Below are 122,879 nucleotides of genomic sequence, written 5' to 3'. Positions count from 1 at the left end.
CAGACCATCTGTTCTAAAGGACTAGCAAGGGACCCAGCCAGATTCCAGGAAATCAAACACTACAGAGAGGGTGGCTGAAACATGAGGCAGGACAAAAGCTAGCTATTGCATTGATATTAGGACCTGTAAAACATTAGAAGTTTATATAGAATGCACAGTGGGCAACTACTCTGAGGCTCTGATTTTTTGTTGATAGGAGTCCAGTTCCAGCAACTTTGAGGTTTATGCATTTTTATATGTACTTTGTTTGGGTTGTGGGTGAGTTGGTTTGGTTTCCCCCTCTCTCCCCTCCCCCCCCCGGTAATAAATATCGTTTAAAGATTTTAACAGCCACGATGACAAATGAAGACTCCATTGTCTCAGATTGCATACCTTCCCTCCCTTCCCCTTTCCAAATTCTCTCTTTTTAACTTTACGATTGAAATTTATTTTATCACACTCAGCCATCTTCAGCCATGTCATAGTATCACAGTAGAACAGAGGCTGGAAGGGACCTTCAAGAGATCATCAGGTCCAACCCCCCTGCCAGAGCAGGATCACTGAGGGTAGTCTGCACAGGAATGCATCCAGGTGGGTTTTGAAAGCCTCCAGAGAAGGAGACTTCACACCCTCCCCGGGAGGCCTGTTCCAGTGCTCCATCACCTTCACTGTAAAGAAGTTTCTCCTCCTGTTGAGGTGAAATCATCTATGTTCAAATTTGAACCCATTCTTCCTTGTCTTATCACTGTGAACCACCAAAAAGAGCAGGTACTTTTTTTAAACATTTTAATGATGGGAAAGACAGGGATAGGGAAAAAACCTGCTTAAATCTGTATTGATAGAATATTCCCCCTTTCTCTTTGTTTTCTTTCTCTAGGGCTGAAATAGGCAGTTCTTGAGACAAATTCTATTCTGTGCACAGGTTTCCATCAACAATTAACAGATTAAGTCTGCCTATTTATTTGTCCTATTAACACCTTTCCAAAAAACACAGGGACTTGTAAAGCAGCAAATTTTCCCCATACAAGCGTACGGCCTTCTCATACTCAGTTGTATCATCTCCATCTACTGGCCAGAAGGAACTTTAGCTGCAGCACAGAACTGGTGAGAGACAACCACTGCCTCCCCACACTTCACACTACCAGCAAAAATTGGCAGTTTTGAGGGGTTGGGTGGTTTTCAGATTTGTTTGTTTCCAACAATACCAACTCCTAAACAGACAAGACTCCACATTAAAAATGTCTCTTGGCATTTTATTCTCAGATATTTAAAAATGGCGATGTTGCACAATTTTACTTCAGGTGTTCCAGAAAAGGTGAGTCCTTGATTCAAGATCTTGTGTTACGATCATATTTTTCACTATTCTGAACCCAAGGCATTAATTTTATTCCAAGCTTTTTTTGGGTGCAACATTAGCTGTAGTATTTAAGAGAGTGTATGAACTGAGTATTAAAACTTTTCATTAATTCACATCAAATCCTGTCACCATAAGATAGGACTGTTATCGAAGTGCTGTTATCGAAGAACAGTGCTTTGTTAACAGTATATACTACATGAGAAAAGTATAATTCAGATTCTAAATGTAGCTTTCTATTGCTACTTTTTAAAAATGGCAGCAGTCACATATAATGCAGAAATAGTAAGTTGAAGAAATAATGCCCTTCATTTTTAACTCCTTCCTCACCCACAAAAGACACTGGCCATCCACAAAAGGCAGAAAGGAGTGGTAATGATGTTGGTAAAATGAGAGACAGGTATCAACCTTCTGAGTAAAACTATCTGAAGTTAAACTTTCAATTCCAGTCAGTTACCACTAACTCGGGAATACTTAATTTTTTTATTTTTTTTTTTAACACCTGCGAAAATGCCTCTTGGGAAGTGCCTGCTAACATATATCCTTCCCACTTTTCTAGAAGAGAATTCCATTCCAGCAACCAGTATGGCTCATGTGGTACCTCAGTACACCACACCCTACCAAAAAAACACACACACAAAAAAAAACCCCAAAACAAAAACCCAAACCAAAACAAAACCAAAAATCACTGAGCCACCTACAACCCCTTAAAACGTTCAGTGCTTATTGTTAGATTTAAAGTATCTATTGCTAAATAGGTGAAGTACCACTATGAGCATTTGTGGGCATCTAGTGTTATCACAAATTATTCTTAAACCAAGAGTGCTGCCAGTAATAAACTCAAACCCATTCTGATTTCATGGTTTAGCAGTTGCAAAAATTCTCTGCAAGTCATGGGCAGCCTCTGGAGTAAGAAAACAAAATCATTAAACCCCAAACAAACTAGGTCCTACCTTGTCTTCCTGAAAAGTAGGAAAAAAAAAATGTATCACCGGTCCTAACTAGAATGATAGTAAAATATCTCGCAAAGATCACAGAAACAAGTCTCCCCAGAGCAGAAATTACCATTCCTTGTCTCCAAAGCAGAGAGATGAATTTCACACTAACTCCAGCCTTGCAAAAGTGCTCAGAAACCGTCATCCCAGGCTGACTTTCTACACAAACTCAGAACAGCTGAGAGGCTAAGCGGTTTCTTCTCTAGCAGGCAATTAGAAAGATCAGAGCCAATTCTGTGAGCAAAATCTGTGAACTTGTAACAAATATAAAGACCAAACATTTGGTCCTCCTGGGCTGTGAAGGAACAAGACATTGCCTTTAAAAAGCAAATATTCTGATGCAGAAAAGTGTCCTAAAACTCCAGAGACAAACCCAGGGAATAACCATACCATCACTGATCTCAGTACTGGTATTCAAAGATAGGAAAAACACATCTTTCTCATATTCTGAGCAGGCCTCCAATTCCTTGCATCTCTTCTGCATCAGAAAAGACACTGTAGAAACCTCTTCCTGAACTATCATCAAATCAAATATCTGGCTTCTGGGCTATAGCGGTGGATAACGTCTGTTGAATGAGGCTCCTATGAAAAGGGAAGATTAGTTTGGTAGTGGTAAAGAGGCACAAACTCGTTATTCCACATGTTAATAGCATGTCAATAGCATGCTAGTATGAGGCTAATATAAACCAGAGAGAAACTGAACAAACTTGATGACAAAAAGGAGATATGAATGGAGGTAGCTTACACCCTTCAGAAACAGGAGTGTTTTCTAAATCATACATTTGAATGGGGATTAAATAGCAGGTAATTTATCTGTCAGTGTGAAACACTTCAGGAGTTAGTGAAATCTCCTTGAGAGCTGTCATGAGAAAGCAAGAGGGGGCCCATCTGACTTTTGCAGAAAGGATTTTTTTTTAATTGGTTGATTCTCTGAATAAGGAAAGAATATATTCCAAGAAATCAAAGTGTTCCCAAGTATTTGCATTACAGAACAACTACTGAGGCTGTTCAGTAAGCTACTGAACTGCCAATAATAAACATCATCCCACCACCTACCTGAGATACTAACAATTTCTCATCTGTCAGCATCAATGCAGGTGGTAGTCTCCTTTGATCTCAAATACTTATAAAAAAATATAATCTAGAAACATCTTGTTTTCCTTAAGGGGGCTGCAATTATTTATGTACCAACTTTGTTACAGACATACAGTATCAAGTGAGATGAATCCCATGACTTTTATCCAATATCGAGCCCATAAAGTCTCAACAGATAGTAAGGTGACCTGAGATACATTCTCGAAGCAATACAAACTATGATAATCCAAAAAGGGAAACAACCTCTACTGTACATCTTAGATCCTCTTTACTGCTTCTTGGAAGGTAAGAAATACAGTTCTTAACTAAGAGACCATCATACCCCATACAGGTTAAGTACAGCTGACTAAGCTGGCTAAGTCAGAGTAGACGACGATTGAACAGCAAAGGCTAAGGCTGCTCCCCAAAGATGCAAAGTAAAATATTGTAAAGTTGGAAAAAGGTAAGGAGAGGCAAATACTTGGCTTTCATATTAATAGCATTCTCATTGTATTTGGAAGACTCAGTGTACGTGTGCACCTCCACAGATACCTCTGAGGCAAAAATAAAACTCCAGTTCAAGAGCCCAAGGCAGCTGCACAGCTGGTACATATATGCATACACAGAGCCATTAGGAAATTCACCTTCCTTCTTTATTTCATCAAAAATTCCAACTGTGCAACATGTCTTACTTTCGCACAAGTACTGTATACATAACACAGAGATGTAGATGTGTAGAGAACAACAGACATTTGGCATAGTAACAACTGCTCTATGCTGGGGAATATGAGCCCTTGTACTCAGCATTACTTTGAAGTCTCTGTAGATGAAAAGCAATGACAGAATGCCAAAGGAGTACACAAAGTCCCCTGCTAAGAACATGAAGTCTAGAGAAATCTTACATAGATTTTGCACAGGATTCCAAGGAAGATCTTGTAGACAAAGCCAGGCAAAAGGGACTAGACGTTTATCTGCATTAGCAACCTACAGCTACAAACAAAAAGTAGTTTCACCTTGAGAATAGTAAGAACAGATATGTTTGGATGAAAAGTCACCTAAGCTACAGGAGATGAGCTACTTTTGAAAGCAAACACTTAAGAAAGCTAATGAAATGACAGTGCTGGAACACTGTGTCCAAAGCATGGGGAGTTTCTAGTTGGCTTTCACTGTTAAAAGTACAACCTTGAACACTTTTGCATGGATGTCTAGAGTGGGTTCAGTTCCCCTGATCTGCAAAGGCAGAGCAGTTATTGCTTGTGTTGCTCTTTATGCTACAGCAGGTGCATTTCTTACCATAAGTGATGGCTGAGCATTTTGATAAAGCATGACTGAAGTAATACTTCAGACGAATGGCTGAAAGAAGACTACAGTCCTTCCCACATCATGGATTCCTTCAACTCATTCAGAAGGATTACTTTTTATTTTTTGATAGCTGCTGATAAAGCTACTGTTCTTCCGCACTTCAGGCAACAGTAATCCAGTACAGTGGAAAGTAATATTGTCCAAGCACTTAAAAATTCTGTACTGCAAACATCAGTTAAGGAACCCAAAAAGCTAGGATTAGTGGTTCAAACATCTGCTAAATGTATGGAGAGGAAATGCAGAGTTTTAAAACTTTGAGTTGAAAAAACGCCACAGAAGCTTTTGAACATACCCTGAGACAAAGTCAGTGTGAACAGGCAAGACAAGACCTCCAGGTAATCCACTGGAACTGACCTACCTGTCAGGCTGTTACAGTCTCTGTACCCTTTTCTTTGAAAAAAGATTGTTAATGAGGCAGAGCAGCTTTGTGCAGTTGCTTCTGTGCCAGCTCTAGTACACAGAGCAATCCCATCTCCTGGTTCCATTTGTTCTCACTTACTTGGGTTGAAAGAATGGAAAAGATTGAAGTTGGTCTATTAAGAAAGTGTCCTACATGCTGCTCTCTTAAATTACAAGAGGCCAAAGCTGATGCTATGTCCAAGAAATACCAAATGTGCTACTATTTTCTCCATGTTATGGTAGTCCAAAGAAGTGAAAAGAAAAAAAAATTCTAAGCATAAAGCTTTGAGAAAAAGTACAAAAAACAACCTTCAGGGAAAACAAATGCTTTAGACTGAGGGGAAATTTAAATAAAGACTACTTGAAAAATATCCCAACAAAGAAAATAGGATAGAGCCCAATTGTTGTAGTCAAGACCTGCACTTGACATAACTGACCTAATACTAGTTCTCACACAGTACTGGTTCATTTTCTAGATGTATAAATGCCTGAATTTCTGTAAATCCAGGATACTACTATTTAACAGAGTGGAAACTGGGCAGTAGGTATTTTGTTAAACTGTTTCAGTTGCCTCTAAACTAACAAGTGTCAACCCCTAGGGTTATGTCAGTTTGTGTCACAGATATTTGGATATAACAGTCCTGGGCTGGTTCTAGTTCATTTCATCCTAGATTCCTTTTATTGTTTGGGGTTTTATTGAAACATTTTGAAAGGTAAAACTAAGTTTGTTCTTTAGTAAGACAGGAATTTATTACATGCAAAGTTCTATCTTTTCATGTTACAAAGAAAAACAACTTGCACCTTCTTCAAAACCATTTGTATGTTTTAACAGACTATTGAGATTGACTTGAACACTTCCTAGATGTGTTCCTTATCTTCAAAGTGCAAAAATTTCACTCACCTTTCTCAGACATCAGATACTTTATGCTTACGTTTGCTGCTATGGCAGCTGGTAAATGGTGTAATGCTCTTGCAGTACCAAAAAGACTTAGAAAATTCTTTGACGCTTTCAGGTCAGATCATCAATTAAAGGACTGTTTTAAATAAAACACAGACTAGTATAACAGTATTGCTGGGTGGCCAGAGCATGTTGCATGTTTGCATCTGGAACAACACTACATTTTATAAGTTATGAAATGCAAGCATTAAGCCAAGATATGTAAATTTACCATCATAAGAGGAATGCCATTAATTTTCCATTCCATACACTTGGGTGAAAAACTTGTTAAAAAGTTGAGAAACAAAAATGCATAAAATCTGTAGTAGGCAACAGTATACAAAGTCTCAAATATAAAATTACGGTTTTGTATAGTTTGTAACTTGCATCTTTTCACAAGAGGAAATTAAAGGAACCACACATCACTGAACTTCTACACAAGCTTCTTGTGTTTCAATGTAATTTATTGAGGAGTGAACGAGATACTGTCAGACATGCCAAAGACTTCACATTCAAGGGCTGGAAGCTGAACAGCTTTCCTCATTGAGTCACAGTACAAGCTGTTTTGGGGAATCTGAATGTGCGATCAATGAGGTCTTCATGCTTGATGTTTGTCTTCAGTTTTTCATCTTCTGATCTACTAACTTGTTGGGCAGAAGGACACTTCCTGCCCTACAAAGATTCACACTCCAATTAATACAATTAACACTAGATGTAGAGAAACATTTATCTTGTATACCGTACATCTACTGCTGAAGATCTTAAAGCTGTTTCTTAATTCATTACGTCTAGTGAGAAAAATTAATCTTGTTTCCCTTTCACCATCATATGGATGGCTTATATAGTTAGAAAAATACTCTTCAGTGCTATTGTAGGGTTTACTTCTTCCATGTTGTGGGATAGAAATCGATTTAAACATCATTCTGAAAGAATGCTTCTTCTCGCTGCCACTGCCTGTAGGTTGCAGAATGGCCTACACGCACTACAAGTTCTGGTTTTACTCAAAAAAGAAACAAAAGAAATCTAAGCAATAGGGTAAACGTTTATTTGGAGTTAGTTTTCTTCCAGATAATTAAGGCCCTTCAAGCAGAGTTCAGGAGCTCCTGTATGGCTGCCTGTTGATCTGCATTGAGCTGTGATATGCATTCTGTCCACAGTCCTCCAGATGTCTAGAAAACAAATGAGAAGTTGTCTTTGTGTAGCTGACAAGTTTCTGAAACACGTTATAAAAACTTTCCTATTTTCACAAAGCTCAGCCTTCACTGGGCTTAATCCTGCAATACATACCAAAAACTAACAGACCGAAATATTCAGTTACAGTCCTACATAGGTTCAACTAGAGATGTTCTAAAATGCTGAACAGAAGCAAGCACTGGGAAAATAGCATCAGAGTAATTGATCTGAAATTCTTGAAACTCCCTGTAATTAAGTGGGTCAAATGACAACCAACACCTCTTAATTAACCATAGCCTGAATTATTTGCTCCATTTGCATTGATGTTAAAGGATCAATGTTCAGGCAAAACTGAACCATGCATAAATGCCAAGAGTATCTTTTGGGCACTGGTGCACCAGTAATGCATCCAGAGAAAAGGAGCATTGTGATTACAGCATGACCTGCTACATACAATGTGTATGCGTGCACACAAAAATCTGCTGCCAACACACAGAATTCTCTTTAGGGAAAGGAACAGCAAACTACTTCCCAGAGAGGAGAGAATGTACACAGAGCATCTACCTGGGTATATGCAAACCCACACTGCACCTCAGTATACCTCCTCTGTGTTACCACAGCCCTCAGCTGAGACATCAGCTTTTCAAGTAAACATCAGTAGAGAGTGGCTCTAATGGGACCAGAAAATGCTGAAAATTGAAGAAGGTTGGAAAAGTATTTATTCACTTATCAATAGAAGCTGGAAGCAAATGGCACCCTGCTTTCTTTAGAAGGATAATGACAGGGAAAAACATTGCAGGTGATTGGCTTTAAATCTTTAGAGTGGCTTTTGTGATAGCAGTATACTTGAAGTGAATAAAAAAAAAAAAGAAGTTTGAATTTACATTTAACATATTTTATGTTCAGTTCTATTATAATGCCCTTTTCTTGCATACCTTAAAAAAAAGGATTCTCAGAATTTGAAGAAACTATTGAGTTTGGGTGTTCTTAGTTTTAAATAATATTAGATATTTTAGACTCTCAGTGTATAATGGAATACTGCAGAAATAAATGTGTTCTTCCCACTTTTCTGACACATTTAAATTTATACTCTCCACTGAACGGTTTCTGGCCTGAGAATACCTAAGTTTAATTCTAATTATGGCCATAATGTTTTTCATGCCAGATGTTGGCAGTGGAACAGCTCATTGAGATCATAGAAAGACCAGCTTTCTCCTGCAATCTGGGAAGCTGTAGCAGGCAGACTGCTCACAACTACATAGCCTTTAAAGTTCTTACCACAGTATAAAATACTTACAGTGCTTTGCTAAGTCAAAGTACTATGTGTGAAGAGAGACAGGATTGGTAACAGCATACTAATACTGTATTTTTGAGTACATGAATTTTATCATCCACCTCACTTCCTCCTCACCCCTCCCATCTGAAGATAAATCATTTAACCAACACAGAAGTCGTATTTCCATATTTCCATTCCTATCAAAGCAAGGTTTTGCTATACACAACTAATCTACATATCTATGTCTCATTAGACTTAAAAATAACCAACTAGCCTTGAGCATTTAAGTTAAAAGTGAAACAAATGCTTTAGCATGCTCAAATAGAAAGTTCCACACCCAGACTTCAAGTCTAACACAAAGGATTCCTATTTGTCAGAATCTGGAGCAGCCACTTTTCACTTTGAAACTTTTCTTGGTTTCATTTTTATGCCTTCAGTTTCAACAAGCATTTTCTACCAGAGATAACACACCTCATGGTTTGATACACTCATCCAAGTGAATCCTTTCCAAAATGAAGTATTCCTAAAATTCTTGAACCTAAGTTTTGCCAAAGCATGACAGGCAGAATGGACAATAATTGAATTGCTGCTGCTCCAAATCGTCTATGCTATATCCTTGCCAGGCACACTACTTTGTATCATTAAGTGCTGCAACTGTCAAGCACATCCACCTGATAATATTTGGCCCCAGATCAGATTTGTCCTGTGAGCACTATCACTTCCAATACTGTCAAGAGGTGCAGCTTAAATACTTGGGACATCCCCATCACTGTTAAGTGCTCACAATGACACAAACAAAATGAACTTTGAGGCAGTTCCCTGAAGGCAGGGAAAACATTGAACAGTTGCGTATATTTGCACTGGATTAAAGAGGGCAATAGTAAAAAATTGTTTGTGGTTTGCTGAAGCCTTTGCTTTATTAGTCTGTCACCACAGGGTGCTGGGGACTTACAGGAACCACATGCTGAATCAAATCCTGTAATGCAGTTCACTGATACAAAGACAAGCAGATTTCTCTCTGGACTTTAATTTCTGACACTGGGGGTGGGGGGCAGAGGTGGTGGAAAAAACGACCTGCAAAAAATGATACTGGCTAGCATGTTAGTTAGCTAGCTGCATATCTTCATTTTCAAAATTAATCAGCTTCTGAAGTTTATCAGAAGAGACAGACTTCATTCAAAATGTTACCAAATTTAATAATTAATGGTTCAAGGAATGAGCAAAGATCTCTGTCTGAAGCATAATTTTCTAAGGAGACAAGATTCTTGAAGTTAACAGTTTAGCTATTTCCGAAAGTTGGTTCTCAATGTGCCCTTTTTACCAAAGAAAGCCTTTCTTTACCTGCACTTGACGAACCACATTAGCCAACCGCTTGGTACATGGATCTTCATGTTTAATAGCTTCGTGAATTACACCATCAGCAATTATTCCAAATATTCTGGGAAGGTTAGAGTTGTTGGGACCGAGGACAACCGGATTGTTGCTGTTACAATCAAAATATATACTACAAATTAATATTTTTAGCTAAACATCAAACAATTTACATATGAGTTCAGCAATTTTGAAGTATGTTATTCTAAAGTTGCTTATTTACACCTAAGTTTCACTCAGGTGAATAAGTCTGCATAGCTTTGCTGCCTGCTAACAGAATGTTCCCTCTCCTGTTAATATTTAACCAGCCTACACTTTATCAGGAAGAAGTTCTGAACCTTACAGAATGGTTGAGTTCCATGCAGATGGAACCGTAAATAGCGTGACAGAAATACCCTGCCTGTAAGAGCTTGCTGCTCTCTCGCTCAGTACTGCAAGGGGGTGGAGGTTGTGTTACTGGTGTGAAGAGCACCAGTGACTTCAGCTGTCCACCAGCACTCACTGACACAGCAAGTAACAGTTCTGCTCCCTATTTCACTGCCAAGTATTGATGTGGAATACTGGCAACCAGGGATCTGAGTGGAAAACATTATCTACTTGCAAGCCCTGCCACCTACCACTGTTTGAATGCAGAGGCTGTGAAGGGACTATGACTGAAGGGACTCCAGAGAAGTACATAGCAAGGCTGAGCCACCTGTACAGAATTGAGTACAAAAGTGTGCTAGTACTGTAATTTCTGATTCCTATATATGTAGTATTAACATGGCATCTCTACACAACTGCATTTTTATCAATCTAGGGACCTCAGCTGACACCACACATTGAGACCTTGCCTCAATAAAGAGATAAGATACAAAGTATTCATATAGTAGGAAAGACTGTGGAGAGTCTAGGTTATTTTCTTTGTTTTTCTAAGACACAATACAGCATCATGCAGAACAGGGCTACTACATAATGTTTTATAAGCAGACATGCTTACACTCAGTTATGAAGGACAAATTGTCAGTTATTCTCTCCACTGACCTATGAGAAGGAGCACAAATCTGAAGAACACGCTGTGGGGTCAAGATGCTTTCAATAACAACCAAAATTATTATGACAAATTTATTAAGAGAGACAGCACTATACCATGAACGTATCTGCATTACTTCTCTACTTCATTTTGAAAAGAAGGCTGCAAGGGCACGTGTGCTGCTCTTAAGCAATAGGAGCTGACCAGTTATTACAGCTGATATGTAATCAGAGTATTAAATTTTTTCTGAAATTCTCTGTACTAGTTGCCAGCTGATCTTTTCCATCAGATGTATAGAACGCAGTCAAATTTTTTCAAGCCATAGACATTACTTAGGCTGACAACACTTCTTTTTTTCTTCCTCTCCTTTAAAAAGGCAAGCAATAACATCATGGAAGGCTTAGTTCTGACATTCCAAATTATCTTCTCCAAAGCATATTAACAGATTCTCTCTTTTAGAAAATGAATGGAAGGAAAGAACCTGCAAGCAATCTGACTTTCTGCATCCATGTTGAGACTTGGCCTTACCTCTCAATTAAGTCACATAGATAATTGAAGGTATGAACAGCTTCCTCTTTATCTTCATGAAGTGGAAGCCATGATAACCAATGTGGCAGGACCTCTTCCACATTTACACAGTCAGGCTTGAACTTCATTATCTTTCCTACAGCTGAAATGCAGTTCTCTGTTGCATTGACATTCTCTTTGGTTTTGGCATCTGGTGACTGAATGACTCTCACCAGCAATGGAAGCGCCTCTAATTGTTAAACAACACAAGAATAAAGTTTAATGCACCATCAAGTTACATTCTATTAACATCAAATTCTACATGAGACTACAGCACACAGTAAAAATGGCCTATTTTGTGGCCCAAGCACCAAAATCCCAACATCCCATTGTTTCTAGGTTCTTCCCTGCTCAATCATCATTAGATGAAAACCAGCTAAAACTATCCAAGGAAACAAAAGAAAACAGCTACTGCAAGTTTGAATTTGCTTTTTGAGTTAAGGTATTAAAAGAAATTAATTTCCTGTGTCACTCAACTGGAGTTATGCAGCCTACGATGTACAAGACATCATACCTTAGAGTAAAAACACAGGTAACAAGCGTGATATTTTTAATATAACAGGATCTATAAACATGGGATGATGAAAAACACTGATGCAGTGACATTCACGTTAATTTGGACTGTAGTGCATGGCCACAGCATATGCCGGCTGCACATCTATTGTTTGTGGACATTATATATAAATATGTGTGTACACAGACACACCTCCCACCACCGAAGCGTGCAATAGGAAAAGGCAATAGGAGTAATCTCATCTGGTGAGCCCACTTGGCAGTTTAGATTCTAAAAATTAAACATTAAGGAAACCTGACAATTTTATGACTAGGCTAATAGCAATTATATTTTCAAAGTTATGTGGGTAACCACATACACACTTCTAAATGAACATATATATTTTTAGCTACTAGTGTCCAAGCAGACTTCAGAGCACTCTGCCTTTGTATTCTTTCGCTAAAAATGCTCAAACTGTGAAATTCTGCATCAGCACAGAAAACAGGTTGTGGAATTGTGCAGAAAACACACTTCAAAATAACTCCAATTACTAAGGAAGAGCAAGATGTCACACTGTTTCATTTTGATGAGTACGTGGCAGCTTTGCAGTTGAATAACACAATGATACTTGCTATATTAACCTCACTGAATTAGATTTTTGAAGAATTTAGCAGCTATAAAAAATACATAACAGAAGCAATGTTGTCGGTCACAATTTTTGTAACCACATTTAGAATGTTACTTGATTTTCTGTAGACTTTCCTTCAATCTTATTTCTTTGTAATTTAGTTCATCTATTTTTAATTCTTTGTTTCATCATAAAGCAGCTCTTCTGTCATTTACAAGTTACCTTTACATTGTAATTTTCCAGCTGAGGGCCAAACCCACTCGCATTAATGTATCTGCTTTTTCTGAGTAGTGTTTAGACTTTAACATACTGCTACAAACTTACAACAGAACAACATGTCAGTGCTACATATTAATCAGTAAACAAATGAAGTTATAAATAAAAGCTCACAAACCTTGTGAGAACATAGTAAAACCTATGGGGTAGACAGCTGCTCATGCCATAGATTTAACTTTCTGATCATAACACATCTCCATTGATTGAACTAAACAACCAAGTTCTTTCATGTACATGTGAAAATTTTTGAGATGCCTGCTAATAAGCTGTATGATGTAAAGTAAAAAGATCTAATCTAAATATACAGCTAAAGGAAAAGCCAAGTGTCTGGGTTTAATCAAGGATTATTTGTCCAGATATAAAGGATCAATATTGTTAAACTTTAAGTGGGCCAAGGTACAGTCTAATGAATTAAAAATAAAATTAAGACTTCAACAGATGCCAGAATCCCCAAAAGTCCAAAATTAGAGCTGTCTTGACCTCTATTGATCTAAGACTTATGTTAAAGCCCTATTTTATCCCTAGTGTATGGTTCTTATTTTCTCCAGAGCATCACTGAATTGAGTTTTCATTTAAGATTCAGTTGAAACACATATTTGAAACAGCAGACCAATTTTTTTGTAAAAAAAAACCGGAAGGAAACCTCTGCTAATGTGTGTGGAACACTGAATTCATTGACTGGCAAGAAGACTGCCAGCAGACAAAAATTTAAATTCAAGACAAATTTGAAGTTTTAAAGAAACTCAAGATATTCAGAAAGAAAGCAAAGTGTTTCTAATAGGCATTATGACACTCATTTTATGTCTTGGGTCACAGAAATTAGGCTCCTTTTTATATAATGGGAAAGCAGAGACCCACATTAGTTGTATTCTAGGCTGCTCCTTAATACAGGTCACTTGTATAATTTTTCCAGGCATCCAAAAAGGTTTGCATAGGTATGTAACTATATTAGTATTAATAACAAGTAACTATGAGACAGGTGTGTACCAGAAAACTATTTTTTATTAAATCAATGTGTCAAGCCTATTTTTCAAAAAAATTTTAGAAGATGATGTACATCAAGTCTTGTTAAGCAGTAAGTGTTACAACAGAAATGTTATTAAGCAGAACATCATTACAAGCCCAAGGAACTCAGGTAACTTTGCTAATCATCACCAGTCTACCAAACAGGTTATGTTAGCAATCTATTTCACTCTCTCAAAGGGAAGAGACAGTATTAACAAAAATTTTATTAGTTTTTCTACCAACCCACACCACCCCCAAATCACAAATTCAGTTTTCATCAGATGCATGTACCTACCTGTGCAAAAAGGACGATAGCTGTCCCCACCAAATTGTGCCATAACTCCAACACCATAGGCAGCTGCTTGCCTAACCTCTGGGCTATTGTCACATACCGACTGTAGCATTGGCCTCAGGAAGTATTCAGCGTATTTGAATGAGTAGGGGCTGCAGTGCTCTATGATATCGTCAAAAATGCATAGTCCCCACTGCCTGTCCGGCCATGGCCTATGTGGACACTGCATCAAAAACAGGTAACATTTAAGCCACCTCAAAATTGCTCATTTAAGCCACCTCAAAATTGCTCATTTAAGCCACCTCAAAATTGCTCATTTAAGCCACCTCAAAATTGCTCATTTAAGCCACCTCAAAATTGCTCATTTAAGCCACCTCAAAATTGCTCATTTAAGCCACCTCAAAATTGCTCATTTCTCCAGCCAATTCCTTATCCATGGAACAGTCCATCCATCAAGTCGGTGACTGTATCAACAGAACAATCATAGCAACAGTGGTCTGGTATTTTTGTTAAAATCTTCATGGATTAAATTCATTTTTACAAACACTGAATTTGCTGTAGGAGTATGTGCAACAACATCATAAAACAAAAATCCAGGTGAATATTTGAGCTAATTAAAAGCATAATTATTTTTAGGCTGAATCCTTTACCTCCATTTCACACTGAATTACCTATTTCAGTTTCAATTTTTCCCAATAGTCTGCAACACTTTTTTAGCCCTCTTGAAATCACTTTTAGTATCTGACACTCCCAGGCAAAACAAATTTCTCAAAATAATTTTGTGTATCAGTGACCCTGGGTCTTGCAAAACATTAGAAGTAGCACAACAATGCGGGTGTTTAAAAAGCATAGGTTAACAATTTTGTGCTTGATCCAAAATAAAATCTTCAGCTGCCTCTATTTTGTGAAGAAGTAATCGCCACATTTTATCTACCAAGTTTACGAAGATTCCAGAATGGAATCTAAGCCAAATTAAAAGAAAGCAAGGTACTTACAATTAGGTTGACAATTAGTGGAAGTAGCCTTTCAAACCATGGCAGTACCTTCTCCTTATAACTGCTGAATATTGAGTGCAGAATGTCCGATACTTTAGTCAAAATATAAACGTCATTGTCATCCTGATAGGAAATGGACACAAGTCACTTTAAGACCAACAATCTTTAAAATAGTGGAAGTAACATGAAATTCTAAGGTCTAATTCTAACTAATGGAATAAAGTGATTCAATTATTTATTTTGTAAACCCAGTCTTTCAAAGCCCATTTTTTCAACTCTTGGTCTAATCACAGAGTGGTTTGAGTTGGAAGGGGCCTTGAAACATTGTTTAGTCCAGCCTCCCTGCCGTAGACAGGGACATCTTTCATTAGATGCAGCTGCTCAAAACCACATCCAACCTAACCATGAATGCTTCCAATGATAGGGCATCCACAACTTCCATGGGCAACCTGTTTCAGTGTCTCACCACCCTCATTGCAAAAATTCTTCCTGATATTCAGTCTAGACCTATACTCATTGCCTCTTGTCCTGTAAACAGATGCTGGTAAAAGGTCTCTCTCCAAGTGAACCCCCTCTATATATATTGAAAGGCCACAAGAAGGTCTCCCCAGAGCTGCCTCTACTCCAGGCTGAACAACCCCAACCCTCTCAGCCTTTCCTCATTAGGAGAGGTGCTTTCCCACCCTCTGATCGTTTTTGTGGCCCTCCTGTGGATCCACATTATCAGGTCTGTATCTTTCTTGTACTGGTGACCCCAGAGCTGTATGTCCCCAAATGGGGACATACACACAAGAGCAGGAGATTCACATCCTTTGACCTGTTGGCCACACTCATTTGATGCAGCCAAGGATATGGCTGGCTTTCTGGGCTGCAAGTGCTAGCTGATGACTCCTGTACAATTTTTCACCTACTAGTATTTCCAAGTCCTTTTCCATAGGGCTGCTGTCAATGCTTGCATCCCCAACCTGTACTGATACTAGGAATCACCCCAATCCAGGTGTAGAACCTTGCACTTGGCCTTGTTGAACTTCACAAGTTTTGCATGGGACTAACTCTTAAGTCTGGACAGGTCTCTCTGGATGGCATACCATACCTCAAATGCACCAACTATACCATTCAGCTTGGTGTCATATGCAAACTTGCTGATAGTGCACTTCATCCCACTACCTATGTTGTTCATAAAGCTATTGAAGAGAACTGGTCCCAGTAGAGACCCCTGAGGGAACTCCTTTTAACTGATCTCCATTTGGACACTGAGCCACTGAATGCAACTCTTCGCATATGGCCATCCAGCCAATTCCTTATCCACTAAACAGTCCATCCAATTCAGTGACACGGTTGTTGTGTGGGACCATGTCAAAGGCCTTTCAGAAGTGAAGACAGATGATATCAGTTGCATGGCTGGCCATGCAGCCACTCTGCCACAGAAGCTGCCAGATTAGTCAGGCATGATTTGTCCTTTGTGAGGCCACACCAGCTGTCTCTATCATCTCCCTGTCTTCAATGTGCCTTGACATAGCTTCTAAGAAAATCTGTTCCATGACTTCACGAGGCATAGAATTAGAATGACTGGTTGGTAGTTCGCAGGGTCCTCCTTTTTACCCTTCTTAAAAATATACGTCTCTTGCTAGTACTCAGCTGCCTAGGACTTCAAAGTTTGTTTCAGTCAAAAAATTTATCAAGACAATCATTGTCACGTGCACACTGGCTTCAGTACATTTTCTTTGCAGAAGATAGAAAGCCCTTTTCCTCTTATCACTTCATTTGTCACCTTTGCCCAATTAATGCATCAAACTGGTGAAGTAAAGATCCTTAGCTCAGATTCACCTATTAATTCATGTTCGATCTGCAAGAGAGGATTGTTCCCTGGATACACTTGTGTAGGGAAAGCCCTTTTAACTTTGTTTTAAAGCACATTCTGCTGTACTCAGCATGATTCCTTTAACTGGTTTATGCTTTTAACAGGCATGAAAAACAGTTTCTGGACCCTAGTGAGAAACTATTAAGTATTTCTCATGTAATAGGCAGCTTCCCATAACTAGATACTTAAAGCTTCCCTAGATAGATAACTGCGTTCTCAAGACATAATTCAAGCGGTAACTCTGGAACATACACACAAACGAAAGCAGAGGCAGAGAATTGCTGCAGCACGCTGCAAGGTAAGGCCTGTTTACCAACACCTGATAACAGATTCTAAGGGGGAGAGCATAACACTTGCCTACTGTATGCCTTCTCCTGCCCTCTATCAAATTGGCAGTTCAGTTTATTCCCTAAACCAGGGCTGGATATCTTACTGAAACCACTGTTTGACTCTCTCTCATGACTTTTTACACTCTGTTTCTGCTGCCTTGAGGAACATAAACATATTCTGGGACCAAAGGTATATACCAAAATGTTACTCATTACCATATGTTAATTCTGTCCATATGACAAATAACATTCTGGTCCCACTCCTACTTTTACAAGGTAATGAAGACAAGTCTTCCTTGCAGTCTTAAAAAATATTAGGGGGGAGAAAAAAAAAAAAAAAAAAATCAATCAGCAAGGTCAAATGTAAATTAAAGATTTTTTTTAATGCCTTGCAACTCTGTTGCAGAGTATTCATTCAGCTTTTCTGAAACTGCTGCATGCCAGCATTTCTCTTATCGGTACAGTGACACAACATAACAAACCACCTAACTCACTGGTTGTAAGAATGAACAGTAAACATTGCAAATAAGAAAGGGAGAAAATTCAGGAAAGGCTCTTGGCTCAGAACTTGAGTTTTGTTATTTTTTTGATCCCAAGCAGTATGTAGGCACCAAAAATTGTGAATGCTAAGGGAATGTTCTCAAAAGAAAGGTACTCAAGGACAGCATTACATTTGAGAAAGTATTTACATATAGATGCCCAATATGTTAAGATATTCTGGAGACTGCATACAGGTTAAACTCCTGTAAACAAGTTTCATAACAGTTCACAAGCTTCACACCTGCAATGTGTGGCAAAAATGTCTTAGTTCTTAAATTTACCAAGTATCCTCTATGACTCATGTTATAAGCAGCAGTAACTTATTTTCTATTACTCTCTGTACCAACAATAATTTAATAGCTATCTCTTCTACCATCACTGCAGAGTGAAAAGTCAGTTGGTATCTGAGCAGATGAGTAGTTTATTTGGCATTCTTGCATCAGCAAACATACTAGGTCAGGTATTCATCCTGCTGTCCTCCTTCGATACTAGGTCTATTCTACGAGACAGGCTCCTGATCTGACATGCCAGAGGTTTAGGTATCAGAGGTATACTCAAGGCTAAGAGTTGCCTAAACCATAAGGCACAAAGGCAAGTCAGCTTTATATTATCACTGATACAGCATTTGACAGCAGACTATTTCAAGTCACTAAAAATTGTTTAAGAGGATGAAGAAAATGAAGCGCTATATCCTGAACTACTTCATTACACCTGACAAGGAAAACTTTCGTATTTTCTAATTCACACATGCAACTATGACCCATTTCTTACTAGAAGTTTTAACCAATATGGTAACAGAACATTTGTGCAGAATGAAGTAATTCCACAGATATACTATGCTACTCAATTAAAGCATACTACATCTATGTAATGTATTTCTATCCTGCCGCCTTAGAGTAGAAAAACTCCCCAAACCAACTTACTTCATCTTGTAATGACTCTTCAACTTGTTCATCATAGTCTTCATCTTGTCTTTTTACTAAATGAAAAAAGAATTTAAAAATTAAAACATTACATTTCTACAAGTGCGTAAGAAGACTATAAAATGGAAAAAAAATTATGCAGAAACAAATTTAGAAAATAGGAAATGACAGCTGAAGATGTAACAGGAATTTTCTGTACTTAAAAAGCTTCAAACCACTTTCACAGAAAAACAAGAAGCATAAGACAGTTCCTAAGATAGAAATAAACACACCAGTTCGTCCACAAGGACAAGAGAAGTGCATAAATATAAGAAGGTATCACTGCTTTAAGAAAACTGCAAAGGCTTCAAATGAAAAAAAACAACCAAACAAAAAAAATCAACAGAAATACCACCATAGACACATGCACAGTAAACCTGTCCATTTTTGCAAATTATGCCACCTTCGTCCTCCCAGGACTCAGAATTTTAACTCATGAATTCTGTTGTTTCAAAGACCAATTACCTTACGTAAATACACAAATTAAAGAAATGCGAACCGCCTCTTCTGCCTGTTTTGTCTCAGAATTATTAGGAATTCTGCTTTAATGTACATATTAACTTACCCTGTCTTAATTCTTGATTTTTAAAGTGCTCTTCTAGTTTTCCTTTTAATATTCCTCCAAGTTCTTCGAAGTGTTCATTGTTAAGGCATCCATCTCCCATTACCTCAATGCACTAATGAAATAAAATTATGTTTTTCAACTTTAAGTTAAATGAACAATCTCAATGAAATCTAAGCACACAGTATCAACACATGCTCTGCTAGATAGCTAGCAGAAATAATGCCAATAGAACGTTTATACTGCAATTAATGCTCAAAGATAATATCACTATACAGTGGTTTGCAGTAAAAATGAGCAAATCTGGTACTTTTTGTCAATATTTTTGCATTTTGGCTCTTGCAAAAAAAGAAACATGTAATTTCTTACCACAAAAAGCAATGTCACAAAATTTCTAAAGAACGTTACCTTTGCAAAAGAATGCATTATGTCTGAGAGAACATCTGAATCTGGTTCTGCACCAATGGCTTTGATAAGCGCATCACACATGAAGTGCCACATCTCTGTAAGGTACTCTGGCCCACGAAATCTAGCACATTCAAGAAGGAGGGGCATTGACTCTGCTGCTGCCACTCGAACACGTTTGATTATTAAGGAAATAATACAATAAAGACCAACATAAAGTGCTTAGAATTTAACCTCTGACCACCATACCAAAGTCATTAGTTTTCTACCTGAAATGGATTGTTCAGAGCATTTTATTTCTTAATTAGATACAAATTAAAATCACAGGAAAATTAAACCATTTGCTATTTAGAAGTTGTTTCAAGCCTGTTTAGAGCCACGATAGAAAAGCTAGTCAAGTTTTCCTTCACTTGGCTAGCATAAACATCACTTTCTCTACTGTTTGTTTTTAATGTTACATGCTTCTTTAAAAAGAAACTGGGGGAAAAGTAGGATACACTGCCTAAAATAGTGTGTAAAATGTTCACAGAAAATTTCTGCTACAAAGCAACAGAATATTTTAACACTAGCACTTTCAGCTCATTTAGGAAAATAGTAAGCATGACTTTGTTCTTCCAAACTAAATTTCCATTTTCACAGGAGAATTTGTTAGTAGGATATCATCATGGAAGTAGAATTTCAGCAAGGGAACCATCAGCTTTACGACTTGCTCTGTGTACTCCACAAATTCTTCTTTTAGTTCTTTTGCATAGCAAACCTGAAACAAAGCATGGAAATGCCACCTTTAAGGGAAAATACTGTTACTAATATTCTTCAACTACGTAATGGTGAAAAAGATTGTTAAAGAAGTTTAAGCTTTTTATTAAAAAAAAAGCATAGCAATCCATTTACCTAGTTCCTTCACTGTAACATTTTGAAGAAACCCTGGGCAGCAAGAGTTTTTAGTATATATGCTTTTTCAAAGCAAATTCAAAAACATCCATATTTGCAAAAAGGAACGACTCTGTAACACTTCCAATTCCTTAGAAGTTTAGCTAACAAAGAAGAACTATCTGTTAATCTTCAAAATTGAAGTTCTAAACTAAAGAAACTATTTTTAATCAAGTAAGCCACACACAATGATGTACTGAAAATCCAAGCTTAAAACTATAAATCTGAAGAAAAGCTCAACTATTTAATTTAACACTAAAGAGTCTTTCCATCACTTACCAGCATTTGGCATGCAGTTGCTTTTTCTTCAAGGCCTGCAGTTTTAATTCCAAAACTTTGCTGATCTCCTAGGTTTACAAATTCCCAACCATCATCATCACTCATATTCTCCATATCTTGTGCTGTTATAGAGAGAGAGAATTAAAAAAATAAAATCCAAAAGTGCTACAAGATCATTTCTGTATTTCAAGAACAACATTATCTTAAACATACTGTCTAGAAGAGCTACTTCAGGTTTAATGGATGCAGTCTTCATTAAAGGTCCCATTACAACAGGAAGGTACTGCTGAAATTCCTTTCCAAGAATTTTACACATTCTGGCCCATGCTGAGATCATATACGAAATCTATAAAAAAGAAGAGTCAGAATTTTTATGACCCACATTTAGCTAAATTCATGTTTTAAAAAAGCATAAAGGAAGAGCATTTTGCAGTAAGACAGGTCAGGAGGCAATCTGCTAAACAGCAGCTCCATGGAGAAGGACCTAGGAGTCCTGGTGGATAACAAGTTACCCATAGGACAGCAATGTGCCCTTGTGCCCAAGAAGGCAAATGGTATCCTGGGGTGCATTAAGAAGAATGTGTCCAGCAGATTGAGGGAGGTTCTCCTCCCCCTCTACTCTTGCCCCACCTGGAATACTGCATCCAGTTCTGTGCTCTCCAGTTCAAGAGGGACAGGGTCTCCTTGAGAGAGTCCAACAGAGGGCTACAAGGATGATTAAGGGACTGGAGCACGTGCCCTATGATGAAAGGCTGAAAGACCTGGGGCTTTTCAGTCTGGAGAGGAAAATACTAACAGGAAATCTAATGAAGTATATAAATATATGAGGGCTGGGTGTCAGGAAGGAAAGGACAGCCTCTTATTACTTCTGCCCTGTGACAGGACAAGGGACAATAGATGTTAACTACAGCACAGGAAGTTCCACCTCAACATGAGGAAGAACTTTATTGTAAGGTTCACAGAGCACTGGAACAGGCTCCCCAGAGTGGTTGTGGAGTCTCCTTCTCTGCAGACTTTCTAGACCTGTCTGGATGCGTTCCTGTGTGACCTACGCTAGATTCTATGGTCCTGCTCTGGCAGGGGGGTTGGACTTGGTGATCTCCTTGAGGTCACTTCCAACCCCTAACATACTGTGATCCTTTTAAGTGCATAAAACTTATTTCAAAGATAACTCAGAGCCTTCTCCAGACTGAATAGCTCCAACTCTGTCTCTCTTCATAGGAGAGGTGCTTCAGCCCTCTGATCATCCTCGTGGCCCTCCTCTGGACACGTTTCAGCACCTCCAGATCCTTCTTGTAATACCAGCTCCAGAAGTGGATGTAGTACTCCAGGTGGGGTCTCAATACAGCAGAATAGAGGGACAGAATCACCTCCCCCTCAACTTGCTGGCTATGCTTCTCTTGATGCAGCCCAGGATGTGGTTTGCTTTCTGGGCTGCAAGTGCACATTAGTGGCTCATGTTGAGCTTCTCATCCACCAGCATTCCCAAGTCCTTTTCTTCAGGGCTGCTCTGAAGCCAGTCACCGCCCAGACTATATTGATGCTTGGGATTGCCCCGACCCCGATGCAATACCCTGCATTTGGTTTTGTTGAATCTCATGAGGTTGGCTTGTGCCCACCTCTCCAGCCTGTCAAGGTCCCTCTGGATGCCATCCCTTCCCTCCAGCATGTCTGCCGCACCACACAGCTTGGTGTCATCAGCAAACTTGCTGAGGGTGCATTCAATGCCACTGTCCATGTCACCAAAAAAGATGTTGAACAAGACTGGTCCCAGGACTGAGCCCTGAGGGACTCCGCTTGTCACTGGCCTTCACCTGGACACGGAGCCACTGACAGCCACTCTTTGGGTGCAGCCATCAAGCCAGTTCTTTATCCACTGAATGGTCCATCCATCAAACCCAGACTTTACCAGTTTGAGATCAGGATGTCGTGTAGGACAGTGTCAAAGTCTTTGCTTAGGTCCAGGTAAATGACATCAGCTGCTTGCCTTCATCTGCTAATGTTGTGACCTTGTCATAGAAGGCCACCTGGTTTGTCAGGCAGGAATTGCCCTTGCTGAAGCTGTGCTGATTGTACCAAATCACCTCTTCATTGTTTTTGTCTCAGTAGTGCCTCCAGGAGGATCTGCTCCATGATCTTACCAGGCACAGAGATGAGACTGACTGGTCTACAGTTGCCTGGGTCATCCTTTTTTCCCTTTTGAAAATGGGAGTTATGTTTCCCCTTTTCCAGTCAGTGGGGACTTCCCCAGACTGCCATGACTTTTGGAATATAATAGAGAGTGGGTTAGCAACCTCATCTGCCAGTTCCCTCAGCACCCATGAGTGTATCTCAAAATAGCTATCCAGCTATCCACTCATTAGAAAAGCTGTCTAACAAGTCTTGCGGAACAATTTTTAAGGTAACAGCAAGGGAATGGAATGGAATGGAATAGAATAGAATCAAGAAGGTTGGAAGAGACCTCAAGGATCATCGAGTCCAACCTGTCACCCTACACCTCATGACTATCTAAACCATGGCACCAAGTGCCATGTCCAATCCCCTCTTGAACACCTCCAGGGATGGTGACTCCACCACCTCCCTGGGCAGCACATTCCAATGGCCAACCACTCTCTCTGTGAAGAACTTTCTCCTCACCTCCACCCTAAACCTCCCCTGGCGCAGCTTGAGACTGTGTCCTCTTGTTCTGCTGCTGGTTGCCTGGGAGAAGAGACCAAACCCCTCCTGGCTACAACCTCCCTTCAGGTAGTTGTAGACAGCAATGAGGTCTCCCCTGAGCCTTCTCTTCTCCAGGCTAAACAGTCCCAGCTCCCTCAGCCTCTCCTCATAGGGCTTGTGCTCAAGGCCTCTCACCAGCCTCGTTGCCCTTCTCTGGACATGCTCCAGCAATTCAACATCTTTCCTAAACTGAGGGGCCCAGAACTGGACACAGTACTCAAGGTGTGGCCTAACCAGTGCTGTGTACAGGGGTACAATGACCTCCCTGCTCCTGCTGGCCAAACTATGCCTGATGCAGGCCAGGATGCCATTGGCTCTCTTGGCCACCTGGGCACACTGCTGGCTCATGTTCAGGCGGCTGTCAACCAGTACCCCCAGGTCCCTTTCTGCCTGGCTGCTCTCCAGCCACTCTGACCCCAGCCTGTAGCTCTGCATGGGGTTGTTGTGGCCAAAGTGCAGCACCCGGCACTTGGATTTGTTGAATGCCATCATGTTGGACTCTGCCCATCTGTCCAGCCTGTCAAGGTCCCTCTGCAGAGCCCTTCTACCTTCTAACACCTGCTCCCAGCTTGGTGTCATCTGCAAATTTACTGATGATGGACTCAATCCCCTCATCCAGATCATCAATAAAGATATTGAACAGGATGGGGCCCAGCACTGATCCCTGGGGGACATCACTAGTGACAGGCTGCCAGCTGGCAGTGGCACCATTCACCACCACTCTCTGGGCTCTGCCCTCCAGCCAGTTCCTAACCCAGTGCAGAGTGCTGCTGTCCAAGCCACAAGCTGCCAGTTTGGCCAAGAGTTTGCTGTGGGGGACAGTGTCAAAGGCCTTGCTGAAGTCCAGGTAGACTACATCCACAGCCTTTCCCACGTCCACCAGGCGGGTCACCTGATCATAGGAGGAGATCAGGTTGGTGAGGCAGGACCTGCCCTTCCTAAATCCATGTTGGCTGGGCCTGATTCCTTGGCTATCCTTCAGGTATGCAGTGATTGCCCAAGCTCATACAATGCCAAAATAAGTAGTTACTAATAGACAAGGATTGATTACCCACACACTGAAATTTCTTCAGGTCCTGGAAGTCTTATTTCTTAAACACACTTCTGTGGAAGATTTTAAGGCCATCTCAGTGCAATCAGTCTCAATTCTTGTAAGACATGATGAACAATTTGTCTAAAGGCACCCTTGCTTGGAGTTGTTGGTGCTGTGCAAAACAGCACATGCACAAATAATGTTTCTTACACTAACTAATGAGCTATGAACTATAAAGACAGCTTTAACATACCTGTGGATCATCATCTTCTAGATCACTGAAGTCTGTTTGTGTCTTCAATAACAGCTGCATTACATCTGATGCATCCTGCATAAACTATATATAGAGAACAACAAGTTTTTCAAGTCAAATTAAAAAGGTACTTGGCAGAGACTTAAATGCTCACTTAAATTGATTGGAGCTAAGTCCAACACCAAATCAAGACAAGCTAAAGCTGGAAATAGACTGAAACTGGAGTTAAACTAAAACCAAGTTCTTTTTCTAAACTGATGACCAAGTCATTCTTGTCTGTTTGTTGTCATCCTTGAAAATCAGAGGACTGTTTAAATAAAACACTACATAAATAACACTACTCACAAAAAAACCCTGACAATTCTGACTCCCCCTGATATCCTCCTTAACTTTCTTATGGAACTGGGATAAAAGCTGACATCGTAAGTACTTACTTCATGAGCCAGAAACATTTTAGGCCACATCAGATGCCCCAGTGATGTTTACACCTACCCTCTTTTCACTCCCCATGTTCCCAATATATCTGTTTAAAATTCAGCTGCATGAATGGTAAGTTTACTGGTAGTCCTTTTAATCTAAAGATGAGGGCTGGTAATTTTCTGAGAAGCTATTAGTATTTTTACTTTGAAGTGTGATTTTCTATTTTCTTCAGTTGATAAAGATCTGTAAACCACACTGTAAACTTTCTATCAGAATATCACTTAGACTCTTGCATAGTCCTTCACAGTTGTTTCAAGGTACGTTTTAACCAACTTATCAAAAAAAACCCCTTACAAAACAAACAAGTACTGCAAGTTCTACTGTTACAAGCACATTTTTTAGGGATCTGTGTACAAAAACTACGCTAAGTTCCCTTTGACCTTCATACGTTTTACCTGCCATTCTAACACTGCCTAAATAAGATATTCCAGTATTTCTCTTAGAGAAAAAACAAAACCCCAAAACAACAAAACCCAACCAACCATAGCCTCAAAAAAACCCAAACAAAATAATAAAGTGCTTGCTTTTAACACTGTTCAGCATGACAAGAGTAACAAGTTGTAATATTTTTGTAAGATTCTGTCATGAATTTATGAATCTAAACAGCAAGGTAGTCACCTCGGAAAATGAAGAAGGAAAGACGATCATAGAAGTCAGCAACATAGCTATATGTTTAAAATAGGAATATATGAATTCAATGGTAACACTGCATAAAACAAAGGCATTAAAAGTATGGTTAGACCATTAGATAAGATCTAAACTTACCTTCTCTTTACCCACAGCAAGACCAATTAGGCTGATGCACTCAATAGTCTTTCCTCGTAAAAGTCTTAATTCCTTCTGAACGGCATTCTCCACAATGTGTTTTAAAGAGGGCATAAATAAATCATAGTAGGGAACAAATTTCTCCTCTGCTGTATCTGCAACTGATGCAATTGAAGTCACAACTTGCTCCAAAACTAGTTTAGTGCCTTTCTGTATCAACTTGGAAAGAGGAATAATAAAGTGTCATATTTCTAAAGTGCATATTTTACTCGAAAGCATGCCAAATGTAAAAATGTGTTTTCATATGTATCTTAACTCATCATTTTAGACCAACATCAGTAGATATGTATACTGGCTTAGTTCAGAGGTCTTAGTTCAGCTATTCTGCATACATGACAAGGTTAACCTCCATGAATCAATATATTGTACCTCCTGTAACTTTAGCACCATAGTGGAATGAAGACGCTTCACCAGAGTATCCAAATACGGAATAAGCAGTGACTTGGGACAATCTTCAGTGAAGTTTATGAGTGCTGCAGCCGCATGGGCCTGAACACGCTGATTGCCTTGATCCTCCATGGTTTGCAGAAGAGCTGCTATCACCTGAAAAAGAAAAGTATTTTCAGATGGACACATTTCTGAAGGAGACAGTTTTACAACTGCTTCTTTTTTTACTGTTCTACTACTTGCCTTCTCATGAAATTTCTTTTGAAAACCAGGTGCAAAGTCAGTTGCCATTTGTCCAATAGCATTACAAGCAGCGTATCTTACTCTTGGATGCTGAAAAAGTATTTTCCTCAAACAGTTTAGTTGACATGAAGATAGAAATGAAAACATTTTGAAATAATTAATAGAATTATACTCACAGGATCCTGAAGGAATAGCAAAACAAAATTAACTATCTCATTTAAAATTCCCTCCATCTGTTGGTGGCAACCTTCTCCAATGGCTGACAGAGCCATCAAGCCAGCGTACCTGTATTTCCAGTCAGCTACAGAAGAGCAAAAATGAAAATAAGTACACTATTCATTTTGGAAACTAAAAAGCACAACAAAGACAAATCACCTTTCTTGGGAGGGGGACACAAGGAAGAGTGAAGAACAGGAAAGGGAACAGAAGTTGATTCATCTGCATGATGAACAAAAATTTGAGTATCTAATCCAGGCCAAATGCAGACCTAGAACAAAGTTCTTAACTCCTGATACAAGTATGTACTAACACTTGGGAAGTGCATTTTAATTAAGCTAATCAGGAAAACAGTATTTATTTTTTCTTCTCTTTTGTGTTTTTGTTTGCGGTGGGCTTTCTTGTCTGTTTTGTTGGGAGTTTTTTTGTTTGTTTCTTGTTGTTTAGGATTTTGGTTTTTGCCCTTTTTTGTTTGTTAGTTTTTGTTGTTGTTGGGATTTTGTTTTTTGTCTTTTTTGGTTTTGTTGTTGTTTGGGGATTTTTTGTTCATTTTTTTATAATATTATCAGAACAGCCTATACAGCTTCTTTATGTCAGGAAGGGGAAAAGATCTAGTGAATCAATGACACCTAAATTTGAAAGAAATTAATAATCAGTACTAAACTTTCCAGTAGCTTCCCCAAGATTAAGAACACTAACATTCCATTTAGGGATGTAAGATTTTCCCCATCTCTAAGTCCTATTAGCCTATTCTCAAAAGCTAGTGGCTATTGTTGAAATGGATGTTTCACAATCCTCTCCTTTTTCTAACTAGGGAAACATGAGATGTTTATTTAAATATAATCTTACTCTGAATTAGAAACCACAGGGATTACTGAAGAGAAAACCAGAAGAACAAACAGGTTTATCAAACCACTTGTAGAAAAATCACATAATCACAGTTTCTTTCCCCAAATAGTGCAAGATTTCATTGTTGCTGGTAATGTATTAAACTCCTGGAATGAAAACCAGCACGGTTCAGAACACTGAAATCCTGACACTCATGCTTTTGTTTGATCAGAATGAGATGAAATATCATCTTGACAGAAGGTACAGTGAAGAGGCAGTTTATTTAGTACTATTTAAGTTCATTGGATGTTCCTAGTTAGTCCTGGACATCTTGTTACTCTCACTGTATTACTATTAGCATGCACTCCAGACTTGAAATTCATGATACTGCAAAATGGAGCACTACCATGTTTGGACCATCTTGCTACCCAATTCAAACCCCTAAGTTTTTAAAGTACTATTGCAACAAACATTTGTGAAAAAAAGTAGGGGGAGAATAGAAGGGAAAGTCTGACTCCTGAGATTAAAACATCATCAGCAATCTCAATTTCTTCATCCTTCCTCCCAACTGCCTACTAGTGAGTGCCTACAAATCAAACAGGACCTATTGCATTTCCCTTTCCCAACCACTAGTGGTTATGGAAAGCTCTGACCCAGCAAAAACCAAACATCAGGCATCAATTGCATAGCTTCTCAGGAGTCAGGCCTTAACAGCCATTAGACTCCACACCTTCCTGTGGGTACTACAAAACTAGGCACTTGCTAGCCTTGAAGTGATTAACACTGGAAGAGTCAGGTTAATCCATGTCCTTAATGGAACTTACTTTACAAAAAAGCTGAATTCCAAACAGACTTTATAAGCATTCACATTCTACAGGTGGTATCACGAACAGTCCTATGTCCCATATGCAATACAGCAACAGCCTTTACCAGACTGGGTTTTAAATCACAAAGGTAGGAAAAGTACCCAGAACTTCTGCATTATCTTCTACTTCAAAAGTCAAGTGCATGCAATGAATATAAACATTTTTTTGAATGATTACCCGAGCAAGTGTTAAAAGGGGGAAAAGAAGCATACAAAGCATCTGATAAGAACGTATGGAACCACCTAAAGAAACAAATATTAAACCAGCATACCAAAAGGTAGCAAACCTATTGTGGATTTCTATATTTCAGTCCATCAATTAACGGGAAAAAGCCCAAATACATCAACAAACAGCAAAACAAGTAAGTTTTCCTCTATGGACTACAATGCATTAAAATCCCCCTTAATTGTAGCACTTCTAAAGAAGTTAAAAAAAAAAATCACTAAGCTACAGAATAACAAGTGGCAGTTTAGGCACACTTAATGTACTGTGAGGCATTGTATAGGGAGTTAGAAAGAGTATTCCTAAGTTAAAAGAAAAGCCTTCCTTTATTTAATTCACAGACTGTGAGTGTAATAGAAAAAAAAAGGTACTGTTTTGCTTTTGTCATCTCTCTTCAGCTGTCTTTCTTCCAGAAAAATGTTTTAAGTTTAATAAATCAGTTTAAGAAAACATATAAACTTCCAAGTTCATAACATTTACAGTCTTGGCTGCTGAAATCAAAAGTGCAAGCATATGAAAATGTATTAAGTAGCTGAATATGAAGATTTAAGAGGTATCCAAGTTACAGAATTGTAAAAACCAAGAAATTGCAGTTACTTACGATTCTGAAGCATTTGCATAATATGTTCTTTAATCATAGGTAAAACAAGCTTCCCTCCAAGGCCACATGCCATCCTGTCCAGTGCACTCTCACCAGCAACCGCATTGCTAAATGTCAGTTACAGAAACATGAGTGATTTAATAGCTACAATAAAACAGAGTCCCACAGGGCACAGAAGTGCCCCTTCCTGCAGTTCAAGTCTTCAAACTTTTGCCATCTAAAAACGTGTGAGCCTCCATAAGTGAACAAACCATATACACCAATCACAAAATAATTACCTATCCTCTACCTCAACATTTTTTATCTGTAGTCCACTGATTAGGTCTAATACCAAAGAAACTTGAGTCTTACTAACACTGACGGTATAGACTGAATGTCATAAATACACATGCCTAGAAAGCTGAAACAATTTGCAATGAATTAAGAAATAATACTAGCCATCGTTGTTTTCTCATGAGAATACAAACCAGTTCAGACTTGCTATGAATCAGGTGAACCACCAGAATTCAATCTTTGGCACACAAGAGGCCTTTCTTGCATGGCTGCAGTACCAGTAATCTAGTAGCATGTTCTCTTGCCAATCACTCTGGCAGAAAACATCCATTCCAGGTAAGGAATTAGTGACTCTCACCGAGTTCCAGAACTGAGACTAGCCAAACATCATGTGTGTAAAGTCATTTTTTCTGCCCAATAAAATTATTCCCTACAAAAAAGCAAGACATTTTCCAGGACATATATGACTACTGTTACACTCTGGGTATGGTTAGCACTGTAATAGCTCAAGGTTATTACAGTGTATCCTAGATGTCCCTGCTGATAGAAAAGAAAGGGATGAAGCTCCCTCATTTTTTTCGGAGTATCAGTCAGCTGGGTCAGGAACAGAGGTTTTCAAATTATTATGCCTGAATGTAAGTCTCATTCTGAATCATGAGCAGTCTAGAAACTCACACAATGCAAGTTGTGTTTGCGCAAAGACATTGACAGCACTGTATTTGTTCTTTGGATTGGTCACATTGAAATAGACATCACCATGAAAGACAAGAAAGCATGACCATACAGGTTAGGTTGGAGCAAACTCACTGAAGTTAATGGCAGCTTTAGTTTGAAATTACATCCTTTCAGCTCTTTCCTCCCACCAAACATTCAGTTTGAGGAAATAAAAGTCTATCTTAGAAAAATATGACCACACACCTCCCTGTAGTGTTTGCAAGGCTTTTGCCAGGAAGAGAGGAAGTTGGGTTAATCTTTTCTTCCTTTAGAATTTAGCTGCTCTATGAAACCAGGGTAACAAAAAATGTAAATGCTACTTGTGTAGGCTGACTCACATCCCCCTTAGTCAGATCTGAACACACCCTAATGAGGCTACAGCCTGATGATCATTAGCCTGTATCTTGAGTGCACAAAAATTCTAGTCTTCTTATGATGCTACAAAGACTCAAGCATCAGAAGTGGTTAGCTTGCATGCACATAAGCTAATCAACAGCTCTTCACAAAGGTGAGCCTTGTGGTGGGAAACACATGGTAACATGAGCAAACCTGCCAAAAGAAAAAACTAGCACCACCAGAGCCTAGCAGCTGTACACTATTTGGATATGTTCAAGCTCTCTCCTCTTATTTCAAGGACCAAAGGAGCTACACTTCTTCAGACTAAGGTTGTTGAGCATAATTTGTTTTCTTATCTTTGCTCAGTCTACTTGTAATTTGTAACAAAAGAAGGAAAAAATCTTCACTCTAAAATGCACAAGGAGCTAAAGTACTTTGTTTAGAAGAACAAAGTTATTCCACTGACAAGAGAAATTGGCATGCCTCAAGTGGATGATTCAGAGTACTTACTAAACTGCCTAAAGCAGGCTATATCTCAATAAACTTCCACACCCTGAAAGGCTTGATGAGGATTTAACTTTAGCATTCTGTTCCCCCTTGAAATTTAGCTCAACGAAAAGATTCAAAAACTTGACAAACCTCAATACAATGAACTCACAGTTCTACCTGTAGGGCAAAATTTCAAAGTTGAGGAAATGAAACAGGTTAAAAGGGTCTGCCATGGTTTACCATTTGAGAAGGGGAAGGACAGCTTCCATAATCAAGAGGAACAACAACAAAAAGAAGTATTCAAGACAAGCAAAGATTAAACAGGTTCTTCCATAAATTCTTATGCATTGGTTTTGCAATTATCTTTACATTCCTGACACCTAGTAGAAGTTGCAATCCAGTTCAGTAGTAAATCAGCTTCTACTGCCTATCTTCCTATGGAGATCTGGAAATGTTCTTTGGCAAGTAGTTCCAAAATACTAATTAGAGACTTGAAGGAAATGCCAGGTGTGGTGAAAAGAGCATCTGGACTAGTAAATGAACATGAGTCTTTACAGAAGTGTACCAGGAATGATCAAATCAGAAATTTAGACTTACTAAAGGCATCCAGTGTTTCTCACCCATGACATAACATGATAAGGTACTCAGATAAGTCATAATAACAAGGGATTAAAAATAATAGCAAAATCACAATGATTTTGAGCTAGATGAAATCCATCAAAGTATTCCACTATACTTTCTGATGTCCTTTCAAAGCCTGGCAGCTGTTTTCTTTAACAACACCTTTTCAATGGCATAGATACAGAAGAGATGGGTTGTAGATGATTAAACAGGTCAGTACCCTTCAGCTTTTGCTCAAGTTAACTTCAAGATAAGCTGCCAATTTAAAGGGTTAGGAAGCATTGACTTCTGAGCAACATGACAGAAGAAACCACAGTTTGAAAAATTAAAACAGTGCAAAACAGCAGACAAGAGGATACGCAACTTGTGTAAGTCAATTACAGCAATACTAACTTATTGAACAGTACCTAAATAACCTACATAAACTGTCTGAGAACAGTTGCATATACTGCTCATGACCAATGGGACAAAATTAGGAGCTACTTGAGTACAGTTAACACACTACAGTCATTTGCATCCTGCACTTAATCTGCCTTTCATTACTGTCTTGATAATACATTAAAAGAACTATTTTTGTAATTACCTGTCAAAATCGTCATCTTCAAGCTCATCTGCATTTGCCCAATCTTCATCATCTTCTAGGTCAACCATCATTGCCAGCATCTGAGGAACTGAAAAATTTTAAACTCGGATTGATTTCTTAAAATAACTCTCAAATAACAAGCATGAATTTAAACTTATTTCATTTAATAAAAAAATCACTGAAGAAAAATAACTCTTCTTCCAGTAGAAGACAAGTCTTGTCAAACTGTATCAGTCAGTAACTCAGAATACACTTTCAGAAAAATATTTTAAGAAATTTGAATTGAGAGTACAAAGAGTTGAGTGTCTTTCTTACCAAGACTCAAGTGTAATGCAAGATTTTTTTTTTTAAACATGAAGATTGCAAAAAGTAAATTCCTTAATAAAGTCTAAGTTTCTTGAAAGAATTAAAAATAGTACTACATGCTTTAAGAGTTTAGATATACTTCCTTCATTTTACTGAAACTCTGAAATCATCCCTTGAACATTTACTGATTAAAGGGAGTATATACATTAGGGAAGAATAATACTCAACCCTTGGCTTTTCTACCACAATCATATATAGTTTGCTAAACTATATGCACAGTGATCACTTAGCATAAAGCTTTACTTTTTCAGATTTTTCTCCACTTAATGTAAATTTGTTTTGTAGCATGAAAATATCTTGCACATAATATTCCACAAGTTTTCTGCTTCTTTGTAAATATGCTTTTCTCAGTATGAAGTCTTTATAAAGACTATTACCTTTACTGTAACATTCGAGTACTATGCAAGAATCAACACCTATTCTTAAGCTGTTCTTAAGAAGAAGCAGCAGTGATTTGTCTGCCATAAGAGTGTAATGTTCCTGTGCAGTTTAGAAGCTCAAGGTATGAAAAGTACACCTTGCACTTTCAAAGCAAAGTAAAGGAATCTTCAGTATTCTTTGCTTCTCATTACAGTAACTGCTCAGAGTAATCAATTGAATTCAAGATAATTTATTCAAAGAAGTGTCACTTGGTCCTGGAAAGTAAGGTTGCTCAATGAAAAATGTCTGAACCCAAATGGAATTCTTGAGCAAATAACTGGTACACAGGACACAGACTTACTCCTAAAAAGCAGTATCACATCCAGGAAAACCATGATACATTTGATGACAGTTTGGCCTAAGACCCAGTTCAGGTTGTGAAGATCAAGTGATCCAATGTTTTAGTTAAATAAAAATAGAAAGCCTTTTTTAACTAGGGCACAAAACCAAGACTAAACCCAATCTTTTTTGGCTACCTTTTTACCATTCTCTAAACATAATTGTTCTACTTGGTCTGAAAAATAAATGTTTTTCACCTTAGTGATACATTAATATTAAAAAGCAATTTTACAATGGACTGCAAACCACAACAGTGCCTCATCTTAATACAAATATTTAATTCCCAATCACCAACTAGCAACCCAACATAAGAAAGATATGAGGCACTTTTCCACTATGCTGCCTGACTAGATAAGCTTGAAATTATTTCGGAGACAGCAATCGTCAAGTGTTAATGTTCCCAACAAGCTACAGCATAGAATGAAAACACAGCATTCTGAACATTACAAATCTCAAGATACAGTCTAAAAGAATCTGATTTTAAAAAACTATTCTACAAATAAAGAAAACTTTTAGTCAATAGTTTAAACACTTGAGCCAAGTAGATCCAGTTTACAACATTTCCAGAAGTTTTATGATTCTTTTAGTTGACATCCATATACACAACCTTAGGCAGCCTGAGCACAAGTGAAAAAAGTTGCCTTTAAACAAACTCGTTTTATACAAGTTTTAGAAAACAAGCAAGAACCTAAAAAAATACAAGTGGGACGGAAGAAAAAGAACCCTTCCACAAAGCAGGCTACACTGCTGTGTCAGTGCCCTCATCTAGTCACAAAAAGTAGTAGGCAGAAAATAGAAGGCTGAGAAATGCCAGTGTGTACAGCATGCCGATGGGGGTCTCCAGAAGACGGTTATTTATAATCTCTCAAATAATAATGCATGATAACAACATGTCTCTCCAAAGAGTTTACAATCGGCATGTTAAACAGAATAATTAGACTATCTCCAAGCATTTATATAAGCATCTGATTTTCAATTCACAGCTTTAACTGAACTCAACACTAAAGTTCAACATGCATGCTGAATTCCTTCAGTCTTTAGCTCAGCACCACAGAGTATCTGGCCTACACACCAAACTTCAAACATAAGACTTCAGAATTACATTCATCAATTTTTTGTTACTTTTTTTTTTTTTTTACAGTACAAATTTTCAAAGCCAGCAGAAAAGCATGAAAGTAGTATTTTCCTTGGAAACACTTAATGAAGACTCTACTGCATTTTTATTCAAATTTGTAGTGGGTACAGAAGCACAGATTAATTTATGGAGACTCATAATAAGAAGGGGTTTTCTGCTTAAAACTCAATTCAGTGTCACCTAAAGACAGCAGCATTAGTAAACTGAGTTAGACATGGTTTTGCCACTGACCATCTGCAAAATTCAGGTTAAGCTGCAAAGAAAGAGGTTTCAAAGAAAACAAAATACTTACTGGCTTGTGCAACAATGTTTGTATTCCTCCTCAGCATAGCAGCAGCAGTTTCTGATAAGGTCACAATTACCTCAAGTGCCAACTGACGCTGCATATTACTGAGACTGGTATCTGCACATAACTACAATCAAGAAGGTCAGAGCAAATAATTAGAACAGAAGTTTTAGGGTGGAAGGAGTGATTTAAAAACAAACAAACATTCCTAGCTTTACCTTCAGACTTAGTTGCAATGTAGATTCTAAATGTGCTCGTAAATACTTTGGGGCAGAATCTGCGATTTCTACAAGAGATTTCAAGACTGAATCATCATTTTCATAGCAGGACTCATTTACAACCTATAAAGAGATAAGATGAAGGCAAGATAAATAGAGATGCCAATATGAATAGAACCATTGTTACAGAAGAAATTTGATTAACTGAATTGTCTCTTGTTTAGCATTAGTAGCTAGTTGAAGCCTTAAGCCACAAGAACTGACCCGAGTAAACATTTTGATAAAACTAATGCTGCGAACAAAGAATCCAGCAGATTCAGGTAGAATTAAGAAGATAAGGACCAAGGAGACAATTCCAAGGAGTTAAGAAGGACCAAGGAGACAATTTCAAGTAACTTCAGAAGGCAGCCAGCCCAGCAACAGTGAAAACCAGTTAAGAAATCACTTGAGATGATAGGTGGGAAGAATATAATTGAGAGGTGTGAATTAGGATAGAACTCACTCTCCTGAGGCACCCAGCTAAACCTACAACCTGAGAACTAATGGAAGACCAGTTGGAGGCCTTCCCTTGGACTTTGCATTTTCAGCAGGATCCTAGGGTGGGACTCTGCTAGGGTAGTTTGTGTGCATGAATTCAAACAGAGAACATGCAGGGTCCAAAACTGCAAGTTATGGTTCACTATGTTAAATATCGTTAATTTTGACCATTATTAGTTTAAATCTAACAAAGTAGTGGGAACGAATTAAGGTCACACATCATACTATGTTTTGACAAGCACTGTTTCAAAATCCATTTTAAATAAAGAAAACCATCTCAAAGTAAATCTGCCCAAAAGAAGGAAAATAAGCCTAACTCCTTTCTTCCCACTACACGAGAACAGCTTTGAATAGCTGAAGTTTACAAACACGAGGAATCTCAGGATTAAATATTTTTTTTTTCCAGACAGCTCTGAAGAACCACCAAATTAGAGTAGATCTTTCAGCCTTTAGTCAGAGGACGCAAGAAACAGGGCAGGGTGGGAATAAAAAATATCAAGCTTTTGCAAGTATCTTTCCTAATCCATAGCTACATTCTGAAAAGTAAACACATTGAGTTTGAAAGGAATTTTCATTAACATTTTTTCAAGTCAATAGTTAGCTGGTTTTTAACATTAGGTCTAGAATCCAACACTTCTATAATGCCTAAAGAGCCCACACTTTCAACATAGAAGCAGCATCTTCTAGTATCAGAAATATTCTGGAAAAAAGAACCAAAACCAAAACACATACAAACCAAAAAAGAACCACCTTGGTTAAGGCCTTTTAGACTAACAGCTACAACTTGTCCTCTGATTCTGGCAAAGCATAATGTAGCATTTACTGGAAGTTTCTGGAAAACTCTTTTACACCTATTGTAACTTTGATAGTCTTTTAAAGCAAAACTAGGTTTCTGAAGAAAGAATTTCCAAGTGGACAATGAGCCCTAAAAGGCAGAGGCACTTTTCTATAGAATCTAACCACAGAACTAACACTAACCACAGAAGACAGCTGAAGTTCCCAGCTGCTTTTACCTCCACTGTAAGATAAATCCCTTGAATACAAGCTTCAGCTTTTAATTCTGAAAGTTCAGCTTCTGGCATAACTGTTAGAAATATTGCACTGAAAGGACTGAATTGTCAGTCTTATATTTGGCTTATTTAACATACTAGTACCTCAGCAAAATAAACTTCAACAGCAACAAAGAAGTCTCCAAAGGTCACTCATGACTATTCTAACACATCCCATTTCCCATTTATAAACTCAGATCTTCATATCTGTCTTGTGTTACCACAGCCTGCAAATCTAGTCCTTCTCTTAATAAGCACTTCACAAAGAGATTTTGTAGCATAGTTCTGTGCTCTATGTTTTCAAAATAAAGCTTATGAATGCAAGCCAAGTGCAGACGTTTTTACAGTCTAAAATAGTTGCACTGAATATCAAGGTGCGCTACTAGTCTGAAGTCTAAAACCAGCATACTAAACTGGCAAACATTAAGACTAATGGCATGCCCACCTCAAATCCTGCCTCACTCCCACGCATACAGCACTCAGTAGCCAAGGTTCTCTCAGTCCGAATATTTGAACAATGTAATTGTTATTGCCAAAGTCAGACAGGACTAACCAGCAATAGTGGCCTCAATATCAAAATACTTATCTTGTACACACTAGAGACCATTTTTAACTTCAGTTGATTCTAATAAATTTCTCACAGTCTCCAATTAAGATCAAGCAGAATTCCATTGCTTGCAGAAGCCAGTAAAAACTAGTTGGTTTTTTTCAGCTTGCCACAAAGAACACTCAGACAAGGTTTAGCTTACACTGTCAACAGGAACCTGCTGTACTGACTATAGCAAGAAGTTGTCAGTCTTTAACCTAAATTTAGCCTAACTTAAAAAAAAAGAAATCACCAGAAGTTCACTATTACTGCTGTCACAGGTACTTTATTATTTCCACTGTTTCTTGATAGAGGAAGAAAACTGTACTGTGAAATTGTCACCTAACTAAAATAATTGCTGTCTCTCGTTCGGTTTACAAGAGGTTTCCTCTCCCAAAATAAACAATCTTATATTAGAATTCCAAGTTTTTTTCAGATTGATCCATCCTAAGAGAGATCTAATCCAGCCTCAGAAATTATATGAAGCTTAAAAAGGTATTTTGTTCACAAGTTCCTAATTTATCAAACAATAAAGATCATCTGTCCAGATAATTGTTCTTACTCTGCATGTCTTTGTTCAGAATAATTCTATACTTTAAAGAAATAAAAGGTACCTTGTGTTCACAAAACTCCTTATCAGTTTTTACTGTATCTTACTGGTAACTGATGTCAGGCTAACCAAGATACAGTTAATCCAGGTCTGAGCAAAACATGCTACACAAATTTGCAGAACAGTAATTTACATCCAGTTACAGTCAATACAGACAGTAACAGCACACTTATTTCTGTGGTTTCTTACCTGCAATATTCCAGGTAGCAAGTCTGAAAAATGTTTAAGAAGAGGAAGATTGTGCTCATTAGCAAGGACAAATGCAGCTGCTGCTCTAGCAGACAGAGTTTTGATCTAGAAGACAGGCAGGATTGGAGAAAGAAATGTGAAGAACTGATAATGAGACATGTCTTTGTTTTCTTTTAAAAATACTACATTTTGTACTCCCACTTCCCTTTTACATTTTCCTGGTAGATGTAGTAATTTATTTTTAACATGAGATTTTACATCTTACTTCAAATTAAGGTAAAGCAATAATGAAGACAAGAGAATCACAGAATTGTCTAGACTGGAAAAGACCTGTAAGATCATCGAATCCAGTCAGATCTTCAGCATCTAAGTCCTCCACAATACAAAAAATGCTTATCACATTACAAGATGACAAGTATTCCCTATCGTTTGGTTTTGGGTTTCTGTTTGTTTTGGTAGTTTAGGTTGTAGGTTTAGTTTGAAAAAATATTCTTTTCAACTTCTATCCCAGTTTCAGATGTGTATGCAAGCATCAAAGTCATGTTTTTCAAGAAGTGATCCAAGTGTTTAAAACTTGATTCTTTAACGGCATGACTTGTACTTTAGAAAAACTTTACCCAGTTGTCTTTCAAAGGGAAGAAAAAGTAATCCATGAAGGAGCAGCAAACTGAACTCATATCACAGCAGCATTTCCTGTCATTGCCCATCATTTTCAGCAAGAGGAAAACTTTCCAGGTACAACTCTCTGCACAAATCAATAATCTGAAGCCTTCCAGACAAGCGAGGCTTGAAAACATGCCCTTACAGCAAAGCAGAGCTTTGATACATCCTGATACACTATGTATCTACACTGTTAAATGCAAAGGCCAAAAAGAGACCCTTCTCAATGCTGGTTTAAACAGACCTAGCTCTGCTTTGGGCCACCCACACAGAATCATAGTATAATAGTTTAGGTTGGAAGGGATGTTTAAAGGCCATCTAATCCATATTCCCTGCAGCCATCAGGCCAACTGCAACTTGAGCAGATGGATCAGAGCTTCAAACAACTTCATGTGGAATGGTTCCAGGGATGGGATATCTATCCCTTCTCCAGGCTACCTTGGCCAGCATTTCACAATTAGGTTTCTCCAAGCACAAAAACTAGGGAAGAGTCTGAGCCTAAGCAGTGCAAATGAGAGCCAGCTAGTCAGCTTTAGGACCGTGAAGTTTGCCCCTTTGTTTTGAAGCAGGCATAGTCAAAACTCCAGCTGTACAGTTTCATGTATTGAACTTCTCTGGTTAAAATGTATGGTTTGTTTAAGCTTTATGTTTGAGATGAATAAGTTTCTATACTCAGGACATTAAAAAATAAAACCCAAAGATCTTACTGATGGATGTTCTTGATCTTGCATACATTGAACAAGCATTCTTTTAATGACCTCCAAATAGTGTTGCTGCTGATTCCCAAAAATCCCAGGAAAATTCCTAAGGATAAGAAAAGACTAAAACATTAATTAAAACTGACAGAATAAATGCATGATTACTTGTTAATTCAGTTGTGATTGTTTTTCCTATATTTTACAGATGTGGTTTATCTAACCTGCAAAAATGTAACAAAGTCTGAAAGCTTACCAGAAGATATGTAGAGCAGCCTCACGCAGTCCCACATTCTGAGAGCTGACAGAGTCAAATAAGAATTTCAGAACCTCTGGCCACTGGTTGTTGCCATCTTCATCTAGATTAAATACAACAAAGTTTCAGAATAAGCAAATGTAAGAGTGGTTAGATCTCACTTGTGCAGGTGCACTACTAAAATCAGCTTCAAAAAAAAAACTGATCTGAAGATGTTTCCAAGTCCATGTTAAATCTAAAGGCATTCAGGAAAAGCTGAGGCTCTCTATTTACTGGTATAAAACAGCACTTCAAAAAGAAACTGATGCATATGTTCAGCATAACATTTATGAGAAATTAAACAAAACTGGATTTCTAAGTCATAATACAATCTCACCTAAACTCAATCAGATAAAAATAACTGCTTTTTAAATTGCTTAAGTATAATGTAAACAAATATGGCTTATTTTAAACCATGAAAGTAGTACATAATATGCAAACACCTGCATAAGACTAGAGAATAAGAGATGAAAACACAACTACTATCAAGATATACAAACACTTTACCAGAATATCAGCTTATATAAAGTACCTATTAAGTTCCTGGCCAACTCAGCAACAATGTCACAGATTTTTTTCCTCATACTGGATTGTGTTTCCAACTGAATAATCAATAGCAATCCACTTTTGATGGAGGTCTGATCATCAACTGAGAGAGCTGGATAAATTTCTTCAAACGCCGAAGACAAAAGACGCCTTAGAAGGACTGCTGCCATTTGTCTTGCCTGTTGAGGAAGAAAGTATGTTAGTGTTTTGATATGATAATCACACTTTTATGAGGACAAAGTCAACTGACATCATTCTTATGAACAATCAGTTTTCACTGTGTAAACTTATTTGGTGAATGGAATAGCTCTCAAGCATCAGATGACCATTACGAGAGGAAGTAAAAACATAGCTAGGAAACATCAGTTTACAATCATGTTTCTGATAATTACAGCTCTTCAAAAGAAATAAATTCACTAAGGCATTCAGTTTTTTTCTAGCGCTGAACCTTGGGCATACTATGTGCTAAGTTATGAACTTGGCTGTATTTCTGAAAGATGTTTAAAGCACATTTTCTTTCTCTTTTAAATCATTTGCTGAAAATTATAATCCAGATGGTTTGGTTTTTTTTTCAGATTAACAAGTGACAATGGACAACTTTCACAAATAACCTGCTTCACTTTCTCAAACAACCAAATCTCATGCTAAACATTCAGGAAACTTAGATTTCGGCAGATAAAATCCTACTCTGAACAACAACAAAAATCCAGACATTTCACTTTTTGCACACCTACGATGAAATGTTTTTCTTCAAACTTGAATATCACATATTGCAATCTTCTATGCTTCCTGCTTGTGTACAGCAATTCTACAACAGTATCACTTACAAGAACTAGAAGCAAAACACATAGCTAAGCAATTCAACATTTATAGATCAACATATGCAGTGAAGACAAAAAGACAGATAAAGCACTCTGAATAACTTAATAAATAGGATGTTCACTATCCAGTGTTTCGAGAAGGACAAAAAGTAATTAAAAACCACCACCACAAATTTCTAAAGATTAACACATATAACAAAAGCTTGCACATTAAATCTTCACCAAACAAAAAAAACCCAATGCAACAGGCACTCCGTTTCCCCGCACCCCCCTAGATATTCTTACTTAACCTGTACTTGAATGAATGCCAGCTTCATTTATAACAGCCTTTGGAATTAAAAAAAACCTGTTAGTTCTGCTGATCATTGACTAAGTCAAATTTCCAAAATCTTTCTCAACTATATTGATACAGCATAATCTATAGATGAGAAACAAAATGATGCAAAGTCTCAACTTCAAACATACCCTGTAAAAATCAGGTATTGCTAGAATATCACCCAAGAAATTATTATGTTCTGTAGAGGCTCTCTTTTTCCAAACTACTCAGCTCCCTTCTAAACAGCTAAAGAGTTCTACATCAAGTGTCTTTATATTAGCAGAAGAGAGCGACTAGAATTGGACTTTAATCTAGATCATTCCTTATCTCCTCTTCAACAGCTCCACTGTGGATCAAAGCCACCACCTATGTAGGTTTAGGGGTGTAGCTCCCATAATGAGCCAAGGTTCTCTAGTGATAGGAAGGAGAAAGACTTTCTCCACTGCCTCTGGGAATCCCCAAAACTTTAAATGGTGCCACATCTTTCTTTCTGTCATCCCTAGAAGTATCCATACTGAGAAAGATTAAACTTCTCATTAGTTTGGTGAATTTGCATAGGAGAATCCTTGCCTGGAGAGCAAGCTTGCTGTGACTAAATAAGGCACAAACTGATGCACTGCCTTCCCTCAGGGCATCATCTTTCTATGCATATTCTGACAACGACTGAACCCACATTATAAGTAATAATAGGTGGCCAGATCGGAAATAGATAGTTTTTATAGAGCACAAAGTCTCAAAGAAGGATTTCCACCTCTGAAGAGCTTAATTTAAAATATTAGAAGGCTGAAAAACACAGACGGATTGCTAAGTAAAAATGCAAGTATCAAGGCATTAAGAAAGATACAAGATCAGCACAGCATGGATTAGCTCCCAGTTGTTGTTAATATCTTAAGAAAAAAACCTAATCCCATATTCCCTAGATCAAATTCAAATGTTTGAAGGAGTTACAAAGTAGCAACTGACTTCTAATAATAAATGACATATTTTCCTTAGAAGATAATTCACCTATATATGAAAAATAACCACTGTCAATTTAATTATGACGATAAACATGGCTGGATTAATGGTAGCTCTGGGGCTATTTCTTCTACTTTAAGAAAGCAAGCATACTTTTTCACACACAAAGATTCTTTTATACTTAAGCATACTTAGCCAAACAAGCATTTTAAAATCCTGAAACTTAGTAGCCATAGCTTTTAATGAGAAGAACAACAATACAAAGTGCACATCCTCAAAGAATTTGCATCTACCAAAGAAACATTAAAAAAAGCAGAATTCTCTCCTAGCATTGGATGTTTCTGCACATCTAAATTACTCAGGTGCTCACACACAACTGGAACGTCTAAGATATTAATATAAAATAGTAAAATTTCAATATACCACTTCTTTTTAATAGAGTTCATGGTGCTTTTAAATTGTTCTAGAATTTTTCAGATGATGGAACCAAGGCACACAAAGAAAACCAACCTCAGCGGGTCAGCAGAAGAATTATCAACAGAGATGGCATGCTCTCCATTGGCATTTAAAGTGCCCAGGTAATCCTACATATTTTTAAAGAAAAATACAGATCATCTTGTGTAGCACAGTCATAGTGATTTCCACTTTTGTTTTACTGTTCACAGAATCACAGAACGGTAGGGTTTGGAAAGGACATTTGGAGATCATCTAGTCCAAACCTCCCACCAAAGCAGGTTTGCCTAAAGCAGGTTGCCCAGGACTGCATGCAGGCAGGCTGTGAGTATCTCCATTGAAGGAGACTCTACCACTTCCCTGAACAGCCTGTTCCCGTGTCCTGTCAACCTCAAAGTAGTTTTTCCTTACATTCCGATGGAACTTCCCATGTTCCAATTTATGCTTATTGCCCCATATCCTGTTGCTGGACACCACCAGAAAGAGCTTGTCTACATCTTCTTGACATCCATACTGTGGATATTTCCAAGTATTGGTAAGACCCTTTTAAGTGCTTAAGGAAGGAAAACACACATGGATGGAAGCAATCAAATTTAGGACACAGTCCAAAGACAGACTTGCACAAACTCAGGGATCCAGTCCCATGTGGAATTCAAAGCACAGTACCTAAGGTCCACATACAATTCAAAGGCAGAATTGTGGCGCATCAAAAGTCCATGAGCTGCCTTCCTTTCCCTCCAAATGCTGAATAGGAAGCTGCCCACAGCAGTAGTTTTCAGACTAAGAAATGCAACTCATTCATGTAACAACAATATGGAAAGAGGGAACGGAAATGTCAGAGCCCTTTAAGAGAGGTGTTCAATACAGTAGAAACAGTTTGACACATTATTTGTTACTGTATTTCACAGAGGTCAAAATTAGTCAGCTGTGAATTAGAACACAATTGAAAACTACCAATGTTAAATAAAGTACTCTCGGATTTGTCATCTTCTTGGTTAAAATGCAGAACTTCTGTTCCTCTCTAAGATTCGGATGGTAAATCAAAACTGTAAAGGAATGGCCTTTAACTCCTGAGAGACATGCTGAGACTAAAAATCAAGCTGTTTACATATATCACCTTTCTGTTCAACCCTTTAAAACGCAGTTCCATAGCAAGTAAAGTTCTAACTTCATAACAGTGAGACTATACACTCAGGAAGTTGGAGATCTGGGTTGAAGTTCCTTCTCAGCCTGAGATGAACAAACCTGCATATTACCTGCACAGAAGTGTTTTAAGTACTAACTCAGATGCTTCCTTCCACTTCTGTGAAAAGGGTTATTCTGCTGTCAGGAAAGTATAAATGAGAATAGAAAGGAAAGGTGGTTATTGCCACACTTTGGGCATTTGGTTAGGAGAAAAACTGTTGTTGTTTTTTTTAAGAATTATTTCCAGTCTATCTTAATCTTTTTTTTTCCATGTCAAATGCAAGAGGTTCTGGGTGCAGGATATGAACGCCTGTTTTTCCATTTAAATGAACTACTAGGCTGCAGAGTCAGGATTTCCCAAGCTGTCCACATAGTCATATGAATCTTGTCTTCTATGCAACATTGCAGCCCAGCTCCTGCAAACAGGATGGATTACTTGCTTCAGCCTAGTTGTCCTAGGATGGGGTAGAACAATACAGAGTCTTCAGGATTAAGAGGAATTTGAACTCAGCTTTTCCATAGCCTGGCCAAGGGATCTTTAAATTTCCAGGCTTCTTCCAGCAGCCTGTGTTTGGTGGTGTTGGTATATTTAATGCACTCTGAGGATATACCCTGTCCAAAGCCCTGTCCACTGGTGACATATGCATTATTCTGCTCAACATTTGGATCTACATAGAACATATACAGAGAGAAAACGCCTCGGTGTTGATACCAGTGCTATACTAAACATGTACAAAATGCTTCCCTGCATGTCTATATGCAATGTCCACACCAAATACAGAGGCAACTTCATTTAGGCTCCAATTAGACTACTATGTATTTGGATTTACAGGCAAGAGAAGTTGTTTGCAGGTTTTATTAATAAGGATTTTCTGAGTCTACCACCTATGTCTACTTAAGTTATGAGCTAACATTTTAAACTCTTCTTCAATTTATCCACTGGTGGAGTTAAATGCCAAGTTACTCTACAAATGTTAACTTCTGATGTCTTTGGTAAGACTAACGTGCAGAGGTGAAAACTTTCCTTGCACATGATTAAGTTCGAAAGTCAAGTCATTGGTGAGATTCTGAACAAGTTTTAGATTGGACTATTTCCTTAGCTGAGGCAAAGGGAATAAAATCAGTAAATACATGGAGCAAGTATTTATTTACAGAAGCATGACTTTGTTAACTGTGGTTTTCAATCCTATACCTTTAATTTCTTCTCATAGAGTTTGAGCAGAAAAGTGAAAGAATGTAAATAAATCACTCCTGGGTATAAGAAAGCAAAATAATGATTATTCTAAACACTTCCATTGGAGAAATAGAAACGTTTAAGAGTCAGTACTCAAAACAAAGTACAGGCAGTCTCAGTCTGTCTGTTCCGCGTTTCTCTTCTGCAGATAACATACTGGCGTACTGACCTTGAAAACCTAAGTTTAACAGCCTCTCTGCTTCTTGGCTTTCTTCCTTCTGCCAGGAGGGTCTAGGGAAAGTAGGGGAGAAGAAGCAGGGCCCTTCTGGGGCCAGGGGGCTTTGTTATGTGTTTCTGTTAATTGTACATATTTGTAAGTGTTGTGAATAGTGTATATTTGTACATATTCGTTGCATTTCATTGTAGATTGTAGTTCTGCCTGTAAATACAGCTTCATTTGCTTCCAAACTGAATTAGCCTGGTTATGGTTAATGTGGGAGGGGGATTTCAACCCACCACACCACAACAATTAATATTTTGGCACCCAAAGTGAGGCAATTGTTTGTATGATTTATTTCTGCTCAGATTAGGAAGCAAAATGAAGCTGCTTTAGATCCTGTGGCATGTTATATATTCTGTTCTGACTGTGGTGATTTATAAATGGGCTGTTTCTGCTATGACAGATAAAAGTGCAAGATATGTGGCATATCAACTATTTCTTTGAAGTAAAGACAAGTTATAGAAAGTTGTTGAGTATTGTTTTGGGTTTATTGGAGTAGGGAGTTACGGTAATTTGACTGCAAATCTGCCAGCAGAAGCATATGAATTTGCTATTCCTATTGCAGAAGGTTATGTGAACAAATGGAACCCTAAAATGATTTATATGCTATGCTTGAATTTGGTGTTTGCGGTAATAATTATATGCCTGCTGACAGCACTGTGTTGAGAGAGACATGGAGTTAGTTATTCTAGCAGCCTACGCAGACGCAAAAGAAAACACAGAAGAGCTCGGACAGATCCAGAAATAGGTTCAGATTCAGACTAGAGCATACAGGAGCTAACAATCAAATGCAGACAGGTGAAAGCTTACGAGAAAGCGGCTCTGAATGCCGATAACGGCAGTTTTGGCTGAGCCAGTAGCTGCAGGAACTCTGCCAGGACCTGAGATGGCTACCATGGCAGCTGCCATGAACGCGGCACAGTCTCTTCCTCCCTCTGCTGCCAAAATGGAAGCAGCAGTGGCTACAGGGTCTCAAAGAGTACCTGCTGTCTCTGCACAGAATCTCTTTGTTCCTACTGACTCTGCTGTAAATTTGAAAGCTAAACTAGTGAATTTAGTTGCTACTCTGACCAAAAAGTGCAAGGGAGCCACAGGAGGGGGTGCAGAGGCTACAGGATGAAGTGCAGAAGGAGGTCAGGATCCTTCTGTTCACGGACCCTCTGTTAAGAAAGATGCTTCTGATGAGGAAGAGAAAGTTATCCTTAAAAGTCTGGCAGACTTCATGAGACCAACCATGGATGGTGGAGAGCTAGTACAGGATATGAACTCTGGTAAATTAGGAACTGCTGGAAGGGCCTCTGAACTCCAGGAAATTGCATGGAGGCTTGCAGCACGAGCATGGGGACAGCAAGTTCAGGAAGATGATGAGGATGATATACAGTCAGCTAATGCACCCAGACAGGAAATTAGGCATGTAAGGAAAGATTACATCAGAGGAGACACTGAGCCAATCCTGACTTGGCTAAGAAGGTGCTTCAATTCAGGGGCTCCAGCCTTGGCAGTAGGTGACAAGTTCGCCTCCCAACTTGGGATGCTCTCAAAAGATACAGGCATTTACAGGCATCTAAGCAGGTGCCTTGGTAAAGTTTCTCTGTGGGCATGCCTCCTACTGGCAGTCCTTATGAGTTACCCCAGCAGAGATGAATTTACCATGGAACCCTAAGCCTTGGAACATGACAGATGAGGTAATCAAGCGTCTGAGAGAGTTTGCTGTGAGAGAAGTCACGTATGGAGATCATAAGACATTGAACGTTGATGAAACTCCTGTGGGAACAGGCCTTGCCAAAAAGCTCATTAAGCTTGCTCCTCCTAATTATGCTACCATTCTGGCAAGCAGAATTGTGGCAAGAAATTATGGTGGAGTGCCTCCTACTGTTGGCCATTTCACTGACCAAATGAGGCAATTGGAGGATAGTCTCACACGTGTTTCTTTGGTTTCAACCACTGAAACTCTGTCTGGAGAGATAAAGAATTGCATGGAAGAGCTAAAGGAGAAACTTAAAACCTCCATATCCAACTTGATGAAGGGGGATGATTCTGATTCCCCTTCCTCCAGATGGATACAAGTTTCAACTGTTAGAAACAGACATCCTCCAAGAAGGCCATTTCTAACTAGGTCACAAACCAGAACAGACAACAGAGGCAATCACATGGGAATATCTGGATAACTCCACGTGATCAGCTTGGTGAAAATATGAACAGGTGGGATGGCCAGCGAACATCTGATCTCTTCAGGAGGTTACAGGAGCTGCAGAGGGGCAGATCCCGAGGTAACAATACCAGGAGGGTAGCTGTCGCTTCCTCAGTTTCCCAGGACAACTCTAATAGTTCCAACAGTGATTCTAACTCTGGCACTGGACGTTGTGCCAGCTGTACATGTGGATGTAATCCCCACAATTAGGGCTGCCCTGCCTTCTGCCAGGGGTGGTAAGGGGTAATGGAGATAACAGAATCTATTGGGATGTGTACATTCAATGGCCTGGCACTTCAAAATTTCAGAAGTACAGAGCCTTGGTTGACACAGGAGCTCAGTGCACGATAATACCATCAAATTATCAAGGGGCAGAACCTATAACTATTTTGGGAGTCACTGGTAGATCTCAAGAGTTGTCTAAGATAGAGGTCGATATAAGTTTAACTGGGAAACAGTGGGAGAAACATACTATTGTAACAGGACCTAATGCACCTTGTATTTTGGGAATTGATTTTCTGAGACAAAGGCATTTCAAAGACCCTAGGGGTTACAAATGGGCTTTTGGAATAACAGCTGTAGAAATCGATGGAGGAAAATTGAAGTTGTCTATTAGACCTGAGCTTTCAGATGAATCTGCAGTTGTGGGACAACATGAGATAGAGGATGTGAAGTTGCTGGTTGCTTCCCAAATTGTGCATCACAGAGTACAGAACCAACTGTGACTCTTTGGTGCCCATTCAAAACTTGATTCATCAGTTGGGAAGTCAGAAGGTCATTTTAGCAAAACTCATTCACCTTTCAACAGTCCAATCTGGCCTGTGAGAAAGCAGAATGGAGAGTGGCGTCTGACAGTTGATTTCCATGCCTTGAATGAGGTAACTCCACCCATGAGTGCAGCTGTACCAGACATGATGGAACTCCAATATGAGCTGGATCCAAGGAGGCCAAATAGTATGCTACCATAGACATTGCTAATGCTTTCTTCTCTATTCCCATAGCAGAGGAATGCAGGCCTCAGTTTGCTTTCACCTGAAGAGGCATACAATACACATTCAGTTGTTTGCCTTGGGGCTGGATTCACAGTTCAACCATCTGCCATGCAGTGATCCATGATGCTTTGGAGAAAGGTGGAGCTCCAGAACACATTCAGTTCATCGATGACATCATCGTCTGGGGTGAGACTGCTGAAGAAGTCTTCGAGAAAGGTAACAAAATCCTTGACATTCTCTTGCAAGCTGGTTTTGCTATCAAGCAAGACAAGGTGAAAGGACCTGCCAGAGAAATCCAGTTTCTGGGAGTGCGGTGGCAAGATGGTCGCCGTCACATCCCAATGGATGTGATAAACAGAGTCTCCACCATGGCAAATCCCATCAACAATAAAGAAATTCCACGTTTCTTAGGTATAGTGGGATTTTGGAGACTGCACATTCCTGGATACAGTCAGATTGTAAAGCCTTTTTATGATGTGACTCGGAAGAGAAACAGTTTCCAGTGGGGTCCTGAGCAACAAGCAGCCTTTGACCAAGTAAAGCAAGAAGTTGTCCAAGCAATGCATCTGGGACCTGTCTGAACTGGTCATTCTGTACACAGCTGTGAGTGACAATGGTCCAACCTGATGCTTATGGCAAAGAGCTCCAGGGGAGACACGAGGACGTCCTCTTGTTTTCTGGGGTCATGGCTACAGAGGCTCAGAAGCAAACTATACTCCAACAGAGAAAGAGACTTTAGCTGCTTATGAAGGAGTAAAACTACTTCTGAAGCGATTGGAACTGAGTCACAAATTCTTCTAGCTCCTAGATTGCCAGCTCTGAATTGGAAGATCAAAGGCAAAGGTTCTTCACCACATCATGCAACAGATGCTACCTGGTCTAAGCGGATGGCTCTGACAACACACAGAGCTTGAATGGGAAATCTCAAAAGGCCTGGTTTGGTGGAGGTGATCACAAATTGGCCAGAAGGCACAAGCTGTGCAAAACCTCCAGAGTAGAGAGTAACTCGTGCTGAGAAAGCTCCTCCTTACAGTGATCTGTCTGATGATGAAAAGAGATATGCTTTGTTCACAGACAGTTCCTGTCATCTTGTTGGAAACAAGTGAAGATGGAAGTCTGCAGTGTGAAGTCCAACACAGAGTTACACAGGCAAGAGATGGAGAAGGAGAATCCAGTCAATCTGCAGAGGTAAAAGCTGCTCAGCTAGCTCTTGATGTAGCTGAATGTGAGAGATGGCCAAAGCTTCATCTCTACATTGACTCATGGATGGTAGCCAATGCCTTGTGGAGTTGGCTAAAGGACTGGAAAAAGAATGGATGGCAGAGGAAAGGAAAGCCTATCTGGGTTGCAGATCTGTGGCAAGACATTGCTGCTCGCATTGAGAGAATCCCAGTGAGAGTGAGACACATCGATGCTCACATTCCTAAGAGCAAAGCTACTGAGGAACAACAACACAACCATCAGGCAGATCTAGCTGCAAGAGTTTCCCAAGTGGACACAAACTCTGATCTTGATTGGAAACACCGAGGTGAGTTGTTCTTAGCTCGGTGGGCCCATGACTCGTCAGGACATCAAGACAGAGATGTAACCTACTGATGGGCTCGTGACAGATCCATTGACATTTCCATGGATGCTATCACACAAGTCATCCATGACTGTGACATTTGTGCTGCTATTAAGCAGGCAAAGTGAATCAAACCCTTCTGGTATGGTGACTGATGGTCCAAGTACAAGTATGATGAAGTGTGGCAGATCTACTATATCACTCTACCTCGTTCTTGATCTGGTAAGCAATATATGCTGACTATGATAGAGGTGAGTACTGGATGGTTGGAAACTTATCCAGTTCCTCATGCAACTGCACGTAACACCATTCTTGGTCTGGAGAGACAAATCCTGTGGAGACATGGAACTCCAGAGAGGATTGAGTCAGACAACGGAACTCATTTCAGAAACAATCTTGTAAAAAACTGGGCCAAAGAGCACGGCATCGAGTGGATATTCCACATTCCCTACTATGCACCAGCTGCGGGGAACATCAAATGCTACAACGGTTTGCTGAAAACCACTCTCAAAGCCACGGGGGGTGGATCTTTGAAAAACTGGGAGAAACATTTAGCACAAGCAACCTGGTTGGTGAATAGTAGAGGTTCAGTGAATCGAGCTGGACCTGCCCAATCAGATTTGTTGCAAAAGGAAGAAGGTGATAGAGTTCCTGTTACCAGAGAAAAGAATCTGTTAGGTAAAACTGTTTGGGTATTTTCTCCTTCAGGAAAGGCCAAACCTGTCTGAGGGGTGGTTTCTGCTGAAAGTCCTGGGCATACCTATTGGGTGATGCAAGAGAATGGTGAAATTCAGTGTATTCCACAAAGAAATCTAACTTTGGCTGAGAGAGGTTAAATTCAGGGTGTTGTACAGATACGACATCGCACCCAAAAGGAGAATCCATGAGAAATCTACAGTGCACAAACTCTAAGAACCCTGGGAGCCCTGAGTCACCCGAGTGTCCCTGTTCCTTCGCTGCATCTGCGAAGAAACAAACTGTTTTCTGTTTTTCCTGTGATTCAAACTTTTGAATTATCTACATCTGAGATAGCTCAGATCGCTCATAAATATTGTTTAAGCTTAGATGGATAGTAGTAGCAATCAATGGAATTGTTTAGAAGGGGTGGATTGTGGTGGTTTTAAGCCTGTATCTTTAATTTCTTCTCATAGAGTTTGAGCAGAAAAGTGAAAGAATGTAAATAAATCACTCCTGGGTATAAGAAAGCAAAATAATGATTATTCTAAACACTTCCATTGGAGAAATAGAAACGTTTAAGAGTCAGTACTCAAAACAAAGTACAGGCAGTCTCAGTCTGTCTGTTCTGCGTTTCTCTTCTGCAGATAACATACTGGCGTACTGACCTTGAAAACCTAAGTTTAACAGCCTCTCTGCTTCTTGGCTTTCTTCCTTCTGCCAGGAGAGTCTAGGGAAAGCGGGGGAGAAGAAGCAGGGCCCTTCTGGGGCCAGGGGTCTTTGTTATGTGTTTCTGTTAATTGTACATATTTGTAAGTGTTGTGAATAGTGTATATTTGTACATATTCATTGCATTTCATTGTAGATTGTAGTTTTGCCTGTAAATACAGCTTCATTTGCTTCCAAACTGAATTAGCCTGGTTATGGTTAATGTGGGAGGGGGATTTCAGCCCACCACAACACAGCGTTAACTCAGACTTATCAAATGTATTCAAAACAAGTATATGCAATGCCACTATGACTTTCAAGTCATATTATTATCTAATTGTCACACATGAACACTGGTATATCATATTTTTCATGGCAAATTTAAATATAGGATGGACTGCTCTACAGCTTTCAATCATTTGAAACATCTCAGAGGGGCAAGAGAGAAAACTACATAGCCTTTATGTAACCAGTTGCTATTATAATAGTGAAAGATTCTTTCAGAAGCACAGTGTTGTAGGTAGATAAGGATTAATAAGCTGATCCTTTTTGGGCATTGAAAAGCACAAATACCATCTACCACTAAACTGAATCCAATCTACCAGAAGAGATCATTATCCAGAAACTCTCCTTAAAGTATTGTTCAGAAATTCTACATGCTACATCTTTGTTGTTAGCAAAGCTCTAGATTTGGGGGGAAATATTTTTTGAATGTTTAAGTGACTGAAGCTTATAATACCTTGCAAACTCAGTAGTGCTTCTCTTCATATTCAAGTGAATAGTAGTTTTACCAATAAGCACTATATCCGATTGCTAAAGTATGTGAGCCTTTACAAAATTAAGGAATAACCAAGAGACACACTTACTATAGGCCCACAGAAAAAAAAAGCTTATATTGCTTTCTATTCATTCTGTAATGCTGCTAGACGACTCAATGACCATATCCTCCCCAAACAGGACGAAATACAAAAGTCGTTTGAATAAAACATACAGAACTACTTACTACCTTATCAGCCCCCAGTTCTGATTTAAGAATCACAAAAAGTTTCAGATGATATAAAAGTTTAACATATTTAGGTATAGGATCCCAAAATGGCAAGTATTTCTCGAGTGTAACTTGAGGGAACATCACAGTAACAGCCATATATTAGTTAGATTGAGACATACCTCCTCAGCAGCTGCAGTATTCCTCATTGCTTGTAGGAGAAATGTGATTTTTCTTTGTCCAGGAATACTTTCATAAGCCTCCTGCATAAGAAGGGATGCAGTTGATTGTAAACAATTACTAGAAAGCATGTGTAAGCATCAATAAAGATTCACTTCCCTTTTAAGCAACTTCAGTATCCATTCAATCCATAGAAAACAACATAACAAACAGAACCAAACCAAAACCCACAAACAAAAATCTATCAGAATAAAAATTTAAAAATCACAAGTCTTAGATCTACCATACTGGAACGATCCACAAATGTGTTACTGGCCACTTACGAGATGAGGCAAGAAATAAAACATAAATGGAACACACATCCTCCTGAAAATCCATCATAGCTTCCACCACATCAGAGACCTAAGAACACTGGAAGCACAAGACTGAACTACAACTGACAGGTTAATAACCACTGATAAATAGTAAAAAAAAAAAAAAAAAAAAATCAGGGTTTTTGGAACCTTTTTACACGCATCTCATCTACTGGTTTTGAATACAAAGTTTCAATTTTAAAACTCCTGTCTGAAGTTCAGGAAGCAAAACTATTTAGTCTGCCTCTTAATAAAAGGCAAACCCTGTTAAAATGGCAAGTGTAACAGGAAGTTCAGTTACATCATCTTACATGCTTCTGGCATGGAACTCATTCATTAGGGCTCTTTAAAATAGATTTTTACTTAGAAGCTTGAGTGAGCGCACAGCAAAATAACTTTTGCTATTCAAAACGTGGTATATGAGGCATTTTGAGACTATAAACGCTTGTTTCTAGTGCACTACTTATGTAGGTGAGAGCAGGGGAATTATAAGCTGAAGAACAGCCACTTACAACATTCAGAAATCTTTAAGATAAATTACTCCATCCTTTCCAAATACTTGCTACTCCATCCTGAACTCAAGGAACAAGCCTACTACACAAAGTGTAGGTTCGTTTCAATCCATTCCCTGCTTGCCTCCTTCACATTCTTACTATTTTTGCAGCTCTGATGGTATAGCAATTATTTTCAATAGTTTCTCCATCACATATTTAATATTAGACATCATCTTACCCCACTTTCTGTACCTGTTTCTTAGTAAGTCTTATTCAGATAATCAATTCTTACTTCATATTCTAATATACACTCTCAGCCAGTAAGACTGAATCCCCAGTGACTCCCTGCATTTAATCCAATCACTTCATCAAGACTACAAAATTAAATGAGGTTTAGGGTCAGCATACACGATCTTCTCAGATGAACCATTTCAATTAATGTTTATATATTGCATTATCTACAAATAAAAACAAATACAGATACAAGAAGGCTCCCTTAGCACAGGCTCAGCATGGACCTGAAGCTATGCTTTTATGGACAGCAGCAGTAAAAAGCTGGTTTCCATCATGCCAATTCTGATAATAATGACACTTTGAGCTGTTTAGACTCGTTAGAAATGGCAGCAACCTATCTAGCTGTTCACTAGTATAGTTCTGTCAACTCAGTAACCTGAATTCAGAGGATGCTAAGGAACACCAGGGGAAAGCTGGCAAAATAAACTTATGGCCAAACCCAGTACCTTCCTCTGTGCTAGAGGAAGACTACTTTGCTGACTCCACTCATCCTACTACCAGTCTTGGCTACATCCTATCTATGTGGATCCTGCTGTGTCTTCACTGCATTCTCCCAGTTCACCTTATACAGAGATAAAAATTTTCCCACACAGAATGACTAACTTTCAGAACACATGCAAGAAATTATTTATTACCCAGACTTAGAACTCATGTTCTTCCAAATTTCAGAAATTTTAAAGACCCTAGAAAGACCAACACAAAGTAAATAAAAGTTTCTCTATCACAAGACAGACACAAATAAGAGAAAAACAGGCTTTTGTAGTCAACAGACAACATTCCATTTTAATAGGAAAGAAAATGAATGAGCCAAAATTTCAGCAAACTGGTCAGAGTAAGTTATGAATGTGGTAGTAGATACATAGATCTACATACACAAAACCAGGGTTTAGGTGACTAGACTTTCCTCCCCAACTTCAGTTTTTCCAACTTTCACTACACCCCTACCCAAACAGGGCATGATTTCACAGCTCTATCATCTTCAATAGAACACCCCTCCATCCTAATTTCAATGACCAGACCTGTTAGAAACAATTCAAGTCTGTCTCCTTCAGTTCCTTTTCTCGTTCTTACTGGCTTTTATTTGACACAAGTGAAAACCTGCTCTTCAGTTTACCTATTGTTATTTGAAAGTATTATTCAATACTGCTTTCCAACAGTAAGTACAAAAAACCAAAAACCAAAACCAAAACAAAACCCTAAACTGATTAGACTACATAGGTGTTTAAGACAAATCAGAAGTCCTTTATGATTTTAGTAAACAGGTATTGTAAAGGCTATGCAATACTTGCATCCAAAGAGATAATGCTTCAAGAAAACAACTGCTTAAAAAAAAGTTAATCTAGCTACACTGTACAGAGACAGATTTGTGTTTCTAGGTACAAATCCATTAATCTGCCATGAAGAAGGCTGAGCTGGGTTCTTCACAGCCATGCATGGTGGAAGAATGAAAGACAACGGGCATAAACAGAAAAAATGAAGTTCTGATTGGATAGAGGTTCAGACCTCTTTCTTCTAATGAGGACAGTCATGCAGGAGCAGAGCTTGTGCAGTCCCCACTTTTAGAGGTTTTCAAGACTCAGCAGGTCAAAGCCCTGAATGACCTGGTCTGACCTGACAACTGACACTGCTTTATGCAGGAGATTGCACTACAGACCTCCTGAGAACTCTTCCATTCTGAATGATCCTGAATTATAAAAATACTTACAAGACTCGTTAGAAATATTCAGAAACCAACACGAAATTCAGTGCAGTTAAGTAAAACTGTTCCTACTTGCTTGTATTTTCATACAAAATAATGAGCTTGAAAAGCTTGGTAATCTATCATGACAATTAAGGTTTCTCATTCCAATTGACCATAGTGCATATATATATCTATGAATCAAAAAAAACAAAACAAAACAAAACCAAAAACAACCAACCAAGCTCCAAATCAATTCCAAGCAAGCTTCTGACAGTATATGCCGGTTGTAAGCATCTATGTTTTAAGACTTCTTTTCCAAGAATCCTTTATTTCATGGGCATTATGGCAGAGCTGTCCACTAAATCTATCTCATTACAATTGCAATAAAGTTCAGAAAGCTGTGAGAAATGTTGCTATGTTACATGCAGGGAGTTGAGAAGTGAAAAAAATTCAGCTCTCAGAGAATGGCCTCCGTTCCAGTTCTGTATTCAGGAATGTGAGAATAAGTTTTGCTGGTTCTCTAGAAAGCGTTTGCAACAATATTGAACTTCACTGCTTTCTTAAAAACAAACAAACAAACAAAATACCACCACAAAAAAGTCTTCCCTCCTTCTCATTCTTAAATTGTATTTTAGAAATTTTTCACTGCAGCATCAGGAACAATAATACATTTTATTCTTCGCCAAACAATGTGCTGAACTCTGCTGACCGCTCAATTGATGAAAGCGATAAATACCCGATGCAGCCATGCAGTGGGAATTCATGCAAAACCTAGACGGTAGTATTTAATTCAATGGGAGAGAATCCCCACTAGGCTTCACAATGGAGCCTTAAGCATGACAGAGAGAAAGAATTAACGTGGCTTACACATCACAAAGAATTTTAGCTGAAATAACACATCTGAAAAGTTTTTGCTGATAATAGAGAAACTCAGTATATTGAAAATGCTTCTTTTAGTGAAATACTTCTTAGCTGACGAAACACTTGAATAAACGGCCCACTCCGAAGTTGAAAACTAAACTACTGTGTGGCAACCGAAGAGGAGTTCGGCTGGCCGGAGGGGCGTGCACAAGCAGCATGCCATGGGGGCGCAGACCCTCTGTGAGGGCCTCTTCGGGGGCGCTGAAAGGCGGCTACAAGTGCAGTCGACCCCCAGGTCCAGGTGGAGCGCTTCCATCACACCCCTCCGAGCTCCACACTCGCGGAGGGCAGAAACTCTCCCTAACCTCCCTTTGGAGCTCTCCGTTCCCGCTTCGAGACAGCGAGGATCGGCCCCATAACCGGCGACCGGCCTGTCCTTCCATCCCCGACAGAGCCAGGGCAGCGCTCCATCACGCAGGCCGGCCAGCCCGGGCGGAGCCAGCTGAGCCCCCGTCTCGCCGTGGGCAAGGGGGAGAAACAGCCACCGGAGGACTCCACAGGAGATCCGCGTTGCGCGGCACGGGGGAACGGACACGAGCAGGCCGAGGGCCGAGAGATACCAGACACGCGGAGCCGTCAAGGCGGGAACTGGAGGGGGGAGGGAGGCGGGGAACGAGACCCCTCGCGCCCTCACGCGCCAGCGGCTGGAGCTCTCGGCAATGGCTGGAGCGGCCCCCGCGCCCCGACAGGGAGAACCGCCGCAACCGCCAAGCGCCCCCGCACCCCACCGTGAAGACCTGCCGCCAAGCACCCGGCGCCCCGGCCGAAAACCCGGCGCCAGCGAAAGGAAGGCCTGGGCAGCCCCAGCAGCAGCTGGTGCCGCTGCTCACACGTGGGACTCAGCCGGCCCCGCCACCTCCCTCTCCCCCTTTCCTCCCTCCCTCCGGCAAGGTCTGAGAGGTCTGACAGGCCAGCTTGGCGTCCAGGGCCGAGGCAAGGCGGACCCATTACCTCCGCCTGTTTCCGGACTGCATTGTCTGGGCTGAGCAGGTTACCCAGGAGAAGATAGAACCGCTGTTGCTCCTGCTCCGCCGTCGCCGCCGCCATTGCTGTGAGAGGGAAAGAGAGCGAGGCCGGTCGGGCGGGGACAAGGAGGCGGGGAAGGGGAAAGCCGACCTCGCCGTCAGCGGAGAGAGGAGGCGGAGCTGCAATCGGAACGGCCGCCGCTCTCTGCTCCCGGCTTCCCTCTGGGGCCGACCGCGCCAGCCGCGCTCTCGAACACTCCCATTGGCTGTGACGCACGGGGCCTCGCCCCCGATTGGCTTGCCTTCTCTGTGACGTTCTGGAGACTCGGGGCGAGGGTGGAGAGTGGAAAGCGACTGCACAACCGTCCCTGAATGGGCGTTTGTCTCCTCTTGTCTCATTGGTTCGCCTTCGAGCCGGGGTTGAGAGGCAGAAGCAGGGAAACGCCCAGAAGGGCACTTTCATTGGCAGACGGTTCTGGCAATCTGGGTGGGATTGGTTAGAGGCGCTGTCGGGCGGTGCGAGAGGGGAGGGGTTGCGCTGGCTTGGGACAGGGTGGTGGGGGAGGGGAGAGAAAGGAAAGGAAAAGAAAAAAGAAAGGAAAGGAAGGGAAAGCGCGGGAGATTGCAAGGCGTCTCCTCAAAGAGTGCCTGCGTCTGTTTCTGTTCCTCGGTGACGTCGTCCTGCTCCTCCACTCCCTGTCCTTTTCTCCCAGCTGAGGGCGGTGTGGGGAGAGGTGCGTCTGAGTCCCAGCCGGCAGAGCCCTACTCGGGGAAGCCTGTGGTTCACTCACTGGGTGGGTCAGGGCACTGAGGGCAGTAACCCTACCGGGTCTCGACTGCTGAACGGCAGTTCATTGAGTTCCGGGACGGGCGGGGAGTGTGCTGATCGTGGGTTCACACGCCACGATAGAAACCGTACAGCGGACGGCAGGCTTGTGGGATAGATGCGCATTAAGTTTTCACCCATAACGTTCGCATGGCAGGTGCACACAGAGTTTAAGTCGTAAAGGTGTAGGATCCAAGGCATCAGCCTGGTTGGTATACCTTTGTATAGGATCTCTTCTAGCTTGGCTTCAAATGAGTTCAGTATCCTTCATGTTCACCCACGTGTATATTCCTTTTGAGGTGTTTTGTTCAAAGCTATGTCAGTTCTCAAACAAAGATCGATAGTATGCTACACTCGTGAATCCCAAGTATGTGATTTGAGTAGTCCCTGTGTTCACGTGGCATGGAGGGTTCATAAAGTGCACGATGAGAGGCTTTGAACCTTGCAGGGCTTGTCAAACTGTTGGGGGTTCAACCATGAGGCCGTGGCTGGCCCTGTCTGGTACCAACTGGGTAGGCATGCACCTGGGCTGTGTCCAAGGGGTGCAAGCACTTTAAAAGCACAAGAGAGCAGCCAGCAAGCTGGTGGGGAAAAGAAAAACTTCAGTGCAAGGAAGAATTGCAGGAAGAGTTAGATGATTTTGACCTGACAGGAAAGTCTGAGGGACCGAGAGTTAAGACAAATTGTGAAAGCAAGCATGCTTTCTAATGTGAAGTACTCTTCTGTAAATGTCCTCAGACCCTGACTATGTGGAATAGGTGTTTACAGCTTGTCAAAGATCCTGGAGGGCTTTTTGGATGAGATCTTGAAATAAGCACAATTTTCCTGCCTTTCAAACACCTGTGGTTTGTATGAACTTCAATAACACTGCTGCCTGCTTTCCACATATAAGCAAATAAATATAGTTGCTTTCATCTTGTCATAGTGGTCATTTTTTCATAAATCTGTAGTAGGATAGTTAGCTAAAGAATGTGGTATCTGATATGGCTTGAGTAGAGAATGTAAACCACAGGATATGGAAGATTAACTTGCTCATGCTGGTTTCTTTCCAACTGCTTGAAAGAGTCCAGTGCAGAGCCACAAAAGTGATTAAGGGAGTGGAACATCTCCGTTATGAGGAGAGACTGAGTGAGCTGGGGCTCTTTAGCTTGGAGGACACTGAGGGGTGATCTCGTTAATGTTTATAAATACCTAAAGGGTGAGTGCCAAGAGGATGAAGTCAGGCTCTTCTTGGTGATGCCGAATGACTGAACAAGGGGCAATGGGTGAAAGTTGAGGCATAGGGTTGAAATTTGTCAGAGCAAGCCTAGTGAGAGTGTGTGTGTGTGTGTGTGTGTGTGTGTGTCCCCTTTTCCATTCCTTTGTGTATAATGATCATTCAATTCAGGTAGTATAATGCTCTAGGAATGCAATCAAATAGATTTTGCATTGGTATGCAAAGCATAGAAGGGAGCACGTGCACTGGGTTGAGAAGACCCTGCTTGTAAACCCAGCAGATCAATGCTGTTCCACTTCAAATCATAAGGGTTTGGTGAAAGCAGATTAAAAACTTCACAGAGGTAAAAAATAGTTAGGATATTAGAAAGAGTCCCAGGGGACTCTTAAGCAATGTGTCTTAAAGCAATGTATTTAGAGAGTCTTCCATGTTAGTTGCTCATTCTTACCTGGGACAAGTTGGAAGCTGAAGTGTGGGAAACAAACAGAAACTATGGTGAAGATGTAGGTATCAGCACTAAAAGTGATTTGAAAAAGCATTTAGGAGGACTCAGATACAGCCACAGAGCAGTCAGCAGCAATGTAGACGTTGCTGGATATTGCCCAACTTCTGCAGTGTGGCTCAAAAAAAACCAACAAAACAAACAACAATACAAAGTACTGAAAACTATTCCACATTTTGAAAGAAAAGACGATATTCATTAAATAGCAGAAATCGAAAGGACTACCTTGATCCCTTCTAACAATCTAGACCCAAGAAGTGTGCTGAGCTGCAGTTTATCCAAAGAAACTTGACTGATGTTTTAAAACTCAGACAGTATGAGAAATTGAAAATTCAAGCGTTCGAAAAACAGAAGCTTTATTGAAGTATCTATTAAACATTACAACTCTGCTAAAAAATGGATTATAAAAAGAGAGAGCTGGGAAGTGATTTTGTTATATCAGAGGAATGCTGTAAGGTTTCTGCCAGAGTAACAGGAGATGAAGAAAATAGGTAAGGATAAAGAAAATAAGAAAATTAAATCCAAGCCTAGTTACGAAGCACAGCAATAGGGTGTTTCCAGAGTCCTTAAGATGTCAGCTCTACCGTATGAGATCTACCATACACTTAAAGCATGTGTTGATGGTCCATATGGATTTCATACCATCTACACAGCGCAGAAATGCATCATGATAGCCTGAAGGGCCAGAGAACACTTTGAAATGTGCATGAGGGCAGATTTCTAGCAGAAGTGAGTGAAATGGCGTAAACTGATGTCAACATCAAGCTATGCTCTAGCAGGGGCTGGCTGAAGCTTGGTAGTGCAAGCTATATGCTTAGACTACGCCATGGCTGAGAATTGCTTTGGACAAAATATGGGAAGAGGCAAAGAATTACAAGCTCGTTGGTAACGAGCATCGATAGTGGACTACATTTTTCACAAATCCTTCGTTCACCTCTTTCTTACAGTCCGAGCTTAGGAAGGGCATAGTGGTCAGTACACATGGCCAAGGTATGGGAAACAGGATGCCTGTAACTAAAATGGATGCTTTCACGGATGTTGCTCTTTCAGTTCTGCTTCAAGAAGCCATGACCTGTGGTTTCCTCATAGTTTTCTGCATTGGGAATGCACAGCTGTGTTTAATGGAGGTGACACAACCATATCTAGCCATGAACTGAGAGGAATAGCTGGGAGTTTGGAGAATTGCCATCAAGATCCAAAACTGTTGGGTGGAAACTTTCTGAAGTCATTGGAATGGTTGATGATTTTAATGACAAAACATAGAAGCTTCACACTCAGATTATATGGCAGATCCTGCACACTACAAATCTGAAAAGCTACTCTGTTTGCGAAGAAGCTTTGAATGTCATGTAGAGCTAAGGAGGGGCACCATAGACTTTTCTCCTGGCAGATTTACTCACTCAAAGTCAAGTGTCCCTTAGAAGACCTCACACTGAGGAAATTCTGCTCCGCCCAAGAAACAGAACTCATGTCTGAGAGTATTTTCTGACAGACTAGGTGTGTCGGTGTGAGCTGAAATTCCACCCCCCACCGACAATAACCAGGCTAGCCCAGTCTGGAAGCAAATGAAAAGCTGTATTTACAAGCAGAGTCTAAAATCTACAATGAAATGCAATGAATATATACAAATATACAAAATTCACGACATTCACAAATATATACAATCAACAGAAAAAGCACAATCGATCTCCCTTTGCTTCCCCGCAAGGGGACCTTCCCAAAGGGGCCTCCCTCTCCCAGAAGCTTCCCCCCAGACCCCCCTGGACAGAGAAGCAGAGTTTGTTAGTCAGAAAGTTGTTAACTTAGCTGCCAAGGTCAGTGTGTTATCTTCAGCCAGAAGAGAAGAAGAAACAGCAGCCAGACAGCCCAGCAACTGCCCCCACTGCCGAACGCAGAATGTGCAGAGTGCCTACTTTGTTTTGGGTAATAGTTCTTAAACATTTCTATCTATCCAGTGGAAGTGTTTAGAACAATCGTTATTTTGCTTTCTTACACCCAATAGTGACTTATTTACATTCTTTCACTTTCTCTGTTCTGAACTTTGCAAGGAAAAATTAAAAAGACAGTTTCAAACCATCACAGTCCACCCCTTCTAAACAATTCCATTGGCTGCTACTATCATTTATCTAATCTAAAATAATATCTACAACAATAGGTGAATAAAGACCATAGTCCATTCCGGCTATTTCAGATGTAGATGATTCAAAAGAGTCAAATCACAGGAAAAACAGCAAACAGCTTGTTTCCTTGCAGATGGAGCGAAGAAAGGAACAGGGACTCTCAGGTGACTCAGGGCTCTCAGGGTTCGTGCACCGTAGATCTCATGGACTCTCCTCTTGGGCGCGATGCTGTATCTGCGCAACACTCTGAATTTAACCTCTCTCAGCCAAAGTTAGATTTCTTTGTGGAATGCACTGAAATTCACCATTTTCTTGCATCACCCAATAGGTGTGACCAGGACCTTCAGCAGAAACCACCCCTCGGACAGGTTTGGCCTCTCCTGAAGGAGAAAATACCCAAACAGTTTTGCCTAACAGATTCTTTTCTCTGATAACAGGAACTCTATCACCTTCTTCCTTTCGCAACAAATCTGACTGGGCAGGTCCAGCTCGATTCACTGAACCTCTACTATTCACCAACCAGGTTGCTTGTGCTAAATGTTTCTCCCAGTTTTTCAAAGATCCACCCCCCATGGCTTTGAGAGTGGTTTTCAGCAAACCGTTGTAGCGTTCGATCTTTCCTGCAGCTGGTGCATAGTAGGGAATGTGGAATATCCACTCGATGCCGTGCTCTTTGGCCCAGTTTTTTACAAGATTGTTTCTGAAATGAGTTCCGTTGTCCGACTCAATCCTCTCTGGAGTTCCATGTCTCCACAGGATTTGTCTTTCCAGACCAAGAATGGTGTTACGTGCAGTTGCATGAGGAACTGGATAAGTTTCCAGCCATCCAGTGCTTGCCTCTACCATAGTCAGCACATACTGCTTACCAGATGGAGAACGAGGTAGAGTGATGTAGTCAATCTGCCAGGCTTCACCATACTTGTACTTGGACCATCGGTCACCGTACCACAAGGGCTTGATCCGCTTTGCCTGCTTAATAGCAGCACAAATGTCACAGTCATGGATGACTTGTGTGATAGCATCCATGGAAATGTCAATGGATCTGTCACGAGCCCATCGGTAGGTTGCATCTCTGCCTTGATGTCCTGACGAGTCATGGGCCCACCGAGCTAAGAACAACTCACCTCGGTGTTTCCAGTCAAGATCAGGATCAGGATCAGAGTTTGTGTCCACCTGGGAAACTCTTGCAGCTAGATCTGCCTGATGGTTGTGTTGTTGTTCCTCAGTAGCTTTGCTCTTAGGAATGTGAGCATCGATGTGTCTCACTTTCACTGGGATTCTCTCAATGCGAGCAGCAATGTCTTGCCACAGATCTGCAGCCCAGATTGGCTTTCCTTTCCTCTGCCAGCCATTCTTCTTCCAGTCTTTCAGCCAACCCCACAAGGCATTGGCTACCATCCACGAGTCGGTGTAGAGATAAAGCTTTGGCCATCTCTCACGTTCAGCTACGTTAAGAGCTAGCTGGACAGCTTTTACCTCTGCGAATTGACTGGATTCTCCTTCTCCATCTCTCGCTTCTGCAACTCTGCGCGTTGGGCTCCACACTGCAGATTTCCATCTCCGCTTGTTCCCAACCAGACGACAGGAACCGTCTGTGAACAAAGCATATCTCTTTTCATCATCAGACAGATCACTGTAAGGAGCAGCTTCCTCAGCACGAGCTACTCTCTCCTCTGGAGGTTTAGCACAGCTTGTGCCTTCTGGCCAGTTTGTGATCACCTCCACCAAACCAGGCCTTTCGAGATTTCCCATTCGAGCTCTCTGTGTTATCAGAGCCATCCACTTAGACCAGGTAGCATCTGTTGCATGATGTGGTGAAGAACCTTTGCCTTTGAACATCCAATTCAGAACTGGCAATCTAGGAGCTAGAAGAAGTTGTGACTCAGTTCCAATCACTTCAGAAGCAGCTTTCACTCCTTCATAAGCAGCTAAAATCTCTTTCTCTGTTGGAGTGTAGTTTGCCTCTGAGCCTCTGTAGCCACGACCCCAGAAACCAAGAGGACGTCCTCGTGTCTCCCCTGGAGCTCTTTGCCATAAGCACCAGGTTGGACCATTGTCACTCGCGGCTGTGTATAGAATGTTCTTAATGTCTGGACCAGCTCGGACAGGTCCCAGACCCATCGCTTGGACTACCTCTCGCTTGATCTGGTCAAAGGCTGCTTGTTGCTCAGGACCCCATTGGAAACTGTTTCTCTTTCGAGTCACATCATATAGAGGTTTCACAATCTGACTGTATCCAGGAATGTGCAGTCTCCAAAATCCCACTATGCCTAAGAAACGCAGAGTTTCTTTCTTGTTGATGGGATTTGCCATGGTGGAGACTCTGTTTATCACATCCATTGGGATGTGACGGCGACCATCTTGCCACCGCACTCCCAGAAACTGGATTTCTCTGGCAGGTCCTTTCACCTTGTCTCGCTTGATAGCAAAACCAGCTTGCAAGAGAATGTCAATGATTTTGTTACCTTTCTCGAAGACTTCTTCAGCAGTCTCACCCCAGACGATGATGTCATCGATGAACTGAATGTGTTCTGGAGCTCCACCTTTCTCCAAAGCATCATGGATCACTGCATGGCAGATGGTTGAACTGTGAATCCACCCCTGGGGCAAACGATTGAATGTGTACTGAATGCCTCTCCAGGTGAAAGCAAACTGAGGCCTGCATTCCTCTGCTATGGGAATAGAGAAGAAAGCATTAGCAATGTCTATGGTAGCATACTATTTGGCCTCCTTGGATCCAGCTCATATTGGAGTTCCATCATGTCTGGTACAGCTGCACTCATGGGTGGAGTTACTTCATTCAAGGCACGGAAATCAACTGTCAGACGCCACTCTCCGTTCTGCTTTCGCACAGGCCAGACTGGACTGTTGAAAGGTGAATGAGTTTTGCTGATGACCTTCTGACTCTCCAACTGACGAATCAAGTTTTGAATGGGCACCAAAGAGTCACGGTTGGTTCTGTATTGTCTGTGATGCACAGTTTGAGAAGCAACCGGCAGCTTTACATCCTCTATCTCATGTTGTCCCACAACTGCAGATTCATCTGAAAGCTCAGGTCTGATAGACAACTTCAATTTTCCTCCATCAATTTCTACAGTTGCTATTCCAAAAGCCCATTTGTAACCCTTAGGGTCTTTAAAACACCCTTCTCTCAGAAAGTCAATTCCCAAAATACAAGGTGCTTTAGGACCTGTTAGAATAGTATGTTTCTTCCACTGCTTCCCAGTTAAACTTATATCAACCTCTATCTTAAACAACTCTTGAGATCCACCAGTGACTCCCTGAATAGTTATAGATTCTCCCCCTTGATAATTTGATGGTATTATGGTGCACTGAGCTCCTGTGTCAACCAAGGCCCTGTACTTCTGAAATTTTGAAGTGCCAGGCCACTGGATGTACACATCCCAATAGATTCTGTTATCTCCATTATCCCTTACCTCCCCCTGGCGGAAGGCAGGGCACCCCTAATGGTGGGGATTACCTCCACATGTACAGCTGGCACAATGTCCAGCACCAGAATTAGGATCACTGTTGGAGCTATCAGAGTTGTTCTGGGAAACTGAGGAAGCGACAGCTACCCTCCTGGTATTGCTACCTCGGGATCTGCCCCTCTGCAGCTCCCGTAACCTCTTGAAAAGATCAGAAGTTGGTTGACCATCCCATCTGTTCATGTTCTCACCAAACTGATCACGCAGAGTTATCCAGATACTGCCACGTGATTGCCTCTGCTGTCTGTTCTGGTTTGACCTATTCTGGAATGGCCTTCTTGGAGCACGTCTGTTCCTAACAGTTGAAACTTGTATCCATCTGGAGGAAGAGGAATTAGAATCATCCCCCTTCATCAAGTTGGATATGGAGGTTTTAAGTTCCTCCTTCAGCTCTTTCATGCAATTCTCCATCTTTCCAGACAGAGTTTCAATGGCTGAAACCAAAGAAGTACGTGCAAGACTATCATCCAACTGCCTCATTTGGTCAGTGAAATGGCCAACAGTAGGAGGCACTCCACCATAATTTCTTGCCACAATCCTGCTTGCCAGAATAGTAGCATAATTAGGAGGAGCAAGCTTAATGAGCTTTTTGGCAAGGCCTGTTCCAACAGGAATTTCATCAGGATTCAGAGTCTTATGATCTCCATACATTACTTCTCTCACAGCAAACTCTCTCAGACGCTTGATTCCCTCAGCTATTGTGGTCCAAGGCTTAGGGTTCCATGGTAAATCATCTCTGCTGGGGTACCTCAGCGAGACTGCCAGTAGGAGGCGTGCCCACAGAGAAACTTTACCAATGCACTTGCCTAGGTGCCTGTCTATGCCTGTATCCTTTGAGAGCATCCCCAACTGAGAGGCCGACTTGTCACCTACCACCAATGCTGGGGCTCCCATATCAAAACACCTGGCTAGCCAAGACAGGACTGGCTCATTATCTCCTCTGATGTAATCCTTCCTCACATGTCTAATTTCCTGTCTGGGTGCATTAGCTGACTGTATGTCATCCTCATCATCATCATCATCATCATCATCATCCTGAGGTCGCTGTCTCCATAATCCTATTTTAATCCTCCGTTGATTTCTTTGAGTTCAGAGGCACTACCAGCAGCTGCTAATCTACCAGGGTCTACATCCTGACCTACATCTCCATCATCCATGTGGGGTCTCAAGAGGTCTACCAGAGTTTTAAGGCTAACCCTCTCTTCCTCATCAGAAGGATCTTTCTTAACAGAGGGACCCTGAGTAGAAGGACCCTCATCTCCATCTGCACCATCTCCTGCAGCATCTGCATCTCCTTTACGCTTTCTGGTTACAGTGGCCACCAAATTTACTGGCTTGGTTTTCACATTCACAGCAGAGTTGGAAGAGCAAGTAGCCTTATGTCTTTCTTGACACAGTGCTATCAGTAGCCATATGATTATTCCAAGAAGCAACAAAATTAAGATTAAGGCTAGTACAAGATATCTAAGGTACCACTGGTTCCAAGGACCCTCTGTAGTTGTAAGAGGAGTAACAAACTCATATGTGTCTGCTAGCAGATCCATAGTTGAGTTACCATAGCTTCTTAGCCCAATAAGACCATAACAGAATTCACCAACATTCAGTAACTTGTTCTTAACACAAAGAAACGACTTATATGCCACATATCTCACAATCTTGTCTATCATGCAGGAAACAGCCCATCTGTAGACAATGCACACGATAATAGATGAAATAAAATTACTCAAAATCCAAAACAGCTTCATTTTGCTTCCTAATCTGAGCAGAAATAAATCACAAGCAATCGAGCCCCGAGTTGGAGCGCCAAAAATAAAAAGTGTGTCGGTGTGAGCTGAAATTCCACCCCCCACCGACAATAACCAGGCTAGCCCAGTCTGGAAGCAAATGAAAAGCTGTATTTACAAGCAGAGTCTAAAATCTACAATGAAATGCAATGAATATATACAAATATACAAAATTCACAACATTCACAAATATATACAATCAACAGAAAAAGCACAACCGATCTCCCTTTGCTTCCCCCCAAGGGGACCTTCCCAAAGGGGCCTCTCTCTCCCAGGAGCTTCCCCCCAGACCCCCCTGGACAGAGAAGCAGAGTTTGTTAGTCAGAAAGTTGTTAACTTAGCTGCCAAGGTCAGTGTGTTATCTTCAGCCAGAAGAGAAAAAGAAACAGCAGCCAGACAGCCCAGCAACTGCCCCCACTGCCGAACGCAGAATGTGCAGAGTGCCTACTTTGTTTTGGGTAATAGTTCTTAAACATTTCTATCTATCCAGTGGAAGTGTTTAGAACAATCGTTATTTTGCTTTCTTACACCCAATAGTGACTTATTTACATTCTTTCACTTTCTCTGTTCTGAACTTTGCAAGGAAAAATTAAAAAGACAGTTTCAAACCATCACACTAGGTATGCCTGATAAAAGAGTCCATGCTAACCTTACCAAAGAACAAAGTGTGCTGGGCTAAGATAACCTGTGGAGATGAATTTTCAAACAGGGCTTTTCCCACTGGTCATTTTACTGAAGAGTGGTAAAGTGGAAGAAGTAGGAGATGAGGATTTTGTGTGGATTACAGGTAATACTGCACTGAGACTGTGCCTGCTGTAACATAAGACAAGGTGGATAATTTACTGAACAGGCAGAGCAGTATCACAGTATCGCAGTACCACAGTATCACAGTATATCAGAGGCTGGAAGGGATCTCAAGAGATCATCGGGTCCAACCCCCCTGCTAAAGCAGGATCACTTAGTGTAGTCCGCATAGGAATGCATCCAGGTGGGTTTTCAAAGTCTCCAGAGAAGGAGGCTCCACAACCTCCCTGGGCAGCCTGCTCCAGTGCTCCATCACCCTCACTGTAAAGAAGTTTCTCCTCATGTTGAGGTGAAATCTTCTATGTTCAAGTTTGAACTCACTGTTCCTTGTATTATTACTGTGTACCACCAAAAAGAGCTTGCCCCCCTCCACTTAACACCTACCCCTCACATATTCAAACAAATTGGTGAGATCCCCTCTCAGTCTTCTCTTCTCAAGACTAAACAGCCCCAGGGATCTCAATCTCTCTTCACAGGGGAGATGCTCAAGTCCCCTAATCATCCTCATGGCTCTCTGTTGGATTCTCTCCAGCAGTTCTCTGTCTTTCAGTACCAAGTGTTCTGTCAAACTTCATAAAGCTGCACATGCAAAGCCCACTGCAAAAACAGTAGTCTGTACTCATTGTGAGTGTAGTCATTGAGTTCAAGACCAGACCCCATGATTTTGTTTAGGAGGCACCTTTCCAACACTTACGAACCAAGTATTTGTAGGACTGCACGATTAGATATGTTGAGAGCAGAGAGGTTAGGAAGAATGCAAAAAAACCCAAAAACATTAGGTTTGTTTTGTGTTGAAAAGCAATGAAGTATGAAAATGTAAATCAGTTGTAGTTGATAACAAGAGGACACCGGGGATTAGCTTGTACCCAAAACCAAATAAAAAACCCAAGTCATTCATAATATTCCTTCCTTAGAATTGAATTCAATATTATAGAATTCAATTTTTGTTGAAGATTTGTAGATGGCTTCAGTGATATTATCTCTTTATTAAGGCGGTTTTTCAAAAGCATCTGTCTGACAAGTTGTTCTGAAAAAAGTCTTGTGCAGAGGCTTTGACAGGATAAAGAAACTTCCTGACCTTCCCTGTGTTAGCCTAAACTACGGTAATACCTGAGCTAGTGCTTTGAAGGCAGGTCTATGAATGATGCTTTTCTTGGCAAGGAAAGGGAGCATTGCTTTTAAAAGCAAGACATGAACATGAACACAATTACTCTGAAATGAGCACATTGCCATTGTATTAGCTATTGGAGGAAACACCATTTCAGAGTCCCCAGGGAATGAATAGCAGTGAGATTTTTGACAATGTCTCATAATACCCACAGTAAATGTTCCTTCTCCCTAGAGGGCAAAACCTGACAACCTTAAAATGAATTCAGTATGAAGGAATGTGATTTTGAATGAGTGAATGCTGGCAGGTCTGATTACATATTTATTTCTTTGGCAAATCTCTGTGCTCAAAGCATCTTGCCCAGCTGCACAGGAATAAGCAGATTCACAACTGATTTCATATGCTTCTATTAGTTACTCACTATCCTTTTAATTGTGCAGCATATTTAATAAGTGCAGAGAACTAAATTAAAGCAGTATTTTTGACCTAGTGAACATGATGCTGAGGAGTACCTGCTGCTAACACAAATTTTGCTTTTCCTACTGAAAAGGTCTTGCTGTACCAAGATGGTAACTTAAGATCTCTCTTGCTGTCAGCTGTAATTTAGGTTTGACATTGCATCAGATATTAATCAGCAAAATGTAAAATAATGAAAATTACTGTGGAAATGCACTCAGCTGTAGTTCCTGCTCCCCCCAGAACTGATTCTGCCATACTGTTGCACAACTTCATTTCTTCTTCCAGCTTCCCCATGCATGGGAGAGGAGAGATCATCAAATAGTCAAAATTCTATCCATGTGGCTATACTGATAGAAAAATATACCTTTCACCAGGAATCAAATTTGCAATTGTTTGTACATTAGACAGAGCATTAATTGGTTTGGCATATCAGTTGGCTTATATTTGGGAAATCTATTGGAAGGAAGCATATGCTGTAATAATAAGTGCATAATTATAACACAGTGCATTTCCAAATTATGAAGATTTACATGACCCAAACATGTTCAGTGTAAAATTTCCTTTATTCTATGGTTTATCTCATAATTTTTTTGCAAATAATATATTGCATGTGTCACACCTTTATTCAACACACCTCTGAAAGAACATTTTCAGATCTTCAGATTACAGAAAATGTTTTTTAAAGGGCCATTTTTAATAAGAGGCTAAGAAAAACATGAAAATTAGACTCATTGCATGTATATTATGAAACAATCCACATTAGAAAAAAAGAAAAAGAGGAACAAGGAGACCTAAAATTCAATCAGATACTGATTATCTTTGGTAAGCAGATGGAAGGACATATAGACACAAGACAGGTAGAAAATTAGGTATCATTTGGTCAAGTGATAGTGGCAAAACAACCAACATACCTTTGGGTTGCTCTAGCAGAAGCATGGCTCCATGGAGTGGAGCGATGGTCGCTGCTGGGGAAGCAACACCTCATGTGATCAGAAAAGCAAATACAGGTGCAGAATACAAGTTGTATATGTGGCATTTTTATTCCCTTTGATGAAAAGTGAATGTGCTTCTCAAAGGAAAGACTCTAGACTAGAGTTAGGATACATATAGAAGGAAAAGCTAGAAGAGATAATCAGCAATCACCATGATCGATACTGCAAACACAAATTGCACTGTTGAGCGTTATATAAAGTATTACACATGGACTAAATTAAAAGAAAAAAAATCCTTGGCTATATTTTTTGAAAATTTCCCTTGAACTTACTTGATCATATGAGGTCACATTTGTTAGTTACTGTGCTGTAACGTTGATTAAAAGTCTGAAATATGTTGGCACAGGAAACTTTTCATTTTAATATTTTCCAAATCCTGAGTGTTTAGCTTTGTGAACTTACAGACTACTATTAAAAAAAAAAAAAAAAAGGAAAAAGTTAAAAAATCTATCATATGAAATTAAGACAGAACATTTAAAGGTATGGTCTTCCCTCTCACCTGGCTTTCCAATGAATATTTGACCCTTTTTCTCTGTACTCTTCAGGTACTACACATGGGCTCCAGCCGTTAACCTGGGCAAAGCCTGCTCAGATGTGCTCTTGCAGAGTAAAAATCCATCTCAACAGCGACCTATAAGATTCTCACTCTAATCAACATTTCTGAGAAATTTATTGAAAAATTCATAGCAAGTATGTTATATATCATTCAGCATATATGAATTCTGACTTTTTGAAGGCTGAACAATATTTTGAAAGCAGGTTGAGTTAAAATAGCTTCTTCCAGAGACAGTTTATGTCATATAATTGCATTTAATAAATTCCCCAGAATTTCTCCAAGTATCAAGGCCTTCTAAGTAGGTGTGTCTCAAAGGAAAACTCGTCAGAATTAGGTAGTGTGGAGAAACCAAAATACTATCCTTTCATCCCATTGTTGGAAGTAGATCTTCTGCATGAAATCAAAGTGGGTTATACAAACACAGAAAATTTTAGCAGAGATTATAGAGTTTGATAAAATTTTAAAAGTAGTGGAGTACCAACTGAGTCTGTATCATGACTGAATTACCTTTTAGTTTATAATATGCGTATCTGTGTTGTCTGATATAACTCTGACATCTCCCAGCTGTTAAATTCCATTCTTGCTTGTGGCTCATGAGGTTTGTTAGACATAAGAGTATGAAGTGGCATTGGTTCCACTCTCTTGTTTTTCATTATCCCTTAGAAAGTGAATTGTTCCCGAAGAAGAATGAAGGTCAAACTGTTTAATTAAAAGAAGATTTGGTTGGTTTTTTTTTTTCTTTAAATAAGGATGGAGACCGAGAACAGTCTGCAAGACATACAGCGCTCCAAAGAGTTGCAGATTAATCTAGTTTAGGCTTAATTTAGTGTTAATTGCCCTGAATACCAAACTTATCTTAGAAGTCTAGAAAGTCCTTTTTTTCCCTTCTTGTTTCTTCCAGCTTCCTAATACTACATTTCTGTATCTCTCTTTCATCAAAAGTCTCACATAATGTATTTGTATTCTTTGTGCTGTCATTGAATTTACTTGTTAGGAGTCTGTCATTCTTTTTTATGTCAAAGATAGGGCACAGTATTTGTCACTTCAGTCAAACTGAAAAGATAATATCAGAACTTGAACAATATATTGTTGGATCCTGCATGCTGTTTGGTAAGAAAGGTACAGTATCTCTTCTCTCTATGCTAATGGTTGTTTCTCTCCTTCATACTTTTTAACAACTTCTCTTTCTCCAGCTCTACCTGAGCTGAAAACACTTTTTACTGTACTTTTTTTTTTTTAAGAAAAACATTTCAAATATCAACATTACACCTTAATCAACGTCAAGGTACCAAGATTTAGTTTGCGTGTCAATTGCTCCATACTAGTGTAGCAGAAAGAACTCAAGTTCAGTTTCTACAGCAACAGGAATATGTTTTTAGTAGTATTCTCATGTTATATGATTCTATCATTTGCATACTTTAATATAATATGTAAATAAGTGTAAGTAGTATAAATTAATTTTTAGCCACCATATTGACAGGCTGTCTGTCTGAAAATATATGTTAGGACTTTTTTTCATACGGTTCAGTAGAACATACTATGTTTTGCTTGCCTTCTTTCTGTAGGGTGAGACTGAAAAGAAAATGCAAACCATAAACCCCTCACACAAGATCATCCATTGCAAGGGATGATGTGTCAATGGTAGTTTGCTGTGGAGGTTTTTTTGCAAGAAGAAGATGAAAGACAGACAGATGTTTGATGAAACATTTAATGAAAAAGAATGATGCTTGGAACAGTTGATAAAACAACTGCCAAAGGGGCATGTCCTATTGATGGATGGTTTATCTCTTTCAAGTAAGCTGTGTTGCAGGTAATAAATACTGGCAAACAGTAACAGCCATCTAAACAAGAGGTTTAGAAGCCACCATACCTCTGGTTAACCTTAACAGACAAATATTTGCTTGATTTTGACAGAATCTCATGAGAAAATAAAGATCTTTAAAGAAAGACACATTTACCTAATGAAAGTTTTTTGTGGGACAGGGTATTCAAATTCTGATAATTTTGGCAAGTAATGTCCAGTCATTTTTCCCCCCCAGCATTTTTATTGTATCTAAAATCCAGTCATGGCCATAACAAATAAAAATACTGGGGAAAAAAATCAGTTTACATGTTTTTTATTTAAAATTAATGTAGTAAAATGGAATAAAAATTATCTGCAAGAGAGCATGACATGACAAATTTGTAGAAAAGTCTCAAGTTTCCTTCAGGGTTTTCCTAAAAAAATACTTCAGAAATGTAGAGAGAGACAGTCATTCTATTGTTCTTAAAAATTCTCAAAGGAAATCAATGACACACTGGACCAGCAAAAAATTCTGTCCCATATTTTTTCCCTTAGGCACATAATGCCATATAAAGAGAAAACCTATGGAAAAAGTAGATGTGTGTTGTTTTACCTCTGTGTTTTCTGTTTTTGTCATTTGGATGCTGGACTTGTTTCAGTCACTGTTTTTGTCTGCTACAGTCCAAGTATCAGGTCTTGAATGTGTTATAATTGTAGAAGTCTTCCTAGGCAACCCATGTTGGAAAGTAGGTTACTTGGAAAAGGGACAGAAAGAGAACCATTTTCATGATTCTTGCTATACTTAGCCTCCTTTGGCACCGTAGTCATAAATAAATGTGCTTTTCTTGGAAGGATGTAATTCTGTTTTGGAAAATAACAGCAAAGATGCAGAAGAATTTAAAACATTTTTTTTTAAAAAAAAAAGGCCCCAGGAAAATTCAGCAATTGTGGTGGCAGGTGAAAACCTAAAATTGTGTTGTGGGTTTTCCTGTGAGTCTGAAGGTCCTCTCTCCTGCCTCTCTGCCCTGTGTGCGTTGCTTCTATGTGGTAGGTCATGTCTCCTTATGCCGGGCTCATCATTCTCTAATATCAAACATCTGCCACACACCCATCTGCCATGGGTGATGGCAAAGCATCTGAGATATTAAACTGGAGACATTAAGGCAGATGCCTTTCTCCAGCCATTCAAAGTAGAAGTTTGAGAGTTATTTTCAAGTTTCTGATTTTCCATAAAATATCTGAATCTGCTTCCCATGCAGAGAGGGTGCCAATTTAGAATTTAAGATGGACTAAATGTGGCAATTTTTGTTCTTAATGGGAAATTTTTTAACATAAGGAATTGTGTGTTTTTCATTTACCAAAAAATACAGAGGATATCCTGAAATTATTTCCCAGAAGGAAACACTTTTCCCCCAAAACAGATTATGAATTCAAATAGACTTCTGCTTATCTTATTAGGCAAGAAACCAGAATGCTGTTGCCTGCAGCATCCTGCTCAGTATGTAACATTCTCCAGGCAACCGGCAGCTCTTGGTTATACTGAGTAGTGCCACCACGTCTCAGAAGTCATTTACATGCCACAGTGCAAATGAGCTATCCAATGAAAGCAACTGCTTGTGAAATATATGTTTCAAGGAGTTTTTACATGGTTAGATCTTAAAAAGGATCCAGTGAAGAGATTTTTTTTTCCTGTTAAATATAGGACTGCAAGATTTTTGTGGCAGATAATGCTTCAGTTTCCCAGATAAAACAGTCTAATTTTTGTGATAGCAGCAAGCATATGACAGGCAAGGTGTTCTTGCTTTGACTACAGGCATGTCTTCATGTTTTAGGCAAGAAAATGCTTTTTCATGACTAAACTTGAGTATTAGCCCATTTTAAGAAACATATGCAGCCTCTGAGGCCACCACCCATCTGCACTCGATGATCAGGCTCTGAGGGCCATCAGTGTTGCTGCTTGCACGTATGCAGCATGGGCAGCACGAGCAGTCTCCATGCTGTGGCATGGTTCATCTCTGCTTCTTATGCTGTGTGAGATTTATCTCCATGCCAAAGCCACTCAGAGCACATTCATCTGTCTCGCTCTTCCGACCACCTTCTTTGGTGTGCCTTTGATTGTCAGCAGTTTGCCCACTTGTTTCTAGTGCATGGCTGGTGTGATGACAACTGGCCTCCTTCAGCAATGGCAGTGGTCTTTGGGAGCTTACACGATAAAATTCTGAATTGTCCTGGATGTGTCTATGCCTGCATCATGCTGTCTGCGGGGGATGCTATACTTAGCACAGCTGGAGCAGCATGCACAAGTTGCTGTTGCCCAAGGGCCTTCACAATGAGGAATAACAACTTTCCTGCTAAGAGGAGAAAAACTCAACAGCAAAGCTCTGGAAAAAGGGGCCCTCAGTGAGGAGGCCTTGTACAGGACAAACAGAGCCATGGCTGGATGGGACCACTTGTGCATTGTGGCCATGGTAAGTCACGTGGCAGCCTGGAAGTGTTGTGACTGGAACAGCTGAAGATTGCCCAGGAGTGCTGGGCTCAGTGGATACTCAAGATGCTCAGGCAATGTCCACTTCCTCACCTAACTGGGGAACACCTGAGCACTCCTACAAGAAAAACAAAGCACGAATAGGTTTGGAGAAGAATCAGAAAAAGGCTTTTCTTACAAAAGTGAGACAGACTGTGGAGTTGCTTCATTTGGCTTCTAAATTATGAACAAATGTGGCTACATAATTTTCTCTCATAATGATTCCCTCATGAAAAATAGCCTTTACCTCAAGGACTGCTTTTGAAATTAGCCAGATTTTCCCTTAAGCCAGAGGTTGTTTGGTTTATTCTATGGAATGAACTCCAAACAATGATTTTGCACAATGATTTGGAATGTCTCTGAATATAACATTATACTCTGTGCTCATATCTATGCCACATGTGAAAATTGCACAGAGCAGCTACCAGTGTATGTGATAGTTTGAGATTAACCAAACAGCATGAAATATGTGTGTAACTCTCTTGGCTGGCGATGGTGGATAACTGCTGGTATGCCAAGTGTTTAAAACTCATGGGATGAGAAGTGTTACTCTGCATGGTACCCTGCAAGATTCACTTTGTGTATTGTATTGACTGATGGTTGATATATTTGTCAAACAAAGTATCAGTTTTATTTACCAAATATAATATGAAATTCTCTGTTTGTCAGCATCAGTTTATTGGTGTGATTTTCCTGACTTCATTATGCTTGAAGAAGACTTTTGAGCATGCCTACCACTTCTTATTTCTTCAAAATTAAGTGGAAAACAACTAATGGTTAAATCAGCAGTGTCACTAAATCTGCACATTTACACTAGCATGGATTTAATATCAATGAACTAGACATTGCTGGTTCTTTACAAAAAGTAAATTATTTGTCTTAACTATCAAAATACTATTTAAAAAAATCAAAGTAAAAACAAATGCAGGCAGTTATATTAGTAGAAAGATGGGAGGGGAAGGGCAGGGCAGGGGAACAGGGGAGAGAAGGGAAGGGAACTATTTCAGTTGGAAGGGACCTAGCGCAACTGCCTGACCAATTCAGAGCTGAGTAAAAGTTAAAGCATGTTATAAAGGGCATTGCCTAAATGCCTCTTAAACACTGACAGTCTTAGACATTAACAACCTCTCTAGGCAGCCTATTCCACTGTTTGACCACCCTCTTGGTAGAAAAGTGCTTCCTATTGTCCAGTCTAAACTGCCCTGGTGCATCTTGACACATTCCCACACGTCCTGTCACTAGATACCAAGGAGAAGAGATCAGCATCTTCCTCTCCACTTCCCCTTCTCAGGAAACTGCAGAGAAAAAGGAATTTGCTCATCATCTCTATTACAGAATCACAGAATCAATAAGGTTGGAAAAGACTTCAAGGATCATCAGAGTCCAACCTGTCACCCAGGACGTCATGACTACTAAACCATGTCACCAAGTGCCACGTCCAATCCCCTCTTGAACACCTGCAGGGATGGTGACTCCACCACCTCCCTGGGCAGCACATTCCAATATCTAACAACTCTCTCTCTCTCCTCACCTCGAGCCTAAACTTCTCCTTACACAGCTTGAGACTGTGTCCTCTTGGGACTGGTGCTGGTTGCCTGGGAGAAGAGACCAACCCCCTCCTGGCTACAACCTCCCTTCAGGTAGTTGTAGACAGCAATGAGGTCACCCCTGAGCCTCCTCTTCTGCAGGCTAAACAACCCCAGCTCCCTCAGCCTCTCCTTGTAGGGCTTGTGTTCATGGCCTCTCACCAGCCTCGTTGCCCTTCTCTGGACACGTTCAAGTATCTCAATGTCCTTCTTAAAATGAGGGGCCCAGAACTGGACACAGTACTTGAGGTGTGACCTAACCAGTGCTGGGTACATGGGCACAATGACTTCCCTGCTCCTGCTGGCCACACTATTTCTGATGCAGGCCAGGATGCCATTGGCCTTCTTGGTCACCTGGGCACACTGCTGGCTCATGTTCAGCCTACTGTCAATCAGTAGCCCCAGGTCCCTTTCTGCCTGGCTGCTCTCCAGCCACTCTGACCCCAGCCTGTAGCTCTGCATGGGGTTGTTGTGGCCAAAGTGCAGCACCCGGCACTTGGACTTGTTGAATGCCATCCTGTTGGACTCTGCCCATCTGTCCAGCCTGTCAAGGTCCCTCTGCAGAGCCCTTCTATCCTCTAACCAATCAACACCTGCTCCCAGCTTGGTGTCATCTGCAAATTTACTGATGACTGACTCAATCATCAGTAAATTTGCAAAGTAGACAAGCCTGAAGTACTCACCTGCTCCTCATAGGACATGCCTTCCATCCCTTTCACCAATTTTGTTTTCCTCTTCTGAGACACTGAAGGACCTTCACATACTTGCTTCCTGCAGGGCTTGTCTTGTTTCCCTTTCTTTTTAATCTTTTTCCATACTTACTATGGCAGATCTCCCCATGAGGCATGTTTGGTAATTAGGTACTGCGGCCTCCTTTTTTATTCAAGGAAGTGCAGTGTCTGCCACCCAAGAGCAGTTCAATTCATCTGGCTCTGGGATTATGCCATGGAGTTGCTTTCTTCCTCTTTCTGTTGATGAAGCTCAGGATGACAGGATATCCAGCACAAGCATGTCATTTAGGTGGGGTGGATCTAGATCCTCTGTCACATTGCATGGGAGCTGAGGAAAGGAAGGCTGCTTTCCTCTCTGCTTGCTGTCATTACCGACTGCTTTGTATCTTCAAGAGGTGGTGGAATGGGAAACCCTGACTGCAAAGGATTTGGCCAGGTCCTTATTCTGTCTGGGCAGTTGGAGAAGAAGTTGCTGACTGAAGTCACATATGCTTGTCTCTGCCAGAAATTACAGAAATCTCACAGAAGGGTGTAATGCTGCAGAAATCAATGCATAGACTTTACACAGAGCATGCACAGTCCACTGCTGGTGCTTGTCTCTATGAAATGCTGCAGAGGGGTCTGCTTGGATATCAGTTTCAGAAGTAGTCTGATAAAGTTATCTCTGTTGAAATAACCAGATTAAATGCTAAGAACTGTACACAACGATAGTTTTAGATGTCACTTCTTAGAAAGGGAGAAAGATCCTGCTGAACAGGTTCTTCTGTATTCTCTGTGGACTGAGATGCAGTAATTGTGGTTGCATGCTAGGGACCTTTTGCAAAAGTCTTCTCTCCAGGGAATCCAGTCTTCCTCTTCCTGTGAAGCAGGTCTCTTGGAAGAAGCACACCATGGAAACAAATTAATTTGGTGTCCACTGCATGGCTAGGCAAAAGTCAAGAGGAGGCAAGGTCATTAATATATCAACTCTGTCCTTACCCTTTATATATTTGCATGAAATTGAAGGCTTTGAGTTATAAAGATACTTCCCTTTCTTGCATCTAAGCCATGAAAAAGGGGAAAAGATGCCTTCTCAGTTTTCAGGGATCATAAGGACCCTTTTCAGTGGTGGAAAAACCACTGCCATCTCCAAAAGCTTTCTTAAATCCTGTGAGAAAGAAGCAGCAACTCAGATGACATTGCATGAGATACCAATCTGCTGCTGTATCAGCAACAGCTAACCAGAATAAACCTCTGCCAGCAGGTAAGGCTTGTTCATGGTGGGGTATGCTGACCTTTGTCGTTTACTCTGTACAGGCAGATCCCACAGAAGTATGATAGGGCCAGCATTAACATTTATTTCTGACAGAAAAGTATGTATCTTTTACATATACCAGCCATGCCAAGCTGTCTTATTCTGCCAATGTGTTATTGGTGTATGAGCTGATCTGAGAGACAGGTTCCCCCTTTCCTATGCCTTCATCTAGCTCCGTTTGTAACCCCCTCTGCCTATTTTGCCAGGGACAATAATTGGTGAGTGATCTCTCCCCATCCCTATCTCAACCCACAGGCCTTTCATTATATTTTCTCTTCTCTGTCTAGGTGAGGAGGGGGCATCCAGCTAGTGGCAACCCACCATAATGTTTCATATTTTTCCTGAAGTTAAATTGATACCCAGTTAGCGTGTCATGATCCTTGCTGGTTTTGACTCTGTAGGGCAGGAGTCTCATTAAAGTCACAGGACATCAGAGACGTACAGTCTCTTGCAGGATTAGATGCACTTTGTTTCCTCTCTGAAAATAAATACAGTTGCCTTGAACTGTACTTATAAGATAATGCAAACATATGTTGACAGGTCCTTTCAGATCAACCATTTCCCCTGAGTTTTGCATCGTTCCTTTCAACACCAAGGGAAGTTTTCTTCTGCTGAGTTCTGTTGCAAAAACCTCTTCTGTAACATAAAAATGAAATGCGTATGTCCACAAAGTAAATTTGTTTGCTCTACTTATTCTTGTGTACACTTATTTACTAGTAAAACTATAAAGTATCTCTGCTTATTGTCATAATTGAATTTCTCAAAGGGACTAGTTACCAGAAACACCTTTGTTCTGAATACTTTTAAAATAATAAGGCTTTGAAGCTTTTCTCTCCAGAGCTATTTCAAAATGTCAAGACAAAAGTTATTTTACCACTTCAGCTGCAGCAGTCACTGTCTCAGACAAAATATATGGATCATTTGATTAAATGTATTTTGCAATTTTCCTTTTAACTGGAATTTCTACTTTTTCTTCATGAGAATTATCATGGGCCTCTCTCCATAATTTCCAAACTAATGTGCATCCGTGTTTTGTTGGCTGGTATTATGATATTGAAAATCTTTTCAGTTCCTCCTTTAGCAGTAGTTGAATCACCAGAGGCATTTCCTCTGAGTGCAGAAATGGAATTACTAACCAACTGAGTAAAGTTTAAAAAATGTAAATAGTATTAAAATGTGTGATGTCTCACTGCACAAAAATTATACCAGCAAATAGAATATATTAGTTGTTCATTAAGATTCTTTTCTTCTCTGCCTGCTGTTTGTTTGAAGCAGCTGAGAATAACTGTGAGATGAAACACAGTTCGGGTTACTCTCAGCTGTTAAAAAAGAAAGATAGGTCAAACGGGAGGCAGCTGTCATTCCTCTGGAAATGACAGACCCTGATCGTGCCCTTTGCTCCGATTAGACAGATCCAGCCAGGATAACTGCTGGGGAGTGATCTAGGATGTTAAAGTCTACAGACGAGTGGAACGCCTCAAGAATGCTTGATGTTACATTTGCCATTTATATGGAGGCACTGCAAGTGCAAAGTTAATGTTAAAAGCAAACTGGTTGGCTGTGATAGTGCTTTCTAACTATTTAAAATATTGAATCACTTAATAATTCAACTGTAAAATTGAATCTCTGAAGAACATCTCATCCTACAGACTGCTCAAAGTAAGACCAACTTTCAAGTTTGAACATGTGGTTGATATCTGGGTAGAGGTGTATAAACATGGGTCAGGGGAGAATTAGCCTTAGCTGGGCCACTAAAAATAAGGTTTTATAAACTAACATGAGCATTCAATGCTTTCTGGTAAACACTGCCTTTTCTTCTTGAAGATCTGTACACTAGTTCCACAAGAACAAGACCTGGTCTTTTTGATGCCACCCTAATGCTACATCCCCTAATGAAACACATCCTCAGTGAAGAAGCTTCCTCTGGGATGGTGCCAGAATGCACTGCATTCTCTGTCCTACTAACTGTCCTTCACAGTCCCCAAGCACTCTGTGTCTCTGTCAATCACCCTGATAATAATTTTGAACTCCACTGCACAGAAGTCACAATGTCCCAGAAGCGGCTGCTCCTGCTTTTAAAATTTGCTAATTACGGAAGTGTCCCTTTTCCCATTAGGTCACAGCTGCAAGCAGAAAGCACAAAAATTAGGCTAAAATGTAAAACAGGGGAGGGAATGCTGGATCCTTCCTTGGAAAAATGATGGGAGATTGGGTAGGAAAAGAGATGAGAGAATTCTGCATGGGAGAAATTGTGTGGAAGATTCCAGATCAGCAGTTTATGGGTAGAGGGTTCCAGACTGGACTGGCTGCTGAGGCACAGACTCACAAGTGTACCCAGTATATGACAAGGGCATGCTTTGAAACTTCTGTTGTTCTGATTTCATTGAATGTGGATGATTATTTTGGCCCAATTTTTTAATAGTCAAAATGTTACACAGGAGACCGAATGTCCTCAGAGAAGGTATTTTAGCAGCTTCACTTCAAACTCTGTCCTGAACTTAGTGCAAACAATGGTATAATGTAAATAGAATCTGGATTTTAAGGACTCATATCATGGCAATGACATCCTGCTAGTGAATCCTGGTCAAAAAAGAAACTGATTGTGTGCTGTGGGCACTTCTGTGGCACCAAATTTTGTGCAGCAGTACAGCCTGATGGAAGCAAAAACATGAGCAAATGGATGCAGAAGAATTTCCTCATCATAGGGAAAAATTGCTATATCAAAAAGAGAAATTTCAATATCACAAAGACACTTTCCTTTTGACTTGGAGCTGCAGACCAGCTTTATATTCCCTTGTCACAGGTCAATTGTCACGGGTGTGCAGTCAAGGGAGGCGAGGAACAGCAGGGTGTGCGTCATCCCTGCTATTTTTGACCACAGAAGTATCCACTAGTGGTCCAGGGTGGCTAAAATTATGTTAGGACCTCCTGAAGATGGCACATGGTATAAGCACTGCATTGTTTTACTTTGCACTGAGGCCACTGCCTGGGGACTTGGCTGTCCAGAACTCAGTCTCAATATGGCCCAGCCGTGCCACCAAAATCTCCAAGCTGTGGGTAAAATCATGCGACATAAGGAAGGCAAAGTTGCAGATGGAGGTATGGCTGTTGAGAGCAATTCGGGGGGAAAAAGAGCAACATAGAAAGCTACAAAATCCTCAAGGAAAACTGTAGTGAGGAGGTGATAGGTCAGCAACACAGAGCAGCAAAACTGGCCCTTCCTCACCTGCCTGAAGCTTGCTGGGCCAGTAAAGGCTTCTTTGGTGTCATTATCAGGGTAGAGAGCATACTAATGCCTAGTAAACTTACTAAACCCCAGATATCTTTTGTGTGTATTCACCAAGAAATGGCTTCTTGGTGGACACACAGTTAGGATGTGTGTACCTTGTTGGCAGAGCTTCTTGACACATGTAGGAGCTGGCTCTGTAAGATGACCTGGAGACAGCTGGTTGTACCCTGAAGAATGACAAGTGGAGTCCACAAATAGGCCTGACACCAGGTAATGCTTTTTGCATGCCTGCAGCTCTCTCTAAAGGCTACAAGCCTGTCCTGCCCAGCAGCTACCAGACTTGGTCAGCCTCAGAGGAAGGCACTGATGACATTTTCTAAAGTGGCACTGTGCCTATTTCATGCCACTGAAGAACTGTTCCCAAAGCAGGGCTGGACTTCCAAGGATCACATGAGAACTGAGATGGTCTTAAAGCCAAGGGGAAAAGCAAAAGAAATGGAGGAAATACACTCCTTCATCTTGTACTAGTGCCATGTGGAGATGCTACAGGGTTTTTTTTTCCTACCTTAACCGTTGCTTTTAATGCTGATGAACATTTTAAACAAACAAACAAAAAATAGAAAAAACTTATTTATCCTTCCATCATTTGTTTTGAGTAGTTATTTTGACATTACTGCAATCCTTAGCACTGTGTTCTATGGTTTAGGTGCATATTGCATGAAAAGTTCCTTCCTTGTGCTTGTTAAATCAGCTCCATGCCAGCTTCACTGGAAACGCTTGCAGGACAGATGATGCAAAATCTTTCCATCTTTGGCTCCTTTATGCTATTCACGATGTTAGAAACCTGTAGTGTATTTTCTCTAACATATGCCTGAACTTCATATTTTTCCAAGAAACAGTAAAAACTTTTTTTAGTGTTATGCTTCCTAAAGAGGGAAGAAAGGACTGCAACCCATGAAACCCATGGTCACAGTTCTTTCCTTCTTTGATGATCCATCTGTAGTTTAATATGATAATTACTGATAACTATTAATAAGAGATTAAACTATTGCACTTTGAAAAAGGATATCTGTTTCAAGTCAGGTACAGACTCATGCAGGCAGCTTGTTGGGCAGGATACTGTAAAAAATGCCCTTTTTATTTGCAGCATGGAGGCTTTCAAAATTGATCCTAAATGTCACTGGTCATGAAAGAAACTTGAGTAGGTCTTGTGTGGTAAAAAGAAGTCCATAAATTCTAGGTGTATGTAAATTGTTGTGAAATGTATCTGAAGAATATTTATATGGATATGCAGTGTTCTGAACACCAGTGAAAGATGCAACATTAACAAAAAGTGACAGGACTAAGCAGCGTAGATGTCCTTATTAAAGAGGACAATGGATCAGCTAGGCATGCAAGTTTCAGAGGAAGAAGTCTTCCACTTCTTAATACTGAATGAAAAACAAATTAAAAAATGCATTCTGAGTAGGAATAAAAGTGCTTTCTTATAAATGATCAATAGTTATGGAAGGCTTAAGTAAAAAAATCAATATTGGTTCCATAGCTAGTAGCTGTAGACACCTATGAATAGCCAGATTCTCTACTGACAGAATAATCCTTCTATGGTGACCAGCTGGGAAAGCCTATTTTGTTTTTCACTTTCCCTATTGGTACTACAAAAAGATTAACTAGAAGATTATGTTCCACTCCCACCTAGTGGTAAATAAAACATACATGGTATAATTAAAAAAAATATCTTTTTCAGGACTAAAGGAATTTGGGTTGCCCTCCCTAGAAATGACGGCATGGATGCAGTGGATTTACAGCAGATTTATCTGTGGCAGAAATCAGCTCTGCCTTGCTTAAAAACGACACACAAACAACTTTTAAGTTAAACTAAACCTACTTGATTTGATAAAAATCAAAACTGAAAACATGGTTCTGTACCTGTAACTAAGCAGTTCTGTACAAAAGAAAATTGAGACAAATTTAGGTGAGGGGTTTATGACTTCACTGTATTTTTCACTTTTAATGTATGCAGTTAATAATATGATGGGACTGTATGATGACAGGTAATGCACATTTAAAAAAGTAAGTAGCAATTTGTTTGGCTTTAAAATAGTTCACATAACGTGTCTGCTAGCAGCACTTAGCAGGACCCAAGCTGTCTGAAGCTGCTAGTAGTTGTCTGGGTCCTTGTTTGGGGGTCAGGTCCAACTCAGACAGTGGGTCTGGAGAAAGGAGTTACCAAGTAACATGGGACCAAATTCAGGCACTGAGGCTTTGTTACAAATAAGGGGAAATAAAGTGAGAAATTTATTTTTAAAAAGTAAAATTTATTTAAAAATTGGCTTTGCCTCCCTCATAACGTAATACAAAGTTCATAAAGGCTCAGTAGTTCAGTTGTGGGTCATCTTCACAATAGTAATGGTTACAGAGAGTTTGAGAACAGTATTTGGAGAAGATAAATCCGAAAGCAGCAAAATATTACCCCACTTACAAAAGGAAGGAACTTCCCAGGGAATTAAGAATACATCAGATACTCACGATGTTGTTTGCTGATTGTGGAAATGCCTCTTTTTCATCCCTTTTTATAGGAGAATTCTCCTAAACTGCTACAGCTGCTTAATCCACACATGTGGGGAGGGAAGAACCTGAGACAAAGAGCTTTCTCCACAACTGTTCTGTTTTAATGAAAGCCCAGCCTAATTTTGTCAGGCACCACAAGAAGAGCGTTATCCAAAGCCAGCCAGACAATAGCAGTGAGCACCAGAGCAGATAGCCATATTTTCTTTTGCCCAGACTTGTTCCCAACATGGGGTCTGCGTCTTACCATGCTTGGCAGAGCACGTGTCTTGGGGGAAGGAGTCATATGAGCCTGCTGACCCACAGCTCTGGGTGGGAGGAGGTGTCTCCTCTCCGGCTCCCTCCATCCCAGCTTCTCGACCTCCCCCCAGCTCGGTTTCTGCGGGGGTGCGGGAGGGGCTTTGTATGTACTACCACAGGGTTACATAACCCTGAAAACATCATGGATAGGATTTAATCCCAGGTTGATGCCTCAACATATGGGTCTATAATCTTGGTATTTGCCTGTGGAGTTGAAGCAGACTAGTGCTGTAGAGTCAGCTTTCATTGAAAACCTTTCCCAGTGCTGTGGTTGCAGAGCAAATCTGCTGGAGCTGTTTTTCTAGAAATAGAATGATGCAACTCTGAAACTAGGATTGAGATGTATTAGCTTGTTAATTAGCTTGTTTGATTAGCTGCATCATCTTGGAAGCAGAGTCATAAATTATATGGTTGAGAGGCTACCAATAAGCTGTATAGCCTATTGATGATGCTAAATCCCCATATCTCCTCTATTAAGAACGTTCCTTGTCAAGTAGTAATACAACCTAGTCTTTAATATCTCAATAGTTGGATCTTCCATATTTCTGCTACTACTAATGCCATGCTTCTATATTGCCAATGTTAGAAGTTGGGTGTTTTTCTAATATACGGTCTGAATCAGTTGCAGTTGAAGTCTGTTCATTCTTGTATTTGCTATAGACAACCCTGTCCCCAGTCTGGGATTTTCTTGAGTGGAGATTTTCTTCTCTTCAGGTTGAACAACCTCTGTGCATTCAGTCTTTACATATAGGTCATGTTTTCTATATCTCTGGTCATTCTGATTGCTGTCCTCTGGACTTTCTCAGAACTAACCAGTGTGTGTAGACCAGATGGGTCGTTAATATTTTTATGGGTTATACTCATATTGTTATGACTCAGTAGGATATATGTGTGTTTGCAACAGCATGGTATCTTTGACTTCTGTTCTGCTAATGATCCACTGAAATGCCAGATCTTTCTCTTGCAGACCTGCTGTCCAGTCTAGTTATGTAACTCATTATTCCTGCTTAGGTGTAGACTTTTGTATTTTTCTTTGATAAATTATATGCTATTTTAGAAAAGGATTCTTCAATTTAATCATTACTTTGGGTTCTAACCATGTCCTAAAGCTTATTTCCTTCTTCTTTTTTTTTTGTAAATTTGATAGGAATACGCTCTTTTCCATCAGCCAGTGATGGATAGTGCTATGTGTAAGACAGCCCTGTAGAAATACATTTCAGTTTCAGTGTGGGTCCATGGTAGTTTTTTTTTTTTAATAGTTTTCCAGTTTGCTCTTCTCCTAAAGTAATTCCATCTGTAGTTTACGTATGTGATTTCCTCTTTTCAAGGCCAGCTTTGTGATATCTGCTATTTCTTCTCTACCCACAGAAGGGAACTATGTTGGATTAATATTTGTCCTTGGCATCCACATTGACGGTTGCTTACCTCCTTGTATTATAGATGCTGAAACATACTGAGTTGTTTGTTTCAGGGGGTTGGGGGAACTGAAGACAACTAACTATCCTTCAGTATTTATTCTTGGATTTGTCTCCTTTTAAAGCTAAGTACCACAATCTCCCTTTCAAATTTTACACTAATTCATCTGTTCTCCAAGTGCCCTCAAAAATTGGTAATGTCAGTTTGTTTAATCCACTTGGACAGTATTTATGAGGCATAGCTGATTTGAAAAAAACACTTTCCTTATTTAAATGTTTTCTAACCTATCTTTTCTCTATTCTAAACACAGACATTTCACTCCTTTTGGTTCCTTAGCTATTGATGTCTGGGTTTGTGTGAAGACAAATACAGAAAGGCATTTTGTGTTTCCTGGTGTCACATGACAATAGATTGTCCTTCCAGTCAAGCAACAGACTGACATTTTTCTTGGTCATCCTCTTGCTAGGTGATACCCCTACAGACTGATTTCCTGTTGCCTCATCTGCTTAAGTCTCCTCTTGTAATTTTTTTTTCTAGACATGTCTTATTTCTCCCCCCTAATGGCTTATGCTATCATTTTATAGCACCCCAATCAATCTGACCTGGTCTACATGGCTATATGCTTATTTCGGGCATTTGATATCATAAGATAGTAAGACAGCTAAACTTATTTCTCATTGTGGGGAGAAGTGTCACTTCCAAACTAGCATCCCTACCCTGAGAAGGTTTCCAAGAGAACTCTTTCTCTTTGTATCTGAGATGTGTGAGATTTTACCTGTGAGTTCTCTGTGCTTATTAAAGTCTCCTTTCCTGAAATCCCTGCTTTATTACCCTCTTCTGCCTCTTCTCCTCCTAGGGAATGTGAGTGTTACCTTTATAAAAATAGTCTTGTGTTCTCAATCATTTTCTGCTTCTGGTAAGGATAAAATCTACAAAGCCTTCTCTATCTATTTCTTGTATGCCCTTTAAAAATGACACATTTGGCGAGCTGTGTGTGGCTGTGTTGTTTTTCAAAAAATTTTGGGTTAATTGAACACCTTCACTATTGCTGACTCTTGGATAGTTGCAAGCAATCCTGTCTTGCATCAGCCTCATTTGCTGACTGAGAGTCACCTAACTCCTGATGCTAGCAAACACAATCTTCCTCCCATTTGTTTTCACCAAGGTTTATTAAAACCCACCTTCTTCGCTTTGGACCTATGAGCAGCATTGATACACACAATGCTGCTTTCTGTCTTTTTTTCCAGAACAAGCCATACAACTTAAATTGCCATAGGACTTTTTTCCCACAAATCTAATCATGGAGGATAATATTGGCATAACCTGTGGACAGCAGGTTCAGGGAGATTCTCCTCCCCCTCTACTTTGCCATAGTGAGGTCACATCTGGAGTACCACATCCATTTCTGGGATGCCCTGTTCCCAGAGAGACTGGGAACTATTTGGGACAGTCAGGCAGAGGGCTACAAAGATAATAATTAAGGGCCTGGAGCATCTCTCTGATGATGAAAAGCTGAGAGGCGTGGGGCTGTTTAGGCTGAAGAAGACTGAGGTGGGATCTTATCAATGCTTATAAATATCTAAATGGCAGGTGTCAAGAAGATGGGACCAGACTTTTCAGTAGTGCTCAGCAATGGACGAAGGACAGTGGGCACAATCTAGAACACAGCAAGTTTCACCTAAACATAAGGAAAAACTTTTTTACTTTGAAGTTGACAAAGCACTGGAATGGGCTGCCTAGAGAGGTTGTGGAGCCTCCTGTGGAGACTTTCAAAACCCACCTGTACACATTCCTGTGCAACTTGGTCTAGGCAAACCTGCTTTAGCAGGGGAGTGGGACTAGATCTCCAGAGATCACTTCCAATCACTAACATTCTGTGATTCTGTGATCTTTTTAACAAAGTTTTTCTGGTTTTCTTTTATCTTGTTTCTTATCTCTCTCTCTCTCTTTTTTTTTTCTTTTTTGGCTACTTGGAGAAAATCAGATATTTGGACTCAGAAATTCACCTGTGTTTTCTTTTTCTCTTGATGGAATAGACTGTAGTCCATACTGTGTTATATCATTATTCACTGTAGATAAGCAAGATGTTAAGAAGGATGAAACTCCAGAAAAGGAATACTCTCTGGGAAGCAAAGGCATTTTATGTGTCAAATAGCTAGATTTCACATTTTCAATAACCTGAAAAGCATGAGTATCCCTACACATATGCATGATGAGAAATATTTGTAAAGAGAATATACAGGGCCTAAATCCCTCCAAAGACTTCTGGAGGAATTATGGAGCTCCCTTCTGTTTACTGAATAGCGTGTCTACTGAAATACTAGAAAGTCGATGCCTTCAAGCCAAAACTTAGATCCTCTCCTTAACTGCACTGACTCCACATGTATCTACATACCAAAATGAGGATTGAGAAATTCTTTGCATTATCTTTTTTTTGAAAGCCTATATCTGAATTTAATCTTCAAATATTCTGAGGAATACAAAAAATCATCTGAGAAAACAGAAGACTTTAATTTTAGAAAAGCTAAGAATTGCCATCCATCTAACAGTATGTTTCCCTCTTACCTCACTAACCAAACACTTCAAAGTAAAACTTCAATATAACCTTTTGGAAAAGGAAAGGAATTTATTTTTAAAAGGTGACTATCTTGTCTTCAGGGATGTTGCTCACTTCAGTGGCTCTGTCTGTATGGTAATGCCTTAATGAAGCATATATTGGGAATATGAGCTGGGAATATACCCAGCTAGTGACAGCATTATAGAAGGAAATCGGATTGGTCAAGCATGATTTCCCCTTCATGAATCCATGCTGACTACTCCTGATAACTAAACAGGATGGCTCTGTTGTGTCAGTAGCACTGTCTCTACTTGTGCATTGAGAATAATTATCAGCAAGATGAAAAGCCAATCCACTACAAAAAAAAGGTGAGATCTCAATAGCTACCAGTACTCCTCTATAAATTCACCTTATGCAGCAGAACCTTCAGAAGCAAACCTTTTCTCTACATCTTTTCCTAGGCTTTAATATCTCCCTTAATGTGCAGGTTTTATGTGAAAAACCTTCCATACCATGGGTTGTCATGTTTCAGAGCCATAATGTATTTTCCATATTCGAGATCTGCTTTCATTAGGTTTACCAATGTACCTTGGGAGGTCGTCTTCAACTGTTATTCTTTTTATCTTGGATATAAGCCCTGCTGAACACCGTTGTCCCTCTGCAGTGTGGTAGCAGTACACCTTGGCTTTGGACATAAGGGTATATTTTGCAGAATCATAGAATGGTCTGGGTTGGAAGGGACCTCCAAAGGTCATCTAGTTCTGTCCCCTCTGGAGTAATCAGGGGCATCCTCAACTAGATCAGGTTGCTCAGAGCCCTGTAGAACCTCACCTTGAATATTTCCAGGAATGGGGCCCCAACCACCTCCCCAGGCAAGCTGTGGGTACCACCCTCATGATGAAGAATCTGTTCCTAAAATCCAATCTAAATCTGCTTTCCTCTAGTTTGAAGCCATTGCCTCCTGTCCAGTCATTGCAGGCCTTTGTAAACAGTCTCTCTCCATCCTTCTTGTAAGCCCCCTTCAGGTACTGGAAGGCTGCTATTAGGTCTCCCCAGAGCCTTCTCTTCTCCAGGCAGAACAACCCCAGCTCCCTTAGCCTGTCATTGTAGCAGAGCTGCTCCAACCCCCTGATCATTCTTGTGGCCCTCCTCTGGACCCGCTTCATGTCCTTCCTATATTGAGGGTTCCAGACCTGGATGCAGTGCTCCAGGTGAGGTCTCAACAGAGTAAAGTGGCAGAATCACCTCTCTGGATCTTCTGGTAATGCACATTTGTCAAGTGGAAACCTCTAAACCTTCTCTTGGAGTCCTGGGAAGAAGAGCTGAATATTATTTTCCTTTTTCCTGAAATTTCTGTTTTCACAAAAGGGCAAGGATTTATCTGCTAATGAAGAGTTACCAAAGTTTATCCTAAAGTGGAAACCACCAGCAGCATGTGTTTCATGTATCTACTTTAAGAACTGTTGTTTTTGAAAGAGCATGAAAATGAATACAATCAGTGAATTCTGCTATGTGCTCTTTGTTGTGTGGAGCAGAAAGAATATTAAATGATGAAAAGCAGGTGTGAAACATGTTCTGTGAATACACTGGGGACATATCATGGTTTGAAAACGGTTTGGGAGGTCTATCAGCATTTCTTAGAAGAAAAAAGTCTCTTCAGATCTTGATAATTAAATCAAATGGCTTGTTTTCCCAGTTCCCCGTGTGGTATTAATTGTGAGAGGTTTTAAAAGCAATTTCAGTTAGAGATGATACTGAAGTCTTGAAAAATTTTAATGTCCTCATGGTGTTTCCTTAGGAAAGGGAATGACACAATCACTGTCACAGGCCCAGGGAGCTGTCTGCTCTGAATGAGGAAAGATCTTAGGGTGGATGAATGAACTTGCTTTTCTGTAAAACATTTAAGTCTAGGATCCAGAAAGAAAACTTCTAGTTTGTTGATTTTTAGTGAAGGTTGATGAAGAAAGATAGGCTTCCCAGAGGCAAATTAAGATGATGACTACAGTTAGATCCTACTCTGCTCACAGATTTTTTTTATTTCACGAAATCAACCAGGTTGTCTCCTCACAAATAAAATTCAGAAACTGCAGTGGTTTGTTTTAGGTGCTAATTGAGAGAGACTAAAATCAGACTTTTTCAATTATTTCCAGTTCTTCTTAATAGTATTCTTTGTTTTCTAGCTTTGGCCAATACTGAAATGGAAATAGTGGATCCCACAATAATAAATGGTGTAAGAACTATTTTCAGCTGTAATTATTCTACTTGGGCATGAGACTTGAGGGTGCCAGATCTTGGGGATGGGAAAGGAAACTTACATTGTTTGTGCCTTCACGTCAGTCAAATACAGCATGGCCAGAAGGAAGTAAGTATAAACAATTTCCTACAGAAGAAAATGTTTTTTGTTGTTCCATTGCCTCATTTAGCATGGGTGTGCACTGTGTTGCAGAGATGTCTGGACTAACATTGGCTGACCCAACCTCAGACTTGCTAATGGGTGAGATTTGCTGGGGTTAGTGGCAGTAATACACAGCAGGCTGCAGATGAGATCCCAGGATGAGGAACTCTAGTGAGTTTATTCTGCCAGATACATGTTGAATAAAGGCCACTTAACTGAGTAGATTTTCCAAGAGAAATCCAGAGGAATCAAAATTGCAGTGAGCATGGTTCTGATGATGCCCATTATTTGTATGTAACTGGATCCGTGGATATGGCTTTACTAGTAGCTTGTGCAGTATTTTTGTTGTTGTTGTTATTAATAATAATAATAGATGTTATGAAGAAAAATTCATGACACTCTAAGGAGATGAGTCTGTGAAATGTTGATGTGAAGGTCACAACTGCTTTGGGGGTCAGTAAGTAAAAGCTACAGTGCCACATGGAGAAGTTACTTAACACTGATGAAATTGGTTTTTAAAGTTGGATATGAAGCAGTTTATAGAGATGATCATAAAAGGCTAAGTTTAAAAATGAAAAATCAGATGGAAGAAAGTTTATCAGTATTTTAAATATCAGTAATATGATATTAAAAAAAAGTTGGTGTTGATGTAAAAGGCATTCTGGAGACAAAGGAGAACTAGAATAGTCAGCGTTTTGTGAGTTCCCAATCGTGACTTTCCCAATTGCTTCTCAAGCAGCTGGGGAAATGAGATAAAGTTGAACAGTATAGGACATTTACAAAAGAGAAATTAATATTACAAGCACCTGTAAGCTTGTATGCATTGTGAAAGCTGTGAATGCATTGGCTGGAAATGACAGGCCTGTACAAAAACTTACTGTATTAGTTGATTGCAGCTTATGTTGGAGGTGATGAGAAAGTGGGGAGACAGTGAAGATGAAAATGTAATCTTGGAGGCTGTCAAGCAAGGTATTTCCAGTACTGGTGAAGTAGTGTGTGCCAGTGCTGATATTCCTGGGACACCTCTGCACTCCAGTGTGCAATCCTGTTTACCTGTGTCCAGGATAGTTTTGAATGACCCATGCTCTATAAAGATGAATGGAAACTGCAATTGAACCATTATCTCCTGTTTCATAAGAAGAAATTGGGAAAGCTTTGCTTGCTTAGTCTGCCTAATCAACCTGAGAGAGAATAGAAGCAGAACTGATTTGAAAATTTGTATTTGGAGAGTACTACCCTTGTTGCACTGCCAGCAGGGAAGTCTTCATCAGCATCTGTCATTGGTGCCTTTTAACTCAATCCTTTTACTAATGATTCAGATGAGGAAATAGGATATGCTTATTAAATTTGCCAATGACCAAAGCCTGAGAGAAATTGTAGTGCTGGTGACTGGAGAAACAATCTGAAAACCAGGCAATCCATGGAGTCTGGGTTTGTTTCCCATGTCTGCATCTGCCCTTGCACATTGGCTGCAGTGACCATGAAGCAGTTGAATTTAAGATCCTCAGGGCAACCAGAAGGACGTATTCTAAGCTTACAACCCTAGACTTCAGACATGCAGACTTTGATCACTTCAGGGATCTGCTGGCCAAAGTGTCATGGGACAAAGCCCTAGAGGGAAGAGGGGCCCAGGACAGCTGGTCAGTATTCAAGGACCACCTCCTCTGTGTCCAGGAGCAATGTATACCAACAAAGAGAAAAGCAGGGAAGAATGCTAGGAGGCCTGCCTGGATGAGCAAGGAGCTGCTGGACACGCTATCACTTAAAAGGAAACTCTACAAGGAGTGGAGGAAAGGACAGCTAGAATGGGGGGTATATAAGGAAGCTGCTCTAGCATCAATAGATCTGGTTAGGAAAGCCAAAGCACAGTTTGAATTGAATCTAGCCAGGGAGGTCAAAGGGAACACTAAGAATTTCTACAGGTATATTAATGGTAAAAAGAAGACTAGGGAAGGTGTGGGCCCCCTCAGAAAGGAAACAGGTGAAATGGTCACAAGTGACCTGGAACAGGCTGAGGTTCTCAATGACTTCTTTACCTCAGTATTCACTGCAAAGCCCTCCAGCCATACTCCTGGAATAGTCATGGAAGATAATGGCAGGGACTGGGAAGAAGAACTGCCCATCATAAGTGAAGATCAGGTTCGTGATCACCTGTTCAAGCGTGTGCAAGTCCATGGGACCCAATGGGATACACCCACAGGTACTGAGAGAACTGGCAGATGAGGTTGCTAAACCCCTCTCTATTATATTCCGAAAGTCCTGGCAGTCTGGGGAAGTCCCCACTTACTGGAAAAGGGGAAACATAACTCCCATTTTCAAAATGGGTAAGAAGGAAGAACCAGGGAACTACAGGCCAGTCAGTCTCACCTCTGTGCCTGGTAAGATCATGGAGCAAATCCTCCTGGAGGCACTACTGAGACAGAAGAATAGTGAAGAGGTGATTGGGTACAGTCAGCATGGCTTCACCAAGGGCAAATCCTGCCTGACAAACCTGGTGGCCTTCTATGAACAGGTGACAACATTAATAGATGAGGGGAGAGCAACTGATGTCATTTACCTGGACCTGAGCAAAGCCTTTGACACTGTCCTGCACCACATCCTGGTCTCCAAACTGGTGATACATGGGTTGGATGGGTGGACCACAAGATGGATAAAGAATTGGCTTGATGGCTGCACCAAAGAGTGTGATTTAGGAGAAAAGATTGAAATAATTTCTTTTATTTACTTTATAAAAGAAGAGGGAAGCATGCTAACAGTCTTGAAAGGCTGCTTGTAAAAGGAAGGTTTCCATGAAGGTTCCCATATCTGTAGTGGATGGGATAAGAAGAAACAGACCTAATTTTTCAGGAAAGGAAGATGCAGATTAGACATTAAGAAAAATAAATTTCTGAATAGAGTCTGGAATAGGTTGCCTAAATATCCTTTCTATTCACCTTTACTGAAGGCCTTAAGTTGCTAATAAGTCAAATACTATTCAGGGATGATATATATGTATACTGATTATTCCACTTTGGATTGGAGAAACGGTTTACATGACTTTTTGAATTTCTTACCATTGTATTATTCCAAGACTCCATGTTTGATCTCTTTGAATGCATAGAAAAGAAAATTTATGTTAAGGAATACAACTGACAAAAAGCCTGTAGATTCTGGCTATACATCAATTATTCTGGAAATTAGAAGAAAGCTTCTAAACATCCAGGGACAATTTTCCATACAAAATGTGAATCTAACAGGCTCCAAGCAGGAATATGACCTATTTAGGAAAGTATGCTGCATGTTTTCTTCTCATTCCAGGGCAGACCCTTCTGGTAATCTTACACATGTGTGATCTTTGCATCCCGAAAGAAGGTGACTGCTTGAAATCCAGGAGAGTCCTGCTAAGACCTTCAGCTTGTGAGTAAGACAGATGAATCTGATTCACAGTGGTGTACAAACTCACGTATCGTTTTAATGTGCATCTGGGTACATTCTTTTCCAAAACTCTTCTGGTGTTCCTGATCAGTATCTAGGGTTTTATAATCCTTGCAATGACAGTGAAGCATCATGAACACTGGATGGTGGCATTGCAGAATGAATCAGGCATGCAAAACAAGCAGCTTTTGTTTATGCACACAGATATCTCAACAATCAAGAAAATGATTTGCAGTGTAAAATGTGTTGTAAAATGCTTTATGTGTAATTTGCTTTTGGAAAAAGACCTGTAACTACCACATAAGCTTGCCCAGTAGTTCAGATTTTCTCTTAAGTAAAAAGAAGAATGACTCTGAAAAAAAACCCCAAACAGTATAATACGTTGTATTTGTTCTCACAGAATAATCCTTGATTACTTAGCTTTAAGAATACAGCCTGTGCAACAAACAACATAGAACAGACAGAGGTTTTATAAGGGAGTTAATCCTGCAGGGATGAAACGCAGAAATATATTTGTTGCAGACTTACTTAATTTTCTTTTGGTTTATTGCAATTGTTGTTTTACTTAAGATCTGCAAAGGTGAGAAGCAATACAAGTTCCTATATGTTCAGATGGGATATTCTGTGGCCTCATCTCAGCCTAGGAGGTAGCAAGGTAGCTGCAAATTAGGGGCAGGTAATATGGCTGTTCTTTCAAAATCTCTCTGATGTGATAAAATATTTTCTACTGGTTTTGTTGAAAAAAGGTGCAGCAGTCCCTTACTGTGGAGCCAGAGTAAAAGCTGGCAAGAGGTGCTAGATTTTCCTTTGCATCATTCATTTTGCACATGCAAATAAACTTCAGGTGCTTCAGGTTGATCCTTTACAGAGGGACCTGTTGATTCAGATAGAAGTTTTTACTCTCTCAAATGTCAACTTCCCAGCTTACTCTCAGGAAATCTGTCCTCTCCATAACAAGACTCAAAGAGAGCTGGTTCAGACCAACCTCAATTCTGCCCAAGCCAGATCTGGCCACCTCTGCTGGAAGACACCATCCCCTGATGCCATACCTGATCTTTGGCTACCACTGCCCAGCATTCCTATGTACCCTTCTGCTGTGCCACAGAGCATGCAGTACTCTTCCTTGATTTCGTGCTATGAAACTTCTAGTCTGGAGGGTGCCACACTGTCCTCCTGTTATCCAAGATGTTTTCAGATAAAAGCAATGCAGACCCAGACCATTCTTCCTCATAATGTGATAGAGACATTGCTCTGACCCAGCAAATAGATCCAAGGCCAAGAGTAGCACTGGATGGATAAAGCCTGTCAACTTTTTGGGGACGGAGGTTTGAGTGTGGTAGACAGACTTTCTACACCACTTGGCCTGGCCTTTGTGTCAATGGACATGGCACTGCAAGTATGCCTACAAGGTAGAGTCAGGTGCTGAGTGGATTTTCAGAGCACTGATTTATTGTCAAAGGCATCCATGGAAGCAATTAGGCTGAATTTAGGCTTTCAAGTCTCAATCCAGCTCTACTATCTATTTTATTAGTTTTGAAATTGTCTCTTTTCCCTTTGTGGGATAGGAAAGGACTAAAAGAAAAAATTGGCTAAAAAAAATATTAGTAATATGCAAAACTATATTTGAAGCCCCAACTTGTTGAAAAATGAAACATTATTGCTTAGAATGACTTTAAATTGTCTAATGCAAAGGAACTAACAGATCCAACTCCTCAACATCCCTGTCTTTAGCTAAGTTCAGGCTCAGAGCTTAGGTGAAGACAGTATAGAGAGACAGAGGGAGAGAGAAGACATTAAGTCCTGACTTGCTTAAACTTCCCTGAAATGAGATCTTTGCACGTATGGAAGACCAGATTTGTGTCTGTCAATGAGAAAATTGACATAACTGCACCATTCAAGTGATTTCTCCTTTCGGTTTCGAATACTGCTGAGAGACACTAGATGGCACCTCTTGTTTGCTGTGTGCATAGGACCAGGACGGGGCCCATCTGAATGCGGGTGAACGCTGACAATTATTTTTGAAGCAACTGGTGCATCCATATGGATCCTTGCTGACGAAGGAGACAAAAATATCCTGGTGCTCCATATCCAGGAAAATGGGGGGGACAGGACAGAACACCTAATAACTGCCTTGTGTCTTCTTTTTATACCTTCTCTGTGCTGTATCTGGTGGGGAATTGAAATACCCCATTTAGCTAAAGAACAGGCTGGGAATCATTGTGTTCATGATGCATTTTAAGCAAATGGTTTTGGGGAAAGACTAATATGATACAGGCAGCTAGGGTGGGATTTAGGCTAATTAGGGTATATCGCAGTGTGAAAGTGCAGTGTATGCACGTGTGAGTCTGCAACACCGTTCAGCTGCCTCATGGCAGGTATGTGGTGTCATTCAGGGTGCCATAAAGAATCCCACATGAAGTCCAGCCATTGTTCCTAGGAGGTATGGGTGACTCCACTGGGCTTTTTTCATAGGTGGTGGAGACTTGGTGAATCACGGCAGTGGAGATTTGGTGAATCATGGCAGTGGAGGTGCATGAGCACAGATTCCCGTCAACTCAACTTATCTTCACTCTCCATTAACTATACAGGCTAGATTGCTCTTGACCAGTACCCAACCCCTAGGTAGAGACCTGGATGACTGCAAAAGGAGGTGAACCCCACACCTGTTGAGAAAATGTACTCTGTATTTGTCTCCTGTTGGTCTTAGTCTCATGTCAATGGATGACTCCACATAATGAGCAGAGTATGGCATTATAACCTCATGACTCCAGCAAGGGATCATGAGGAACCAGCTAGTGACCACCAGTGCTGTTTGACAGTGATGTGAATGAACATAAATGTAACAATGTAATGGCACCCTTGTAGGAGGAAGATTTGGTCCAAGACAAAGCTATTTTCTCAATTCAATGCTGAGAAATCTCTAACTGTTCTCTCTAACAAATTTTTACAGGCATATTATTTTTTTTCAGAAAGAATTTTACTAAACAATTTTTGAAAAATCTGCCCTGAGCTAATTGTGCAATTTCTGCTCTGTATTTATCATGGTGCAATCCCTCATTCTTATCTATCACAACAGAGGATTTGTGACAGTGCTGTTTTGTAGAACTTCTCAGGCACAGACCACTAGGACTGCATAAATCATCAGTCCAGTGCCCTGGCATCAAAAGCCCACATCTGGTTGATGTTTAATCCATAAGGATCTGTAGAATCCCTGTTCCCCCCAAAGCAGATACACGATCCATGAAACGTCTCCTTTGCTCATTTCAAAAGAAGTACAAAGCTTTGAAGCAAAAGTTGCAGTACTAGCAATGCAATGGAAGGTCACAGAAAAGAGTCTGGAAAGATCTAGGTCTAGAGACAGTGAGTTGGACTGCTACAATGGCAGTGGATTTGCAAAGAATAAAGACCCAGAACAGCCTGTGGCTATGTTACAGAGAAAATCAATGACCCTTTCCCCCAGTGATGCTCTCACTTTTACCTGGGAGGAAGTTCCCCCCCCCAGCCCTGGATCCAGTGATCTGTCCAAAACTGAACCAGTCATCGAGATGCAAACCAGCTTGCTAGAGGTTTCCAATATTATCAATGTACTCTGCCTATCATTCTATTTCTGAAGCCAGACCATGTTTCCTGCTCTCAGTGGAGGGTGAACCAACCTAAGAAGTCAAGTTATACATTAACAAGAGAAAAAAAATACCTTCCTGCCCACTGCAAGCAACTAATAGAAACCCTGATATAAGTAGCTCACTAAAAACATTGTAAAAATAATGCAAATTTACTTTGCCCAAAAATAGCCATTCAAGTCTCCTTTTAGATTCCTTGCAATTCCTATATTCACTCCTACAATCTGCATCTGACATGCATTAAATCCAAATAAAATAAATCAACTGCATTACTTTTATCTAAGAAGCTGGCTGTTAAAAAGTTATACAACTGAAGTTGTACAATTAAAATACAAAAATAGGAATTTGTCTTTAGGAAAGTGATACAGACATCTACATATAGTTGCCTACATCTAGTATGTATGCTTACATGTGAACTAGGAGTATAACTTCCCATTACAATCAATCAAGATCAAGGGCTGGACTCAGAGCCCCAAATGTAGGTTTCTGGTGGCATTTGGAATGTGCTTTGGTATCTGAAACATCTGATTTGGGTTGACAAATACAGCACAGGATCTGTGTCCTTCCAGAGGGCAGCATTTGGAAGCCATTCAGGATACTTTAAATGCCACCGATGCCTATGTTTAGACAACTCAGTCAAGCCCTTAGTTAGTACAAGGGAAGCCAGAGAGCTGTTCAACTCACCATAATATCACAAGTATTGCTTGACAGCTCTCCAGGCTTCACTGACTATACTGACTGACTTTCACAGGCCTGTAAGACATCTAGCTCACATGTAGGTGCCTACATAGACACTACCCCTAGCTGGTGTACTTTAGCTGGATCAGATCATGTGAAGGTGTAGAAGCAGTAGGTGTTCTTTGTCCAGGCAGAGGGGAGAGACCTGCCTTCCTGTTCCCTCACTATGGTTAGTGCATAGGCTCATCTGTGATCCATCACTGGAATTAGGGTCATGCTTGAGGAGAAAAAAAAATTAGTCATATCCACGATCTGTTGTAGGTCTGAGTCACATGCTAATGATTACAGTGAGTGTCACTGTATGAGGTCCAGTGTGAGGGCCACTGGTAGAACTTCTTAAGCCAGATGACTTGCATTTGTAAAACCCAATGAGACAGATATAAATGCTTAATAAATGCTTGCCTTGCTAAAGCAGTAGACCGTACATCCTCCTTTGCAGACAGGACTTCAAATCTACAGTTAGGCACAGAAGATGTGGAACAAGTGACACTTCAGTCATTGTATTTTGGATTGTAACTTTGATTATACTGGAACAAAATGACTCTCCTTGGTGTCTTGTGATCCTGTCTTGCTTCATAGAACCTTTTAAATCTCTCCAGTAACATTTTGATACATCACATCTTAGGCTTTTTGCTATCTTTTAATCTTTTGCTACCTGTTTTAGTACAGAGGACATGGAGCAAAATGTGCTGCTTCATAGTGGAGTGAATACACAGAGGGCTTGCACCAGGGTTCTTGTCATTCCCTTCTGTTAAAAACATAATCAAGGTTACCACCTCCAGAGACCCAGAAACCTCTCATTATGGTTCAGTAGCTGAGGGGAAGCAGCTGGAGGCAGAGGACCACACGAAGGGGATGTATCCCCTGATGCAGCTCAGCCTAGCCAGTGGTTTCAGTGCAGGAAAGCATGTACATGATGGAGCAGTGGCCAAGGAGACCTGCACATGGGACACAGGACTTCTTTGCTAATCGGAAGCTGAAATGGCTTGGCTTTGACCCTGCACATCTTCAGAGACCTCTTAACTGCTTGGACTAACCTGATTGTGGCCTTTCAGACCTGCTCCAATTTAAATCAAATGCTGCTGTGCTGAGGGCAGCCTGCTCCCCATTATGGGCTTACAAGAAGCTGCACAGTGCAAGAGCTGTAGGATGTGCCTTCATCCACTCAGGTACAAATTTAAACAAGCAGTGAAACCATGATAAAATCTTCCACTGAGGGCAACAAAATGTGCAAGGCATTTTGGTGGTAAAAGCTTGGTTTTAAAGGACACGTTCCTTTTACTTCTGTAACCTGTTAAATGTTTTTTGTTATGGTATTTCATGAGGAACCTTTCACTAACAACCTACTATTAACTGCTAGGTGACTGGTCTTTTATTTCATTTTGATCTCAGACATTTATACACAGATAAGCAAAAAACCCGGAAACAAAGCAGTGTTACAAGAGTTGGCTGCAATGAAGCAAGAAACAGAGTAGTTTTGTGGTTTGAGCACAAGACAAGCTGTTAATTATTTCTTATCAGCAGTAACCTAAAACAAATAGCTTTCACTATGGCAAAGAAATTTCATCAAGCTAAAAAGGTGAATTTTTACTGTTGTTCCTTTCTGTTGAAAGAAAACTAATACATCAGGTTTTCATTTTTTATTCCATACAGGTGCATCAGGTAGAAACATCCCTTGGCTACAGCCCACGACTGCTCTGCTCTGCTTTGCAGACACACCGAGCAAGCCCTTGGTTTCTCAGCCATTTGAACCGCTGCCCTCAACACACAACTCACTTGGCATCCTCTCTTTAGTAAGTAAATGTGGCTGAAGAATCTGCTGAATAATTTATTGTGTTTTTCCAAACCTCACTAGCCAGATCAATTAATGTTTAGTGAAAATCGTATTCTTGACTTTGAAAGGCAGGATATTGGCAGGGAATGAAGACCTGTGGACCACAGTCTGTTACAGGTGTTTGACCTCAGATCATCAGGAGAAGGCTGGTGTCCCAGGGCTCCCATGGAGGAGGAGCTACTTGTGGTAGACATGAAGACAATCACTAAACTTCAGAAGTTCAGACTCTTGTGGCACACTTTGGTGGAAACCCAAGAAAAGAGGTTGAAATCGGAGGTTTATCTCTGACAAGATGAACTGCTGTATCTTACATACCTGTTTTCCTATTCTTTGGTAAAGAAAAGCAAGAAGGGATGAAATAAGAGTGGAAAATTTAGGCCTGAGAAGGAAGACAATGTATGTGAATGTATCTACAGTGCTCAGTTTAGCCTTCAATTTCTGGGAGCCCTTTTATGACCCTGTTTTCAACAGTGATGCTTCCTTTCATTTTCTTACTTCATTCCTTGCTTGTTATTTTACATTTTGTGGAGAATATGCTGTACCTGTGTGAAGGAATAAAATCTACATTTAGAGTAGATGATAAATTAGCAACATCGGGTTGCATTGCAGTTTAATATTTTAAGAATTCCATTAATCAACTTGCAGCCAGTAGATGAACCCAGCAAAGAGCACCAGAATAATATCTCAGTGAGAGATCAAAGGCTGGCCTGGAATTGCCTTTTCTTTTCCTCAGCCTTTTGCTGTTGAAAATTATAATAATAGCTTTTGTAATCGTGTCTCATGCCTGTAGGAAAGGAAGCATTAAGAAAATGGTAGTAGAAAAGAAATATTAATGGAGAAAAGCAATCCACCAGATTCTGCAATGGGAAATTGTGTCTTTCTAATCCATCAGAATTTTTTGAATCTGTCAGTAATGCAATGTAAAAATGTAAAGAAATGTTGAAAAAAGTTAAAAGAATGCATTTTAATTTTCAAAGGGTGAGTGAAAAGGTTCCTTAGGAAGCAAAGGTAAAAACATCTCTTGTTTCTCTTTGGAGAAATGATGTATTGTCTGAGATCAAAAGCCAAGAAATAGGAAATAAAAAATCAGATGAATCCATTCCCAACAAAGCAAAAGATTAAGAGTAAAATGCTCAGGTTCTGATCTCTTGAATAATATTCTTGGAATCTATCATGAGTGGGGAAGATCAGTTGGAGCTCCAGAGTACTGAACAAGAGTGAACAAAATGACAGGTGGAGCTCAGTGTCAACAAATGCAAAATAATATGAATTGGAGAGGACAACATGATTTACTCATTAACCTCACACTGTTCTGCCGGTGTCAGGTTAGGAAGAGGACTTGGATGTGGTGGTGGACAGCTGCGTACAGCCACATTTCAAATAATAAAAATAGGTGGTAAAGGTATGAGAAAAGGCAACAAAGCTTTTATGTGGTGGGTGGTGACTATGGGGAAGATCATGTGCAGGACTGGGTACTCACACTCGCACGTGACAATGCAGATTGGGAGAGTGTAAAAATATTCAGCAGAAACCATATTTTAGAAAATGAAGATCATTTGCCTTTAGAACAAGAGGTGGGAGTAAGATTGAGATACATAAAACAGCAGATGATCTGGAGAAGTGAGCTTGCGACCAGAAGAATGAGGGGATATCAATGGTTTCAACAAACACGATTAATTGGAATTAGTTTACTTTTAATTTTGATGATTCAGTGTGTATCTGACTTTCACTGCCCCAACCTAGGAGACCAAACATCTAAGCTTACCCACTTTTTGAGTCACTGAGTCTCACAGAGACAAAATTGCAAAATGACAGAAGGGAAACTTGTTGCCACCAGAAAAAAAAAAATTAGACTGTAAAAATCATTAACCCAGACTTGTATTTGCCATTAATCAATCAAATCAATCTATCAAATGTTGTTGTGTGACTAAACTGCAAAGTAAAAGGTGCAACCACTATCCAACAATGTAAATAAGGTCACCATTGCAGTTAAGGAAAACATGACATTGATCAAAATGGTTCAAAGGGCACTTTCATCTCTAAGTCATGAAACTGAGCAGGTTTTTAGACCTAAGTCATTGAATTGTTTCTCCTATTTTTCTGATACAAAAATTATTTTAAAACAATAAGGATCTGTTAAAAAAAATATGCAGAGAGAAACACTTTCCAAAGACTCAGAAACTGCTTGTGTGCACTTTGAACTCATCTTAATACACTTTGGAAACAGCAGCATTTTGTTTGGTATGAAGTAGTCTGCCAAGTACATCCACGTGAAATATCTGCTTTCTGCTAACCAGTAGACTCCATCCAACTTTCTTCATTGTTGTCATGGCAATAAGACTGGTTTTGACACTGCCATTAATGAAGTCTGAGGATGAGAAAGGTCCTTCTGCAACAAAGAGTGACACCACCACAAAGCAAATTAAATTGCTCTGACAAGGTATCTATTGAGAGTGAGTTTACATGTCACTGGAGCTTTTAGGATCTTATTGATGACTTTGTGTCTGCCAAAAGTCATAAAGTACTGCTGTTTTAACAGGTTTATGTTTATAGACGGTATTTGCCTGCATTGTTTGATGACCCTAATGCTGATATATTCTGTCATTTTACCTTGATGGTTGTATTTGCTATTACTCCTCTGTCAGTGAATTAATGAAGGTGTGTGTGTGCCAGTAATCATTTCTTATCTCCTGAACAGTATAATGTATATGCCATAAACACATAACTAGGTGACAACTGATTACACTACAGTTAAGTGATAAGAAGAGTTGACAGGAGTAGCTGGGGATCACAAAATAAACATAGGCCAGCACATTCTTCTGGGTGATAAAAGCTGAAATAAAGGTGACCCAAACCACATCTAGGTAGGGCCTTTTAACAGTCATTTTGCTGCCTGCCCTATGAGGGACCTTCCACTTGCAGAAGGTATAAAAGATATTGAGAACACTTCTTTTAAATACTATACATTAATGTGCATGGTGCTTTATATCAAAAGATGGTTACCACCCTGGTGAATGTGGCTCACTGATTCTAAACCTGTAGCACTGTGAGCTCAGAGCTTCACAGATGTGTAAAATACGTGAATTTTACTTCTCCTGAATTAAGGTGTTGAAATTAGTCTGTAGCTTTATCATTTATGGAAAACAGGAGGAGTGAGATGAACAGACAGCCTGACTTGCCATGGTCACTCTTGACAATGGCATGTGATGGATGGAGATGATGGATGCTGTAGGTCTGGATAAGAGAAACTTCAACCTGCCCTGGCAGAGCACACAAGGGGGTTTTGGGTATTAACTACTGTACAATGGTGCAAAAGCTTCAGGCCTTGATACCTATACATCTTGTCTCCTATAACCTAGCTTGACCAAAAACATCACCATGAAAATCTTTTTTTTTTCCAGTTAGAGAAAAATTAAAGCTGCAGGCAAACATCATCCCAGGGCTATTTCTGAGATTACTGGATAGTAGGGTAAATGGAACTATACATGATTTTTGACAGCAGCAAAGTCATCATAAGTTCCTAAAAGTTCCAGTGACATGTGAACTTATTTTCTCTACATACATGGTGGCAAAAAGTCCTTTTACCTTGAAGTTCCTGTTACTTGGGGATTCACAGGCAGTCTGACAGACAAGCAGCTGATTTGGCTTTGTTATGGCACATCCACAACAAACATTTGGACAATGCCCTTAACAACATACTTTGACTTCTGATCAGCTCTGAATTGGTCACGCACTTAGACTTGGCTCATTCTAGGCCCCTTCCTATCCTGTCCTGCCCTGTCCTGTCCTAATTTTGTTGTAGCCCAGCATGGGCTTTCTTCTGTGGGGAGAAACTGACAGCTAGAGTTAAGATAAAGCACACCCTCATGTCTTGGACAGGTTTGAGGCACCCTTATGGGGCAGAAGGGAGAAGCCTCTACTACTGCTGTCCAGATTTCACCACCGCTGCAGGCAGTAGAGCAATGAACAAGGTATGTACTGAGGTGTTAGGGTATCCAAAAGGGCTGGGGAGGCACATGGGAAATATACGAATGCTTTGAATGGTTGTCTGTAATAAATGGTGAACTGCTTGCATGCTTAAGTGGCTACCCATTGCTGGGCAGTGTAGACAAGAGGCATCCACAATGTATTAATCTGAGAGATGTCACAAATACTTGAAGTGTCCTTAATCCGCAACCAAACTTTTCCATATTCTTTTCAAGCACATTTCTGGTCTTCCACCATCTGCTCCCACACAACAAAGACCTATTTGGAGTCCTCACTATTCTTCTGATGTGAACCAGATCACACAGATGTGCCAAAGGTTATCAAAGAGGGGTCAGATGTGTAGGTGTCCTACTGTTTCATCCTTCTTTGGTCATATTGTGCAGAGCCTCCAAAAGTAATTCTATGTTCTGCCTTAAAGCATATTCATGATGTTGTGACTGGTGCTGGAAAAAATATCAAAAAAAATTGAACCATATATTCAAAGTGCTATGTAATTAAGAACAAACCACTCAGCTTTACTGGGCTTCACTTAGCTTAGCTAAGCTAAAAATCTGGGTAGAAAGCAACACTGCACTGATGACTAGATACTGCACCTGAAAATTCATTTTATTAGAATATCTAATGCAGTGTACCTCATGTGGGATTATGAATGAATCTCAAAAGGATTTAAATACCCTTCAGCACATTTCCATAGCCTTATCTTTACAAAAAAAGATGTAGATAAAGACTGACTAAATAATGTCGTTGCAGGCATCAAGAATAAATTCTCATTGTTAACGAAATACTGTGACACATAACTGGAGTTGCTTTTCATTATTTGCTTAAGGGCTAGAGGATACAAAAGAAATATTCATGACACTTCAAAATCATGTTGCTTATTCGTTTTATTTTTGTTTGAACACCAACTTCAGAAAAACTGTGCTATTTTTTTTCCACTGGACCTGATCTACTCTGTGTGTGTGTGTGACAATGCTGTTAACCCTCATTTCAAAAAATAAACACATTATCAACACACATGGGAACAAGCTAATCTTTGTCTTTATATTTGGTCTTCCAGTCAGATTGCTTTACTTGTACAGAGATTTGCTCATTTTAATGTCCTTGCAGGAACTGCTAAAATGCCCTGCCATATGCTTCTTATGTAAGTATGGTTCCATTTAATAACTTGCACCCAGAGTGCAAGTAGTGAAATTCGTCATGAAGACTAGTGGCAGAATACAAAGCACATCCTGTAGTTCTCATAGCAAAAGGTGCCTCTGGGTCCATTGTATCAGCAAGTCTACCTTTATGCTAATTTGCTGTTTCCTTGGCATTTGAAAAATAATTTGAACTGAAAAGTAAATAATAAACCAAATAGCTGTTTTCTGTTTCCACTGTGGGGACTCATTTGTTCTTTATGACAGGAATGGCTTTTTGTACACAAAATTTGTACTTCTGAATTCAAATTCAGAAGGATGGATAAAAAAGTAAAAAGAAAGATCATGCAAGAAAACATGAAATTGTTTCTTGAAGCTTCAAATACAATACAAGCTTACATTTTAATAGAATGATGAAATAAATAAGACAGGGTGCTCCTTATATTACCAACCACCAGGACATCAGCAGTGAAGGTTCAAGTGAGCAGGTTATGGAGGTTAACAGGCCTATAGGAAAAAGATTTTCGTCTGCTGGAGATAATAAGCTGGATGTTAGGTGACAACCTAATGCTGGTAAAGGGTGAATATTCTACTCAAGTATCTAAACAGGAACATAGACTGCTAGGTACATGAGATAATTCTCTCCTCAGAAGTGCTCATCTTACAGGATATATGGAATATCTGGGAAATACATATCTGTGGTAGTTTGAGGCATTTAAGAAAAGAAAAACCAAAACCATAGAGTTGAGTCCTCCAGGAGGACTAGAAAGGTCCAAGGATGAATTGGAAAATTGTAACTTTGTTATTCAATCCCATAATCCTGCTATCTCTTTATAAATTGGCTGCAAGGCCAACTTGGTCTCTTTCCTCCCTCCTTTCAGCTCCCTGGAGGGAGTCCCATATCTGGTAGCCCTGGGGGAATAGCCCTGTTTGTGGCCTTCAGAGGCCTGACTAATTTTCCCTGCACAATCTTGGCCTGCTTAGGCCTAATGGAAGGGAGGAAACAGGGGACAGGGGCGAGAAAATGAGCACTGGGATTTGTGTTTAGTCTGTTTGGGGGAAGGTTTTTTGTTTTTTTTTCATGTGAGAGCCTGGAATGGGTTGTCCAGGGAGGTGGTTGAGGCCCCATCCCTGGAGGTGTTTAAGGCCAGGCTGGATGAGGCTCTGGCCAGCCTGATCTAGTGTGAGGTGTCCCTGCCCATGGCAGGGGGGGTTGGAACTGGATGATCCTTGTGGTCCCTTCCAACCCTGACTATGATTCTATGTATCTTGTCTATGTATTAGGTGTTAAGGATTTGTGTATTCTGCATTTTCCTGTATATTTTTTAATATAATTCTGTATTTCTCTCCAATTCAATGAGAGTGTCTTTACTTGACTTCTTTTGGGAGTAAAATTATTTCTGTCTGCTCTTTAAGACAATATCTAGAAGGATCATGATCTCACAAGGAGCCAGTGTAGGCAATGCAGAGGAGAGGAATGGGCATGGTCAGGATTTCAGAAAATATGAAATGGTCTCGTTCAGCTGAGAGCTGAAAAGATTGCAGGGTCGTGTGATGAACTCATGAGTTATCTCAGAGTGTATAGCACAAAGAAGAGGTCCACAATTCAGTGCAGCTGAGGAGCATGCTCTCTGCCCAGACCTGAAGGAGCCAAGGGTAAAGCCCCCGTAGCCTACAGCTTGCTTCACCTGGGGGAATTTCTTGTTTTCTGTCATACAGATCTCTGGGCATGTATTGTAATGGAATCATGGAATGTGCCTGAGAAAGAAACAGCAGAGGGCCCATTTTGCTGAGGCCTGGTGACAGCTGTCCCCAGGCCCATCAGAAGAACAGCAATACACTGCTTGGGCTTCTAAGGTGCAGTTGTTCTGCCTATGCCTGCTTCATCCTCCTGCACAACCCATTGCAGATAAGCTGTCTTCTTGACCCAGTTCTTCCAAATCGGGACAGCAACTATAAAATCCCAAGACCTTTGAAATAATGCATTTAGATTCTTTGCGTTTTGCTTTTCAGGTGTTATGAGCAATGTCTGCGCTGCGTAAGTGTGGTGCACACGTGTTCCCACCTAACTTAGATACCAGTTTTCACAGAATCACAGAATTAACCAGGTTGGAAAAGACCTTCAAGATCATCTAGTCCAACCTATCACGCAACATCATCTAATCAACTAAACTATGGCACTAAATGCCTCATAGAGTCTTATTTTAAACACTTCCAGGGATGGTGACTTCACCACCTCCCTGGGCAGCCCATTCCAATTGCCAATCACTCTTTCTGGGAAGATTTTCTTCCTAACATCCAGCCTAACCCTCCCCTGGCGCAGCTTGAGACTGTGTCCTCTTGTTCTGTCACTGGTTGCCTGGGAGAAGAGACCTAGCTTTTATTCATCATCACGGGAAAATTATTTGTTCCTTTTTCATTTTTTTGGATTTTTTTACTGATGAAGACTTCAAATCTCCAGGTTCATAACTTGGAAATTCTGTATCTGAAGTCCACAGGTGCTATAGTCTGCATGTTTCATTTAAGGAGTTCTCCCATTGGCTTCAATCTCAATGGTACCAACCCTCAGCTCAGCAAATAGGACACTCATGAGCCCAAGTTCATTCTTACTCAATAAAAGTCTCACTCTACACTGTTACATCCTGTGCTTGAGAGCTGTGTTGAATACAAAAAGAATTTGGAACTGACACCTTTTCAGAAACAACCTTCTTGCTATAGAGAAGTAAATAGCTTTGTGCATTGGTTGTATTTTTGTCTTTCTCATTTAAACTTCAGTTTATTTCTGTGTCTGCCCTTAGATTTGAGCCTTTCAGAGCAGAGATCATCTTTGATGGAAAGTGCCTTGCACAGAGCTATTAAAGGTTCATGAAAGTGCAAGTGCAACAGCAGCTTTAACTAAAGGTAATGGAAGGACTTTATATCCTGCTTTAAAAACACGTCTTAGAAATAGGTAAGAATGAGAGATCTACCAATTAATGAGAAATGGGCAAACCATTAGTCATAGCTTTACAATTATTTTAATGCTTAAACAAAAACCCACATTGAATAAGGAAATTTGAGTATGTGCAATAAAGAGTTAATGTAAATCTTCTAAGTAAAGACATAGATTGAAAGAAACAGGCATGATACGAGTCTGAAAGATTTAATATATGGAAACCAGCAAGATCAGATTATATCATCCTAGATTGTAAATGAAAGTACTAAATGAGTTTATTGAATTACCCTAAATTATTTCTGAGCTGCTCTGGTGAGTTGAGAAGGTAATGAGTACTGGCCAAGAAGGTGCAAGTTGTCTATGTTTATATATATATTTGAGACAAAGGCTGTTGTGCTGGGGGTGGTCAAACAGGTAGTGAATGTGCCAATTTATTTGAAGTTATTTTCTTTAAATAGCATCTCATTTTCTCATAGACAGGGATAGAGTCAGTGAAGGCCACTGAGGCAAGAACTCTTTAAGAAGAGAGCCTGAAGCTCTTAAAACTTGAACTTTTGAGGAGACATAAGCAAGCTGATTATGTCTGTGCCCTCTTGGGGCTCCAGAGGGGCTGGTGTATGTGAAATAAGGGCTTTACTGGCATAGTTGGGCCACTGAGAGACAGGAAAAAGCCCTCCTGAGCTCTTTCACACCAGCATCTTAAATCCTGTGTCAATGTCAACAGAAAGTTGCTTGTTTTGGCTTGTGAGGCAATGCATTATGCCTCTTGTTCCCATCTACCATCTGCCACTAGCACAGGCTTTGTGAGGTGAAGGGGACATGTATGGCAGGTCACAGGCACAATCTACTTTTAAACAAAACCTTTTGTGTCAGGTTTTAAGGGCAGAAGCTCTTGAGGGATGTGGGTTGGCCTTGATAAAAACTTTTTACAGGTGGGGCAGTAAGATAGAGAGCAAAACTCTCTTTTCCTCATCACAGCAGCCATGTCTATTTAGGCTGTCATGCTCTTCTTTATTGCTGGAGTCAGTACTCATGGAGGCTGACTATAATGGTATGTTTGTGATTCATTATATAAGTGATAGTGACTAATGTAATTTTGCATGTCATCAGGGGATTAAACACAATCCACTTAATACACGCAAGAAACTCCACTATAAAATTGTATTTGTGATTGTTGCTGAGGACAAACGTTGGCTTCTAGTGTCAGAAATATCCAAGGGCTTCCTGGAAGCCTGACTGTTCCCTTGAAATAGCCAATTAATTAATATTTTTCCTACAATAAGCAGTTCACAAAAGTAAGCCTCAGACAGGCATTACTCTCCATGTTAAAGAAATTACTGTTTCTCCTTTGTACCTCACTGTATTATGAAAATAAATCTGTATGTGTCTCTTTCCAGAGTGGTAGTCCTTCTAAACTCTATTACTGTGAAAGTTCCTAAAACCGAGGAGAAAGACAGTTGTAAATGCAGGTGCCAAACACAGCAAAATGCAGCGGCGGTATCTGAGTGCTGGGTTCATTCTGGTATTGATTGATGTCAAAGGACTGGAGCCCTCAGGGAGATTTGTTATTCTTTGTGATTTACACAAGGTGTTTTTTTTCTGAAATACTGTCTGTTTCACAATACGATATTTAGAGAATTTCTACATGGTTTTGGTTCCATTGCAATACAGGTAAGTTTTGGGGTTGGTCTGCCATTAGCAGAGTATGAAGTGGTTCCTGAGGTCTAGCACAGAGCCTGAATGGGACAGCCCTTTCTTATGTGCTGGTCACCTGCCACTCAAGAAGTAGTAGCTATTTCCAAATTTCAAACTGATATGTACTCTAAATAGAGACCTGACTTTCCCACATATTATAGTTGGTTGGAAGGGACATATTCCATGCAAGAGGGAATGGAGGGCTGGAGCCCTCCTGTATGGGAACAGGCTGTGAGAGTTGGCACTGTTCAGCCTGGAGTACAGAAGGCTCTGGGAAGACCTTATAGCAGCCTTCCAGTACTTAAGGGGGCCTACAGGAAAGCCAAGAAGGTACTTTTTACAAGGGCTTGTAGTGATAGGATGGAAGGGAATGGACTAAATCTTGAGGAGAGTAGATTTAGAATGGATATTAGAAAGAAATTCTTTACAGTAAGGGTAGTCAGATGCTGGAACAGGTTGCCCAGGGAGATCACGGGTGCCCTCTCACTGGAGGTGGTCAAGGTCAGGTTGGATGAGGCCTTAAACAATCTGCTCTGTTGGAGGGTGTCCCTGCCCATGGCAAGGGATTTGAACTAGGTGACCTTTAAGACCCTTCCTACCCAAACCATTCTATGAATCAGACCAAAAGTCTTTTGGGAAGAAATGAGACTTTTCTGCTCTTTGTAAAATGGGACCTGGTGTGAAAGGGTTGGAAGAAGAGACCTCTGTTGCTGCTGTGCAACATGAGCTGACTGATCAAATACTGGATAGTGTCTGATAAATTTGTTTCCTGTCAAAGGAAATGCCTTTTTACCCAGAACTCCTAATGTTATAGACAAGTCATGAAAAAGAAAAAAAAAAGGAAAAAGAGCAGAGCATATTCAGCCTTCAGCAATGTGTGACAAGAATAGAAAAGCTTAACAGGAATAGATCTGAACAATATTCACCCTTACCTGTGTTTATAAGTTGAGAAGGGTTTAGTTCCCAGAGGACTGTGTGAAAGGAGATGTTTTCTGTTCCATCCCCTGCCATCCTCAGTTTGAGCGTCGGGAAGAATCCCAGGGAGCTCCTAGAAAGCTTCTAGGACAAGAGAACCCTATCCTGCTTTTGAGCCAATCAGCACTGAGCTACTTGGGTTGTGCAAACAGTGGTTTGGATTCAGAAAATAATGTGATTCAAAAAGCAAGCACCCTCTGGATTGTGTTTCCTGGGAAAATGTAGACAAAGCTTTGCCTATTCTGTTTCCAGCTACTGCATGCCAGGAAAGGGAAAGGGCTTTTTCCAGATGTACACTGGGAGACATCCAGTAGTCGGACACTTCAATCCGCAAGCTAATCATCTGCTCTACTCCCGAACAAGGATAAACAAGACTGTGTTAATGGGAAATCAGGCCAGATAACTATGAACAGGCTGTTCTTCTCTTCATTATTCTTCTTATTCATTAGTTTGAATGGATGAATGATTGAATATGATTCGTGTATTCATGTATTCATCATAAATAATTTAAGCCAAGGCATTAAATCTATTTTTTTAAGAAAACAAAGCCAATGTAGAAATTAATATTTTGCTGTTCAGAATCCCCGTGCGGTCTACTCTCTTTGGTTTATTAAACATCAATTTTCTCCTTGTAAATACCCTTTTTATTTCCCTTCACTCCTTTGGACAGAGCTAACCAGGCCTTTTCTGGCTTGCTGTACCCTGGCATACTTTGACTGTGCATGTGCTAGATGTGTTGCTTTCCCTCCCACCACTCCATTTCCAGTACAGCTTTTTCATTTAAGCTTACAGTTAAAGGTAACCTCTGGGTAGCTACCTGTACTGCACATTAACTAATTTCTGTCCTTTAGCAGGATTCTGTAGGGCCAGGCTTGAGTGTGGCTCCTCATTTTAAAAGCCCTATTTTACATTCTTGTTCTGTTCTTCTCGATCACTCAGAGTGTTAGGTGCAAGAAGGCTTTTGTTTGAGCCCGGGCAGCTGCCTCCAAGCAAGGAGAGTTTTAAGCAGTCGACCTGCTTGTGCCTGTTGCTTGGATAAAAACTTTCGTTTTCATATGAGTGGAACTAGCAGGAAAACAACTTTGTTCTGGATTACTCTTTACCCTGGTCACAAAATAGAGCAAAACAACAGAAAAGCCTTCTCAGATGTGTACTACTCCATATCCAGACACAGCCAGTGTATTGTACTTGCTCAGGTGAAATGCACTCACAGTGCACTTACTGAGTGCAACTGATGCATCTCCAGAGAGGTGGAGTCTTCCCCTGAGTCCTGGGGAGCAGGGGACCCCCTGACTGTACTGTGAGCTTGCCCACTCAGGTCCTTGGGATCCCCTCTGCCAGATGGTACACCATGAAGTGGCAGCAGGCCTGTCCCAGGGAATGTTTTTTAAACAGGATCTTTTTTTGTCTGAGAATTTAGGCAGCATCACATTTTTGTGTGAATCATAGCGTGCTGGAAGTTCTCTGTTGAACACAGGGGTGCTGACTCCTGCAGTGCTCAACATGCTTTCTGAACAGCTCCACAGTGCTTTTCCACTGTGAACCTCCTCCTATGACGGCCTGTAGCAAGTGGAGAATATGCCTGTCATAAGCTTGCCTCCCTTGAAGCACCTCAGAAAGCAGTATAATGATTTTCCTAACATTTAAGCAGTGTGAAAATATTGCCACCAGTAGGAATCTCAAAATGGTATCCAGCAGCCCAGAATAGATAAAAAAAGTGTCACTGTAGTGCAACAAACCCCGCCTTGTCGTCTGTAGTTCTCTATATTGTGTGCATGCTTGGTTTCCTTGGAGCCCAGAAATCTGATGTTAAAAAGACGTCACACAGGCATGCATGTGCTTCTGTTTCAAACCACTTATTCACATCGGAAGGAAAATGTGCTGTGGAAAGGTTTTTTTCTCATTAAAAGAAATAAGTTTCATTGGGGGAAAAAAAATGTGTTTGGCAGTCCACAATATTTGATTGCTATAATGGTAGTGACAGCAGTAAACTTTTTCTTTTTTTTTTTGGCCTTGCTGGTAAATGGATGTATCCAGCAAAGATAAGAGGGTACCAGCTGGGATAACTGTTCTCTAATTAGTACTGCAGGTTTGTTTTGTTTTGTTTTGTTTGTTTTTTAATTTAGAAATTATGTGATGTAGCCTCTTAATTTTGTTACAAATAGGACCAAATAGGAACAAGCAAAGTACTCAACATATGAACTGCAGCACGTAATCTGAGATGGCTGATCAGCCATTTGGGGCAAAATATTGTCAAACTTCATTGCATTAGGAAGAGAAAAAAACCTTGTTCTGAGAGCCACCATTCAGAAAAATCAATCCAGTCTTGAGCTTCTTACTCTCATCAGGTGGTCCTGGTCAGGGTATGTGGCCAGTATAGTTATAGAGTGCAGAGGTAGCAAAGCTAATTTTCACTTGGAACTCAGGGACTAGTAACAGATTAGGTATAGGAGGTCAGAGAACCAACAATCCTGGCTGATTCTCGCAAATATTGATTAATTTTGTCAAGAGTTTTACTTAGAAACTACAAAGTATGAGTATGAAGAAAAATTCCCACAACTTTGCAAGAGGTGGTAAGAAAAGAATGAATCAGTTAAACTTAACTGTGGATTGAAAACTATGGCAGCTCAGGAGTGATGCATAAGCACACAGATGCCTCTTCCCCAGGGGAGCAAAGTCCAGGAACAGATCAGCAGCAGCTTCAATGATCTGATTTCAGTGCCTGTGAAAGCCCATCCCAGCTATCGGTTCTAAAAAATCACAGTTGCCTCAGCTCACACTACCCCTCATGAGCTGTTGCCAATATTTTGTTAGCAAATGCCTACAACTTTCCCAATGCAATCAGATGGTGACAAAATCTGAGAGCCCAAGGGTAACTGTTTCTGGAGAGGAGACATAGGGCAATAGGGACAGTTTTTTGCACTGTCATCCAGCAGCTTGTCTGGGTAGACATGATTAAATATCTGAGAATCCTAACAGGCATATTCCTGAAATTACTTAAACTAGCAGAGATGCAGTGTAGACAAGGAGGGCCAGGGTTTTGGAAGGGTCTGCACTAATCTCTTTATTCGTCACTTCCCACAATTTTTCTGAAACAACGTACTTGCAAGTGAGGGCAGTTTGGTGCATTTTCAGTTATTGCTGGACAGGGCAGTTGAATGACTTTCAGTGTAGGGTGAACTGCTCAAGTGTGGTATCTAGCTAGCCTGAACAGCTTCCTTGTAGTTTTTAGGATGAAACAGTGTGATTTATGTTTTTGGATCACAGCTGCAGCCCGAAAAAGTTTGTGGCTGCCCTCCAATTGCATCAGCTCAAAGCCAACAAAGGCCATTCAGGTGCCACTCAGGGTGACAGGCCTTGGAGGCCATGAAAAGGCTGCAGCCATTATTTGGTTGCTTCCTTGCACACAGGTAAAGCCACAGAGAACAGATCTGCAGCTGCTCAAAATTTATTACTCTTCACACATATTTGGGGAGCAAAGATCAGTCTGGACTGTGATGCAAAAAAACTTTGAGGCCGCTCGTTGTCAGGCCATACCTCTGAGTGCTAATCAGAATATCCTCTTTAAAGTGCCCCAGTTTTCTAATATTTAGGCTGGAAGTAAGGTGAAAAGGATTTTGCCTTTGGTCAAACAGGATAAACACCTCTGAAAAGCTAATGTGGCAGAGATGGGGATTCTTGGCAGTTCCCAATATTTTGTCGAATGCAAGCTCCTTCGCAAGCAGATTATCAGGTTGTGTTACTGAATATGCTGGGCCTTGGAGGACAGAGGACTTGAAACATATTCCATTGATGGATGCCCTCCAATGATCCTAATAGTGGGACTGTCTACCAAGCAGAATAACACCACACACACTTTAAAGTCCTCATGTAGGCCAGATGGCTTCAAAACTTCATCAGCTCCATCTCCTTTCTGCTATTTCTAACATCTTCCAGGGAGTGATATGTACTGGTGCAGATGCATAAACACAGAGTTTTGTCCAACCAGCACTTCTCATGCAGCCAATGTCCACCCCACCCTTGTGAAATGCTAATTAAACAACAAATTAAATGCAAAGGAATCCCAGGAGCTCCAAATGCACCAAGTGGTGGGTGGAGGCAAGCAGAGAACATGTGATACAGTATTGGAAAGCCTGTGAGCAATCTCCATGCTGAGTGCTAGGCCAGTCCACCTCTTTAGGAAACACAGCTTGGGTTTCTTTTTGTGCCAGTAGCATTACAGAAAGCTGAGCAGTTTAAAAGCTCTAACCTCATTAGGAGTGCATGTGTAGAGTGGTTCTGTGATTGACGCCATAAATCAGTGCAGGAATTTTCTGGCATTTAGACCACACTGCATAACAACAGGCTGATGTAGTTGCTGCTCACTGTGCTATTTACTGAGGAGACACTGGTTTTTTGCATGTTTCTGGAATGGTGTCAGCGTGAATACAACCCCTGTGGAGAATGCATTACTGTTCCAGGATGAATGGTTGGGTTTGAATTGCCTTTGTCTGAAACCAGCCCCAATATCCAGGACATCGGAGTCTCTGGCAACTCCTTTGGCAGAAATGGTCAAACCCACATTGTGCTGATGAGCAATATCAGTTGTGGAGTAGGTATCTGCTAAAGCAGTTCTTTTTGCTATGCAGTCATATTGCACCGAGGGCCTGTGCTCAGCTCCTGTGCTTGAACTACCCCAAAGCATACCTGCTTAGTGTACCCCAGACTGTCCCCTGCTGTGCATACCATGAGGCTGTTGTGCATGTTAAGAGAAAAGAGGGAGAATCACAAGCAGCCGTCACCACCCACTCCTGCAGGGTTTGAGACCTCTGTGGTAATTTTCCTGAAGCAGGAGAAACTGGTCTCGTAATAAGCTCACAGTCCAAATCTTGTATGGATATTTCTGATGTTGTAGGAGATTCTACTTCTTCCTTTTAGAGCACTCCAGGCAGGGGTTTAATTTTCCCATTTTGGCACTAGAGGAGCCAGAAAAAAGAAATAGAGTATCTATGACCCAAAACAGGACAGCCTGGCTGTCACTGTGAGTAAATGCAGTGAAAGATCTTATCCTATTTTAGGAAATAATTTTTTGCAGTCTAAACCGTGGGATAGACAAAGCTTGACTTTTGAAAAAATTAAAATAAAAATTAAATCACAATAAGTAGTTTTTGTAACTTTCTGCTTCAAACTAATAATCATAAACAGAATGTCTATCTAGCATGGCATGTTTGTCTTTTACTAGGACCCACAGAAACAAGCTCATCTTGGTCAGGCATTGGAACAGGTTGTCCAGTGAGGTGGTGGACATTGTCCCTGGAGGTGTTAAAAAAAATGTGTAGGCATGGCACTTCAGGACATGGTTTAATGACCATGATGGTATGAGGTTGATGGTTGGACTGGATGATCTTAGAGGTCTTTTCCAACTGAAACAATTTTATGATTCTACGTTTCTATGATTTTATGACAGGCAAAACTCTGCTACTGGTGCTTCTGGCAAGCAGGACCTCCAGGTACTGAATTTAGCAAAGCAGAACCTATCCATTGGCAAGACTTCCTGCACTACAATTTTTAGAAGCATAGACACATATTAGAAGACTGTATTCTATCCAGAGCTCAATGTCTTGTCTGTAGAAGAAAATGCATGCTAAGAAAAAAAAAAAAACATTTCCACCAAAAAGGACATGTCTCTGCATGTATAAATCAAACTCCTGCACTGCAGTACCATGCCCACTTTGTGTTCTCTCTGATATGGCTCAGGTTACTTCCATCATTCTAAACATGCCGCCCTCATACAGAGTAATATATGAGTAATATGAATAATACATTACTACATTCATTTAACTTATTGGAGCAGTATTGACTGACATGTAGAGTATTTTTGAACTTGATTTATATAGCTAAAAATAAACAAGTGAAAGCAGTCAGCAAATTAAAAAAAAAAAAAAAAGATAATTGCTTGTCTTTAAAAAACACAGAAAAGTCTGTTTTGACCTGGGCTTCTTGTGTGGTTAGCCATTCCAGAAAAGTCAAAATTTACTTCCTCTCACATTACTACCTCTATTAAATTCATTATTAAAACACTGGTGGTGTCTCAGTTACAGTGCCACCATTAAAAGCCACTTCATATAAATACATCACTTGCAAAAACAAAACAAAAAAATCTAAGTAAAAGGAATGTCACCATTGCCATAGCTTCACCTAAGCATTAGGTGCTAAAGGTATAAAAATGGTCTATATTTAGAAAAAATAAAACAAGAGTTCTAGCCACTTCAGTTTTGATTTCTTCTTGTCTTTTGCTATTAGTTGGAACAAATTTGAAAATTGGAGCTTTGATCTAGACTTCAAGTAAATACTCTATTTGAACTCCTAGGGTTTGGGGATACTTTTGATTGTGTTCCAACAAGTTATTCACAATGATTTTTGTCTGTGAGTCTGCTCTGTTGACGGCTTCTCTACATTATCCACAACCATCTGTCGTGCTAACTGCAAGCCAAAGAAATAATTTCTTGGTTTACATATCTTCATTTACTAAACCCTCTATTTTGCATGTGTCTCTGTATTGTCAATTGCTGTACATTTTTCTTCATTATAAGCTCACAACTTTCTTGTTTTGCCCTTTGTCATGCAAACTAAAATGTCTCACAAGTTACACATTTCATTCTCTTCATGTAATGTGCTTCTTATTCACTGCAAATATGAACTTTCCTGTCCATTCAGAATCAATTCTCACCTGATCGACAGGACATTAACAAATGCAAGATGATTGTTTCACCAAGAGACGTCTGTGATTGAATTTCTTACTATAATTGTTTAAACTGACATGATTGTTTTAGATCACAGGATCACAGGAGGTTAATGGTTGGAAGAGAGCTCAGGAGATCTTGGAATCCAACCCCCCTGCAAGAGCAGGACCATAGAACCTAGCGTAGGTCTCACAGGAATGCATTCAGACAGATCTTGAAAGACTCCAGAGAAGGAGACTCCACAACCTCTCTGGGGAGCCTGTTCTAGTGCTCTGTGAACCTTACAGCAAAGAAGTTGTTCCTCATGTTGAGGTTGAACTTCCTTTGCTGTAGTTTACATCCCTTGCCCCTTGTCCTATCACAGGGCAAAAATGAGAAGAGGCTGTCCCCTCCTTCCTGACACCCAGCCCTTATATATTTATATACATTTATTAGATCCCCTCTCAGCCTTCTCTCCAGACTCAAAAGCCCCAGGGCATATATGCAGGTGGACTTTTCTATGCACATACATACGGATGCCCAAACCTCTCACACAGCATGCTGCGATACAGCTTCTGCGTCACAAACAAAAGGGAAGCACAGGATGTCTGCCAGGTTGCTGTATGTATTTCTGGCATGTCAGCATCCTGAGATTTGTTTTATTTTGCTGCTATTTTTAATCGAGGGGAGGAAACGATATGCTTGTGTACAGTAGCATCTTTTGCAGGGTTAGAACCCAACAGCTCCATTGAGTTGTTATATAGAAAGATGCTGTACGTTGCTGGAATGCAGCCAGCTCTGAAGTCAAGATTAGCATCCAGGAAACAGGAAATATTGGCAGCTGCATATTCCTGAATCCAGTAGTTCTGTGCAAAGCCGGTGATATACTCTCAGGCTCTGCTTAAAGATCAGAGTAGGCCCATGTGCTGGCCCTGAAGTCAGATAGTATAGCAAACTGTGTGTCTCTGCTACTGATGGGCATCCTCCACATTGTGTTTTCTTTCTTGACCCATACTTGGGCATCATCTGGGAGATTGCTGGTTTGCATGGGCTGAAAGAGTGACTGACAAGTGAGTTTGCAAGCAGTTAGCAACAAAGGATGGGAAGTCAGTGCTAAGCCCCATCCCCATCTCTGTTACTATCATAGGTGCAACCAGGGAAAGACATCATGAAGCATTACACGATTTCACTTACTGAAACCTGGCTTGAGGCTGAAGATGATAAGTTGCTTGCTGTATGATGGGCTCCAGATTTCCTTTACAAGGGTTTATATAGCCACTGTTTGTGAGGTGCTGAGTTAACAGCTCCAGCATGGCCCTCACAGAGAGGCTGAAGAGCTACCCAGTAGGCTGTTTGTTGTATTAGTGAATCCTAAGTTTGGGAAACAACATAAAGCAAAGAGTATAGGTAAAAGTTTCATTCAAAGCAAACGAAAGTATTTGCTGGTAGGTGATCATTGTCGATTTCAATGCTCCACTTGTCTGGTCAAATGCACTTAACTGATATATTTTATCAGCCCAAAATGGAGTCAGGCTTTCTGATAATTTTATGTTCAGACTTACTGACTTTATTAGCTGAACACTGATTGCACTTCTCTGACATTATGTAGAGGATATATAAAGTATGGAGCTTGCAATCAAACAGCAGAGCACCAATAACAGAGAAACAAAGAGAAAACCTTTCCTACATGACAGTGTTTTTGAAGAAGCCTTACCATGACAAAAATGATGAGAAAAAAAACCCAACAGCCAACAAACCACAAACAAACAAACAAAAAAGAAACAAATGAGACAAACAACCAGCAACCCACAAACTAACAAAGAAACAAAGAGCTATGAGGGAAAATAAAGGACACAAAATCTGGAGAAGATCAGCTTAGGCTGGATTGTTTTGAAAGTAGTCTGCTCTTCTTTTAACATCAATAAAAGCCAGGACTGAAGTCAAGGCTATGTGTGCAGAGATGCCAGGGATGAGCAGGGTTTCTTTCTGACCCCCATGTGTTTCTTCTCCATAAGCATCAAAAGGGAAGAAGAGGTTTGCACCCAGCAATACCTTCAGGACTGACCCATCCTTGGCCAGCAAACTGCAGAGAAGAGAAGTTGCTTGCAAAAGACAAGAATAGCTCATATGAAAGTCTGCACAGGAGGTTAACATGATATTTCTCAGAACCAGGGAACAGATTAGCTTTCACTCAGAAACTCTGAATGCAATGAAAGTTATTGTTTTCTTGACTCTCCTGCACTTTTCTCTGCAGCAGAATGAAATTTTCAGTGGATAAAAGCAAAACCCACTTCATAAAATGCCAATTTATTGAAGTGCTATTACCTTTAAAAAATACTCTCAGCTATTAAGCTTTATGCCTTGCAAAGCCTAACATCTGTATTGAAAGAGAGTCATTGAGTCCATACAAATGCATCACATGATAAAACTTACTAAATCTCAGGGTCAGGAACTGAAGCAAACAAGCAGACAGGTAGTATCTTTCTAGACTATTTCTGAACATCATTTAGATATTGTAAATAGTCTATTGTCTTGGGTTTAGGGAGCAGACAGATGTTTTTTACCGCTCCCCAAAGGAGTAAAGAAAATGCTCCAAACAGGACTGCAAAGAATTGGAAGTTTAAATGGAAGCACTATTCACAACAATGTACAAAAAAGCAAGCATTCAAAAACACCCAACAATTCATATTCAACCCAGCTTTCCAGTCTGGGCTTCTCCAAAAACCTCCGTATACCATCACTTTCCAAAACCTTCCAACCAACCAGACCTCAATACCCCAGGCCTCAAATGCTGCTCTCTCCCCCCACCCCCACTGCCCCCCCCCTTTTCTTCCCAATAGCTCCCTATCCCCCCATACCAGGCCCGAATGATGCAGCTTGCCAACACCAGGCCCCACTCCCCTGCATCACAAGAGGTAGCAGTCTGCACTGGGAAGGGAGCAGGGGAGAGAGGAAGACCAAAACTGACTATGCAGTGTGGCAGTTTGGGCTGGGTGCCCCCTGCCACTGCTACATGAGATACACCTCTGGTGTCCCAGGTGCCCACCCAATAGGGGTGGACACAGGAAACGGCGTATTGCTACCCATAAATCCTGCGCCCTATAAATCCATCTGCAGAGTCATTCTCTTCCTCTTTCTTCCCTCTCTGCCCCTGTGGGAGATGCTCTCTTTTATCAGGAAACGGTGGGGGAGTATCTCAGGCCTCTTAGGCCTGACTAGGCCTAATGCCAGGAGGAGAATGGAGGGGGGGCAGTCTCAGACCTGGCCAGCCTGAGACTTGCCTAGCAATGGGAGGGGAGAAGAAAGAGCCCTGAGGTTTGGGTATACCCTCAGGTGGGAGAAGGGAAGGATTGGGAAGCCTCTGGGTACTATGTAAGGGACTCTGTATACTTTAGGATGCTCTTTGCCACTATGCTTTGTAGTTTTCTGTAGTTTCACCAATTGCTTTTCCATTTAAACTTTCCATCACTCTCCAATCCGTTTGTGTGTGTCATTCTTTTGTCCCTTTTGGGGCAAGAGATGTTCTGGCTGGCCTCAAACCAGCACATGCAGCCAGTTTATATAGGGGAGATAAAGATGAAATATTATGCGATGGAGTAACATAATTTCTGGTGCCGTCCCCCTTGGGATGGTGTCATAGTTTTAGGCTGTGCCTAGAAAATTTTCCACAGATCTTGAACAGAAAGTAGTAGAATGTAAATAAATCACTACTGGATGTGAAAAGGAAAATAATAAGGTCTAAATA

The 122,879-nt window shown here is 40.4% G+C and overlaps 1 protein-coding gene across 1 annotated transcript; it reads right to left on the bottom strand.

Moving 5' to 3' along the window:
• Nucleotides 1-6,574: 6,574 nt before the first annotated feature.
• Nucleotides 6,575-57,946, bottom strand: IPO5 (importin 5). The gene is made up of 26 exons (XM_054390765.1): nt 57,851-57,946; nt 53,159-53,239; nt 40,662-40,854; nt 40,091-40,193; nt 39,847-39,943; nt 38,480-38,584; nt 35,509-35,631; nt 35,297-35,417; nt 32,745-32,832; nt 29,729-29,835; nt 27,172-27,296; nt 26,996-27,085; nt 26,735-26,908; nt 26,306-26,524; nt 25,061-25,144; nt 21,270-21,402; nt 21,057-21,178; nt 20,508-20,604; nt 19,851-20,023; nt 19,446-19,557; nt 18,842-18,897; nt 15,189-15,311; nt 14,197-14,416; nt 11,461-11,689; nt 9,891-10,032; nt 6,575-7,269 (listed from the first exon to the last, which is right to left on the bottom strand). The coding sequence occupies exons 1-26, from the start codon at nt 57,944-57,946 to the stop codon at nt 7,183-7,185; spliced, it is 3,300 nt and encodes a 1,099-aa protein (XP_054246740.1). The 3' UTR covers nt 6,575-7,182.
• Nucleotides 57,947-122,879: the final 64,933 nt, after the last annotated feature.

The sequence above is a fragment of the Indicator indicator genome, chromosome 1 (genome assembly GCF_027791375.1).
Source record: "Indicator indicator isolate 239-I01 chromosome 1, UM_Iind_1.1, whole genome shotgun sequence".
Classification (NCBI taxonomy): domain Eukaryota; kingdom Metazoa; phylum Chordata; class Aves; order Piciformes; family Indicatoridae; genus Indicator; species Indicator indicator.
The sequence above is the reverse complement of the archived record's forward strand: the minus strand, read 5'-3'. Positions and strand labels throughout refer to the sequence as shown.

Coding starts and splice junctions, on each gene's coding strand:
- IPO5 (XM_054390765.1), bottom strand. CDS start 57,946: ATGGCGGCGGCGACGGCGGAGCAGGAGCAACAGCGGTTCTATCTTCTC. Junction 39,944..40,090: donor GCTGCTCTACATATCTTCTG/GTAAGCTTTCAG, acceptor TCTTATCCTTAG/GAATTTTCCTGGGATTTTTG. Junction 19,558..19,850: donor TAATGCATTCTTTTGCAAAG/GTAACGTTCTTT, acceptor TTATTTCATTAG/TGCATTGAGGTAATGGGAGA.